This window comes from Salvia hispanica, chromosome 3 (assembly GCF_029641045.1).
Source record: "Salvia hispanica isolate PSC_SH4W2 chromosome 3, Shi_PSC_v1, whole genome shotgun sequence".
Lineage (NCBI taxonomy): Eukaryota > Viridiplantae > Streptophyta > Magnoliopsida > Lamiales > Lamiaceae > Salvia > Salvia hispanica.
Window position 1 is genome coordinate 55,278,598 of NC_142694.1, and position 141,312 is coordinate 55,419,909.

A 141,312-nucleotide genomic window follows, 5' to 3' on the forward strand; every position below is an offset into this window, starting at 1 on the left:
GAAAATTATAAAAAGAAACTCCATGGAGTATTAAAACTATTTCATATTTGTTTATTGAAAATTATGTTATAAATTTGGTATTGACAAAATAAAATTTAAATTTAATATTAAATTTTTTGACTGTATACTTTTTATTGAAAGAAAACGTTTTGCTTCAAAAATTGATAACGCATTTATTTTATACACAAGTTGAAATTATTAATATTAGATAACTAAATATTTTTTTAATATTCCAATCTTGTCGTATGTATATATCCAAAGAAGTGTATTAATGTGTATTAAGAATTTTATATTATGTGAAACAATCATAATCTAATGGTTTAAATTTACTTAATATAGCATTAGAGTAAATTAGTCATGATATAAAATATAGCTATGTCAAAGTGACATAAGGGTATTATGTCATGGAGACATTATGTCTCTAAATCACTATTCTTAAGTTTATATGCTAATTTTAAGTTTAGGAAAGTTGCTTCAATTCGAAATACTGTAGAAAACATTGACATTGCTCTTAATTAATTCAATGAGTTGACTATTAAAGATTTCAATTTGACTACACAATGAGACAAATTTATCAAGAGTGGATATCTTAATTCAGTGAGTAAAATAATTTCTCCGATAAACTCCCATATTCGGTACTTACAATAATGAAATAAAAAAAAGGTATCCTAAAAGTGTAACATAATGCAGAAATTAATTTGTTAAAGGTGATAAGCATTGACTAATGATTATGAGAAGAAGGTCTAGAAAACATAGAGAAAATAGAGTGCAAAAGGAGTGAAGCAATTCTTGATTTGATGTGGCCCCTCCGATTCCCAGATCTTCTTCCCAATTCAGCTGCTGCTGCTTCTTCTTCAAAGCTTCCCATCTTAATAACCTGCTAATTCTGCTTAGCTTCTTGCTTATACCATCCCTCAACGTGTGCTTGCACATTTATATATACACCTTATTTAAGGTGTTTTGTGAGAAGTTTGAATTGAATAATAAGAGGGGGCTACATCCATTACCACGGCTGGTTTTTGCCTGTTGTTTCAAGGATTCTCCACTACCCAGATTTGACAGCTAGCTGCCATAGATTAATCTTCAATTTTGTATTTCTATATGCAACCCATGCACTTTTAATTAATGCTGTGACTGTATAGTTTTGATGATGATTGGCTTTTGGAATATCAAATAGGAGTATATACAAGTTGAGGATTATTTCAACGACGTTACTAATAAAATACTAGTTCTAATATTGTTCCCGGAGATGCCCATCACTAATTTGCCGCCTAATAATTTGGTACATAGGAGTAAGTGTTCTGATCCTCTGTTTCAATACTTTTATGCCTCACTGTTTAAATTTATAAAATACAAATATTGCTTACTAGTAGTAATTTAGTGAAGTATAATTAACTACTGTTGAAAATTGAAGTTAATAAAATTATATGGCTTGATTATAAAATATCCACTCCTGATTAAAAATTAATCATCAACTAAAATTGAAAATTAATAGTACTAAAAAAAGATACTAGGATAATAATATTATTATTATTATGAGGTTTAAAATTGAACTTTAACATAAAGGTTGAGTAACTTGAGATATGAAGTTAAATTTTAAATATCTCTGCTTTTACAAGAGAAGATCTCCGCCTCGAAGGGCCTTATTAGTTTGTTAGGTAGCATTGACATTAAACATTGGCCATGTTCAAACATCGACTCCCGTTAAATGGAGTATTTATTTTTCAAGAAACATATAGTCTAATAATTTGGAAATATGACTTTCAGACTTGGTTGGTTTCTATACATTGTACATTTGAGCATGAAATAACAATCTTTATTTTATAAGTAAACAATTAGACCGTGGAAACCGGTTGCACGCAGCTATGCCCATTGTTTCAAAAATACAAATTGGAATCTATAAAAATAAAAGGTGCTTTGAATGGGAAATCTAGACTTTTAGAGTGCATAAATGAATCACTTATCATCTTAAAAGGTAGGGGATGATATATAATCATTTATAAAGAAGTTAGTAACTACTTTTGTCAATGTAGACAAGAAGGGGTTGTAATACGCCCTCACAATGTTAGGCTATAATGACCATCATATTTCCACGCTTACCGATTTAAGTCTGCTATGATATTACGTTAGAAATGCGCCACTCGCCCTTTTAAAAGAGTCTCATATAGGTGAATGGTTATCCACTTATTTATAGAATAGTCAAGATCATCATTTTTTTGATGTGGACAAGAAGAGTTTTCAATGTTAACAACATTATTTTTCCATCACTTACAAAAGAAGTACTCCAATATCTAAGTAACATCTATTCTATGCAGAAATTTGGTGAATATAAGTAATCAATAATGAGGGGAAGAAGGCCTAGAAAGCATAGAGAAAATAGAGTGGAAAGCAAGTGATACAATTTTAGATTTGATCTGGCCCCTCCTACTCCAAGGCAACGGCTGAGATCTTTCCACAGCAGCTGCTGCTTCTGAAAAGCTTCCCATCTTCATTCTCAATTGGATTGGGCTAAATCTTAAGCTGCTTCTGTTTCTCCTTGTTTATACCCTTCTCAACGTGCACATTTATATATATACTTGTTTAGAAAGAGAGAGAGAGAGGACTGCTATTGCCAGAGGGGTTACCTTGCTGTATACAGATTCGGTGTCACCACAACATGGGACAAGCTGTTTTCTTGAGAAGATTTTAATATGAAATACTTTGTGAACAACGTGTGTCTGTAAATGTAACTCAACATAATGAAATTTTATCTTCATATGAATGGTGACTTGGGAACACAATGTTGGCAACTCTGAATATAATAAAAGAAACACAAGTTACTAAGTGATGGAGTATTACATATGACACTGTCATAATTTTACATGTTTAATTAGTGTAACTTTGGAGCAACTCATATTAGATAAAAATGGATTTGTGGAGTTTGAGTTGGATAGGATTGAGAACTGATCTTTTGAACATAAGGTTTTATTTAATTAATTGATCTGTCTATATATTAGAAACACCATCAATCTTTTAGCTTGGATAATTGTGAGATGTCTAAAATCTAATTTGAAGTTCGAGTGGATAAGATACTCGCTTTCAATTGGATGTCAAGGCTCTTTTGGTAAGTACATATATATTGGCTCTTGTGAAAATTTTCTTTTCTTGAAAATAAAGGTTTGTTGCATTACATAAAAAGGTAATGTGAGAGAGTAATAGTAGTAATATAAATTGGATGATCGATAATCAAGTACGTGTGGTTTTGCCTGCTGATGGATTCTCAATTATTGATCGATTTGGTGGTACGCCAGCTAACATTTGAGACTTATTCTTATGTGTATTTTGTTAATCAATGGCATATATACAAATACAAGTCGACGGCGGAGACATTCCAACGCCATTCTGACTATACTAATAATAATCTCTCTCCCAACTAATATGATCTCTTTTTAATTTGGACGCTACATGATTTCATCCCGTTTTTTATTATACCATGGGTGAGAAAATAAAATTTAGTAGAAATAGTAATATTGTTATGATTTTTAGGAATAAGTAATTAACCTCCATTGGAACAAACTACAAGAAAAATGAGATATTTGTTGGAACATAATAATAATAATAATAATAATAATAATAATAATATTTATTTCACACTATCTAATGTTAGCTAATACTCACAATATCACATCGGGGACAACAAAACAATGGTGTTATAGTACTAAATTAAATGATTTAATATGTTAAATCAGAGTTTATATTAAAAAAGAATGAGAGGAGAGGAGAAATGAGGAATGAGAATAAAGAGTATAACAAATGAAATTATTTAATTTTTGCTGTCTCTGATGTGACTTTGATTTGGTTTACGTGATAGTGTCATGACTATCATGTAAGTAAGTTATCAAACTATATCAGAATTGAAATCTTAATTGATTACATATTATATAATAAATATACAAAATCATAATTTGATGAAAAGTTAGGAATTTATAGATAATTAATCTCCCTTCTATCATTACAACTTATTTACAAAAAAATCTAAAAATAACATGCACAAATGAAACGAAAAAGTGCAAAGAAATTGTATTGAATTTCTACCTTCATTATATTCCATTCTATAGTGTACCAAAAAGGGCTCTATAAGAGTGATTGCTCTAGAATGGGCATCCAGTTGGCATCCCTATTCTAAACCTCTGGAGTTATTTCAATGGTATACGTATGTGTATACGTACACACACCCACACAATACATATACTCCTATAATTTATTACTATAAGTCCAGCTGGAGCAAGAAAAGCTCAACATTAATGGATTATTTGAGATGGAAAATAGGGCATTAAGATTTCCATTACCCCAACTTACGACAGATTGAAATTTCTGAGAAAATTGAATTGGTTGGAACATGGCAACAAGCAAAACAAAATCTCTTTACATGGATGATATCTGCTAAAAGTAGATTTTGTTGTGATTTGCTTCTTTTGGATTTTTCTACGTTTATTCAATTAACACACTGCTGCACATGACCGAGCCCAATAAATCACCCATGTTCCATTACTGACACTAATTTCATTAAGGGCAAATTTCCAAAGGTTAAACACTTTCAAAATTTGAAAAATAAATCACGAAACTTGAAATTCTCGCAACTATCCTATCGACCTATCCTTCCCATTTCCAACAAAATGTCATCTCAAACTTAATCCAACATTGTTACTTTGCTCAACACCGTTTTGTCCACTTGTTTTAAACCGACCGTCGCATTAGCACGTAATTCACTGAAAAATGAAAACTCACGAAAAGGACCAAAAAAGGATAGAAAAATTATCATTGGTTGTGTATAGAAATTAGAAACCGGTGTCTTGAGAGATAAATTGGTTAATACATCGAAATCAAGGTGAGTGAGAATAGAGAAAAACATGACAGCACTAATGATTGGGAAGAGAATGTTGAGAGGTCAAATGAACATAGCTGGCAATGTTCCCAACACCATTACACTACCGCCGGTAGATTGCTTCCTTGTCCTCGACCACAATGCACAACCTTAACCTTCCTCTTCCTCTTCCCCTTCCCCCACCTGCCCACCTCTCTCTCTATATATATCTATACCTCAACAATCTCAAATCATCATATCTCACAAATTAACGCAAGAATCAGCTAACAAACTTAGATACACAATGAGGAGCAACAGCAACGATGCGACGTCTGCTTCTGCTGCATTGAACAGAAGCCTGAAGCGGAGAAGAGCAATCCCACAAAGAGGGCAGATCAAGCTCAAGATAGCAGCAAAAGCAATTCAATCATTGGTGTCTATAGTTTCACCACAGAATTTGAATTCTCCTAGGAAGAAATCTCAGTACTAACCACTCTAGTTTAGCAGTTTTGGGGATCAACTATTTTCTCTCGTCTTTTACTTTCATCATCTCGGATTTATGTATGTTACCAATCCGTTGCATAATGTAAGAGAGAAAGATTCTATATATCTATACACAAGAAAGATGATTTTGTTGTCGATCAGCCGTTGACGAAAGGTTTTCTATTCATGCAAGAATATAAAATGAAAAACTAAACATAGATTTTTTTTTTGACTTGGTGGGTTATAAAGAGAGAAAAATAGAGGATCTTGAAGAAATGTGTGGAAAGAGAGTTAGTACATTTTGGAGTGATGCGTATTTAAATATTCAGTTGGAGTTTCTGCTTAAACCAAAATGTAAATTAGACAGACACCAATTGCTACCGCTATTTTTATTTTCATTCAGTTAACATCAGTTTATGTACCAATGTTTCCCATTTCCTCAAATGACAATACAAATTATCACTGCTCCAGCGGGGGCTTGGCCGATGCTAGACTGCCTCGGATGGCCTGAAACTAAACTCTGAAATGTGCGACAATCCCCTCCCCGAAACTTGAAGAAGAAAACTAATTACCAACTCATCATGTTAGTTGTTGCCTGTTGTTGGGCCATTATGTATTTGGTTTATATGGGATTGAACGGAGCACTTGTAGTCCCAATTTTTTAACCTTCTAAACTCAGAAGAGAACAACCCATTCTATTTCTCCTCCTAAAATCAGAACAGAACAACGACACCTGCCCCTGGACTTGCGAGTTGCAAATTGCTGGAAAAATCTTGTCATTCTTGATTACAATTATGTATCGATATTTTTTCCAAAAACTAAGGAATGATTTAACTTCAAGTGTTCCAAGATCATTGTTGCAAGTGAAAAATCTAATCCGAAAAACATGGTTAGTGACTTGAGCCTTAAGAGACCTAATGCTAGTTATGATGTTCAAGTTATGGATCACATTCAAAGTGAATACACTTTCCAACCAAAAGGTCATGTCTATTTGAAAAATTTGTATGGTGCAATTTAAATTGGTTGAAAGACATGAAAGATTGGAGTATAATGTTAAGAAAGATGGTAATGCGACTTCTTGATTTTTGTCTTTGTAACCAGTTTCTCCTTTGCATACTACAGGGGATGATGTATTTCCTTAAACAACATACTATCAATTTAACGTGGAGGTTTATATGTCAAGGTAACGATTATACAGTTGCTGCTAATTGGTACTTGGAGATCTGTCGTTTCAATATTGTTTAGTGATAAGCCACAAACATTTTTTGGGGAACATCTACTCGAGAGGAATACTTGTCTCTTTTGATTGATTTCACACATGCAAATTACATTCACTGAAAATAAGCTATATTCAACACTGTCACTTCAAATATTTGATACATTCCCAGCAGCTACATAATGTATGACAGCAACTCCTACTTTCAAATCTTTATTCTTACACACCATACTAACACAACATCACCTGTTTATATAGGAGTATTAAAGAGTCAAGATACTATGCTTCGAGTTTCGACTACTACCAATCACATACAACATCGTGATAGCCCCGTTCCTATCCTGGTACATCAAGCTACTAAACCTTACAGATTGCATTCAAAACTCTTCATTACCTAGCAAAGATTTATCACAAGTAAGCAGACTATTGAGCTTATTCCTAGGTTTTGGTATTCCATATGGTCACACAAAGTCTAGCAGGGGAAAAGATGATGATTCATGTCACCTGTCAGTCGTCTTTGTTATTCAAGGATTCGAGCACCGAGATAGCCACCAGTGATCCAAGAACAGGGGGCAGCGGCGGTGGCCTGCTGAAAGTAACAATCGGTTCAGCATTTCCCTTCTCGATACCTGCTTGATCACCACCATCTTCATTTGCTTGTTTCCTTGGAATCATTGTGCCAACTGATACAACATTTAGGATTATTAGGACTCAATTTATCCTAAATCAATAAACTGTGATAATTAGAAACAATTGAATTACCCCATCTTCCCTTCGAAGAATAGATGGGCCGGAATTTGGTCGCTAACGGCCGCGTAGACGCAATCATGCGCGAAAACACTTCAAATCTGGTGAGAATTTGATACGAAATCAATCATAAATCATGAAAATGAAGCAATTGTCTATTAGTTCGATTTATCGTTTTATAATCCACAAAAGAAAGAAGGTTCTTGAATTTTCAGGAGTAGTCATGGGCCATAGAATATTCTAGCCCATAAATTCATGGGCAAACAGATTTCAGAATTTTCAGGAGTAATCATAACATACTACGTTTGTCCCACGATAATGTTTTAAAAATTTAAGAATAGTAAAAATTCACTTTTTTATATTGATTTTATAATAAAATATGAGTAAATAAGTTTGTGGAGTATGAGACTTATTTATCATTTATGCTAAAAGTGAAATATAAGGGACCGAAATGGTAAAATGTGACTTTTATTGTGGTACAGAGCTAGTAATAATTAAAATACCCCCGTTGGTTTTGAGTTATAAGAGCATCTCCAACGGCGCTCTTAGCTAAGAGCACGGCTGTGGGCTCGGTCCAACTTTTATTCTTTTTTATTCCGTGCTCTAAACAAAGGCACAACACCCTTAACCGCGCTCTTCCCCAAGAGCATGTTTTTCACTATTCATGGATCCCTTATTATTTAATTTTATAATTATAATTACTAAAAACATTTCTTAACAATAAAGCTTCATTAAGAAAACCCTAAATACCGTTACAAATTCCTAAAATATTAAGAACTAAGTACATAATTAAATCCTAAAAATTTTAATTACATCCTAAAAAATTTAAAATTGCAGAATTTAAATTCTAAAAATAAATCATGGACTTGCCGAGGACACGAGTCCAACAACGAGCGCGGAGCTGCTCACCCCCACAGATTTCTGTTGTGGATGCCCTAATGTCTATTTACGAATCTTCAGAAAATGTTGTGATAATTCTTTTATACTACAGTATATTATCAAATGAGCCCTGGTTTTGAATAAAAAATTCATTCTAGATTTTTCATTTGTAGAATTCGACCTTCACGCAAAAGGGAAATTGGTAAAAAAAACCATAAATTTTCACAAAGATCTAGTATTTCCCACAACCTATAAAAATGGTTGTAAAAACTAAAAATTACCAACTTTTCGAATTGTGCGAACTTTTCACACTAAAGTTTTCGACATAAATTGTGCCTACATGGAATGTCGATACTAATTATAGAGCATGCATATCGTCATCAGTTCCACACTAAAGTTTTCGACATAAATTTTGCCTACATGGAATGCCGATACTAATTCTAGACAGTGGCGGACGCAGGATTTCGCGACTGGGGCGGAGTCCAAATTACTATTAATAATTGTAGAGTATTTTTCGATATTTAACTCATCACAAGTAGTTATGGCATGAGTGATGAGGATGTTGTGACATATATAGATTCCACTCAATGACAAATAATAAAAATGTGACAATAACTAGACATACATATAATCATTAAAATTAGTTGAAAAAATGGGAAGTATTAACAAAATAAAAAAAAAAATAAAAAATTATTGCAAAGCGAATAGTATATTTTAAATTGTCTATTTGAAAAAATGAGAATGTGTTAACGAAATGAAAAAAAAAATTATTGCAAATTATTGCAAAGTTTGTATAATTTGAAATTAATAGCTTATCCTAGACTATTTATAAAAAATAATAAATGTTGACGAGAGAGAAGAGATGGAAACAAATTGAGGATGAAGTATGCCCCTCACAGGGATTCAAACTTGAATCTCCAAAGTGAAAGCCTGAAAATTCAGCCACCTGCGCCAGCCAATATATAATTCTATGTTGTGACCTAATATATATATAGGGTTTTGATCTATGAAGACCAGATTTAAATACAGAAACGCAGAACACGATCATACGTAGGGCATGTTTAGGTCATAGTTAGTTTATTTTTAGGTCATGCTAACAAAGCATGACCTAAAATGATCTTAACATGACATAAACCCAAATCTTATAATATGACCTAAAACTATTTAATTATGACCTTTCGTGTTTTGGATTAATTATTGACCATTAGATCATCTAATCCTAGGGCCAAGATTTGGGCTGCATTTCTGGATTTAAATGCATTCTTATTTTGATCATCTCCCTATATATATATATATATATATATATATATATATAGTTATAAATACAAAAGTTGGGGGTTCCATGGGATCCCCAAGACACCATGTAGGTCCGCCGCCTCTGATTCTAGAGCATCCATATCATCATCAGTTTCATCTTTTCCACAAGATGGAATGTAGCTCTGACTATTACACATAGATTTTTAGACATTCCACATAGGCAAAATTTATACTAGAAACTTTAGTATGAGAAATCCACACAGTTCGAAAAGTTGGTGATTTTTTAGACCAGTTTTAAAGGAGGTGGGATATACCATATTTTTAGGAAAATTGGTTAGAAAAATCACAAACTTTCACAAAAATCTGGTATTTCCCACAACCTTTAAAAGTGGTAATAAAAATCAATAATTTTTCAAATTGTGCGAAATTTCCACACCAAAAATTTTGACACAAATTTTGTCTACATGGAATGTTGACATTGTATCTAGAGAATCCATATCAGAAAGGGAATGTAGCTCTGACTATTATTACACATAGGTATTTTGGCATTCCACCAATGCTGGTCTTTTGAAGTTTCAAATAGATTCACTAGGCAAAATTTAGGCATTATAATCTCTAATACACAACATATGATACAAAATTATATTAGTGGTAATGTACAATTATATCACCAAAACCATGACTAGCCTAGGGTGAAATGCGCACTTATCATACCAAAGAGATCGATTCCTCTCTTAACTACCATATACTGCTTGTTTTCTTTTCTTTATTATTTTGCCTTTTGTTTTCAATGTGTGATTTGGAAATTATCTTTATAATCAATGCTTTCTAATAAATTTGCAGTTGCAACCACGTATTGGCGATTCTTTCCGAAGATTAAGGAGAGATTCGTTCAGCATTCATGCTGAGTTTCACTCTAATAGTGGTGTCCTGGAATCAAGATGACATTGATAGAATACAGATTAAGGAAATTGAACAAGCTGCTAAGCATGATTAAGGAATTGGGCAACGTGGCAACATTTGGTTGTGGTCCTCATTGTACTATTTTCCAGCTAGCATAAATCTAGATCTTTCCTCTCATTGTATTTAATCCGATTACATCAATGAATGAAGCAAGCAATCATAAAGCAATTATAATCCTTTCTTCTTTTATCTTTTCCTCTTATGGCCTCTAGTGACTTAGCTTTCATGGTATCAAAGCAGGTTTCGTAACCTGGGCTATTTTTTGTTTTCTTCTGCTTAGCTCTCTCCTATAGGAGGCAATGGCAGAAATCGTAAATGAGCCAATCAATACCTCTAACCTCTATTCTTCACTACCACCACAGTATCCCACTCTCAACTATAATCACCCTCTCGGTGTCAAGCTCACTGATTCCAATTTTTTGATATGGCAGCAACAAATCCTAGCTATCGTCATAGGACATGATCTAGAAGGTTTCCTCACGGGTGAAGAGGAGGCACCTCCGCGATTGATTACAGATCCTGGATCTGGATCTAACATTGCGAATCCAAAATTTTTGGCATGGCATCGGCAAGATCAGTTGCTCTCCGCTTAGATCCAGTCTTCGCTATCTGAGAGCGCCATGACCTTAGTTGTAGGTCTTAGATCTGCCAAAGATGTCTGGAAAGCCCTACAAACAAGCTTTGCGAGCCAATCTAGAGCAAAGATCATGCAATACAGAATGTATCTGCAGTCGCTAAAGAAGGAGTCGATGCCTATGCGTGACTACCTCAGCAAAATCAAGAATTGTGTTGATTTTCTCAATGCTGCAGGATGCAAAGTTACTGAAGAGGATCATATCCTTTATATTCTAACTGGCCTTGGTCCAGATTACAATCCTCTTGTGATGACCATCTCCTCAAAAACTGAGGCATGGACGGTCCAAGATACCTGTGCACTTTTGCATAGTTTTGAAACCAGACTGGAGTCCACCATGTCTGGTGCAGTGTTAGGTTTGGTATACTGAAAAGCATGTTTCGAGCAAGTTTCGCTCGAATAGAATCTTGCTTGTATACGTAAAACTCTATAATCCACTTTTAACCCGATTCAGTATTATTCGAGCAGTTTCGCACGAATAGAATCAGTATATTATACATTGTGTTTGCTTGTGCATTTAGAAGATGTTTTATAAACATTTGAATGTATAAGAAGCAAACAAAGTCTAAGTCTTTTGCTTAGTAGACTGGTTGTGGGCGTCGTCCACTTTAAGGTAACACAGTCGGTTCTATGCAATGCTTTGCAAAAGAAAAAGAAGAATTTCACAACCCAGATAGGCTTAGACTACCTATCGTGAAAGGTTGCAATGTGAGTCCGATTATTTCTAAGCCTTTCTGAAATAAGATGACGTTGGTGTGGTATACCACTGAATGGATCTAACAGCAAGACGTGTCTTTATGCTATCTACTGAAAGACTAGGTCTGGATAAATAACTATTTCTTAATCTACATACGTTAGCATTGAGCATACGGTATTGATTATGCACTACTTTGACTTATCAAATGGTGCGGGTTTTTCCCAACCCAATAATCCTGATATATTGGGTAGTGGTGATTGATATCTAGCGGTGCTAGGATTGCTATTATGTTGAATCGCGCACGAGGTGAGTCTCGTTTGATAATGTCCTCAAGAGGAGCTCGAACAAGGTTTTATTATTCGGAAAACTGGCCAGTTGGGGTTTTATTACTCTATGAATAATAAATAAGTGTTTCTTGCTAAGTCCACTCTTGGAATTAATAAGATGTTAATTAATTAAGTCCATAGCAGACATTAATTAATTAATGAACATTTATATCTTAAGCGTGGGAAATAAATAATATAAATAATGGAAACCCGGATTACTTGTAATTTCGGATTTGGATGGGGAGTGCAATATTACTTCTGTAGTGGCTGCTCGTAATATTCCAATATAAGCTTATATTAAATTGGGGTTCAATTTAATTAGTAAAAAGCTAATTGGGCGAGCCCATATCCAAAACCTTCCATAGATCCCTGTTTGGGCCCATAAAGAACTTAATATAAATAGGAGAATAAAGGAGACAGAAGAATCACAATTTCATTATTTCGTATTTTTCGAAAATTTCAGCTTCCCAGCTGTAGGAATTTTCGAATTCCACTCCTTTTCCAAAAAGGATTTCTTCTATCTTCTTTATTTAAGTCTTAGTATTCTAGTAAGATCAGCCCACCCTGATATTGGAATACAGTTCGGGAACCAGAGAGAAGATCCGTGGTCTAGTATTGAAGATCATCACGTGGAGAAGGCGCGAGCAATCGTCGATTCTTTGGAGAATCAAATCGGTAACTCTAAACCGTAGAAATCATGTTTAGGATTTATATTTTCTAAGCATGAATTATTTGCGTTCTAGTATGCAATTATCTGTTTAACATGTGAATTGATTAATCGCATAATCGGTCAAATAGATCCTATCTGATTTATTTGTTTTGTACAAAGTCTTTCGCTGTACACTTTTGCATAGTTTTGAAACCAGACTGGAGTCCACCATGTCTGGTGCAGGAAGTCTCGAAGGATCCCAGCCCTCCCTCAATTTAGCTCAAACTTCCAATCAGTGGGACATGCCCAATTTTCAGCAGAGTCAGCAACATCATCCAGGGAGAAGTGATGGTGGGAGAGGGGGTTTCAGAGGGGGCAGGAGAGGTCGCGGTGGAAGAGGCTACTCAAATCGACCCTCTTGCCAGCTTTGTCACAAGCCTGGTCACATGGCTGAGAAATGTTGGTACAGATTTGATCAAAACTTCACCTCACCTCAGCCATACCAGCCACAGCCACAGAGACAGCCCCATCCCTATTTCCAACAAGCTGCATCTCCTCACTCCAGTTTTCACCCTCATCCAACAGCTCACTTAGCCCAAGCTCGTTGTACACCCTCTTACTCCCCACCATCATTTACCCCCCACCTGACTTCAGCTTTGATAATCAGTCTTCTTCCTCGTGGTATCCCGACTCAGGAGCCACAAATCATGTTTCTCATGATATGTCAAATCTGCAATCAGGATCAGAATACCTTGGTGGTAAGAAACTTCATCTTGGTAATGGATCTAAAGTTGATATTTCCCATGTTGGTCATTCTGTTCTTTATTCCTCTCCCTCAAATACCATGTCTAAATCTCTAATCCTTAAAGATCTGCTGCATGTTCCCTCAATTACAAAAAATCTCATTAGTGTGTCTCAATTTGCTAAAGACAATAATGTATTCTTTGAATTTCACCCTCTGTCTTGTTTCGTGAAGGATCAGTCAACCAAGCAAGTCATCCTCAAGGGTATCCTTGATCAAGGTCTCTATCGTTTCACTCTTCACAAGCCTCCACATCCTCTCCACTCACAGTCCAAGTCGGCTATCTCCCCTGTTTCTAACAAAAGCTCCAGTGGCTTACCCACTGTATGCTCAGCTGTAGTTCCCTCTACTTCAAACAAAGTTTTTCCTGTTACTAGCTTAGAGTTGTGGCACAAGAGACTAGGCCATTGTGCCTTTAATGTAGTAGAAAAAGCACTCAAAAGCTGTAACATCCACTTTAATTCAATGAAATCAAGTTTGTTGTGTCATTCTTGTTGCATTGCAAAATCTCATAGACTTCCTTACTCTCCCTCTTCTTCTACTTGTACTGCTCCTCTTTCCATAGTTCATAGTGATCTCTGGGGTCCCTCACCCATACTCTCCAGGAATGGTTTTTCCTATTATTAGACTTTTATTGATGAGTACAGCAGGTTTACTTGGCTATATTTGCTCAAGTAAAAAAGTGAACTCAGATACATTTTTCCTCAATTCAAGGCTCTTGCTGAAAAACAATTATCACATCAGATCAAGGTTTTGCAATCTGATTGGGGTGGGGAGTTCCAATCATTATCTGGTTTTCTTAAAGAGAATGACATTCACCACAGAATATCTTGCCCCTACACACCTCAGCAAAATGGTCTTGCTGAGAGGAAGCACAGGCATATCATTGAGATGGGTCTTGCTATGATGGGGCAGGCTGCTCTCCCTTCATCATTCTGGGACGATGCATTTGTTACCGCGGTTTTTCTCATCAACAGAATCCCATCCAAGGTACTCAAATCCTTGACTCCTTATCAGATGTTGTTCAATGTTAAGCCAGATTACAGCATTCTACGAGTGTTTGGCTGCCTTTGTTACTCCCATCTTCGGCCTTACAATAAACATAAGTTACAGTACAGGTCTGATGCTGCTACATTCTTGGGGTACAGTAGCTCTCACAAGGGTTATAAGGTTTTACTTCCAAATGGTAAGGTGGTTGTTACAAGAGATGTCATCTTTGATGAGTCTCAATTTCCCCATAAAAACTCAGCCCCTATCCCTCCATGCAATGCCACACATCATCATACATCCACACATCATCATACATCACCCTTAGTCACTCTTCCTATTTCCATATACACTCAACCTTCTTCCCAACATAATGCTCTACATCATCCCACTGAATATAACCCTTCCGCTCCAATTTATCCTTCACATAATGCTACTATTCCTCTTCAGGATCATAATCAACCATTCTCTCATCACACTGACCCACATGATCACATCAGTTCATCTACTCAAGAACCACTCACTGATCCATCTCGTGTTTCTCCATCATCATCTTCCACTGGAGCACTCAATACTTCTCCACCTACATCCCCTGCCTCCACAACATCTCCTTCTCCCACAGAAAAGACCACCTCCACACATCCCATGGTCACCAGGGCAAAATCTGGTGTTTTCAAACCCAAATTACTTGTTGCAGTGGTTCCCTCATCCCTTATTCCGAAGTCTGCCTACTTAGCGTTACTCATTCCTGTTTGGAAGCAGGCCATGTTAGATGAATTCCTTGCTTTGCTCAAGAACCACACATGGACTTTATGTGAGTTACCTCCGGGAAAGAACCTTATAGGCTGCACATGGATTTTTAGAATCAAGAGGCTGTCAGATGGTGCTATAGCTCGATACAAGGCTAGATTGGTTGCCCAAGGGTTTTCTCAACAAGCTAGTTTTGACTATTTTGAGACCTTCAGCCCTGTAATCAAGCCTAACACCATCAGAATCATACTCAGTTTAGCCACCTCAGCCAGTTGGACTATCACTCATCTTGATGTCAACAATGCTTTCCTCCATGGTGATCTTAAGGAGGAGATTTACATGAAGCAGCCTCCGGGTTTTGAACAAGGTTCCCCCAACCTCGTTTGCAAGCTCAACAAGTCACTCTATGGCCTCAAACAAGCCTCGAGAGCATGGTTTTTCACTGTGCATACTGTGTTGGTATCTCTTGGCTTCTCTCAGTCTAAGGCAGATGCCTCGTTATTTTACAGATCTCAAAATGGCAAGGTTGTTTATCTACTGATCTATGTAGATGACATTTTAATTACTGGGAATTCTTCATCATGTGTTAAAGATGTTATTGATCAGCTGAGTTCTCATTTTTCTTTGAAAAATCTGGGTGAAGTGAAGAACTTCTTGGGAATTGAAGTTACCAAGACTGAACAAGGCATTCACTTGAATCAGACCACTTATATTAAGGAGCTCTTGGCCAAATTGAAAATGCAGGATGCTAAGGGAATTCCCACTCCCATGCTCTCTTCTCCTCAGCTAAGCAAATCGGTTGGTAACCCGACTCCTGATGGTAAACTCTACAGGAGTATAGTGGGCGCCTTGCAATATGCCACAATCTCTCGGCCTGATATAAGCTACAGTGTTAACAAAGTCAGCCAGTACATGGCCTCTCCTCTCGACACACACTGGAAAGCTGTGAAACGCATATTGCGCTACCTCGCTGGTACCATTGACTATGGACTTCATGTTCGCAGTTCTGATAATTTTATCAGTGCTTTTTGTGATTCGGATTGGGCATCTGATCTTGACGATAGAAAATCCGTCACTGGATATTGCACCTTCATTGGTTCAAATCTTGTTTCTTGGAGCTCTAAGAAGCAATCAGTGATATCTCGCTCCAGCACAGAGGCCGAGTATCGCAGCCTTGCGCACGTCGCTTCTGAAGTCACATGGATCATGTCGCTCCTCTCTGAAATCAACATGCTGCCGCCCAAGCCACCCACCATTTGGGTTGACAATTTGAGCGCTATATCTCTAGCCTCCAATCCCGTCCTCCATGCGCGCACCAAACACATCGAACTCGATGTGCACTTTGTTAGAGATAAAGTCCTTGCTAAGCAGCTAGATCTCCGTCACGTTCCCTCTGTTGATCAAGTAGCGGACATTCTCACCAAACCTCTCAGCCTCCAATTCTTCGCAAGATTGCGCAACAAACTCGGCATTTGCTCGCTATCTTCGCTCGAATTGCGGGGGCGTGATAGAATACAGATTAAGGAAATTGAACAAGCTGCTAAGCATGATTAAGGAATTGGGCAACGTGGCAACATTTGGTTGTGGTCCTCATTGTACTATTTTCCAGCTAGCATAAATCTAGATCTTTCCTCTCATTGTATTTAATCCGATTACATCAATTAATGAAGCAAGCAATCATAAAGCAATTATAATCCTTTCTTCTTTTATCTTTTCCTCTTATGGCCTCTAGTGACTTAGCTTTCAGACATCACATTAATGTGGAGTGTGCCCGTCTGATCGCCATCTTGGCCGCCGGCTGCGCTGCCATTTTGATCTGCATCTTCGTCCTCCCCTTTTGAGCATGCAAAGATCTCCATGTAGACACAGCCGACAACATTGACAGACTTGCCCGTTATTTTGAAGGTAATTGATTTTTTTAACGAAATTTAATGTTTTCTTGATCTAATAGTAGTGATTCATGTTATTATTTGTTTGTATTTGTATTTACTTTCGGTTGTGTGTATTTCTAAGAATCACACGACAATAATATAGCAGCACTCGAAGAGTTCAAAAGTGTACTATATCCAAATGCACGGAGGACTCGTTGGTGAGTAGTCTATTTAGAGACAGTGCTAGAACTTTGATGTGTCCCCATGTGCCCACGCAAAAATATCGTTTGTGTTATTGTTGACTCAATTTGGACTAAATTTTTTAACGAGATACGCATTGCGGACACTAAGGCCGCAACCGAGACACCCAAGGCCCTGCTAAAGACCAGACTTTGGCACGACACCGAGTTCCCTGACTTAGTCACGGTGGTGACTTAAAATTCACACGATACTTGAAATACGCATAGTTTTTGAAATTAGACATCTGAGATCGTTTAAGGGGATAAATTAGCCATGTTATATTTTTAAATTAAATTATGCTAAATGACAATGTTTTAGTGGATCACATCTTTTTGCTTTTCTATTTTTTAGATATCCGTTCCATAAAAATAAGGACACTTTCCTTTTTTATCAATCCCATAAAATTATCTCATTTCAACTTCTTTATCTTATTTTATTATTTCTTGACTTTAACTATTTATTACTATCATTTTTACAAAATAAGTGCAAAAAAGTAAATGTGACAGTTGATGCGGGACGGAGGTAGTAATAATAATGTGGGTCCCACTATCTATTAATATTATTTTAACTATCTTTCTCCTCATCTCTCTTATTTTACCAATTATGCATTAATTCTCGTGCAGTTCCAAATGTCCTTATTTTTTGGAAAGGGGGGAGTAAGGTTTTCATTTTTTATCGATATAGGAGTATATCTTTCTCGCTCCTTATCCTTTCTCCTCACTTCACTTTAAATAGTACTAGTAATTTACATGGCTCCCTCCGCCCCCAAAGTTTGTCCCAATTTGACCCGACGCGAGTTTTAAGAAATTATTTGACTTTGTATTAAATGAAAGTGTGTAGTATAATAAGGGTCCCACATTGAGAAGGAGATTGAGGGTGTATTTAATATCTATTTTTGGTAAGATTCCAAGTGGGACAAACTTTATGGGACATATGAAAATGGTAAAATGGGATAAATTTTGGGAGAGGTACTATATTTTTTCACTAATTAAAAATAATATAAAAATATGAAAAGGAAAAATATTCTATTAGATTGGATTAGGATTAAGAATGGAAGAAATTATATAGATGGGAGGGAAATAAATATTACTGAGAAACTGAATTTGCATAGATGAATGAGTGTCACGGACGCGTGGATCTTCCCCTATGAAAGTTCATCCGCATGGGCATAGCGCAGTTGGCAACGGAGGAGCAGATCCTCCCCTTTAACAAACTACTGCGTAGCTTGATTTCACCCCTCACATAATGTCGGATCGGAGTGTGGGGACCGCCAAGGCAAAGCGACGGAATCGCCTTTTTTGCTGCAATGTAAGTTCACTCACAGTTCCGTATTAAATGACAGCATACTACTTCACCGTAGAAATATAAAACAATGGCGATGTGTGTGTTTGTCGTAAACAATTGAAAAAACAACTGGATCGACTTTTTTTTGAAAAATTAAGTTTAAAATCTTTGAATGAAAATTTAAATATATATTGAAAAACATCGTATTAAACAGCTGGTGTCCCACTTTGATAGATGAAACGAATTATAATTGCCTATATGCTTTTGTTGGTTCTAATTTGAGGATACAACTAATCAAAATTGTTAGGGTGTCATGTCCACAAGTCAACTAAAATAGCACCTCTTACAATAATCTTTCAAATAAAGAAACGCAAAATTGGAAAAGAAAAAATATGTACTTCTAATTAGGAGTAATAGAATTATCTATAGCAAGAATGCCATTTAACCAATTAACTGTTTTATTTCTGAAGGGATCATGGGATTTAACCGGATATAGACATTCGTTGTGTGGTAGATATATGCTTTTAAATTTTTTCTTTTATTATTTTTTTTCACAATATATAATATACTACATACAGAGTCATTCATAAAGTTTTATAAAATTCAAAACGATCGTTTCTGCACTAAATAAAACTCTTTATTAAAATAAATCTTTTTTCACAATTTATTAATACATTTTCATAATATTCCAAATAAAATCAAATAAGGCTTTATTTAATAACAAATAGTAATTTTTTTCTTAAAAACATAACTTTTTATAAAAAGGAATATGATTTTCACAATTTATAAATACATTAATATTCGTATTGCTTATTAAAGGTAAATGAATATGTAATACTCTTTAATCTTTGTATCTATACATATATAAAAGGCGAGTTTTGGGTTGTTTTGAATAATTATTTTATGCCAGGGATATAAATACAATTTTAAAATGACGAAGAGAACGGTTCCCAACTATCTTCGTGCCGAATACTTTCATATTATCATTGGTCATTTATCATTAACTTTGGAACGGCTCCCACTAAATAAAATGATAAATGATGTAATTTAAGCAGCTATTAGCCTATTAAGATTTAAGATGTAACCGATTCCATGGAAAAAAAATTAATGAAGACAATGTGAATGTATAATGATGTAATTTAGGCAGCCAGTTAGCATACAACGTGTGAGTATTCTAATGATGTAAATTAGCTAGCCAATTAGCATTTAATATTTTATCAATAAAGTTTATGAATATTGTGTATCAAAATTAATTTTCAGTTTCAGGAATAAAACAGACAATTAATTAGGAGCATTGACCCTCCACCATGATTGATTATTTACGGCCTATTCTTCTACTCATAGCTTTTGCATCTATATATATATGGATCTTTTCACTTATCTAACAACCAACTATTATTAACTTTGTCTAATTGTTCATTCTTCATTTTGATAGGGAAAAGAGCTATAATCGTATATCACTTTAGAATGGTTTCAATTTCAATGAAGTTAGAATACCCTGCCGTACGTGTATTTTCCCTTTTGTCTTTTAGCAACTAAAAGAGTTCAAGAATTCAATCTTAGGGTGGTGTAATGCTGCTTTCTAAATGTACTTTTTTAGTATCTATAATTTTATATTTATTTTTATGGAATTGGCTTGTGGAAGCTCTTTACTGGTTCAGGCTTTATGTCAATTATAAACGTGTTAATAGTTATGAAGTTTGAATCATTCAAATTATATTGCTGATGTTGTGCATGGTTTGATGATCTTTTAGCTGAATCAGATTGTGAAAATTTTCATGCTATTGTAATAGTTTTTGTTAGGCTATTTTCTTTTAATTTTTTTTATTCTTTTTCTCCTTATTTTACTACTCCATGTTTATGTTTTTTAATTAGATTTGTGGGTATTTTTGTGTATTCTTTCAGGAATTTTGTTTCAAGCACACTTGATAATTGATATTACCCTGGAAAAAAAAGAGCAACAAAGGTCAATTTACACCGAGAGTGAAGAATAGGGACGACAAATTAGTTAATTTAATTTAATTAGTTCGGTTTGTTTGGTTCAGTTTAGATTTTTTTCAAATTTTATTTGGCTCAATTGTTTAATACTATTTCAATTCAGATATGTTTAAGTGTATTTGGCTCAATTATTATCAGGAAATTGTTGTGGACAGGCTTAGCCATCTTAGGATTTTAGGTTTCCATAATTTTTTTATATTGTTATGGAGGGTTTTAGTGTGTAATTATATTACTCCCTCCGTTCCATAGTAATAGAGGCGTTTTTCCATTTTCGTCCGTTCCATAGTAATAGGGTCATTTCCTTTTTTAGTAAAAGTCAACACATTTTTCTATATCTACTTTACTCTCTCTAACTTTTTTCTATCTTCATCTCTCTACCTTTTTCATTTTCCACTTTATTCTCTCTTTACTTAACTCACCTAACACAATTTTTCTTAATCTCCGTGCTGAAAAGTTTTGCCTCCATTACTATGGAACGGAGGGAGTACTATTTATGAATTTACTAAATTTGTTATTATTTTCTAATAGTTTAAATTATTGTTGCATATATATTTATTTATATTATTTTTTTATGTCATGTACATATTTGCTTCATTTTTTTATAATTAAAAAATATAAAAAAGTAACTTAATAATCCGTGCTACGCACGGGTGTTACACTAGTTGGTTCTAAATTGCGAGCTACTCGCCTACTCCATAAGTTGGATAACTATAATGCAGAAAACAAGAATACTAAAATACTAGTAGTACTATAAACTTAGATAAGTGAGTATATGTACCGTCATTGGTCATATTCTAATGCTTATAGCACTCTAATCCAAAATCAAGACTAAATCTCCATCTTTAGATTTAAAAATAAGTGGATGAGATTAAATCTTACGAATCTCAATAAATAGTAGACAAAATATCAACAAAAGGATAATATCGTCATTATGTTATCATATGAAAATTTTCGTGAATGTTTTTTTTATATTAACATAGTGTATTACAAATATCAACAATATAACATAATAGCATCTCCAACGGCGGATGTCGCGTAAGTCCGACCGGACGTCCGCCGTAGTGAGGAAAAAGGTAGGACACGCCCGTCCCGTGCGCCCGTCGGATGGGCTCGGATATCCGCCCGACGTCCGACCGGACGTCCGCCGCTGTGGCGTGGGTCGGACGTCCGAGTTTTAATTATTATTATTATTATTTAAAAAAAAACTCTATAAATACGGCTCGTTGAACTTCATTTCATTCACACCACTTGTGTTGACAAATTTCATGTCCCAGTACCCCGACAAAGAATTGAAGTTCAAAGAGTTTGACCAATGGGAGGCCTTTCTCGTGGTCAGGGATTCACAAAAGTTTTGTGCGAGTGTCGACTCGGGCTGGAAGTGGACGAAGATCAACTCTTCCGGTGAGTACAGCAGCAGTGCTGGTTCGCACGAGCTCCCCGAAGCCGAGGAAGTGCCCACGCTACCACGGTCAGACTCTCGTCGTCGTCGTCGCCCGATGGGGCAAAAGGCTGCGCAGCGGATGGCTTGGGGAAGCGGCAGCCGCAGCGGGTCCTTCGAGGTCGAATCGGATGCCCCTGAAGCCCCAGATGTACACGACCGTCTCGCCCGCTCGCAGCTAACGAAGACCCTGAGTCAGAACATGCATAGGTGGTTTAGCACACACGATCCTATGTACAAAAGGATGTGCAAGGATGTGATCGACGCATGTCGGCGCGATTTAGGAATGTCACCCATTGATGATTATGGCGTCAAGATTGGGGGTGGGGACGTCGGAGGCGACAGCTGCACAGGGACGAGGACGAGGACGAGGAGGAGTGAGAGCCGAGGGTTGTATTTCTCTACTTTTTATGATTATATAATTTAACTTAATTATATTTTTTTAATGAATTATTCGAATTTTCCCGTATTCCGTGTCGACATTTTAATTCCGTAAATTTTTAATACCGTAAATTGAATAATTTTGAATTTAATTTTATTGCGGGAAGTTCTAGTGGAAGTCCTAGTGCAAGGGAAGTCCCAGTGATGTGGCAGTGGAATGGGAAGTCCTAGTGATGACGTGACAGAAAGTTTTTGTGGGAAGTACTAGTTGAAGTCCTAGTGGGAAGGGCGCCACCGGAGATGCTCTAAGAATATCAACAATATGACTAAGAATATCAACACTAGTACAAGAAACTATCAACGCATATTTATTGAGATTTTTACATGGTTTTATTGAGATTTTTTGATGTATTTGTTGATAAAAATTTGGTTATCAACATTTACGAAAACTAAAATAAAAAATATCAAGTTTCATCATCCGAACATCGTCGGAACATATGCAATTGAGATCTCGTTGGAATCCTTATAAAATTATCTATAATTTGATATATTTTTTGCAAAAAAATAATTTAAATCGAGAGAGTTACGTAAATTTAAAGTTTTAAGATGATTTTAATGAGAGAGAATTGACATTAATACCCTCTAATTTTATGTATTACTTTTCTTAATTTAAAATATAATCCATGATATTTTATTTCAACTACTAGATCTTCTAATCTAAGCTAAGATTTAGTCTTAGTTTTGAATTACTAATTAGTTAGTCATTGATCACTTCTCGTACTCCTATAATATATAGTCAAGTCCCAATATAATATTGAGACGGAACAATTTAACAACAATATGTAGTGCCTGTCACTTGCATATCTTTAAGTGTGTCACTAGGGACCTCAAAAATTAGAATCTTATTAATCGAACTTATTTCATGTCGTCATGATCATACCCAAATTAATTTTTAATAAGATAGAAAAGCATTTATTTTATCTCTACCCCACTTCATTTTACCTTCGTTTTAGCTTGGGGCTATGTGTAGTTGTAAATATTTCACTTAAAAATCTATATTCAGTGGCGGTATTTAAAAGTGTCATTGATTTTATTAATCAAGTTACAAACTTAAGAGACCAAGGCCAGTACATGTCATTGCTAATTAAATTCATGGCCGAGCGAGTTCACGCAAATTAAGTCTACTAATCTACAACATTTATAGAAAATGTTTCTTATCCCTTTCTGAATAAGGTTGTGCCGTCGGCAAGAGCACAGCGGCGAGCAACTGCTTACCACGCCGTCGGCACGGCAGCCCGCCTTAGCATCGAGCACCGATGCAGATGCTCTAATTTATTCAGTTTGGAATGATATATCACTCTCTTCTATATAGTCATAATATCGTTATTCACTGACATATTAATAAAAACTTTATTCCAAACGTAACCTTAATGTGATTGGAAGCCGTTGCATCTAATATGAAAGCCGAAAAATCATACGTACACATTGCGACTGATGAATTAGACAACGTTGTCTATTCATAAAAAAACGACATCGCTGGTGGAAAAATATGATTAATATACTATGCATAGGTGACTTGAATTTTTCATCATGGAATAATTGAGAACAAATCCAAACTTTATGATTTTTTAACTAATTAAAAGCTAAGAGACAAATCAGAATTTGACCAAATTTTACGATTTTCTAGTTAAGTTTAGCTGTGAGACAAATTAGAATTTGGCCAAACTTCATTATTTCTTTGATTATTTAATTTGGCCTATAAAATATGCATCTATATAGATTGTTAAAAAACCATGTACTTACGTGCAGTGACGTCAGCCCTAATAATGTGAATCCAATTTCACTTTTCATTGATCCAAGATTATAGTTACTAACCACCACCCAACAAAAACTTGTGCTTATGAAAAGTTAAGTGCATAGGATTCTGCCTAATTATAAACACATACCAACTTATCACTGTTGCTTAATCGCTTCAATGGTTCAAATTAGTAATTAAAAACTAAGAATATACATTTACCCAGGATGGTGATGAGGATATCTGGTTGCTTAGGCTCAATCAATGATGATCAATCCACTATTTTAGATTTGATTACAACAGTTTGGCTGGTCAATTTCATAACTAGCTAGGCACCACACTATAAAGCCTAATTAAGTTATGATCAAATTAATATAGATAATGTAGTTAGCATATGTGTTTATTACAGTCACACTTACATGATAAGACTTGTATATTCTGTTCAAAGTAGATGGATATTTATAGGTTACTTGATTAGTAGAATTGACTATTTAGTATGCTTTCTTTAGTTTCAATTCTTTATTAATATGTAAATGTTAATTAGGAAATAGCCACGAATTGAATCTTGAAAAAGTAGCTATAGAATTGAGTGGTTGAAATGCAATTAAGAAACAAAGAAAAATTATCACACATCACTACTTTATGTATAAATATAACTAATCAGGCTCTCCCCCTTTACACACACACACACACACACACACAGTGAGTAAAGAAGGAAAATTTTTTGCAACCTTAATGAATATGAAAAGAGGCGAAAGCGCTGGAGGTGGGCAGAGCTCATTAGGGTATCTCTTTGGTCCTGAAAATAAGGACAAAATCGAGGCGGCACCACCATCTCCGACGACCCTTATGCCACCTTATGGTATCGATACGGGAGACGACGACGGTAAGCCATCGGAAACCTCCCCCCTCAAATCCAAAACCACTATGATGGTTCAGAGCCAAAACTCTGGCATATTCATCACTGTAAGTAGCTAGATTGATGACATTTTTATCACTCACTTACATAACTTTTTATAAATTTATTGTTTGTAAAATGATGTGACAGGGTCGACCTTCAACTAAGGTTAAGTCTCCACCGGGTGGAGATTCATCTCTAGGCTACTTGTTCGGTGATAAGTCTTGAAATCGATCTAATTATCAAGTATCGTTATGTGTATCCTACTTTAATTAGGAAGAATAAAGCAAAATTTGGCCAGAATTTTGTGTGTTTAGTGGTAAACTTGGACGAGGGTTTGTTTGTGTGTGGGTTTGTAATGTATGTGTGATTGTTTTTCGATATTAGAGTGAGCTTCCCAATTGATGTATTTATCCAGAATATGGATACATATATAAATGTTTGCGTATGTCAAATTTGGATATGTCATATTTAGTTTTTCCTCATTTGGCAAACTTAGGTAAAAAGACACAATTTTATATTATTCTCTTTTATGATACGGTTTGAGTGCCTTTTGATTTGTTCCTCTTGTTAGCTAGTAGTAGTATAATATTTTTAGTTTAATCTTTGCCATAATAAATGATGGGTTAGTGGGTTGTGTTATTGGTGTACACTATCAAATGGTGGTTTAATTTTTTAATAAGAAACTTGGTATATAGTTTGGGGAAACATCCCATCTATTAAAGAATCACATGATGTATTTTGTACTAGAAGGAGAGTTTTTGGAAAATATAACAAGATTAATGTTATTTCCTCGCATATCAAGGCCAAATTTCTAGGGTGTGTGTTCATGTGTACTATGTAAGTTTGAGTGTCACACATATCCTACACTAAGGCCTGTACTCAGCCACATATGTGTTTGTGTGAGCCATTAGTGGAGGCCAACGTGTGAGGGTCGTCTGGCACAAGCGTGACAATATGGGTTGGTGCGAGAGGGATCACTTTTGTTATACACTTCTCCCGATCACTTTTGCACGCTTCAGTATTTTTGCAGTCACACAATTTTGCCGATCATTTTTGCAGTGTGTGTACCTTTTGCACATTTAAAAAATTAGATGTGCACACTTAGATGTATAATAAAAATGCTAGTAGTACTAGTAAAATTCGAATTTGAGATATGGGCTTCAAAAATACTCACATTTCTACTAGGGTTTCCTGAAGAGGCATGGTTATGAAACCAAGCGCCTCTAACTTACTACTACTATATTTATTGCTCAAAGAAAATTGGGCGAATAAATAATTTAATGTCACCAGATGGATACTTTTATAATAGAGTTTTGGGATCAGTACTTAATTAAATTTGAGAAAAGTATTGCTAAATTGATAGGTATATATATTGCAATATCTTTGATGTGATTTTGCAATCTTATTGCTCGTAACATATTATTAATATAGCTGTCAACACGTCATTTTAGTTGGTTTAAATGTTAATATCTGATTATATATATGAAATGACTGATCATGTGTGTGTGTTCATAAATTAGAAAAGAAGAAATCAAATAAAAAGTTTAAATTATTGTTGATAATGGAAAAAAAGAAAAGAAGAAAACAAATGTCTAAATCAACAGAGTGGACGACAATGACCCACTAATGGGCCAAATGCCAATGACTCAATTGCGACATGTATGGCCCATTAATTCTATCTACACAAAAATGTTTGGTAAATCAAATTTTTGAAGAATGATAAAGCTTATATTCTCCCCATACATTAGTTTGGACCATCAACTAAAATTAGACTAATTCTAAGGAAACTTTGGATTTATAAATTTTATTTTTCATTAATAATACTGCACTAATAATATTGTAATATTATTAAATGTGAAGAGATCTCACTGTTCATTTTTATCTCTCTCTTACTTTAGCAATTACGCATTAAAGCCTGTGTTATTTTACTTTAACCATTAAAACTAAATTCAAAGAATATTCTCTATTCATTACCTATTTTACTCATAAAATTTGAAAAAAATATTATTTGAGTTGTTTAAGTATAAACCTAAAAACAGATATATTTTACTCAAAATCTGAAAATGAGATTGGTTTTTGTCTTTTTGAGTACTACTACTAGAGCTAATTGCATACTCAATTTTAGTTTTAGTATACCATTGGAGATGGTCTTAGCTTACTATAGCTTACATAGTAAAGGTGACCAGGCATTTTAATTAGTAGTAAGAAAAATAAAATAATGTAGAAATTAATTTTAAACCCTAAATAAGTATTGTTCACATTTTGAAACTAATTAAAGTTTAGTATCATTAATCCTATTACACCAGATCAGAGTTTTAGTATACAAACATATTTATTAAATTTATCCTATTACACCAAATACAACTAATACAGAAATCTAGCAAGTATAATTGATACTCCTACAAAACAAACAAAGTAGAGCAGATTAAAAAAATTAATGAAGTGGATATGGATTGAACTCAAGAGACTCCCTCCAAATCAGCTCCTTCACATTTTCTTCAGTGATTGATGGCTGCTCAAAATCACAACTAAAAGGCACTGAGCAAACTGGCTCTGCATTTATCTCATGAAAAACTGACAAATATGGATGGCACAAAGCCTCATCAACTGCATCATTCAACACTTTCAAGTTACCAACCAAACAACCCACAACAGAATCATCAATCAAACAAGGCCTAAACACACAACAAAAGTCCCAAAACTTATGCAGAGGACTGACCTGTTATACGTTGGTCAGGGTCGAACACGAGCATCTTCTCGAGCAGATCCAGAGCCAGAGGAGACATGTTGGGAAACACAGCTGGGAAATGCTGTTTAGGAAACAGAGGAAGCTGACTCAAATACCTTCTCGCACTCTCGCTCCGTAGAAACTTGAGGCTCGAATCATCAGGCGTTCCCAACAGCTGCTCAAGCACAACAAAAAACAAACCATAAGTCAAATTGTTTGGATTTTTGGCAAGCTAGCTCGCTCTCAGCCAACAAACCTTGGTGATGAGAAGAAGCTGGTGGAGATAGTTTCCACCGGGGAAGAGGGGCACTCTGGTCAATATCTCAGCAAGAATGCAGCCAACTGACCACACATCAACTGCAGCAGTGTACTTGGAGCAGTTGAGCAGCAGCTCGGGCGCCCTGTACCAACGAGTCACAACGTATTCTGTCATGAAATTGGCATCCGAGGTGGTCCTAGCCAGGCCGAAATCCCCTATCTTGAGGTCGCAGTCTGCGTTCAGAAACAGATTGCTCGGCTTCAGATCACGATGCAGCACGTTTGCTGAGTGCACGTATTTCAGCCCTCTCAACAACTGATACATAAAATACTAGTACAAAACAAGAAACAAACAAGCATTCAGAATTTCAGATTCTACCAAGTAAACTTCACAAACCATGAACTAGATGCAAATATGAAGATATTTCATGATTTTTGAAGTGTATCCCACATACTAACATCAAAAGCATTAAAAACTTTGATACAAGTAAAGGCTGCAAATATTAATACTACAAAGGAAAACTAACTACTATTTCAAATGCAAATTTAAATTTTAGAATTGAGGCAAAACCTGGCAATGTTCATCAGTCAAAGGATTATCGGATGCAATGATCTTGTGCAAGTCAGTGTCCATCAATTCATACACTATGTACACATCATTGAACGCCTCCTTCCTCGGTGGCCTTATAATGTCCTTGATACAAATAATCTGCGAAAAAATCTATCATAATAAAATCCAAAGCTACCACAAAATGGTAAGTACTAAAAGAAAGGAGGATTACATTAGGATGATCCATATGGCGTAGGATCTTGATCTCTCGCAGAGTCCTTTTAGCATCGATTCTGTTGTCGAACGCGTTCCCTATCTTCTTAATCGCCACCTCCTCGTTAGTCTCCGTGTCCAAAGCAGCACTACACATATAAAAAATTAGTGTACATATCCAAAGGTTTAAAAAGAGAAAGAGAGGGAGAAGAGAGCAACCAGACAAGGCCAGAGGCGCCGCGACCGATGGGGCGAAGCGGGTGAGCGTATTTAGGGGAAACCTGAAACAAGCTTCCTATGAGGTTGTAAGTCACTTGATCGGCTGCACCCTCCATTAGTGGTACTGAAGAAGAAAAACAAAACCAGAATATGGGACAAATTAAAGGCTGCTGCTAGCTTCTTCAATCAAATTTAAGTAGGAATGTGGAATGGAAATATGGAATGGATTTCTAGGAAGACTTTTACTTTGATTGGAGAGTAGAGTACACGGTTTCAACTGTCAAGCGTGGAAATTGGAATTGGGTTTGATGTAACTACAAAATGTTCGTGGCGAAGACTTCACCTGGTTCTTTGCAGTTGACTTGGATTTTTTAGTGTAACTTCTTTTTTCTCTTCCCTAATAAGGATGCATGAAAGTTGAAAGAGACATGCAGTCACTTTCATATGTTTGGGCTTTGGCTTTTATTTACATGCTTGGGCTGGGCTTCAAGAATAGATAAACTCAAATTGATTTTTTTACATTTGTTACCAAAAATGAAATTTGCAAAATTTATTTAAAATTTGTGTAGTTATTACAAAAACAAGCGAAAATGGGAAATTCAGAAGCATAATTAACCTTTGTTAAAAGTAATAAATTTGCAGAAATTATTTGAAAATATAATTGCGTAGTTATTAGTAGTAAATGTAAAATTTAGAAGCTTGCTTTTAAACTAACAGATGATATATGAAACGATGCTAATATAATCCGAATTAAAAATATCTAGTAAGAATCATTGGTGTACAAAAAAAATATAAAAAATGTGACATTGGAAGCTAACACTGAGACATATCAGAGCCAGGTTTCGATCCTGGGACCTGTGGGTTATGGGCCCACCACGCTTCCGCTGCGCCACTCTGATTTGATGTTCTTTTATCTTGTCTAATTATATTTTTTTTTATCTTTTGTATGCAGATTCGAAAAACATATGCATGTTAATCTCCAACGGAAATTTGCATCACCACTACAATATTGTAGAGTTGATATTTAAGTGGTCCTATATATATTATAGTACATTAATAGCAGACTACACTGCTATTCCCAAAATTAGATTAATGTTGATTATATTTTCTTGATTAATGAGAGAGCATATGTGAAATTAACCGAATATTCTTTCTTTTTTCGTATGATTAGTTATTTGAAAAAATTTACAAGTTATTTTTGGGTAAAAAGTGAGAAAAAAAAAAGTCAGTAATATTTTTGATTGGTTTTACACTCACTTAATATTATGTGCTTAACCTTTTGTGGTAAAGGAAAACTGACCCTATTAATTTTCCAATATGGCAAATTGGCAATTGTGTGGTAATTCAATTTGGTTTCTTTTTTTAACTCTCATGCACGCTTATTTATACATGGCAGGGTTTTAGTTTTTCTTCTTCTTAATTATGTACCCCATTGAATTTTCTAAACAAAATTATTTGGTAAATACACATTATCAATTGAATTTGCTTTCTTTAATAAACTTATATTATGAATAAGTTTATAAACGCATATCCTTACACTATTTAAAGTTTAAGATGTATTTAAAGTTTAAGATAATGTAGCTTGTGTACTAAATAAAATAAAAATAATATCTAGCGTTGGTGTATAATTTTTAAAATATTGAAAGCATTATGCTAAACAATAAATATTTTCAATCATGCATCCTCATTCTTCTCCAATTTAAAGTCTCCTTTACACAAAGAAAATCAGAAAACTATTCAGTTAAGTACATTGTGCAATACATATATGCCACCCCTCCTCCCTCTCTCTCCACCATCACATAAAAAGGTTAAAAATCCGTCCAAAAAATCAGAAATAAAACAAATAAATTTAACCAGAAGAGGACATTAAAATCAAATCACTCCCATGCACGGCCGGATTAACTCAAGTCAGAGAGGCGAAGGAAAAGAGGAAGAAATGATCGTGTTCATGTTCCCGGTGGCCGGAATAATTATCTCCTCCCCGCCTATCTGCCCTCCCACCTGATCCCAAAAGAAATAGTTAGGGCATTGCTGTGCATCAACCACCCATTCATTCATCTCATGATTTCTCTGCATGCAGTCGTTAATCGGGCCACATGAGTTTTGCGCCTCGATGGGGTCTATTAATGGTGGCATGGCGGTGAACTGAGCTATTTCTGGCGTGGGTTGCAGTTGCCATGGTGTCTCTGAGCTCAATGCGGCTGTTTCTTGGAAGATGGGAGGTTCTAGTGAATGGTTTATCTCGAACATGAATGAGGAAGTGAGGAGTGGTGATAGGGTTTCGTGTGGTTTTGTGGAGTAGTGATCTTGGTTGAATAAGTCTAGGTGTTGTTGGGTTTGTGTGAATGTGAATAATTGAGGGTTTTGGGCCTCGGATTTATGTGTAATTGTTGTTGGTGGTGATGTTGAAGAGGAAGAAGATGAGGAGGATTTTCGGATTTTCTTCTTGATCCATGAGTTCCAGTAGTTTTTTATCTCGTTGTCTGTTCTTCCAGGTAAATGGCTAGCTATGTGTGCCCATCTGCAAGAGGCCATATAGTACTTTTATTAAGTGTATGGTAAAAGAGAGTTTTTGGTATTGGATAAAATGGGGAGTGGTTTTGAAGCTTCAATATGACATGAAAAGAGAGAGAAAATATTCAACTTGACAAATGTGGCTTTTGTTTGCAATAATTAACGTCAGATTTAACTGTTGAAACGTATCATTCTTCTTATATTATTGAGAAGGTTCCCATAAACAAACGCTTGATATTGGCTTCTTAACTTCCTCCAAAATGCAAGTGATAGCTACTTATGTAGGAGTATAATTATAAAATCCGTCAAAAATAGCATAAATAGTAGTATACGTACTAGTATATGAGAATATATTAAAATAAAAATATTCTCAAATGAGAATGTGATAATCGTTTGCACTAAATATTTACCTGTTGCCTACAGCGCCATGGAGGCTAATAATGAGCTTCTCCTCCTCAGGTGTAAACCTCCCTCTTCGAATATCCGGTCTCAAGTAGTTTATCCATCTCAGACGACAACTCTTCCCGCATCTCTGAAGCCCTAATCACAACAACAACAACAATATGAAACCCTAATTAACAAGGATATGCACTGAATAGCACGACACAATAACAGGACACGAGATAACCTGCTTTCTCGGGGACCTCGCTCCAGCAGCCGTAGCCGTGGGTGGTGATGTACCTAATGAGCTTCTCGTCCTCCTCCGGCGACCACAGCCCCCTCTTCACCTTCTGCTGGTTGCAGCAAGAGTGATGCCCCATTAATATATTTGTAATTTTGATGAGTAAAGAAGAATGTGGTGGAGTTGTGGTGGCTATAAACATATATATGTTGGGACAGATATAGGATCCGACAGCAGCATAGGAGTGGGGCCGAATTGGTCCCATAATTGTTCCCATCTAACCGTGAAATGACGTTTGATCAACTCTCTTTCTCAGTATTATTACAAGGGTTTGTACGTACACATATATATGTAGACTGTAGTAGTATAATTCACCTAACAAACATAATTAATCAACTGTTGTTGCCGGTTACACTCTATTGCCTTTTCAAATTATTGTTTGATTTTTCCTTCTTTTTCTCAGTGGAGGTCGGTATCTCAAGAATTCAAAAAGGATGGCTTTTCCTGATTCTTATGATAAATGCTTTTAATATTTTCGTTTCTAACGTAGTAGTACTATTTCTTGAAAGACATCTGAACGATCTGCATAAAACAATGAGTTTTAGGGTTAAAACTTAAAACCCCATAGTTTCTTTCACAAAGAAGCTCCAAGGTTACAATCTATTTTACAGGAGTCTATTTGTATTTGCTTAATAGCTGAACTTTTGCATTTTATCTCCACCATCTGATCTATTGACAGCAGGAAACAAATCTTCTACATTATTTTTTCTTTGTTGAAGAAATGCTGGGAAACCTAAGAGTGTCAAATATGGCGAAACCTGAGTAAAATGTACGATACAAATTTGTGTTATCGAATTTTACTCATATGGCCAGCTAATTATTCATTTAATAGTATTTGAGCTGGATTTATTATTTATTGTGTAATTAATGAGATTACAATCAGTTTTGGCAAATATGGCCTGGACGATTACCTTGAGGGTGTCTTGCTCAAATGAAGGAAGAAATATAACATGCTTACACAATGAGAAAGAGATGGGTGCTTTTTGGATCAAATCATGAAAAAATATGTACAAGTATTTTTAATGATTTATTACATAAATACAAGTGGATCTCATCTGGTTGGTACTAAATGGCTAGAATCATGACAAAAAGATTTCGAATTTTAGTCCGCTAACGATCATTACATAATACATAAATAAGTTGGTATGTAGAAAATATATAGGAGGTGGATCATTTTAAAACTATGAGAACTTTGAGAATTATCGATCAGTTGGTAGTACAAAATATATTAATTGGCAGTACAAGCTAGTTTTGTATTGCCAACTGATATAGTTTGTGCCACCATATGTTTTGTGCTTCTAACTGATAATAGTTCTCAGAATTCTCATTTTATAATAGTTCTCAACTGAACCACTATAAATATTAAATAATCTTATATCTCCGGTTGTTAAGATTGAGTTTTTAAACTTTTATACAATTAATTCTTGTTAATCCCTTCAATTATTTTGACATTACTCTTATGTCATATCCTTACTAATTAGTTCAATTACTCCCTCCGTCTCGGTCCCAAGATAAGCGAGTCATATTACTTTTGGAATGTCCCATTATAAGTGAGTCATTTTCCTTTAATTAAAAAATCTTTTCTCTTATTTTATTCTCCACCTACTTTTTTCTCTCTTTACTTCTCTACTTTTCATTCTCTCGTACTTTACTCTCTCTACTTTAACTATTTAAATATCAATTCCTTAAATCTACTACCCAAAAGAAGTGCTTCGCTTATCTTGGAACGGAGGGAGTACTATATAAATAATTGATCCAAAAAGTATAAATTAACTTGTATATATACATGGTGTATATAAGGATTGAAAAATGGTTCTTTGTTCTTTAAATATAGATCATCATTTGAACATCTCCCTAATAGTATATTAATTATTTGAATCAAGATCTTGGACCTCAATGTAAAGAATGAGTGGGAACTTTAATTTGCTGCCGCTTAACTTATACTACTTTCATATGTACAATAATAGTAGTAGTAATAAAAAATGAAAAAATGTAAGAAAAAACGTGTTTCATGCAATTCATACGTAGACGAACATACATATCATTCATACATGCGTACATAGAGGAAGAGAGAGGTGAGAGTGATGCAGACGAAAGAGACGTGGAATTGATGGCAATCATCCACCATACTGATTTTGAAAACTGTGGGAGTTTTGCAGAAGCTGAATTTGGAAGTAAAAGCCGAAATGATTCTGTAAAAGGACGCTGTGGGGATGAAGGAATGAAAGAAAAGGAGAAATGATGAAGCTTAGCTTTAAGGGGCGGCAAATGCTATTACAGCAAACTATTATAGGGGGCCCCACTCCATATATGTATTAAGAAATTCATTTAGCGTTTAATGGAATAGGGACTTGGCCTCTTAAAGTAATGTTTGGTTAACCTAATAACTCATTGATAGAAGGTTCCACCTTAAGCTCTTTTAATTATTATAATTGTGGTCCTCCCCTCTTTCAACTCATGATTTTTACATATTTGGTCAATAATTATGGCCCCCATCATCCATCATTACCCCCATTTTTATTTCCCTTCATTCTATATGATTTTGATGTTTCTAGCTAAATAGTTTGTTTTCTATATCATCTCCTTGTATTTTCAATGATGATATTTTCAATTTTCAGAAAAAAAAATCAAAGTATTGTGTCAGTTGTTGTAGTGAGTGTGTGGACTTGGATACCAACACCATTTAATAAATCTTGACAAGTTAGACAAAATGGTACAAGTTTCTTATGAAAAAAAAAAGTGTGTCAAGTTCAACTTCTTTTAATGTGATGTAAGTTAAAAGTAAGCAATTTTAGTGAGTCTAAATTGGGGACGGACCTAGAAAATAGGTTGAATTGGGAAGGTACCACTCTTAACTAATTGAACACAACACTTACCCTTGATTTCGCATATGCGACATTTATTGTACCGGCAACTATTTCATTTGAGATAATACTAATTAAAAAATGATTTACATATTGTACTAGAAAATATAGATGAAAACGCGGACAAACTTGATTCTTTACTAGATTATTATAAATCATCTTGGTCCAAAACAAATAGAGCATAATTATTAGTTTTGGTCGTCCATAAAAAATAGAGCATAATTATTTATGGGAAGATTCTCTCATATTTTTTCTCTTTTCTCTCTTACTTTTTTTCTCCTTTCTTACCCCGCTTCTCTCTTACTTTTTTCCCTTCTCTTTTACTTTACCAATTTTACATTAAAATCTGTGACATACACACTTTGCTCTATTTTTTGTGCTCTAATTTTTGTGGACGGAGGGAGTATATTATTTTGTCAATATCTTGTATATATAATTATAAAAGATACTAGTAATATTTTGAATACCCATTTTTATTATAAATGACCAAATTGACGAAAATACTCTTCTTCTTCCACTTCTATTTTTTCTAAATTAAACTTCATGAAAACTGCAGACACCATCATGCACAAGCTCACGAGTCACGGCAGAGGTGCAAATAGTCGTGCAATTTGTATGCACAAAGGATCGAATGACAACTGGTAAGGAGAGGATGAGAGCGTGAAGAGGGAGAGAGGGAGTGAACGGACAAAAATGTCTTAAACGAAAATGTAGTTTGGAAATAGGGTCTGCTTTCTATTGACAATTTGATATATAGTACTAAACGGGTGTGTTAGGGGTCCTTACAGCATCTTAGTGTAAAACACAGCACAAATCACAGCCCTTGAATCCTTAGATTGGATGGTTGTGATAAGCTACATTATTATACTAAAAATTTACATTATTAGACAAGTTACATTATTAGACTGGAAAGGTACATTATTAGACTAAAATGCTACGTACTACATTATTAGAATATAAATCTACATTATTAGATAACACGTGGCGTTCATCTGACCGTTAGATCACAAGATCCAATGGACTGCAAGTGGTTTGACTTTTACTTATACTTAGAGTTTTGATATGAATTTTCTTTATTTTCATTAAAGATACTGTATGTGAAATTCATGGTATTTCTCTAGTAAAAACCACTCCACCATTATTGGACAATATTGTATTTCTCTATTTCTCTAATCTCTCACCACTCTGTTTATCTATCTAGTACTCCATTTCTTTATCTCTCTTCAACATTATCTTCTTATCGTTGGAAGTTGGAACTGTAGCTGCCGATGTCTAGTTACAAAGATTTGAATATATGACATAAATTGGCCAACTCATACCTTGTAAATCAAACCAAACCTTTAAATTCATGTCATGTATATCAAACTTACATTGTTTGAGCATGCATGAATTTGCGAATAAATACAGGCCTTACTAGACATGCGTGTGCACGAGGCTGGTTGCACGCAAGGTCTAGTAAGCCTGTGCACCCAATGTTGAGGCCAGCCACACACATACCAGGTAAGTATTTTATAAATTTATATTTGAGTGAACTACAAAATAAGTAATTAGACAATGATGGTGTTTGCACTTTTCCACTGCCTCATATAAATAAATATCACAAAAAATCTTTGGATAAAGCTCTTAAGTTCATTTGAAGTACTTTGCACTATTTTTGGACTTTTTACCATTTTTTTTTCATTATCTTTGCGTTAAAGATTATTTAAATCATTTTTTTGCCGTCATTTTTTTAATAATTCCTGTTCAATCAGTGATCGTACTGATCGAACCGATTAAATTTTGAACTGATAATTTCTTCGACATGCTTATAAGTCTGATTTAAAAAATACATATATATATTGTTTCACATAAAATTAAACTCGTGTATATGTTATATTGAGTCATTTCTCACCATAAGGCACAAACCTTTGGAATTTTTGTAAAGCTGATTATCCATTTCCCCATCAATTACATAGTCTATTTGTCCCAAATTACGTAAGTTATATTCCATTCTGGATTACCACACTTTACTTAAGTAATTTTCTTTCATATAAAAAAATATATTGAAATATTTAATATCTTTAAGTTATTATTTTTTTATTTTATCGTATTTCTCTTTTCATTTAAGCATTAAAGATACTACTTTTAATAGACTCATATAAGTAATGAAAAAGACAATTCTATTCAAACATTTTCTATTTTCTAAATATGTGACGCAATCATGAGGTATTAGAGAATTAATTGGAATTATCATGGATGGAAAGGCCCCACCAAATTTCTTTATTTCTAATCAATTGGATTATGCGTAGATTGTGTAGTTTCATTGCAACTATTTTATCAATCGTGACATTGACTTATCTCTTTGAAAAAATCACTGTTTCACGACCAAAAATGTCGAGCATAGTTAAATGTGCTCAGAAAAATAGCGGGCACCTTACCTCATGCTCGAAAAAAATACCGTGCACATCTAATTGTGCCCGACAATATAAAAAACATGTATGTTCACTTGCGAGAAATTACAAGTACAATCAGCGCGTTTGGTTTTATAATTTAGTCATGGAATTATGGCGCACCAAAAGTGCTTGGCCTAGTGAAGTATCAATATTTTTCTCCAATTGTACGAGCTAGTATATGTGCTCGGAAACAAGCAAGCACCAAAATGTGCTCGGGATACACAAAAAAAATACTTGTGCAATTATTTAACAATTTCCCGAGCTCGGCCTTGTGAAATATTAGAGTAATATACTACTTGTGTTCACCAATATACTTAGTGAAATTATTCAACAATAATAAACGTCAAAGCCTTTTTTCTCTAGCTCGGTCTTTATATTTTTCACAAATACATGCGAGCACCATATCTTCGAGCACCTTAAAATGTGCTTGCGATATAAGGAAGAAATATACTTATGGTAATTAACAATAATAATCTCTCTGGCCATTTTACGTGTACAGATTTAAAGTTAAGAGTAAACTACAAAAATGGTCCTTGAACTATGGATTTATCTCGCTCATAGTCCCTGGACATTAAAAATGTCGCCAGTAGTCCCTGGACTAATGATTTATTTCAAAATTGGTCCTTTTGGCTATTTTTGATCTGAAAATGCCCTTTTGAGTATTCGGGCAATTTCGTCTTTTCATATTTTAACTATTTCAGTATGATATTATTTAATGATTTATTAAATCTGATATTATTTCAAAATTATCTTCTTCTTCCCTTTGCCATCCTTCACTTTTTTTTTCAATATTATATTTAATTTTATAAAATTAAGTTTAAAATTTTAAATTTTAAATTACAATAAATTATTTTTAATTAAAAATATTAATTTATATATTTATTATAAAAGAGTTTTGTGTTAGTTGACTACATAGTTTTATTTCTATATATATAGCTATGAGACGAAAAAGAATACATAAATTAATAATTTTAATTAAAATAATTTATAGATGTTTAATAATCTAAATTTTAAATTTAATTTTATAAAATTAAATCTAATATTGAAATATAAAAATAAAGTGAAGGATGACAAAGGGAGAAGATAATTTTGAAATAATATCAGATTTAGTACATCATTGAAATAATATCATATCGAAACAGTTAAAATGTGAAAAGACGAAACTGCTCAAATGCTCAAAAAGGCATTTCAGATATAAAAAAAATAGCCAAAAAGACCAATTTTGAAATAAACATTTAGTCCAGGACTACTGACAATATTTTTAAAATCCAAGGACTATGAACGAGATAAATCCATAATTCATGGACCATTTTTAGAGTTCACTCTCAAGTCAAATGCAGTACTTAAAATTTACTCTACGTTCAAACTCTCCACCGCCGGTCTCTATCTCCTTGCTCCGCCGCCAATCTCCGCTTTTCTCCTCCGCCGCACAAAATCGAACACCAAGCCTCCTCGTTCCCCCGCCGCATACAATCGAACAGCAAACCTCCTTGTTCCGCCGCCGCTCTCCACTTTTTATACCGCTGCACACAATCAAACACCAAGCCTTCTCGTACCTCCGCCGCTCTCCGCTATTCTCCACTGCCTGTTTTTCTCAAGCTCCAAGGTAACCGTTAATTTCCTAATACTAATTTTCCTTTGAGTATCTGTTTTTGGTCTCAGTATGCATAGAACATATAAATATTGCAATATTACGCTTGAATTAGTAAAACTAGTGTTATTGTGCCATTCATAAAAGATTTTTAAATAATAAAGATATATTAATAATTAAATATATTAAAATAAAAAATTTGAGTAGAGAATGAATGTAATAAGATAAAGGATAAAGTGGAAATAACTTTCCATTTCAAAATATGTACTAATAATTAGTATAAGGCATAAAAAAATATGCACTATTTTTGAATAATTATATACTCTCTCTGTCCCATAAAAAAATGTGCACTTTCCACTTTCGTCCATCCTATAAAAAAAAGAGTATATACTCCTCCCATCCCACAAAAATTTGTGCACTTTTCATTTTCGTCCGTCCAATAAAAATATGTGCATTCCATTTTTAAAAAGTTATCCTAAATTATTACCTCCATACATCAACTTATTTATAACTTATACCACCATTAAACACTACTAATAATATGGATCACATTCTCATCCTCTCTATTTATTTACCAATTTTGTACTCCCTCCGTCCCAAGATAAGTGATCACAAACTTTTTGGCACGTGATTTAAGAAAATGGGGTTTTGTTAGTAAAGTGGAAAGTGAATAAAGTAAGAGTGTTGATAAAGTAGAGAGAAAAAGTAAGAGAGAGAGAGTACCAAAAAAGGAAATGAGTCATTTATCTTGGGACGTCCCAAAAAGAAATAGGAGTCACTTATCTTGGGATGAAGGAAGTATTAATTCTCGTATTATATCAACTGCTCATATTTTATTGGGACAGGGGGAGTAACACTTTATTAGATATTGATAATATGGAAATAAATGACAGTTTTGGTTAACAAAAACCTAAAATTAAGGAAATCAGTGCGTGAAATTATTAGTCGCTCATATGTGCACTTCCCAATTTAGTCCATCCCGTAAAAATATGGGTACTTTCCTTTATGAAAAGTTGTTCTAACTCAATACTCATATATATCAATTTATTTACAACTTATATTACTATAGCACATCATTAAATACTGTATTCCCATGCTTATTAATTGTGCATTAATTTATGTGTTATTTTAAATGCACATATTTTATGGGAACTAGGGGGAAGGTATTTTCTTATTTGAGCATGATACTTATTAACAAAATATTATTGTTACCATAATTAAAGACCATTCGTTAGTAGTGTTTGATGAAAATGTGTTATGCTTAGAACCTCTCAACCCCTCATCCCCTCTCAAAACATCAAATAATTGAACAAACTATCTAATTGTAACAGATTTCCAACAACTCATTTAATTGTGACGCCTGATAAATTTCGACTTCTTCTCACTCTTAAATTTGTCACATTTCACCTTTTATCATTATAACACCTGATAAATTTTTATTCGTTCGGACCCTTAAATTTTGTCACACTATTTCACAAAGTTTGTCATATTTCACTTTTTACCAATTTTATAATCCGATTGATCGGGAAACAATTTTTTTTACCTAATTAAATAGTGAATGTACACTTTGATTAAATAATTAAAATTAGTATTGTATTATATTTGCCAACAGTGATTAATAATTAAATATAGTATTATATTATATGTGCCGGCCGTTGTTACTTTAGCCGCATACTATTTTCTAAAATAAAATACGTTGTATTACTCCTATATTTGACATGTCATACAATTTCTTATATAAGTGTGATTGATTTTTTTTCAGATTTACAAACTCACGTATATAGATTTGGTTGCCTACTAATTCAACAAAAATCCTCCAATTTTGTTTTTTTTTTTGGGCTAGAAAACCTATTCATCTTCCTCCGTCCTACAATAATTGTCACTCTTTTTCATTTCGATTCGTCCTATAATAATTATCACACTTTATTTTTACCATAAATGATAAGTAGGTCCAATGTTCCACTAACTCACTCCACTCACATTTTATTATAAAGCCATATAAAAAAGTGAGTGTCACATTCCACTAATTTTTTCAACCAATTTTTCTTTACATTTCTTAAAATCCGTGCCCACTATAAGAATGACAATTATTGTGGGATGGATGGAAATAAGTAAATAAATTGATGTATATGGATAATGAGTTGAAGAGAATTTTCTATAAATAAAAATGAGATATTTTATTTGTGACATATAAAAAAGGTGTTTTTATTTTATGGGATTGATGAAATATTAAATATTTTAGTTGAGTAAATATAAGATGAAAATTGAAAAGATTACATATTCTCATTCAGCTTACAAAGAGAAGTATTGTAATGATGAATAAAACTTAAGTTAGAACAAATTAAACTCTTTAGCGTAATTATAATTTTGACTCAAATAAAAAGGCAAAGAAACAATATATAAATTTAATTACAAAGAAGAATTTATATTAAAATATAGTATACATTGTCAAATAAATAATAGTCCAAATTGAAACCTAATTTTTAAAACATAAATATAATGATATAATAACACCCAATTTAGAATCTATATTCTTATAAATGTTTCCAAATCATAATATTCAACACAAATAAAATCCAAATAATACACTAAATAAACTAAAATTCTAACACAAATAAAGCCCAATTTACATTCCATGAACTAAATTCCAACACAAATAAACCCAAATAATAGTAGAAACGGCGCCTCTCCCTCCCTCCCTCCGCCAAATCGGCACTGCACGCACTCCCTTTCTATCTCTCTCTTTCTCTCTCAATTGGCGGAATTGACTCGTTTTTCCCCACACCAAGAGTCGTAGTCCTCGCAGATTTCGCGCCATCGGTCTGCTCGCCCGGAGAAGAAAGCCGAGGACGCGGCTGTCTCGGAGTTTGGTCCCCGACGCGGCTGCTACTCGCCATCATCAGACGCCGTCGTCTCATGCAGCAGGTCGCTGGTCCGGATTCGTGGCCGCTGACTCGCGACCTTGCCGCCGCCGCCGCTCTCTAATTGAATTGAAGTATTGTGATTTGTTTCCCCGCCGCTCTCCGCTATTCTCCACCGCCTGTTTCTCTCAGGCTCCAAGGTAACCATAATTTCCTAATATTAATTTCCCTTTGAATATCTGTTTTTGGTCTCAGTATGCATAGAACTGATGAATCTTGCAATATTATGCTTGAATTAGTAATATTGATTTGGTTAAACTGAGATTAGGGATTCAAGTTGATCTATTTCCCACTCCATCTCCTAATACACTAATATAAACTTGACATGTGTGATAATTTATATATATATATATAAAAAGCCTACTAAAACTCTAACTATCCAAAAACATATACTAGTACTAAAAAAAATAGACACATGGATCTTCTTTACAAATAAAAAGATTAGACTAAATATCTCCAGAAAATCAGATTTACATTCCAAAAACCTTTCATATTCCATTTTCAAATCAGCGTCTCTCTAATTTACTAACTTGAAGTAGTTCTCCTTTCTCCGCCGAAGGGTTGAAGCTCACAATATAGTAAAAAGCATCCATAATTGTTTAGAAGCATCCAGAAAAGGAAAAACTTTGCATTTTTTTTTTCCTGATTTCACGTGAAATGGGTTATGTTTAGCACAATTGTTTATTATAAACAGGTGGTTTGTGTTTGATAAATTGTTATAGACGTTTGTCTATAGTCTTTTGAACATAAAATCAAGATCCTAACTAAGTAGTAGTTTTCTTAGTTATGTACTTAAGGTTACATAATAGAAAAACAGAGAGTGAGAATGTTGAGAGTACTGTAAGTGAAACATGGTGGATATTAAAATACCTTAGTTTAACAAATATTGGAGAAGTGAAACAGAGAGTGTGAGTGTTTTTTGCATGGTTACTATTTGTATGGTTGAATCTACTTGATTTGTGTATAAATTTCAGCTGAAACATTTTTTTGCTTGTTTTTTGTAAAGAAGTTGATGTTGTTTGTGTTTGCTTTTCATTTTTTTATTTGCAGGTATGGATGGTACTATATCACAAGACTTTATTCCTAAGATAGGAATGGAGTTTGAAACAGAAGTTGAGGCATATGATTTTTATATGAAATATGCTATGGCAACAGGTTTTGGAACTCGAAAAATAGCTGCTCATAAGGATCCAATTACAGGCAACCTTTTGGACATTAGTTTTTGTTGTTGTAGACAAGGTTTTAGAGCAAGAGACAATCGAGTTGTTACAGTCAAGAGACCTCGTCCTGAAATTAGGTGCGGATGTAAGGCTATGTTGAAAATCAACGGTAGATACAGTGGAAAGTTTCGTATTGTGAAATTTGTTGAAGAACACAATCATGAATTGTGTGATCCAGACAAATCTTACATGTTTAGATGTTATCGGCAAATGTCTAATGTTCAACGAACTCAAGTTGATGTTGCTCAAAGTTGTGGGTTGCCTCCAAAGAGAACTCTGGATGTAATGGCAAAAGAATCTGGTGGAATTCAACATCTTGGTTTCACTCATATTGATGTGAAGAATTCTTTGAGAACTAATAGGACTTTGGAGATTAAACAAGGCGATAGTGGAGGTGTTTTACAATATTTACAGAGGATGATAAGTGAGGATCCACACTTTTACTATGCGATACAGTTGGACGTGGAAGATCTAATTACCAATATATTTTGGACCGATGGTAGAATGATACAAGATTTTGGTCATTTTGGGGATGTTGTTTGCTTTGATACTACCTGTAGAAAATATCGTGATGGTAGACCAATTGCTTTGTTCGTCGGCGTAAATCATCATAAACAAACAATTGTGTTTGGTGCAACATTATTATACGATGAAACAATTGAAACCTTTGAGTGGTTGTTTAGTGCATTTGAAGATGCCATGATGGGAAAACGCCCAAAAACTATCTTAACAGATCAAGATCAAGCAATGAGCGTTGCTTTAGCTTCCAAGTGGCCATCTACTCACCATCGCTTGTGTGTTTGGCACATTTTTCAGAATGCAGCAATCCATCTTTCAAGTGTTTTTTCGAGTTTTAAGAACACATTTGCAGTTGATTTTAGTCGTTGTGTGTACGACCTTGAAGAAGAATCGGAATTCCTTGAGGCATGGAATGAAATGTTAGAGAAATACAGCTTACAAGATAATCAATGGTTAACAAGTATGTTTTCTCTAAGGGAAAAATGGGCATTGGTATATGAAAGAAATACATTTTGCGCTGATATCATTACAACTCAACGAGGTGAGTGCATGAATGCCGTTGTGAAACATTATGTAAATTACAAATACAACATTGTTGAGGTGTTCCATCATTTTCAAAGGTTGATAGATGATCGACGCGAGAAAGAGGCTGCAGAAGATTTAAAAAATGCTCAAAGTTCTCCTGTCATGACTTTTCCATTAGAAACACTAAAGCATGCAGCTGCCGTATATACACATAAGATATTTGCACTATTTAGCGATGAGTTGAGGAAGGCATTTGAAAGCAAGATCGAGAGTGAGAGTGAACTTGGAAGTTCTAGGATATATAAGGTTAGACCACTTGATCGGGCTAATGCACATATTGTCACATATGATTCCATTGAAGGTTCCATTTCTTGCAGCTGTAGAAAGTTTGAATTCTCGGGTATTTTATGCTCACATAGTTTAAAAGTCTTTTCATTAATGAATGTCATTCATATACCTGATGAATATATCTTAAAGCGATGGACCAAACATGCTAAGAGTGGGATGACAAGAGTTTGCAAGGAAGGAGTTGTCGTTGTTGATGAAAAAACCCGAAAGAAACAACGATATAAAGAGTTATGCAATTCATTCATACAATTGGCAGCCAAGGCAGCCGAGAGTGAAGATAGTTATGCTTATGCCATGGAATGTCTCTTGAAGATGGGAAACGACATTGATGGAATGGTAGAGAAGGGAAAAAATGTTACTGTTAAGGCAAAGAAGGTCGGAGATGTAAAAGACTGAAGAATCTTTGGAACAAGCTATCAGTAAAAAATGGAAACCAAAAGCAATAAAGAGTGGTTTGGAACATGCTTCTTCTACGCATGAATTTGAAGGGATTGCACTCATCAATGATGAGTACTGGAACTTACCTTACACTGCTTTTGATCCTCAAAGTACATCATAAATTTGGTGTGGACAGAGATGCAAGCTTGCTTCAAATGAAGAGCAAACTATCTGGATTATTGTTTTGCTATTTTTGAATTTTTCATGCACAAAACTAGAATTTTATTGAGCTTGAACTGGAAAAAATTTGATGAACTCAATTAGTTTGTTGTGAACTATTTTTAAATTTTATGGTCAATTTCATGATTTCAATATATTTGCTGCTTGGTTGGAGTATATTTGAAATTTTGCAGTTGCTGCTTTATGAGAAAATAATCCAGAAATAGTGATTCTTTAATGGGAGTAATTGATTGTGCAGTGCTGTTCTTTTCATAAACCGGAGTATATATGTACTGGAGTAATATTGTGACTGAAGGAATTTGTAAGTAGCAGTGAATTAGTGCCTTTAGCAACTTTGATTGTGTAATGAATATGTACGGGAGTATATATGTAAGGAATTTGTAAGTGGCAGTGAATTGATTGTGTAGTGTAGCTCTTTTCAGAAATTAGTTTTCAGAAACTTCAGCAGAGGGAGAACTAGCTTCTCGTTAGTGAAGACATTGGAGAGAAATTGTTTTGAATGTAAATCTGTTTTAGGATAGTAAGAATTTTAGTAGGCTTTTTTATATATATAAAATTATCCACATGTCAATATTATATATTAGTGTATAAGGAGATGGAGGAGGAAATGGCATATGCGATCCTTGCTGCTATTCGATTTATTATGCTTGTTTTGTTTTGATTGGAAAATGTGGAAGGCTTTCTCTCTCCTATCCAGGAGGTATATACAGTTAGGGATTCAAATTGTTCAGTCTAATCTTCTGAATTAGGTATATCATTATAAGATGCAATATCAGTCCATTTCTATTGAAATACAGCTGACATTTGAAGTTTGTTGGGAAAGGATTGGCTTATTTCATGGATTGGGATGAATTTAACTACCTTTATTATTAACATTTGGTATTGGCTTATTTCATGGATAGGGATGAATTTACTACCACACAGCCCCAGACGCAACAAATAGCTCATAATCTGGACTGCATTATTAGCTCTTTTCATCATCATTTCGTTACTCTATTTCAATTTCGAAGATCTTGGGCTTATGTTGATTTGGAATACTTGTAGGTCTATCTGGCAGCCAGCGAGCATTGTACATTGTAAGCTTCCTTTCCATGGCACTTATTTGTTCTCTTTATATATAGATTTTGACTTTTACAGTTATTTTTTATTTTTGTCTGGATTTGTTCCCTAAGTTGATTTGTGTGGTTTTAGATATTTCAGAATGATGAATTTATTTCTAAATTTTGCTGGTTGTTTTGTGTTGCCGTCTAGAAGTAAGTAATAGTATCCTTTATCATCATTTTATTATTATTCAACACAATTTTTTTTCTTTTGCTTGAATCTTGATCTTTTATTGCAGATATGCACAGAGAAGAAAACCACATTATCTGTTGAAGACATCATTTCTTTGATTGATAATAAGTGTGATGGAGTTATTGGACAAGTAAACTTCACACACACACACACAGCTGTTTTTGGAGATGATTTGGACTGTTTTTTTTTTCCAGTTGACTGAGGATTGGGGGGAGAGATTGATTAGTGCATTGAGCAGAGCGGGTTGGGCTGTAGGATACAACAACGTTGATGTTGATGCTGCTAATAAATATGCTGTTGCTGTCGGAAATGGTAACTAATTTATTAGATCAACGAAATGTGAAAAATATGCAAGAATATGTTTGTTGTTGTTGATGATTAGGGAGTGCTGACAGAGACTACAGCAGAGTTAGCTGCTTCACTCTCTTTAGCTACCGCCAGAAGAATTGTGGAGGCTGGTGAATTCATGAGGAGTGGCTTGTATGATGGATGGCTTCCTCATTTGTACGTCCTTTACTTGAACTCATAAGCGAATAATTACACAATCATCGACCCGATCTTTGTTTCCTTTTTGGCAGCTTTGTTGGGAACTTACTAAAAGGACAAACTTTGGAGCAGGTCACATTGGATCTGCCTATGCAAGAATGATGGTTGTGCAACAAAACTTTGTTTATGGATTGGATTTGGTTCATTGATTTAACTAACTTTAATTGTGAAATTGGTTGAAGGGTTCAAGATGAACTTGATCGACTTTGATCTCTACCAGTCCACTCGTCCGGAGAAGTTCGCTACTGCCTATGGGGACTTCCTCAAGGCGAATGGAGAGGCGACGATGTATCATCTGGTGAATAAGGAGAGGCCGGTGATGATGAAGAAGGCAAGTTGCAATAGTGCGAGAGAAAGCGGATACGAGGGCAGTAGTTAGGGAACAACCGATGGAAGAACAAATGATGCATCTTTTATTAGTTATTATCATCATTTTATGGGAATACGATTTTTATTATTTTACTTAAATAAGTGCTGTGAATCTGTGATATAGTTTTATAAATGAGTAAAGATATTCAGAAAACTTGGAATTATATTGGTTTATCGAATCTTAATCCAATCTTAGATTTCAATTGCAAATTCTCTTGGTATTGAAAGGTTCAAGGTATTTCATATTGCCGTTTGTTATTTATTACCAGCCTTTTCTGCTTTAATTACCAAAAAATAAAGGTTCAACTGCGTATTAAATTCCATTTTGAGGTCAAATTTAATTTTCAACATCGCGTTCAATGTGTAGTAAATTTGTGCACTATTGTCGTTATAGGAAGATTAAACACAAAACAAGCCACTCTAACAAATTCTCCAAAATGGGATCCATAATCTCTCCATTAAAAAAAATATGCCATCGAATAAAAATTGTGTTTGATATATCGTTATTTGTTGGATAATTTGTTATACTCCATCTCCATCGATATGTCCAATAGAAATAAGCCATATTTCATTTTTCGTCTATCCTATAAAAATAGTCCATATCTATTTATGACAATGTTTTTCTCCTTCTCTTTTAATTACTATTCCTTCTGTTCCATAATAGTATAGTCATTTTACCATTTTGGTACGTTTAATTGTAGTGGAATCAATTTCCTTTTTAGTAAAAGTCAACATATTTCTTCTCACTTATTTTACTCTCTCTTACTTTATTATCTGTTTATTTCTCCACATTTTTCATTTTATACTTTATTCTTCCTTTACCTAACTCACTTAACACATTTTTTCTTAAAATCTCGTGCCGAAGAGAAACGCCTCCATGACTATGGAACAGAGGGAGTATCATTTATGGACCCCCGCAGTGCAATACACAATTTCAACTATTTTTTCTCTTTATTTCTTACTTTACCAATTACACATTAAAACTCATGTCAATCCCAAATGGTATATTTCTATAGGACGGATGAAATATAAAAATAGGTTAATACTAGATCTCATCATGTTAAAAATCTAAATTTAATATTTCTAAAAAAAACAAAACAAAAAATATTTCGAAATTTTTTAAAGTATATTTAGAATGATACATTTCATATAATACTACTCAATTTGAAATTTTCAATTCATTTATTTATTATTATTATATTAATAAAAATCTAATGCATTTACATATTTATATATAAAAATTGAGGTGTTTATTTTAAAAAAAATTATATATGAATCATATTTCAAGTTAGTCTGCAAACAAGCGTGAGAATCGACAATAATGTTATCAAGTGTTAAGGCAACTCATTTTTGGTTTTGGGTCAACCAAACTCAGATTGCTATCATTGATTCACAACTAATTACTCTAAGCATGTTTGACTGGAGATGATATCAGTAATTAACACTTTAATTGTAAATAAATAAAAATAGAATCAATTGTACAAAAACATGTACGTGAGTCGTGACTGATAAGCGGAGTAATTTTTTAAGTGATACTCCCTCGTCTATATTATGTTCCAATTTTCTGATTTGGTCTGCTTTATATTAATTTTCCCACATTATTTTTTATCACTTTTGGTAATGAACGTCACATTCTGCTAATTTATTTTTCTAACATTTTATTATAAAACTAATAAGTATTGTTAGTGAATTGTATTGTCCATATCATTAGTAGTGTATAACTAGTTAAAAACTTTCCATCTTTGTAGACTTAATCAAAATGGTAAAACTAGCCATTTTTTTTAGGACAAAGTGTATAAAAATAGTACTCAAATTTCACTAATTTTTTCAATTACATTTTTTAAATTCCCTGTAGTACTAAAGTGGGCATGAAAGAGCATTAGTATTGAATAAAAGCCATACAATAATTTTAATTAAAATAGTTACAATGAATCAAATTAAGAATCCATAAAAATGAACAAGAATAGGAAAAGAGAGATGAGAAAGAATCGTAGCTCCCGACAAAGCACAACCACCAAATCCCCCATCCCCCATATATATAGGAGTAGTATATTCCCCTTACGGCCAACAGAAGAATATAGAAGAAGAGGAAGAAGAGGAGACAATCATTCATTCTGTGATCAAACATGCCGACCACCGACAACCAAGGCTCCTTCCTGAACCTGATCAGCATCCGGCGCAACCAGGTGACCACCGACCCCGTCCACGACCAAGAGCAAGAAGACCTCGACCTCTTCCAAAAGCACGTCTCCACCCGCTTCTCCGACCTCCTCTCCGCCCCCTCCCCCTCCCCTTCCGAGTCCTCCAACCCTCCTCCTCCCCCTCCCCCTCTCCTCTCCATCTCCTGGCTCCGCAACCTCCTCGACGCCTTCATCTGCTGCGAGGCCGAATTCAAATTACTCCTCATCTCCGGCCGCGACCCCTCCTCCCTCTCCAAGCCCCCTCTCGACAAACTCATCCCCGACCTCCTCGACCGCCACCTCAAGGCCTTAGACATCTGCAACGCCGTCTCCCACGCCCTCGACCTCCTCCGCCACTGGCACACCTTAGCCCTCATCGCCGTCTCCTCCCTCCGCCGCCACCCTTTGGGAGAGGGCCAGGTCCGCCGCGCCAGGAAGGCCCTCTCCACCATCCTCACCTCCATGGCCGTCGACGACCAAACCCACACCTCCGGCGGCGGCGCCTCCTTCCACCGCCGCGCCCCCGTCGCCAAGAACTTCCGCTCGCTGTCGTGGGCGGTGGCGAAGTCGTGGTCGGCCGCGAAGCAGGCGCACGCGATGGGGGCGAACCTGGTGGCGCCGCGGGGCGCGGAGGTGACGTCGCTCCCCATGCCGATCTACATCATGAGCAACGTGGTGGTGTTCGTGATGTGGGCGCTGGTGGCGGCGGTGCCGTGCCAGGACAGGGCCGGGCTGGCGACGCACCTGCCAGTGCCGAAGCAGCTGACGTGGGCGCAGCCGATGAGCAGCCTGGTGGAGAAGATCGGGGAGGATTGGAAGAAGAAGGAGAAGAAGGGAGGGGCGGGTTTGCTGGAGGAGATACAGAGGATGGAGAGGGTGGCGCAGTGGCTCGTTGATTTGGCGGATTCGTTTATGTTCCCGTTGGATGAGGATAAGGCGGTGGAGCTGGCGGCGCAGGTGGCCGAGCTGGAGGAGATATGCGCCAAGATGGAGGAGGGGCTGCTGCCGCTGCAGCAGCAAGTTAGGGAGGTGTTTCATAAGATGGTAAGGAGTAGAGCTGATGTGCTTGAAGTTCTTGATCAAGCTGGTAAATCAACCATACCTGTTCCATATTAATCATTTCTTTTTCTCATGATGATTGGAATCACATAAGATGTTAGTTAGTTAGTTTTGTGGAGTATACATTTTTGTTTTGTTATACTTGTCTCATTGAGTTTTCAAGAAGAAGAAAAATATACTAACATTGTAGTTTAGAGTTTAATTAAGATGTTCTATGATATTATTGTATTGGCCTGCATCTTGCATCTTGCATCTTGCATCTGTTTGTTAATTTCTTATGGAAGAAGGTTTACTCTAAAAGATAGATAGTTTACATATGTTTCATTTTTTAATGATTATTGGCAGTGTGAATTGATTGTGATCCATTTTCAGCAAGATTAGGTTTTATCGTTTCAGCTCATGCATGGCTGTTTTATGTTATACTACCACATTAATTAATTATACAGATGAATTCTCAAAACTAACACTAACTATGCAGACAATATGATATGTCTATATGTAAGTATGATTCAAAGAGATAATAATTAACTTGGGATCATAATTCTAGAAGCAGGCTGAATCAAGGAGAATTGGTCTTGACTGATATACTAATGAAGATTGTCGTTTCCAAAAACAATTAATGATAAATCTGAGGATTCGAGAGTGATGAGAGACCTCTCATTTCTCTGTGTATAGTTAATCTGGGGGCATAATATTAAATTAAGCATATGTGGGTACGTGTTTTTATGTGAAATAAACATTTTCATCCAAAAGAATACAAACATACCTGAAAATTGAAATGATGTTATGGTTTAAAATAGAGATTGCAAATGTTAATAATTTTGTATAGATTATCTCAACGGTGAAACTCACATATTTCAGTTTACTCTTTATTTAGAATTACATGTGTAATGTAGGATTATAGGAGTATAGTATCTCCCTCCCTCCGTGCACCAAAAATTATTCCATATATGGACTTCACAGATTTTATTGATAAATTGGTAAAATAAAAGAGAGAAAGTGGGTAAAGTTATTAATTGCCGGATCAAGTAGTAGTTTCTCGTCTCCGCCTCTTTCTCGGCTGTTCTGCATCCATCTGGTGTTCCATGTGATACCAGTGGCATTGTTATGTCTCTAAGACAACCAAACCAAGGGCGGAGCTAGGAATTGATATTAGAAGTATTATAAACAAATTTTGAGTATTATTGAGAATGGCCATTTAAAGAAGTTCGAGGAGGCCTTTGATCCATGTGGCTTTGATATGGGCAAACAGTGATTTATCAAACCTGGATGTTTGCGGCCGCATGCTCTTTGATACAGATATTTATTCCACAAACATCCAAGATTTGGCAGCGTGCAAAGTCAGCGAGCTGCTGAGGGTCTTTGGTCTGTGGGTATAAATTATACTAATATTCAATTAAGCATATGTGGGAATTTTTATGTATCGTCCAGTACAAACATAACTGAAATGATGTTAATGTTATAATGGCTTAATATAGAGATTGCAAATGTGAATAATTTTGTATACATATACCGGCAAAGGTGAAACTCGCATATTCCAATTTACTCTTTAATTATTTAGAATTACATGCATAATGCAGCCATTCCATGAATCTAACCCCGAACACATGTAGTAATATAATATAAGGTCTCGGATCAATACGACTTTAAGTTTTTATTTTTAATTTATATTTATAACAAGTAATTCGTTAAAAATACAATTACATCCGACAGAGTTTAACTTTGATGTAATTAGGCAAAATAATTTTTGGTAGAAAATTAGTATTGCAAGGGAAATTGCACACAGTCGATTTACCACAACACTTGTAGTATGTAGACGATACTTCCAGTTTTTCCCCTCAATTTTGTTTGTTTTCAATCTTTTACATGCAAATGGGAACTTTTATCAGATAAAATTAATAATTAATAGGAGTATATCTTATTTTCAAAATGAAATACTATAAAAAAGCACCAAACTATTAGTAACTCAAAGAAAGTGATTAATCTGTAATAAATCTGGGTCAAATGATATAACGACAAGTGGATTATTAAGAAGAAAAATCCAAAGTATTAGGGCGGCCCATCCCATCTCACCGGAAAATTTTCAGACGTCCCTTTCACCCCGCCAATCGCCGCCGCACACGCGCGCAGTAAACCCACGGCTCTAGAATCTTTGGAAGAGCCACTCTACTATTTCATTAATGATCATTCCATTTATCCCTAATTATTTTATTCTCAAGGGTATATAAAACCTCATCATCTCTGCATCCCAATGTCTTCTGCTTCAGGTCTGCCTTCCCTCCCTTTCTCCCCTATCCTATCGACTTCTCGAAATCGCACTTGTTCATTTCTGTTCTCGCAGTTTGTAGAGCGAGAATGTCGAGCATTTCGCAAGCGCTGTCGCTGAAGCACGGCCTTTCGCTCTGGTGTCCTCAATTAGCTTCCGTGAATCAGATTTCTGAGAGTTCCTGCATTGCCTCCGCGAGATTTAGTCGGAGATTCACTGTTTCAGCTTCCTCTTTCGCCAACGAAAATCGGGAGTAATTACTGTCGCCTTTTTTGGTTATTGCACCTAATTAATTGCTCTATTTGTTTCTGGAGGTGAATTTGTGTCTGCTTGGATTTGTGGCTGCAGATATGTTATAGTAGGTGGTGGGAATTCAGCTGGTTATGCTGCTCGGACTTTTGTTGAACATGGCTTGGCTGATGGGAAGCTCTGCATCATCTCTAAAGAGGTTTTTCATTCTATTAAGTATATGGCATAAAACTTTGTATAGCTGTGTGGAGTATCAGACAGTAGAATTTTTTGTATTTCGTGAGCCATAGGTAGTTATCTACTAACAGAATCTTGATTGAAGAACTGTGAATCACGAGGATTGGAGGAAAATGTGATTAGGTCTTTACATGACAGTTATGTGCGTGATCACCCCGTATTTGTGTAAATTCAAGATTGATAAATAACTACTTATAAAGCTCATGAATGTGCACCTATGCCCTAGGAGAAAATTTGAAAATTGCTGAGTTTTGCTCAATGAATATTTGAGATCATATTAAATTTTTCTGGACTTGCAAGAATATTAACAAGCTCATATTAGATACGCGAATGGTTTGGACATGCCAAAGAGACATTACTTAGTATCATATCATCTTCTTCATGAGTTTTCATATGTTTTGCTTTAATGGTATTAAGGTTGAACTTTCTTCTTAAATGCAGGCACATGCGCCTTATGAGCGTCCGGCTTTGACAAAAGGCTATTTATTCCCCTTGGATAAAAAACCAGCACGTTTGCCGGTAATCACTAATTTCTACTTATTAATTTTAGCTCGATAATATGGATATATCATCTGCATATTTGAATGCATCATCGTACTTTAAGATCATTGTCCTTGAGTTTCTTAAAAAATGTAACTTTGTCTTCATCAAAGAGATGCAATATTAATGGTATATCTGGGCATTTTTTTCCATAACTTATACACTAATTATCCCTTCATTATTTCTTTTCCCATCTTATAGTTTTTTTTTTCTCTCTCTCTCTCTCTAGATATTCATGTTTGCATTTGTTACTCTAGGGTTTCCATACTTGTGTTGGATCAGGTGGTGAAAGACAGACTCCTGAGTGGTACAACGAGAAAGGGATAGAGGTAAACATATTCCTGTTCTTTATTCATCTGACATTGTTCTATCATGACTACAGCTTTGTATTAGATTATCTCTCTATTTTAAGGGTGTCAGAGCTATTTGATTTGAAATATGAGTATTATTGAAATTCTTTGCTCCCAAAGATTTTAGTGGGTTGACAATTGTAGCTTGAGTTGACCACAAGGAAAAAGAACTGAACATTTTCTGCACTGTAAATGTCATCTTTATATTAAAATGCTAAAAAGAATGGCAAGTTTCATAGTACTGTATCATTAGATTCTCACTCAAGTCATCTTCACAAAGAAATATACTGAGTATCGAGAAATTATTACTAATTGTATTTTCTTCCTTAGGCCTGTGACAATTCTATAATATAGTTTCCAAAGAACAGGAGAATCACTTAAAAAAGGCTTTTGAAGAGTTTTTGGAGACCGTAATAAGTTTCTTTCAACAGATATTTTGTTTTGGGAAGTTTCTGTAACCACTTATGTGTATATGAATCGGTAATATACGTTTGTGCTCACACCAACCTCCTTGTCAATAGATGATCTATGAAGATCCAGTAACCAACATTGATGTTGAGAAGCAAACTTTGAAAACAAATTCAGGAAAGTTGGTGAAGTATGGTGCCCTTATAATTGCTACTGGATGCACTGCCTCCAGGTATTTCCACTTTTGAATACCTTTTTTACCATCATCTACCACAAGAGTATCTACTTCAATTTGATTCACAATCTCTCTATCCAAGTACTGTGATAGTTGAACTTTAAATTGAAATAAAGGAAAACTGAATGATGGACTATCTTGTGTCCTTGAAACAATGTCACCATGAAGTATTATATGCCAAATAGAAAATCAAGTCCTTACAAATAAATCTAAGTTTAAGTTTGCAAGTCACTGTGCCTAAGGTTCCCAAAAAATAATTTAGTTTCTGACTGTCCTAAAATTTTGAGAGCTGCATGTGAGCTTTCCTGTCTGTATTCTTTTATCAAAGATCTTATAATTTTTAACTCTTAAGCATCCTCTTGTTATATAGGTTTGCATGCTTTTTTTAAGCAACATGTTCTTTCATCATATGTAACAATTAACATTGTTCTCACCTTCTGCTTTCTAGATATTGAAATAGTCTTCATGTTTGTCAACATTATGTAGTTAATGATTTCCAGATAGTTCCCATCTGCAAGAAGTTGAAGTGATGATTTTTTTCCTTCTTAAAGATACTCCATCATAAATACAGTTATTGGTTTTCTAGAGATAGTAGTCTTCTGCAATGATAGTAATCATATTTCTCCTTTGTTTCAGATTCCCAGATAAGATTGGAGGAAACTTGGGAGGGGTTCATTATATTCGGGACGTTGCAGATGCCAATTCGCTTATATCATCCCTGGTAAATTATAATTGTTGTGCCGACTTGGAATTAATATTACAAGACACTCACACAGTAAATATAAATTTTGACTATATGTATTTGCTAAACTGGTGATGCTGGGCAATGCTTTTCATAGGAGAAAGCAAAGAAAGTTGTCGTCGTCGGTGGTGGCTACATTGGCATGGAAGTTGCAGCAGCAGCAGTTGGTTGGAAACTTGATACCACTGTAACCGTCATACCTCCTTACTGTTGTTGACAAGGCTTTATATTAGTATACCTCGTTCATTGAATTATTATTGTATCAAAACTTGGTTTCAAACTCAATTTTACCTCATTCTGTTCTCTCATTTGACAAATATTAAACTGATCCTTATATTTTTATTTTTTAATATTAGATAATTTTTCCTGAAGATCATCTTATGACAAGATTGTTTACTCCTTCTCTGGGACGAAAATATGAAGAGTTATACCAAGATTATGGTGTCAAATTTGTAAAAGTAAGTGCTTTGTTTTAACATTGCTTCTTCCAACTCTTGCGATTTCCTTGCTCGCCAAAAGAGATACTATAAGACAAGAAGAGAGTATAGAAACGTGAGTTGTCCAGCTGATTGAATGTAAGATACATAAGGATCTAACCTGTTTACGTCTCATACTTCAGGGTGCTTCAATAGAGCATTTAGAAGCTGGTTCTGATGGTCGTGTAGTTGGTGTAAAACTTGGGAATGGTTCTACAATTGAAGCTGACACGGTAATTTAGAAATGCTCGTTATGGTATAAGAAGTTTTGGTTGAAGTGGATATGCATTTATAATTTTATATCAAACTTGTATTGTTGGTCGGTCATTTTTTTATGCTTCCATATATTAGATAGTTTGACAGGTGTTTTGTTATTCAAAATAAAAATGAGAAGATATTGAATCATGGCTTTCATGATGCAGGTTGTTATTGGCATTGGAGCAAAGCCAGCAGTTGGTCCATTTGAAAGCATCGGTTTGAATAGCAGTGTTGGAGGAATACAGGTATTCACGATGACTGTACATAGTCTCTTTTGAGTAGGGCGCTCCAGAATTATGGACTTCTGTTACCATTGCCACTTTCATATTGTTTTGGGCATACTTCTGTTACCAAAGGCAATTGATTATGAGAGTAACTGGAACTAGGCATGTCATCTTCTGTTGGACCTCTACCTATTTCTACTGTCTTTTGTTTCTGGGAAAACAAAAATCGAAAGACACTCCCAACTTGGATGGAGACTGATAGTTTTGTTTCAGTCATGATTAATGAACTTGTAAAATATAAGAAATCTCCTGCTCAAGCAAGATAGCATAACTGACCCATTTTCTTTGATGTTTGAATTTCAGGTCGATGGCCAGTTCAGAACAAACGTACCTGGCATTTTTGCTATTGGAGATGTGGCAGCATTTCCCTTAAAGGTATTTTATCATAGTAATAACTAAGCAAGAAAAAAGTTTTTGAATTTTGTGAATTTAACAAATTGCCAAAATGTTGACAGATGTACAACCGAATTGCAAGGGTTGAACATGTTGACCATGCTCGTCGTTCTGCCAAGCATTGCGTTCAGTCCCTTCTAACTGCACACACTGCCACGTAAGTCGGATACTTCTCTGATTCACCCTTCTGCTCCTGAGCTTCAAACTGCTGGATCCTTTGTAATTGTCTGTTATGGTGATAAATTTTCAGGTATGACTATCTCCCTTCTTTCTACTCAAGAGTATTTGAATATGAAGGAAGTCAGAGGAAAGTTTGGTGGCAATTTTATGGCGACAATGGTAAGGACAATTAAAATCTTATTTTAGGTGGATTTTTATATCACTGGACTAATCGCTTAAATGTAATGAACAGTTGGTGAAACAGTTGAAATCGGGAATTTCGATCCCAAAGTAGCAACGTTCTGGATTGACTCTGGTAAAATTCCTGCCCCTGTGTGGTCATATCTATGGGAACTATCTGTGTGATATTTTTTCCTTGCTTTTGCATCCCTTTTTACTTCTGAAAGGGGATTGAGACCGAGTGATTCTCATTGTTGTAAAGCATCTGATAATGACAAGAAAATGGTTGGAGGTCCTACTGCTTATCGATCTCAGAAGGGGGATCCAGTTATTTATATACTAAGTACTGTATATATATATATATGCACACATTCATGTAGAAATGTTAACAGGCAAAGATGACCGACATCAATATTTTGTGCTCGCAGGGAAACTGAAAGGCGTCTTTCTTGAAAGTGGAAGCCCTGAGGTATGTATTATTACCAGTTAATTTATATACAAAATCCATAATTTCACCCTCACAACGTTAAAATATTGATTTTACCAGCTTTCTGGAGAGAAAACGTGTACTTTTAGCTTCTATTTAACTTATATCTGTTGCCACATGAATGTTCCCTATAGAAAGTTTCTATTGAGTTTTGGGACCATGTAGAAATTGAATTGTCAGAAGTAGCTACCAAATTTATTTTGGAAGTCTTTTGTTTATATGTTTAATGAATTACCAGTCCAAACCTTAACAGGGTCTTGGGAATGTAGCAGTTATACGAACCCAATCAACTGTACCCAGATCTTGGCTAACTAAACCATTTTGTTTGGTTACCAAAATCAAGTAGCACATATAAATATCTTGGACGAAGACTAGGTGATTACTTTACTTTAGGTTGCCGGTTTCGATCAGTATGCCTCAGATATTGCATTAATAGGCTTGATATGTTTATGCGCCGACATAGTTCAAATACAGTAAAGAGCCTCTGATTTTAATCCATGATACGAAGGTTTATTCAATAGAATCGACATAGATGCTATGCTAAACCTTTCATCTAATAAATGCCTGAGATGAATGAGATCTCAATTCATCCCATGTAACAACATTAGCTACAATGACTCGCCTTTCACGACTTTTGACTCTTGACTTGGCATCATGTGACACTTTGATGTGATTTTGTAGGAATTCCAACTGCTTCCTAAACTTGCGAGGAGCCAGCCATCCGTGGACATAGCTAAGCTTCAGAATGCTTCTTCAGTAGAGGAGGCGTTGGAAATCGCACAATCTTCATTACAGGTTGAAGCTAAGGTTTAGTTTGTTTCTTGCATAGACATGTAGATGGCTCTGTATGCAACCTCAAATCGTCTCTACCTCTTCTTCTAACGGTCTACAGACTGTTTCATATGGCTGATAAAGTGATAGTAATTGAGAAGATTGGTAGAATTTTCCCAATAAAAGTTTTACACTCATCTGACTGGTTAAATTATTTGCATTTAATGTATCCGAACGAAAAAATAAAATAAAAGAAATAAATGATTTATTTATTTTGGTGGTTCGTCCTATTTTTGTTTTGTTTTGTGTTTTTGTATATATGTTCATCCTGATTTTTTTTGTTTTGGTCGTTCGGTATGAACGCTTTAATTGCTATAGTGATTTTTGTGAATTGAAAAGATTGAATATGCGAAGTTTCGAGTCACTGAAAGTCAATTGTATTTTAATTTGTCTTAATTCTTTTTTTTTTTGTTTTATAAAAACTCTCATTTCTTTTACTATAAGATTGATAACTTTCTTGACTTGTCTTTATTAGTAGTAATTGTGGAGTAGTATATCTATAACCAAGATCGCACTGATTCAAAATGGATGATATTCATATTAATATCATTTGTTCACGTGAATAATTCTTTTAGTTTTTTGAAAAATATTTGATTAATTGAAATAGTTGTAATATTATTGAATACATATGAATTTTATGCATAAATTAAAAAATATGGAAATTTTGTCGTTCCATGTGTTCCATATACACAAGGTACGGGACCTACTCCAGAATTTTGAGTCTTTTGTGGTCCGCCATGTGCACAGAGAAGGTAATTTTGCAGCTGATTTTTTTATCACATGCATATAGCTTTTCTAGAGGAGTTCATGTTTTAGAAAATCTACCTGTGGGTATTAGCGGGTTGCTTCATGATAGATTAAGAGCTTCTTACATTCATTAGTTTCTCTTTTCGGGCGTTGCCCGTAGTTTCGTACAAAAAATAAATAAATATGGAGTTCAAAATTTTGGTAAGGTAAAAGAAGTGACAATATTAATACTACAGTAGTGAAGATAGGAACACAGACCAATCTTGTCATAAGCATTTTCATTTTAAATCAATCTAATTATAAACTTTATAATTTTTACGAGAAAATTAAAGAGCGCGCAGCATCGATCTAATGTTCGTGTGGTTTAGAACTTTAGAACACATCAGTTGTTCAAAGTATTGACTGCATTATGAATCATTTTTTATGACGTGAATGTTTTATTTGTATTATGGAGTATTAGTCACAATCCAAAATTTGTCTTAATACAATTCAAAGTGAATTATTCATACACGCTTCTTAGCTAACAACGTTGATTTTTTAATACGGCTGTAGACTAGCAGTTGACTAGTTGCATTGACTCCATCGTTGCCATTTATTAGAACATGGTTTAGATTAAGCATGACCTTTAGGGACTGTTTTAACACACATACGTAATTGCATATTGCATTTCAAACTTAATTCACATATTGCTGCAATTTCAATTCAAGTTTTAAATGGTTGTAATTAAGTAATATATTAGTACTATAATTTAATAATTACTAATAGTAGTGAATTTGACTCTTTATATTCTTCATAACATGTGATTGGAGTTGAGATTTTAAGACCCATAATGTTGACACTACGAAACTCCAATTGGCTGTGTATGTTGTTTTCTCGTATTGTTATTGTCGAACATTTAACGCAATGCTTGAGTAATTAAGTAGGATGCCAGCGCTTGTATTGGTGCCAGACTTTCAAATAAATTGAATGTCAATTTCACTTCCACCTACAAAATTGATACTCATATTAATTAAAGTTGTTATTGTATGTTGTTATGAAGTAAATGTTTTTAAAGGGAACTGGTGAGAATAAATTCCAAATTAAAACAAAATTGTCTCCACCGTGATATAATCTTATATAAATAGTTACATAAAAATGAACTAGATTGATTTGCCCACCGTGCAATGCACGGCAAAAATTACTTAAGAAATAAAATGCTACTAATATAGCTAAAATTAGAAGATACATATAAATCATGAAACGTAAAATATTGCAATTTTTCAATACAATTAACAAAATAAAAGTTTCGTGAGCATGTTTGAGTGTACATGTGGATTCAAAAATAGATAAAAAAATGATATAATGCACATTTATAGTATTTATTAATTATATGTTAAATTACATAATTAAATATATGAGGGAACCTTGTTTCTTTTTTTAAAAAAAAATTAATGTAGAATTTTATTCTATTTACAAAATTGTCATTCAAATCAATTATAATTAATAATTAATTGCACATTGAAAACTCTCTTTATAATGCTTCATCCGTTTTCTAAAAATAGAATCACTCAATTTTACAAAAGTTCTTGCTCTTTATGAAGTTGAATCTATTTTCCATTAACACACTTTTTCTTTCCATTCTTTTTTTTACTTTATTAATTTTATAATAAAATACGTACTATTTTAGAAGTTCATACTTTTAGAAAAACAGAGGGAGTCATGGTCTTATAATTAATCATGAGCAGCCATAGTAAAATACAAATGATTGTACATTTAAGTTTTAATATTATTTCATTATCAACGAAAATGAAACTAGTGAGAAACCAAATTCCTTGTTTCAGACGAGTGGAATTTATTGGCTGTTTGATTAATTGGCTTAGCCTAAGTTTGACTTTAACTTATTTTATTTTATGTGTAACGACTTCTTCCACTCTCCTTCTTATGCAAGGAACTTCCCTCTCGCCTTCTCTCTCCTCACTAAACTAGCATATAAATCCATATCATTTCTGTTCTTTCATATTATTATACATACACTTCACCTTCTTCATTTCTACGAAATTTTCATTCTATAATTCCTAATATTATTTCACGTCCATATCAAGAATTCCCGATGACGAAGGTGAAAATCTCATTCATTTCCCTCCTCGATTCGGCCTTGTTTTCAAAGTTTATTGATGCACATTTATTTTATATATGTATCAGTATACTATTATAGCACGATTTTAACATACTTTTTTTTTCATTTTCCTTGCAAAACCAGCATACTATATAATATTATTATGTCACGATTGGAATCTCGATTACACTTGCTAACATATGAAATAGTGCCACATATATAGCTCATGCCGGCAAAAATTGATACAAATATATAGTCTTTTTTCATCCACTTTTTGTTGTTACTGTTTATAACAATCATAATTTTGTTGCTTTCTTGCTCTGTGAAATTACATTTGATTGGCAATTTATGGATCCTTTTTACCCCTGCAGAAAATGGTGTTAAAACTAGGAGTTCATGATGAAAAGGAGAAGAGGAAGGCCCTCAAATCAGTTTCTTCTCTTACAGGTAACCAATCAATCAGGACTCTTCACACTTGTACCAAATTCTTTTAAACATTTTTGCAAATTAAATTCAAATTTTAAAAGTAGGATGCTTTCAAATGTCAAAAAATTTGTATGTTTTAGATAATTTTTTAAAGCAATTTTGTGTTTGCAACATATGCAGGGATAGAGTCTCTGTCAATGGACATGAAGGAGAAGAAATTGACAGTAGTAGGAGTAGTGGATCCAATTGATATAGTTGGAAAATTGAAGAAACATTGCCTTGCAGAGCTTGTGACAGTGGGGCCCGCCAAGGAGGAGGAGAAGAAGAAGGATGAGCCTAAGAAAGATGAACCCAAAAAGGAGAAAACAGAGGCTGAGAAAATTGAAGAGCTTTTGGAGCTCTACAAGAAACATAATCCTTACTACACGCAGACTTACCGTGTTTACAGTGCTGAAGAAAATCCTAATGCTTGTGTTATTTCTTGAATTCATATGTCATAGTATATATATTCATCACATGATCACACAACAAAAATATTGTGATTTTGGTGTCGAGTATGATAATCCAGAGGGAATATAGAGAGTGCATAGAATAGAGAATTAATAAAGGATTTGGATGTATTAAGTAGAACTTTGTAGATGTACTATATTACAGTGTTATGAATTACAAAATGAGTTATACAAACACTTTTGCATAAGAAAATATGTGTTATACAAGGTAAGGATCATTCGTAATTAATCAAGATCAAACACACGAATCAATTTTCGCATTTCGATTTTTTTTAATCTTCTAACTTTTCAAAGTTTTCAAGTTCAAAAATTCTAGAGTTAACTCTATAGCGATATGTATCTAGGCCTGACCTGTCGACAAATAATGGAGAGTCTTGGAGATTTAAAAAAACAAAGCTCATAAGAATATCACCCCCAAGTATGATTACCTCTTACGCAGTTCTTAAAGTAGGAGTATTTCATAAGTGATATTCCCTCCGTCCCAATTTAATTTGTCTAACGAGATCATACTCCAGCTAAATAAAAAAACATGAATGGTTTCTTATATGATAACTGGCCGTGTTTGATTTTTCACATCAAATAAAAAATATGTATGGTTTTGTATAAATCTCGAGTGAACGAATATGTAAGTATATCGAATTAGGGGTGAGCATCTAAATTCCTATTTGTATTTTGCCTAATTCCGTCACATTCGAAAACTGAATATATGACGATAAATCCAAATTGAACTGGATTATCTGCAAATCCAAAATCCGATTTGAACCAGAAAACTAGAAATTTCATAAAATATCCAAAAGAAAACTAAAGTCATAAACTCATTTTTTCCTTGATCTTAAATAATACTCCCTCCGTCCCACGAGAATATGCATTTTCTAATTTTGGAAAGTCTTTTCTGGTGGGATTCATTCACCACTAATAATATTTTAATTACTTTTTGTATCTACCTCTCTCTTACTTTACTAATTTTACATTAAAACTCGTGCCAAACCCAAAATGCATATTGTTTTGAGACGGAGGGAATAGTGCGGGACAATGTATATCAACGAATATATCCAACTAGATAGTTACAATCAACAAATACAAATACATCAAATAATCATATTTTAGATATTTTTTGTTTTTAATATATCTAATCCAAAATTTTGAAATTAGACAAAAAATTCAATCCGATTTGAACCGAAGTCCATTAGAAATTTTAAATTTTGATTTAGTTTGGATTGAATATTCAAATTTAATGTATTTACCTCACGCCTATATAGAATATAAGGTGTAATTGAATTTGTGAAATTGAAATAGTCATTTTTGACTAGCTCTCAAAAGCTGTCGGTCCTCTAGTTGGAAATATAATCCTTAAAAACTTGTTTTAGTTGTTACATGTAAAATGCCACCAAGACTCCAACTTAACATCTTATATTTAACGATTCTTCTAGAAAAAATCTAGCGAAAAGTTTCCTAATCTGGTACAGTCGTGTTAAACTTTGTTTGCCACAGTTTTTGGGCAATTACTCAGAAAATCTACCCCACTTGTATCTATACCGCAGATTAATTTCGTTTCAATCAATGTAGCCAGTTGTCCATAGAGGTGGTTCGGTATGGTATACCGTATACCGTACTGAAAGTTACGGTATAACAAAACGGCATATCGATACTATATCGATTTTTTCGGTATACCAGAAATTCGGTATGGTAGTTTTTTATACCGTTATCATACCGTGTTTTCGGTATACCGTACTTTTTGCGATATACCAAAATGCAGTACAACATATCGTTATACCGAAAAAAAAATCTATTATACCTAAGATATTCGAAAAAACAATTCTAGTGTTCAACTACTTCAAAAAGTCCAAAACAATTAAACTTCACCACAATCAAATCTTGTTCACACAGTCATTCTCTTTAAATTTTAGTATAAATATAACATAAATATATATATATATATGGGGAACGTTAAGGTCTTACTACTTCCTTAGTGTTAAACATCAAACAGATCACAGCCGTTGGATCATTGGGTTGGATGGTTGTGATAAACTACATATTAGACTAAAATGTTAGTACATTATTAGTCAAGCTACATTATTATACTAAAATGCTACATTATTTGACTAAAACAGTACATTATTAGTTAAGTTACATTATTAGACTAATAATCTACATTATTAGATAACACGTGGCATTAATCTAACCGTTAGATCACAAGATCCAATGGATAACAAGTGTTTTGATTTTGAACAATATTTGCATGTTGAAAATGAATATATCACCCCTATATATGTGTGTTTATATATGTAATAACCAATCGGTATACCGGTATACCACGGTATACTGAAGCGTCGGTATATATATCGACGATTCGGTATGCCGGTATATACTGGCATACATACCGGTATATCGAAGATTCGGTATACCACAGTATAGGAAATCTAATACCGTTACTGTACCGAAAACTACAGTATACCAAAAAAATCGATATTTTCGATATTTTTTCGGTACGGTAAGTCCGGTATTTCGGTATAATTCCCCACCCCTAATCACAATAGCCAAGTAGTCTTGGTGGATGACAATGACGACCAGTACGAAACGAGTTACATGTTGGATACTAGTTCTCTAAGTGGAGCAGGATGGAGAGCCTTCTCGACTTCACATGCATTGTTGGAACAAGATTACTTAGTTTTTTAACTTGTTGATCTCTGCAAGTTTAAGTTTGTTTTCATTTATTGTTTCTTGAATCGCACGAACTCAAATCTAACTCTTTGTTTTTTCTTTCTCAAAGGTGTACATTGTGAGACACAATCCAGTCCAAGAAGGTACTCTTACTAATTCAATGTGTTTCATCCAAAAGCTATAATTTAATTGTTATTTTGTTTATTTCGAAGATTACAACATCCTCGTTGCTGACGAATCAATCAACGGAGAAGTACCTCTAGATTGTCGGTTGAAGTACTACGAGCTGTGTAACAGCCAAGGCACATTTTTGCATTCAATTGTTTTAGAGGATATTGGGATCAAGGTTGTTGTCAGGATGATTATCGACACACGCACATAGCCGATTGCATTAGAGGTATCACGGGTACGAGTGACGTCGTTGAAAAGTTGAAGGTGTGGGACGTGATTTTGACCAATTTTAAGTATTGGCATGATGGTGGCCTTCATACGAGCTCGTATAGCTCAGTTGGTCACCCTCCAACAAGCAGACGCAGTCGGCGAGGCGAAGAGGCTCGAAAGAGCCGAACTTTGGGTATACCACGGTATACCGAAGCGTCGGTATATATCGACGATTCGGTATGCCGGTATATACTGGCATATGTTGGAATCTATGCCAGTCAATGGACTTTGACCAATTGTAATTTCAACGAGACATTTAATTTTGTGAAATTAAATGATATAGCGTCGATCTATGTTCGGAGTAGATGACCGTGGTATATTCATTTTCTCAAATCCGATTCTCGGTGAGTGAGAAATAATGGATTAAAGTTGTGCAAAATTGCAAACTTAAATGAGCTATGAGAGAAGCTTAGGGAATAATTAAGAGAGTTAATTATCCCACATTGTAAGTTACAACCTTATTAAACTAGTATTTAATAAGAAGGATTATTACATGTAATAATTATAGTGGACTAAGATGGAGCCCACACGCGCGCGCCGCCCGCCCCGCCGCGAGCCCGTGTCCTTGTCCTTGTCCTTGTCCTTGGGCTCGACCCAAGGCTAGTGGGTCTAATTCTTTTTAGACCACCACCGTTTCCACATCAGCGAGCCAAGCGAGATGACACCTCGTCAGTATGACGCGGGAAGCCAACATGGCTGACACGTGATAGTCCACGTCATGATCGAATCTAGAAGCGTCTAGATTCAACCTTTCTAGCTCTGAGCTTGTAACGGCTCGTAACGCCCGACCGTTACAGCTCGTAACGGCTTGTAACGCCTCGTAACCGACGACCGTTACGGTCTGGCATTGATGACAGCCATCAAGTCTGCGTTGACCCCTACAGTGGACTGAGCCTATAAATAGGCTAGTCATTCTAGCATTCTACACACTGAAAACTAGAATCTGCATCATACACTCTTCTCTCTCTGCATTGTTTTTTCTGTCGAAAGCTCTGCCCTCTCCTCCATCCCGTTCGCCGGAGCTCTGCTGATAGCGGTGCTGCTTCACCAGAGACATAGCCGTTTTATCTTTGGGGACGAAACGCCAATCCGAAGAGCGCTACCGGGACGTATCTCGTCTTGCGGAAAAAGGCCTCCTCGGCTCGGCTAATTCTTTCACGGTCTATTTGTTTCGATCTTTTTTCAAGTTGTAATTTCAGTTTCCTTTGTATTTCTTCTTGGGTTGTATTACGTCCGGCTAGTTTATCTCTTGTAAATCCAGAAACCAGCAGCATATATATCGGTATATCGAAGATTCGGTATACCACGTACCATACCGAAAACTACGGTATACCGAAAAATTATTATTTTTCGGCGGTAAATCAATTATTCCTGTATTTCGGTATAATTCTCCATCTCTAGTCATCCATCGCCTGGCTGGATTAAGATTTTCAAGCTTAAGAAAATCGACTAATATTAGATTCGAATTAATTTTTAATACATTGGATATTTTGTTATTGGAAGTGTTTGAATGATTTTAATTTTAAATATGTGGTCATGATTTGGGATACAACTATATATTATCCGTATTCTTAATATCTATGTCATGTTCAGGCTTTTAATACCTGAATTGTTAGCACATCGTCTTATTATAAATGAGGCGCTTCAAATCTAACGTTGTTTTGCAAAAATAATACTCCATGAGGTGTTGTTTTGTGTGTTAAGTGGAAAAATAAATTAATATATTTATATTATTTTCAATAAAGAAAATATGACATCTTTTGTAGGACAAAACTAAAAAGGAAAGTGTGATATCTACTATGAGACGGAGAGAGTAATAAGAGTAGAGATAAAGTAAAATAAGTAAGATAATAATATATACACGATTCTCTTCTATATTATTCTCCCACTTATTTTACTTTCTCTTCACTTTAATTACTTATTATTATCTTTGCAAAATAATAGCAAAAAAAAAAAAGGTCACTTGTAATGGGATAGAAGGAGTATTCAGTAAAATACGCACTCACGCTATTTTTCGGTAATTCGATTTCTTTTGAAATTTATCCCACTAATCGGACTACACTTTATTAGCTCTTAGCCCATAACCCAATTAACCCAAATCATTCGCTTTCGCAATTACACAAGTACGACCAATGTCACATGGACTTTATTTATTTTGAGTCCTTTTAAGTTGGTGATTGATTTTTAATATTAAAATATTTATATACTAGAACGACGTCGCTTTGAATTTTAAATAAGTCTCACTTCTCTAACTTTTCTTTCTCTTTCACTATAACCTCTAATGACAAAAATTAAAATTCTGTCGGCATCCGGATCCACCCCAGTTTAACCGAGTCCAAGTTTGTTTTCATTGAAGCCAAGTTCGTCTTTGCATTCCCGACCAATTTCAAAGCGAAGTTGTTTTAATAGTATTTTTTATATTAATTGTTCGCAAATTCAGATGGAGCCAGTATATGGAAAGCCTTTCAGTATTGAATCTTTTAATGTAGGAATTCAATCTGTTTTCAGATAAATTTTCTGCTTTATAGTAGACCTAACACGGTGTTACACTACTACCTTTAATGGCCTTTGTTTGTTCGAAACGCTACTCTTAGCATTTTAGCAATGTGATATGTCGAGAGGCATCCCTCTAATTTCTATACACTCATTTATTACTGCTTTTGTATAAGGAAGTTTGGCGGATCAACTTCATCTACTTTGCCCGCTTTTCCTATCTAAGTTGTGATTTGGTTTTGCAATTTCTCAGAATTTTTGGGTCGATAATATATTTTATTGAGTTCGGTCGTTATCAGTGTTACAATTTATTGATGAATTTTGGATATTGACCTATGAAATTTTCGATCGATATCATATTCTTCTAACTAAGCTCGTCAAAGTAATGCACTATCTTAAAGTCCAGTCAACATTAGGCCACATGAAATCTTACAAAAAGTCAGCCAAGAAGGATAAAATGGCCTCTTGTAAAAGTCAAATTATGACTTAAGTATGATAAAATTCAAAACCAATGGAATACGACATGAAATATATTTTAAGAACATTTCCACTCTCTACACTAATTAAATTCCTTGACTTTTTTTTTTAATATATTGTCACACCAAGAAATTCAAAGAGCTGTTCTCTTGTGCGCATTGCTGTCTCATACTCGAATAGTCGAATTCATATTTATTCACTTCCCTTCAAGTTTATTTTAATAGTATATTGTAGTTTCTGTCAATAATGGACACACTTTCATCCGTGAGTGTTGTTAAAGATATTAAACCACAATAGAGCCGTAAACTAATGCAAAATTACTAAATTAGTTCAAAGAATTAAAATTAATAGAGGTCATTGCGTCAAAATAGACAAATTTACACTCAACTATACTTTCAAATTCAATTGTTTTGCTTTATTACATGGTTTCCATTGTTGGACAAACCAACTCTTACACACTATCATGACTATTCAAATTATGTAAACATTACATTCATCCCTCTCTGCATTAATTTCAACACAATTGAAGAGAGTATGAAATATCAATACATCTTAAAATTCATGTATTTAGAGACACAGTCAGGTCATTTAATTACTCACAACTCCAGTTTTTGAATTAAGTCCTGGCTCGAACAAGCGGCGACGCCATCGGCGAATGCGGCGACATCATGACAAGCTCATCCCGGCGGCGCCGGAACGACAAGCTGACCTCCAACTCCATCCTCCTCCTCCTCTGCTTCCTCGCCACCTCCTCCTCCCTCTTCCTCACCACAAATTTCCTTATCCTCTCCATCGCCACCTCCATCGTCTCGTCGTCCATATTCGCAAAGCACACGCGAAACCACCCCGGCTCCGAGCAATGGAACGCCGCCCCGGGCGACACATTCAGCTTCACCTCATTCACAATCAGCCGCCACAGCTCCAGCTCCGCCTCATACGTCGCCGCCTTCAGCAGCCGCCGCAGATCCATCCAGCAAAACAGCCCCGCATTCCCCTCCAAGTTCCAAATCCCCACCTGCCCCAGCCCCTCACACATGTCCGCGCGCCGCTTCCCGAGGCGGCGCGCGCTCTCGGCGAGGAACTCATCGACGAATTCCTCGTCCGACAGCATCGCCGCGATCAGGCGCTGCGTCTGCGTCGAGACGAGCCCGAAGCTCGACATCTTGCGCGCGCAGCTGACGACGGCGTCGTTGTAGGAGTAGACGACGCCGACGCGGAAGCCGGGGAAGCCGAGGTCCTTGGAGAGGCTGTAGACGATGTGGATGAGGTCGAGGTTGCAGTGGGGATTCTCCTGGACGATCTCGGCGATGCTGGTGAAGCCGGGCTGGCCGGAGACGGTGGCGGAGTAGATCTCGTCGCAGATCAGGTGGATGTTTTTGTCGGCGGTGAAGTCGAGGGATAGTTGCAAGGTTTGTCTGTCGATGACGGTGCCGAGTGGGTTGGAAGGGTTGTTGAGGAGTAGGCCTTTTACTCTTATGTTGGAGTCTTGAGCTTGCTTGTATGCGGCTTCGAGGGCGGCGCGTGTGATCTGGAAGGCGTCGCGGCTCTCGCACACGACCGGAACTAGTTTTACACCCGTGCGCCACGTCAGATCTCTGTCGTTTCTGCAAGATTTTTGAGTTTGACTTTGGTTAGTATATGCTGGACTTTGTCAATTTTTAATACGAGTGTGTATGGTTCTAGGAAATGTGAACCATAATAATAAGTTAAAATTTTTTTGGTAGTAAGTAGTAGTACTACTATATCATGTATGATTAGGTAGATTTGATTTATAATAAAATGACTAGGAAGAGACTTCCGTGGGCCCCGTTTCATGTGGAATTATTAGGAGAAAGTTGGTGCATTATTCATTATGATATGATGAAAATAAGGGAATGAATACTGACCCTGGATAATATGGAGTTGGGACTAATAATGCCTCGCCGCGATCGGCCAAGCAGAAGGCTAGTGTTTCTTGAGCTCCGGTGGCGCCGCCGCTCATCACGATGCGATCCGGGTCGAACCGGACTCTGTTGCCTCTCACTTTCTCCATGAATCTTGCTACAGCCTGTCAATAATAAGTAAAAGAAGGTGTAAGAATTCGATCTTTATCAAAGGATATGATAAAAATGGAATAGTAAAAGTGTAGTTTATATACATTTCTGAACTCCGGTAAGCCGTGATAATCTTGATAGATAGCAATATCTTTGAAATCAGCAGCTCCTTCTGCTGTGCAAATGGAGGCCTTGGGGTTGTTTTTTATCCATTCTTGGATTAGATCAAAGCAAAGCTGCAGAAATTGAAAATAAAAGATCAGTCTAAGATTTTGTGAATAATTTTCGTTAATTATTTTATTGTAAATGATTTTTACCTGATTTTCTGCTAGTCCCATTTGGATAACACCATGAGGGTTTTCGGTGGGGTGGTAAGGATTGCTGTCGTACGCCTTCCATCCATCGAAGTAAGGCGAGTTTTCGCCATGTCCGTCGTTGGTTGCGATCTTGGACAGAAGCTGGCCTTGGTTTCTTGACTTGAACTCCATTTTTGAGGTTGAAATTGTTTGATTTTTTTGTGGAAGAAAAGATGAAAGAATCACAAAAAATTAAGGAATAAAAGAATTGAAAGAATGAAGGTGTAGTTAGCTAGAGAAGATGTTGAATTATGAGATTAGTGTGTTGATGATGAAGTGAAGAATATGAGCTCATATTTATAGAGTTTAGAATACTGTAGCATGAGAAGGTACTAAGAGGGGACCATTTTGACATGACTGAACCTTCCTACCCACCTCCAAATTAAGAAAAGAAATTTAAATAATGGAGAATTCTTTATTCGACTTGAATTTCTTTTACTTTTCGATTAAAAAAAAGCATTTTAAAAGTGTAACAGCCAATAGGCGGCTTCTTTGAAGTTAAAATTAGCTTTGACACATATTTTTATCACACAATTCTTACGGGAATAATGGACGTGAATTAATTTGACTCTATTCATTCAACCTTCAAGAGAGACCTTAAAAATGTCAAAAGCCATCATCCCGAAAATTAGGTAATTGTTAGACTATTTTGGCAAAGTTTTGAAAGTTTAAAATTCCTAGATGAGTCATATCTATTATCACTACCAATTATGTATACTAAAAAAACGTTAAAATAAAATAACTTTATTTATGATGATATAATATATGTAGTAGTAATATTTTTCATGGAATTACCATGAAACTTATTTTACGGGAGTGAAAGTGATGTGGAAGTTGAAATCTTAAACCTTGTTATTTGAATAATGAAATACTACTATTAAGAAAGTGATGGAAGTTGAAAATCTTAGTGAATTTAGGTAATCTATGTTGTCATGTTGAGCCAATTAAATTGCATAATTTGTAATGTAAATCCTACACAGTTCAGCTAGATCATAACTTTTTATTTATTTTATAATTAAGTTTTACTAATATGATTGAGACATACACGGGTTTCACTAGGAGTGTATACGCGGCACGAAAGGTAAGTACCATGTCATATGTCTCTGGTCCCAACCATTAAATCTAGTGGGGTTTATTACATTAATTTCCACCAAAATCATTGCAATTTATGGAAGATGTATAACTATTCAGTTTTAGGCTTTAATGAATGTAATAGTCCAGATTCAGCTGTTGCAAGCCAATAATATCAAACATGTTGATTGTGTTTAGCTAAAATAGGTGCAACGTGTGTGATTGTAGTTGAAGTGTCTGTTACATGCGCGTAACATAGTGTGTGATTTGTAGTTATAGTGTTTGTTACAATTTCAAAATTATTGTTCTATTGTAGTCCCTAAAATGGTAGAATTGTAAGAGCTCAATTAGTATGAGCTGAATTGATGAAGGGATGATTAAAGTTAGTATTGATTGATTGATTGATTTCTATGTTTTTTGATAGGTAAATTAAAAATAAAATAGAATAACAGTTTATATTTTAATTTAATTTAAATTTTTTTATTAAATACTCATAAATTATTATTGATCTATTGTCTGCAATTACTTGTCTCACTTTGATTCGAATCTCACCAATTTCTTCATGATGCTGTTATAGATCAAACTTGAGAGCTCATCATAAAAGTCTGTTAGAAAATAGAGCATATTTAATCTATTAATCCCATATTAATTGCTTTTACAGCCCATGTGGGTGGGTACTGATTTCGTAATACATGTGTTATACAACACTCAAATTAAAATATAACAAATTGAAAATATCATAGATTATAATAAATAAAAATAATAAAATAAAAATTTTATTTAAAATCATTATAGAAATAAAAAAAAGTATAGCAAATTTAAGTATAAGTTATATATACTCCATGATTTGCCATCTTTCTTGATTTAATTATAAGTTATCGTGTATCCGTGTGTGAACGGGAGTTTTATCTAATAAGCAATTTTTTCCACTATATAATTAAGTTCTATGGTTGTTACAAAAATTACAGTATGTAACTATATATAATTTGTCATCTTCCTTGAATTTATAAGTTAATTTCATATATTCGTGTGTGAACGAGTGTTTTATCTAATAAGCAATTTTTTGTGCTTTATAAGCTCCATAGTTGTTTAAAAAAATACAGTATATATTAATTATATCAACTATATATTTATATTATATTCCACCATAGATATCAAATGACACGTAACTGATTCACATCATATAATCTAAATATTCATTTTAAATCAATACATAACAATCAATTACGTACTGTAAAATAAAAAATTTGAGATGTACACACCTTATTTAAAATAAATAATTTAACAAACTTAAATTAAGAGGAATTATAACATGACAGGTGAGGTATGAAATGGGGCATGTGGTAATGGGATGAATCCTCTTCAACGTGTAAAAATACAATAAGTTTCATATGAATCCTCCCCACTTCTTTGTGTAATTTCCAGTGGGCCATAACAATTTTTTTACCGAGCTATTAAAAACTACTCATTTTTTGCAACATTTCTTGAATTTAAACACTAATTACAAGTTGTCGTTTCTGTTATTTCTGTTACCAGCACAGAAATTGTTAAAAATAAAATAGAAGAAACTCATCTTAAAAGACTAATTTACTAGAAAAAAGAATTTATTTAGTCTATAAACTCCAAAATACAGTATGTAACATCGAATCCTCTCAGGGTCAACGTCCTTGTTAGTCAAGACTGATTCTTTGTCAGACCACCACTCCAAATTCTAATTGGTCACAATGGGTTCTTTCGGACCATCACTTCAATTCGACTCTGAAATGTACACATTGGTCACGGTTGTCTTCCACAGGCCAGAGCTATGAGTTATTTCGGCTCTAATAAAAGTATCAATACTACGAATCGAACTTGGAAATTCATTCCAAAAGACTAGTCTATTAGAATAGAGATTATTGACATTGAGCTGTAACATAAACACATATATGTTGAATTAATTCAATTGGTATTAATTAATTGATCTAATGACAACTTAGGGGCTTCTTGGTACGATGGAATGAAATGTGATTCCTATTTCCATTCTAGTCATTTGCTTAGTGTGATGGAATGAATGAGTGAATTGATGAAAATGTAAAGGAAATCCAAAGAAATTAACATTTCATTTCTATCTTCGTTCCATTCCAACCTCCATTCCATTCCACCCTCATTTCATTCTATCATACCAAGCATGGCTTAATCTTTTTAGTTGATGTATAGCTATTTGCGAAATATTACTAATTTACTTATATTTATGAATAGGCATTTATATGTGAGTGTAAATATGGTAAGGGATCAATATAACTCTCTTTTAAGAAAAACAAACATTACACTACTTTGATTGATTTACATAATACATTTATAGCAGTTGTTGAACATTTTTGGTTGGGTAGATATATTGATATCATTACACAACAACTATAATTAGTAAATTAAAAAATCACTATTTAATTACCATAGTTAGGCTACTTTACATCTACTTTTGTAGGGGTAAAGATAAATTAACAAAAATTGTATATATAAAATGCCCTCAAATTTTAAAGCAGTTTTTATTTAAATCGGTTATCTCATTAGCTATTATTTCAGTACTAAATTGCCCTTTTATTAGATTTGTAAAGTCAAATCACTATTAAATTACAAAACTTATATATAGTACGAAATTATAAACAATCATGGGAATTAAAACGTCCCATTATTTAGGCATTCATAAATAGAATTTCTTCACTTAGTAAAATTTTTATCTTACTAATATTATCATTTAAAATTTGGAAGTAATACCGTTAAATTTCTTAAATTTATATCTAACTATTATCATTTTAATTTGCTATATCATATCTAATTTCTTATACTATATCGTATCTAATTTTATTTCATAATTTTCGCGAGAAAATTTAGAGGATAAAAGAATGATTATTCATCAATAAGTTATTCCATATTAAAGATAAATTAATAATGACAATGATGATAATAATAAATAACTGAACAAGAATAACTATTATTATTTTTAAATTATGTTTTTGCTATTATATACTGTAATACTAATTTCGTAAAGGTTATGGGTGAAGATATAGATATACAAGAAAATCGACTTAATTATCATCGGTTAGTTAGGCGATAATGCTAAAAAAATAAGTATTATATATAAATGTAGTCATTTTTTAATTTACAATTCGAGAAATATTTGAAAATTAAATAAATGTACGCATACTATAGTCATTTTTTGCATGAAGATGTAGAATATAAAAAGATTAACTTAATGATCATTGATTAATTGGGTGGTATCACTAAGAAAATTTAAGTTTAAATTATAGTAACAATTATCAATTTAATTGTTATAATTATTTATAATTAAACAATTAGACTCAAATAACTATTGTCAGTATAACTGTTATATGTCATAGCTAATTTTATTTTATGAATTTTGTGTGAAGCTGTGAAGTATACAAGGAAATTGACGTAATGATCAACAATTAGTTGGGTGATAACATTGAGAAAGTAACTTTATATACATGTAGTTTATTATTTATAATTCTAAAAATTATTTAATAATAAAGATTTGAACGAGAATGATTATTATCAATTTAAATTAATTTTTAGTATTACTCTATGTCATATCTAATTTCGTTTCAAGAATTTTACATGAAAATGTATAGTATACTAGGAAATTGACTTAATGATAGTCATTTAGTTAAATGACAATATTAAGTGAGTAACTATACGTTCATGTAGTCACTTTTATAGTTTATAATCAATACTTTATTAAAAAATAATTGGATGCGAATGAAAATTTATATTTAAAATTATTTTTTATTTTGTACAATACACCGTATTTAATTTATTTTTAGATTTTGTGTGAAGATGTAGAGTATAAAAAGAAATCGGCTTAATAAGCATCAAGTATTTGAGTGATAGTACTAACAAACAAAGTACTCGTATATGTACATGCAATTAATTTTATAATTTACAATCTTAAGAATTAATTAAGAATAAAATAATTAGATATAGATGACTATTATCAATTTATTTTATTTTTCACTATTATCAATTAATTTCATGTATTTTAGAGTATAAAGTGAACGCTTAATGATCATTAGTTTTGGATTATCATCGATCAACTTAATCGAATTGGCACTGAGAAATTAGGTACCAGTACTAAATAATAAATGTAGTCTTTCTTATAATTTACAATCATAAGATTTTTCAAAAATAAAAAATAATTAGACAAAATGATTATTATCAACTTATTTTATTTTTTCCTATTACATATCATATCTAATTTCATTTCACGATTTTTGCGTGAATAAAAGCGACTTAATAATCATCAATTAGTTGGATGATATTAGCAATGGAAAATTAAGTATACATACATGTAGTCATTTTTATAATTTACACTCTTAAGATTTATTTAAAAATAAAATAATTGGAAGCGAATGACTATTATCAATTTAATTTGTTTTTTCACCATCATGGAGTATGTCATGTTTAAGTTCGTTTCATGATTTTTGCGTGAAGAAGGTGCAGAGTATACAATTAAATCGAATTAATGATCATCAATTAGTTGTGTGATCACTCATAAATTAAATATATACGCATGTAGTCATTTTTATATTTTACAATCTTAAGATTTACTGAAAAATAAAATAATTGGACGAAAATGACTATTATCACTTAAAAAAAAAATTCACTATTATATTTAATATTTAATTTTGTTTCATGATTTTTATGTGAAGATGTAGTATATGCAATGAAATCGACTTAGTGATCATCAACTAATTAGATTATACTAATAATGAGAAATTAATTAGTAGTAGCATATGTACATATATTATTTTATAATTTACAATCTTAAGGTTTGTTTAAAAATAAAATATGAATAACTATTACTCATTTTAAGTTATTTTCTACTATTGTATACTCTCTATTTAGTTGTGTATCATAAATTTTTATTGGAGATATAGAGCATACAAGTAAATCGATTAATAATCATAATTAGTTAGTTGGGGATAGCAATGAGAAAAATATATATGCATTAGTCAATTTTATAATAATTTAATTATAACAATTATTTAATAATAAAATAAATAATTTTTTACTAGTATTGTGTAACATATTTAATTTTGTATCATAAAATATAGAGATAATGAGGAAACTGTTGTATAATGAATAATAAATAATTAAAAAGACCATGTATACTGAAAAAAGGAAGCAGAAAATTAATTTTGTTGCCTACACCCTTCATGTAAATTAAGCAATTATATTAATCTCTAGATACAATGAGGAAGACATATTAATCTTTTCCTAAATCACTATATATTCAGATTGGAAACTTATACTTTCTTAAATGGTCATGTTAGGATAAATAAGTAATATATCAAATTCATAAGTCATTATAAATTTATTACAATGTAAAATACCTAAAATATCCTATTTTGTATATACAATTTTTGTTAATTTATCATCACTCCTTTTGTAGACCAGAACTAAGACTATTATCCAATAATAAATATTTTCCTTTGCCCTACTCAAGATACCAGAAATAAGGTTATCATCCAACAATAAATATTTTCCTTTCAAGATGTTCACATTAATAGACGTAAATAGACAAAAAAGAGACAATTGAATATTTTATTGAAGAGAGAGAAAAAATAGAGATTTATTTTCAATAGATATCTTGAATGAGACAAACTATAAAGGAAATGTGCACATTTTGAATGAGACGAAGGGAATACTAATATTCCCTCCTTCCCTAAAGAGTGTGCACTATTTTCATTTTTGTCCGTCCCTAAAGAATATGAACATTCCAATTTTTTAAAAAAATTTCTCTCTAATGAGGTGAGACTCATTCTCCGTTAACAATACTTTCTTCACTTATAAGTTCATGTGTCAGAGACAAGTTTTTTTTATTAATTTTTTATTTCAGATTTGTTTCGTCACTTATATGCAAAAAATAATATGCTTATTTATTTCTTTTATAATATGATGAGATAGGCTGTTTTTAAATGACATTATATGTTTGTTAGAATCACTATACAGTCTTATATGCCATACATCTTAATTTAAATACAAATATTTGTGGTCCTAACTACCTAGCTAGTTCCTTTTATACACTACTATCTGTTTTATATTGTCAATCAATAAGATATGTATCCACCATTATATTAAATATCTATTATTATTATTATTATTATTATTATTATTATTATTATTATTATTATTATTATTATTATTAAAGAACGCGTTATGGTGGATCCGGATCAGAATTATTTGGCTTCATATATTATCGCACTACCACTAGACCCACTCCTCACACACTAAATGCTCCTATGACCTATCTAGTACTAGTATTTATTTTGGGATATCCACTACTAAATATTTTATTTATTTTTTATTATTTTATACATAAAATATACATTTGACTAATTTTATTTTAATCATATTTTATTATAACATAAAAATTGTAAGATGGAGTACTATACTTCATTAATTTTTTCACCTAATTTCCTTTATAATTATAAAAATATGTACCAGATAAATATGAGACATTACGGTTGTATATATCTGGACACTACAGACCAAACTCAAATAAAATTTATCAACTTCAATTAATGTTACTTTGTTCTCAACCTGTTGTCGCATGTGTACGTTCTCACAGGCAGGCATCTACTATAATTTAATTCGGCGCATGATTTTACAAATTAAATTCAAAAACTTTGATCATCGTTCCTTCGGTAATCATCATATTATGTATATAATATGCACATTATATAATGAATTATAAAAAAGAAATCGATCTATAACTAAATTAGTGCGAACTTATTCACATAAAATAAAATTATAATCCACACAGAAACTGAATCATTGATCTTTAAATCAAAGAGTGTAAAGCAAAAGCTTTGGTTAGATTGAAGCCACAGATTAGGAGAAGGGCACTGTAAAATACTCCCTCAGCAGTCAGCACCATTAAATGTCACAAAATATTTCTTTACCTACAAGGGCATTGTAAAATATTTCTTCACTATTTTCAGGATATGGACTCCATATTCATTAACTCATTCTACTCATAATTATTAGATTTTTAGCAATAGTGCCCTTAACTCAGCCCTAAATATCTACATTTTCTCATTTTCCCCCTACCACTGTCAGCATTTCAAATTCCAGCCCTAACACCTGCAATAGCATCCGCTCCGAAGTCGCCCTAAAATCCATCCCAACATATTTTACCATTTTAATCTTTTTTTTGCTAAACGGTGATGAAAGGAGAAATATGGTATTTATAGAGTAGAAAATCTGAATAATTTTTAAAAAATATCAAATCTGAGGTGGAATCCACGGCGGACCACCCCTGCAATAGCCACCGATCAATCGCTGTCCCAGAAAACCGAGACCAGGCAACAGTCGATCCCTAGGTCGGCCGCCACGTCTAATTTTTTTGCGGTCGCGTGCAATAGCGTCAGATAAACTTGCCGAGTGCAGCGGTCAGGTTTATCGGAGCTATTGTGAGTGCTCTTATAAAATTAACGTAATACTATAAAAGTAAAACTCACATTTACTAACTTTTTATTCCAAATTTTCTTTAACAAGTCAAACAATTCCTTAAAATCCGCCGAAGTCATTGTATATCATCTATTGGGGAGCAAGGGGAATACTTAGTATCGATTTATTTTATTATCTTATGAATGTCCCCTCGTAGCAAAGCTCATCTTTGGTTCCCTTCAAGGGTTAATTACTATTAAGTGACGTTTGATTTTATGGACGAGGCAAATAAAAGTGATAAAAGTCAAAGAAGGATTAGCTTATTTGCGTCATTTAGTGTTTTTTAAGATTAAATAATGATTGTGTATAGTAAATTTGAAAATTATGACTAGAATGCTTTTGTTTCCAGTTGTGCAAAAAATTAAGATTTTCATTCTACATAACCGTCAGGATTGAATTCGATTTTACAATCAGATGCATGTAAACACAAAAGCTATATTATTATATAGGTTTGCTTTTTTAATCCAAAATCAGTCAAGCATTCCCATTGTCCAAATTAAACAAATTTTCATACACAACCAATCTTTTACTTGATCGAAATGTAGAATAAAGTAATACTAATATATAAATTTATAAAATACTCAAAATATACACCCTTTGCAGGCTTATGCAAGTATACAACAAGCAAACATGGTTATGAGCTTTTCAGCGCACACCTACTCTATATTAGCGCCTGCAGGGACTGATATATTCACAATTTTTGTGAAGCTCACATTAGACATTATCAGAAGCCGAAGCCCTAGGAAGCTTCGATGCGCGCTCCGGCATCGGATTATCGGACAATGCTCTCTTTGCACTCATCTGCAGCTACAAATCATGAGATAGATTAATATGACTTGAGGATTTTCAGTTGGTATGAGGGAAAACGTTATGATAGGTGCTAACCTTCTCTTCGGTCTGTTGATAGAAGTGCCTCAGAAGAATATTTTTCGCCTCTGGGACTATAACTGAGATATCAGAAAAGTAAACGCGTGAAACTTGGTCAAGACCATCAAGCAAGATCTCTTGTGACAATCCAACTCACACAATGATTTTCACATCAGAGAATACGATGATTATAGATGTGATATAGGCAAAATGATTTCGGTTTCAGGGTTTAGTTATGTTGTAGATGCTATTTATCATTATCAATTCTCGTTTGTCATTGATCAGATTTTCACATATATTCCAATAATCCAACGTCTTTCTCTTCATTGAGATGCATATGAAGTTAATGCTGAAAACCATATTTCTAACTGTAGCAGATGAGCATGTTTCATCAAACTGATAATGAGCAGAGAAACGTTGATGGAGAATAAATTAAACGAAGAAATAGAGCTTATGTTACCCTGATCAGGTGGAGAGAGGGTGCGGTCATGAGTAGGATTATAGGTAACAGGTGTCATTTTCTGAAAGATACCAAGCGATACAGCGTCAGGATGTGAAACAGCAGTCAGCAACCATTATGTTCTTATCAAAACTTGCAACAAACAAAAGATGAATCCATATAGATCTCCAAATATAACAACTACAAAACAAATGTTCTCTCATTCCTGATAGATCAGTATAGTTTTTGAAATAAATCTAGAATCAAATTAGCTAATGAGGTAGGCAGGTCCACTAGAACTCACGTGTTTAAGATTCAGTGTTTTAGTGGTAACAATAGGTATTACTCCGTACATTATTGTTCATTAACGCAGATAACGACAAAAATGCTAAGGCCTAAGGGAGTGCAACTGTACAAAGGCTTTTCATTTTGTGAAGGTAACCACTCCATAATTTCCTATCTTTTATTGCTGTCCACTACTTAAAGTTTAATTGCTTCAAGCATCGTGACATGTATCTGTTTTTCTACTCATAATAGGCGATAAAGTCCTTTAATTGTTTCAAGCATCTTGAGTCTTGACATGCATATATCTGTTGGTCCGATATGTATGGCATCACATAAGCAAACACAAGAATCTCAGAAAAGTAGGAACAGCATAAGAGTGGTGGCAAAGCACAAGGCACAATGTGCTTGCATTTACTCTCTTAATATGACAAAGAGGCAACTCCGGCATTTTATAAATGACAGAAACATCATTTATGGAGCCTAACAAGCCAGCTATTGTTTTTCTCCTTCGTGCCAACGGAATTATTTTTAGAATTCCATCATTGAATTCTTTAGTTAGAGGGATGTAGATACCAATAAAGGTGAAGGCGTTTAACATATCAATTAAGTCTGGAGCAACCATTTGCTCACAAATGAAGTGCAATGCAGCAACAGGGCTTTGTAAACTCCGTTACATCCAAAACTAGACGTGTTAATTGTACACGTGTCATTCCCCTTATATAGATACGGCTACTGATACTCGTTACACAACAAAATATAGTACTATCCCTTACAGAGCCACAGAGATTCAATACATAACACCCTAAAACACAACCAACTGCTTCAAATAAACAGAGAAAATCACTGAGTGGAGTTCAAATTTCGCCTGAAATTTTCATAACAATCTAATGGCTATAAGTAAAAGGAAATGTAAGGAACAACCTTAGCTGATTACCATTCACTAATTATAGTTATAATTTTAAAAATTTGAAAATCAATTCTCTTCTACCACATAAAACACAATCCCTATTTCGAGAAAGCACAACTTCCCATCCCATCTTAATCCATGAATTTCTCCCACAACTGATTATTCCTAAAGCATTGTCATTGAGCCCTAATATAAAATCACACAAAATCCCCAACCAAACTTTCTACTTCTAACGAATGGGGTGACTTGAAAAGGCCAGATCTCGGAAGAGTTGTTCAAAGAGGGAAATGGGCGTGCAGAAACGCAATAAAAATGCAAGCTTGATGGAGAAATAGAGTGCATACCGATGGGTTGGAGGGATCATTGGACTTGAACTGGCTGAAGTTGTGAGGGTCGAGAGAGGGCCAGCTTCCGAGCATTGAATCATCAGCAGAATTATCAATGAGAATTGGAAATTTGGAAGAAAGGGAATTAGGCAACACTAGAGGGCGATCGAGCTGACATCAACATAACAAAAGCACACCAATTCATCCTATTTATTTTCCAAGCGTTTGGATTGTGAAAATGCAGATACCTCTTCTTGTAATAAGGATTTTAATGATTTTGCTTTTATTAAGTTAATAATTAACGTAATAGCAGTCGTAATAATTTGGTTGCTTTTTTTATGTAAAGATCGTGATGTTTGAATTAAATCATCATCAATATAAGAATTAAATTAAACACTGAACTTAAAAAATAGTCAATACACTATGCGTTTATCTCGCCAATGAACCCTGGACTTTTAAAATATTCCCAGACAACCCTGGACTAAGCGTTTATCTTAAAAATATTCATTTTTTACTGTTTCGTGACGAAAATACCATTTTGGGAGTTTGAAAAATTTGGTCTTTTTACATTTCAAATCTGATATTATTTTAGTAATGTACTAAATCTGGTATTATTTCATAATTATCATTCTTCTTCCCTTTTGTCATCCTTCACTTGTTTCTTTGTTTCAATTTATTTTAATTATTTTATCCGTATAAATCACGATGTATGCTCAAAATGAAGTATACTAGTGTAATAAAAAATAAAGTTATTTTAGTAAGTCAAAGTTATTTTAAATATCACCAAAATATATCTCTTTATTATTTTTTCAAATTTTATTGAAATGGTCATAATTTAACTTACGGAATGTTGTTAGAATCCAATTTTGATAATTTTATTATTACCAATGCCACTAGTGGCTTGTGAGTTGTGACCCTTACAATAATTCATTTTTGAAAATTTTAAAAAATTAAATATTAGTATAAAATATTCAATTTTATATATAGAGATAGTCAATACTTTTTTCTGTCTGCAATAATTGTTTATGAAACCTTTTAAAAAGAGTTTCAATATCATATTTTGAAAATTTCTCGCTTGCAAGATTGATTCTTTCCTTTTAACCATCAGATTCTGAATTGAAATGGAATACTACTATTATATAGACTCTAGAGTATTTGATGTTGACTATTTAACAATATTCCTTAAATTTGGAATATTTTTTTCAATGATATATTATCAGAATTTTAAATATTAACAATATCTTGATTATATAGGACATGATGATTGCCGATTCTATCTATAAAATGATCAATTTTCATGTATATATATATATATAGAGGAGTGAACTACATAAATAATACCTAATCTTTCACTTTCGCATGCAAATGGTACCTGATCTTTATTTTATACAGTATCATTTTTGGTACCCGGTACGCCCCAAACCTAACCGCCAATTCATTATCTTCCTGGCTATTCCAACATCTCGTTCCTTCGCACACTAGAAAACACAGGGCGGCAGAGGGCGGCCATTTGGAGGGGGTGGCTCACAGGGATAAAAATAGTTTGTTTTAAAAGAATCAATAATATTCCCTATTTTTTTGCCATGACTACGGTGACTCAAAGTCTCAAACTCATGCCCTATTAACTAAAAGAGTTATCTAATCAAATAAATTGCACTCCATCATAAAATAAATAGATAAATCAATAAGTTTAAGATTAAGATCTAAAGTCTAAACAAACTTTTTTTAAACAGTACTCACATATAAGACACGGATGAAAATATTTTACTGTGCAGAAATTAGGAAAACAAGCATCAGTCTAGCAATTTTCCGTTAAATTTGAGCATGTTAGTTAGTGCACAAGAAAACCTCCACAGCCACATCCAGCAAACTTCATCGCATACTAAATGTTGCTCCATATATGTAAATAATATTTAGAGAATTAGAGGGGAGGTTTCAAACACACAACCTACCCTTATGTCAAAGTCAGTGCATCTTTGTTGAGCCACTGGGCAAAATGTCTGTCCCTGCCGGTCTTCCAGAAGGAGCTGCAGAGGTCGAGTTTGGAGCACGTGAACCCTGAGCATTTCCACCACCCATAAAGGCTGGTAAAGTTGACCGGATGTTTGGAAGAGCCATGGGATTTGAGATTGGTCGGGCTTGAGCTTGCTGAGTGGGCTGTATGATGTACTGGTTCATGGCATCCTCATAAGCCTGCCCTAATAATGCTCCACGCATCCGGCCAGGAGGTCGCCAATTTGGATCTACAGAATCTTGAATAGTTGTGACTGGCTGTGGTGGAGGTATAGCCCTGTCGCTGACCCTTTGATCAGCTATCGGAGTAGGGATATTATGCGAACTGGAGTTCGAAGGGACAGCTCGTGATGCACCAACAGACATCTGTGCAGTTCTATTTGCGGTTGAACGCCATTGAGCTTGTTGGGTGCTATTACTAGCTACACCTGTTCTAGGCACATTAAGATGTTGGGTGCTAGCTACTCCTGCATGGCTCTGGTGACGCATTACATTGGTTGAAGGTTGCACGGATGGCTGGAGCGTAGATGAAAAGTTACTCATTGATCGAGGAATCCTGAAATTTGTCGGCTGACTAAAACTTTGGTGTTCATTTGAAACTGTATACATATTGGGCACCTGATTCGGGTCCAGGAAACCAGTATTCTGCGGAGATGATTGAGCAAAGGGGAACGGACGATTTTGCTGCCAAAAGTTCAAGAAAGGATATTGAGAATCTGATCAGAGTATAGGGGCAGAGACATTACATATGACAATAAAACATGAAACATAGACAGGCAAGGAAGCACAGAGATATAGTGAATGGCAGAAAACAAAAATGAAAGGGGAAAAGTTCATATATTTAAGAATCAAAACTTTGTTGAACTAGAACAAATACTACCTGTGTGCTGGGATACTGGGGCAATGTAGATGAATATGAGCCTGGTGGCACCTGATGTGAACTGGCATGATTTGATGTCAAGTTAGATGTAGCAAGTGAGGCTTGTGAAGCTGCAGAAAGACCATTTGGTGTTAAGGGGCTGCTCGCTGCATTTGCCGAAGAACTCCGTTGCAGGATGGGAGTAGAAGATATGGCAGGAAGACCCTGAACTGCACTAGCCGTTCTAGTTATATGCCGGTTTACTGCTGAGGGCCTACCATAGTCGCTAATAACAGGGGAGTTCCCAAGTTGATACTGCTGATATTGGGGCATAGGAGTTCCAATCTGTGGTGCAGAAGTTGTAGCAACAGCATTATGATGGAAAGCCCCAACATTGGCTAGATTTGAAGTGGATGCAGAGGGACTGACAGTCTGTGCATTTGATCGAACATCTAATGTACCCTGACCAAAACTTGACCTATGCACCCCAGACCAGAAGTCGTCACTCTCAGTGTGGGTCCTGCTTTGATTGGCATCATTTGCGCTGGCCAGATGAGGGTTGATTGATGTAGAATGAGCATTAGCCATTGAAAAATGTTTTCTGTCTTCACTTCCAGAAGCATCAAAAACATCCATCGGGTCATCAGTCAGAGTAAGATCTAGTATTTCTTCAGGTTGTGGAGACTCGTCCCGTCCTGTATTTAAGGTTTTATCCTCTGATTTCTCTGTTGTTTCTTCACTCCCCACCGCAGCATTCCATGACCCATCTGAGGAGACAATTATGTCGGAGACATTGGGTCTGACCTCTTTCAAAATCTGAGAAGTCAAAATCAAATTCACACATCAGAACCTTTGATGTATAGGTGAGCATGTGCCTATCTATCTCTTTAGAAGCTGGAGTGTATAAATAATCGTGTTATATTCTACTAGCTATAAAGATGATAAGAGTAATTTGCATATTTCCAAGTTGTAGCAAACCCCAACATAAACGACGAGAGGTACTCGCCTTAACCATTTTTTGATCAATGCGTATATCAGAGAAGCACACATGCTGATTACAATGGGGGCAGCGCCATGACGGCCTTCTTGAGTTCATGTCCACATAGTTGTCAAAATCAAAACACTGCAGACAAAACAAAAAGTATGTCAGTGGTAAAGTTCAAGAACAAAAATTTAGCCTTAAGAAAGTTTGCCAAAAACATCATGCTCGAAAATCACACTAGTATTATTTCTAGAGTCCTCAGGGCTTCAACTTTGTGCTATTACCTGAATATGCTTGCATGAAATCCCTTTTACTGGAATTTTAATACGTGCAAAGCTGTTCGGATCAAGAATGGGGATAAACAAATTAGCAGGACATCAAGGTCAATAAAAAGTTTTCATGTGAATGAATGATGACAAAACAAAATTCAGATTTAGTTCAGTTCATATAAGGAGGGTGTAAAGTAACCTCAAGTCTGGCGATAGACATGAAAGAACTGAGTCATAATAAGTACTCCCTCCATCCCAAGATAAGCGAGTCATATCCTCTTCGGGATGTCCCACTATAAGTGAGTCATTTCCCTTTTTAGGAAAAAATTATCTCATTTACTTTATTCTCCACCTACTTTATTCTCTCTTTACTTCTCTACTTCTCTCTCTCATACCTTACTATCTTTATTTTAACTCTTTAAATATCAATTCCTATATTCCGTACCCAAAGAAGAGCTTCGCTTATATTGGGACAGAGGGAGTACTCTACTATATAGCAATTTATATGGTTGTCGATTAACTCGGTTTCGTCTTGTAACAGATGAGTCATCTTTTGCATCCAAATCATTATCATGCAGCATAAATAGAGAATGTAAATAATGAAAGTTTCTTATGGTACAAAATTAAATCAGAGTTTAACAGTAAATTACATAATCCTCGCTGAGGAAAGATATGATGAACAGTTACCTAATAGGACAATTCAGTGATATCCGTGATGACCCTTCAATTACCTCAGAATCTACATAGAGCAAAAAGGAAACCAAAATAAAAGGAAAAGAAGATTTAGAAAACATTTGACTCTAGAATAACCTTTTATATACAATGTTTTTATCAAGCTATAGTTTGGTAAGAGGCAAAAAAATGAATATTCTCCAATTCAGGAGATTTATTGAATGGGCACCTGCATCCACAGTTGCAGGAGCATACTGCTCGCAGTCCTGGAGAGTGTTACTATCAAGGTTTGGCACTTCACTCATGAATGCAACTATTATTATATAATTTCCTTCAGAATCACAAATTTCCAAGTAAGCAGCTTTCAAAACAGTCGACATCAAACCCAAAATATCAGAAAAGGGGACATGAGTCAAGGATACCATTAAATTCACCCACAGCTTGAAGCAGATTAGATCCATACTTTAGCAAAGGTGTCACAACTGTTGGAACTTGAGGGCCTGTATCCTAAGTGCCAATAAAATGTTAAAAGTCAAATTTAAACCATTAGCAAAGGCAAAGTGACATCTATTGTAAGTAATTATTTTTGCAACAAACCACAAAAAGATTAGTCCTCCTTTCCACTCCCTTTCCGTTCAAGAGAAAGCTGCAGAATGAGAAAACAACAAAAGAGGAAGTGGTGTGAACTGACCTAAAAGAAAGAAAAGATATCCCAATTTTTAGTCAGTTTTTGAAAATGAATAACTTACTTTACTTTGGCGGGAGTAACAAGGCAGGAAGGTGTGTCAATATTATCCGTTTGGACGACTAACAACCTCTGCAGGTAAAAACAAATATTAGATTTACAAGACCACAACATGAAGAGGTCCTATCCACACCTATCATTTCATGAGTTAGTAAAGTAAATTGAAATCATAGACATTAAAAACTAATATCAATTTCCTCACATAAGTTATCAGCTCATATGAGACATGGATAAATTGTGGAAAGGATTAAAGGAAAACCTAGTGTTCCCAAGAGCTGCTAGTTACCAGACATATTCATTTCATGATACAGGATGACAATCATGAAGGGCATCATCATAGGCAGTAAACTAGTTTCAAATGTGCCAAGTCAAATTGCATCATTACCCATTTCACAAACTGTAGCAAGAATCAATCTATGCATTCATGCTAATAAATTTATGATTGAACATGGTCATATTTACTGTAGCAAGAGTGACACCATTTTTTTCTGTTTCTTCAGCCAAATGAAATTATTGGATGCTTTATCATACAAATGACTTGTAAGAATGGGGGAAAATGAGCAAGCACATGATCCACCAAACACCATTTTCCAGTAAGAATGGGGGAAAATGAGCAACAAGATGGTAGCAGGTTAGGGTCCAGCAACCCAGTAACCAGGAATCAACCTATTTACTTGTTACCTAGGTACTCCATGTATGTCTGTCTGTTCTTCACCATTTAAATGATCCATATAAAACTTTAAGAAATAAGTTCTTTGAATTCTTGCCGTTCTACTGACGTTTAAACCTATACTTCATTCTACTTGGGGAAAGAAGTAATAACATATGACGAACTAAATATAACAACATCAAATGATTAGCTGGTACCAACGGCCAACACAACACTCAAAGTTAATTGCAGGTGTTGCTACACTAGGTACCCCATTGTCATCGACTGGAGTAAAAGATCCTAACTAATTCAACAAATTATGGAATACGACGAGATACAGTAAAGAATAGCTGCAGTTGCAAAGTCAAGTATGTCCAGAGCTATTACATAAGACACTTGCTATAAGAAATTGATAACACGAGTTTATGGTTTGCAAGCTTACAATCCTATCTCCTGGGGCACACTTTCTCTTTGATATCTGGAAGTCACTGACATAAGCCTCAAATCCAGGCTACATTGAACAAAACACAACAGTTCTATCAGCATAGAAACATTACATGAGAACTTTAACAGCAGAAAGGAAGGGAAATAACAACCTTTATTTCAAGAAAAACAAATATATGACCCATTCTCAATCTTGGATAGAATCTGCAGACATGTTTACAACCCAACTCTGTTAGTTGCAAGGAAGGAACATGACTCAAAATAATGTAGAGAGGATTGCTGCTATAAAGGGAGAATGGAAAACCAAGATGCAAGGACTGTGTATCGGAACATTGTATAGGATAATAGGAATACTTAAATTTTCTCATCCGAACAAAGTGAAAATTCAGAAACGTTAGATATCATGCTCTTATCTAATCTAAAAAAAAACTATAGAAGAAAAAAGTTCAACATGCAAAAGAAACTTGAACAATTTATTCGAATAAATCTTTTGAGCAGAACTAAATTATTCATGCTATTAAGGAAGGGTGATACATGAGAAAAATCCATAAACATTGAAAAATCTACAAAGCATAACTTAAGCCCGCATTTTTGTTTCGACAATGTATCCCTTCTGATTTTTTTTAATTGACACCACCATTGGGTTTACAGAAAAAAAAAATGAATTAGAAACTATCTCAAAGGAACAAAGCAAGGAAGTGATCATCTCACGTGAATCACTTAATCAAAATCTAATCAATTCGTGGTTCTTTTAAGGCTGCAGAACCAGTTACAGTTGATAGGCTACCAAATAAAAGAGAATTTTACAGCCTTAGCACATAACTGTTAGCAAATAAAAGAGAATTTTAAACCAAGTTGGAATGAAAGGAAATTCATGTTATACCTTGACATAACTGTTGAGATAACTGGGTGAGAAGGGTTGGGGTCAGCGCTGAAATCTAATGCACTGCAAAAATTTCTTGCAACCTATAGATATCATAACAATCCAAATTACATTAGAATATATTGAAATATAAGTCACATCAAATAATAACAAATATCAACAAACCTCTTTTTCCAGATTGCGGAGCTCTGCAGAGTCTTGATCAGGAAACCACCCATTCTGACAAGCACTCTATCATAAAATCGGGATCGAGACGAATAATTTCTTAATAAGTGAAGAATAGGAGATGTACATGAAACAGAAATGCTCATTTGTTTCATTTCAAAGAAGGGAAATGAACAAGTTACACTGGTGCAAAGGCTTATCACTTTTTATAAACTATTTTGGTTCATAAAAAATGAAGCATTACTGTAACAATACAACATGTCTCACCACCAGAAGTCAATACAACAAATGATGCATATGATACAAGTAATAGAACATGTAATAAATGATCCAACAATTCATAACTGAAGCAAAAAAAATAGTATGCCGTACCAAAAATTGGCTGATAGAAGAAATTACCTTAACAGAAATCATCAGAACCATAATAGCTGCTTGCGTTGTGGCATCATTTTTAATTTGGCCCATCTAACAACATAATTTTTCAGACTTAATGAGAAAAACGATTTATATCATCACTTAATGGAATATATGAAGAAAAAAAAATCCAAAATATCCTTGGACCAGCTCTACTTCATATGTACATGGACAGAACACATAATGACATATCATATATGTGTCCATTTCACAGATGGAGCTAATAGTGTAAATAGCCTATGAGATCCCTTTAGGTCCCCTTTTGAATGATCTCATCTAGTTACACTTCCAACTGAGGATACATTTCACTGAAAATATAAACAAACAATGTATAAAATCATCACCTGCTTTATAAGAGAAGGTAACGCGGATGATTTGATTGGAACATAATTGTTTGCTATGCAAAAATCAATCCCTCTGCATTGGCAAAAATATGTTACTATAAATCAACAGTATTAAACCAAAACTATCCAGCTACAAACACCCAATGGACATCCTAGAAACAAAAGGCACTGTTCTTCACATATTATTATCCAAAAGAATAAGCATTAAAGGGCAATATATCATGCCAAAACCTCTTCAGAGACACCTTCTTAATGCTCTAGCAAAATAAAATAGGTAAAATACATACAACACAGAACAGATATAAGCACATAAAAAGCAAATTCCACAGAATTAATAGAAACAATAACCTATCTCTAGGGATAGAAACACATGAAAAAAAAATCAGCTGAACAAACTCATGTTCAGAAAAAATAATCAAAAAATCAAAAGCAAAAGCAAACTAGAAAACGAAGAGGAGGAATGCCTGGACAGAGAGAGGCAGAGATTATCGAACTCTTTGTCGTTTTTGTTGTTGCTGGAAAAGTGCATGCTCAAACGATCGATTACGGCTGAAATTCGGAAGTTATTCAAATCCCGCTGTGTTAAGGCGGTGATCTGGAGGGCAGTTCCAGCGCCGATTTGGGCTTCATTCGTGTATAACCCAGTCGCCGGCGCGGCTGTTATGCCGGCCATTCTTCCAGTTAACTACTATGCGCCTCTTTCCTCAATCGGAATATTTCACTTTTACTATGTCGGCTATTTATGAGGATTTTATTTTTGAATTATAAACACAAGTCCAGGTGTAAATATCTCAAATCGCCGTGCCCAAAATTTTGGATATATTCTCTTGCGAGAAAATGGGAGTATAAAAATTAAAGTAAGCCATTCACAAATTACGAACACATAATATAAGAGAAAATCTATCCGTATAAAATGTGAGTTTTGGCCATATTTTAAATTTTTATAAGTTATGACAGAGATTGTAGGCAAGTTTGTAAATTATTTATAAAATATGTAGAAACATGACTTTGAAGCATAAGATGAACCGAAAGTGGGGTGAAAAATGAAAATCTACAATTATTTTTGGAATGAATCAACGTATATTGGATTTATTATTTCATTTAATTAGTATTTGAATTTGAATTGCCATTATTGTGTGCAAATAATTAAGTTTATAAATACAATTCTCAATACGTTTAAATACTAGTATATGACATTAAATTTTTGACTAACTTTTAATACCTCATGCGTAGTATCTATACATTATTTCAGCCTTTAACATTGAAATTGACATCTTGTTACGATCACGTATCTTCCATATCCCAATTAATTAGTTAATTATGATTCACCATATCTTTATCATATTTGTTTAGTTATTATTAGATTTGATTTACTCTATTTTCGTAGGATATCATTGTATCCCCACATATTATAAATATGTGGAGTATTTGCACACGAGAAGGCAATGAATGAAATCATTTTTACTGTCCAATTATTTGGCTTGAAGAAACCCTACGTTTCTTCGTATCCTTTGCTGCCGACGAGATCTTTCTCGCGCTCAGCTCTATCACCGGAGATCACTGCCGACCCAAGCTTTTGGGCGCCGGATTTATCTACGGGTCGAGTAACTCACTCGCGCTCAGCTCCTCTCGCCGGAAAACACCGCCGACCCAAACCTTTTGGGCGCCGGATTGTCTACGGTTTTCGTTTCTCGTCGTGGGATTGATCGTTAAGGAAGTTGATCCTTAACAAATTGGTGCTTTCATCCCGTACTCTTCCTCTATCTTTGTCATCCATATCCCCCAAATTATTCACCATTATCATAGGCCACCTACTCCTCCATACTTCCACTTACAAATATTCCACCGAAGAGAAGCTACAATTCCCTCTCTTACACCTATCACCTTATTTCATCCATATCAATTTCTCACCAATCAACAAAAGAGGAGACGTTCTTCACCAAAACAAGAACACCGAACCCCTTCTTCGCAAAGAAGCCACTCCAACTTCAATCTTTTCCTTATCATATGCGATATCAGCCCCCTCACTAGATGAACCCTATTATTGCAAAATTTGATTGCCTATTGGACATGATGGAATACCGTATTGACGCAGCAGATCGGCGCCTGGATAACCTTTGTCGGAAACAATACCCCAGCCCGCACCAATCTAGGCGGTCACGCAACATCCCCGACGGGTATTTCAGCCGCCATCCGGAGGCTGCGGCCAATCGCTTCTTTGGCGATCCTCGTGCGCCTCCGCTGCCGGAGCCACCGCCACATCAGACTCCAGCCCCGTCGTACGCGCAAACCCGCCGCAGCTATCTGCCCCACAGTCAGCTGCCGCGTCGAACACAGCCTTACACCTCCGGGCCGTCACTCTATATCAGCGAAGATATGTACAGCCCACAATCGTATTGGGACCCGCCTAGCGTGATTAGAGACACCTACCAGCCGCTGCACGAGCGCTCTAATTCCAGGCGGTATTCTGCCCGACAGAATGCCCACCAGCCGCCGCGCAACGCCTCCACCTCTGGGGATCAGTTTCTAGAGCAGGAACAGCCACTCCGACAGCCACATTGCGTACGCAAAGCCAAGCAGCAGCTTCTGCCTGCAAAAAATCTGACTTGCTGGGATCTGCCAGCCCCAAGACGCCGATCCACGTGTTGGAATCTGCCTTGTATTCAGCAGCGTGCGTCGGCTTATGAGCCGCCAGCCCCGACCGGCTGGCCTCCGCGACGACAATCGTCGCCCGTGTGTCAGCCTACCTGCTGGGACCCGTTGGAACAACAGGGATACCCAACGCTTGTGGAGCCCCTTGACCGTGCGTGTGCCAGATTCCAACCTTTGCCGCAGCCACCACAGCCGCATCGCTACCGGAGGGAGGTTGATGAGGACAGATGTTATGGAGAGGTCGTTCCTCACATGCATTCGCCAGCACTTAACGGCGATGGGGAGTTTTATGATTCAGATGACTCCATATTAGAGGAGGAGCTTTGTGATTCAGAGAACTCCATATTAGAGACATCAGTACAGAAACTCATGGATCATGGCTTGCTTAGTGAGAATCGCGGATCTAGGGAAGGTAGAGATGGCAGACTCGAAGACCAACAAGTTTCGTCTTTTGTGGAAGTCTGTCCACCGCGCAATCCCGATATGAGTACAGAGAAGGAGGAAAAGGCATTGTTGAACGATGTAGACGAGGACGATTCCACTAATGAAGTGATGAAGGTCGTCGCTTCACTCAATGTTGTTCAAGTGTCATCCAAAAATGTTGTTGGAAACTGTTGGAGCAAGAAAGGAGATGGTGCTTACACTGGTTTGCCCGTCATTGCTTGTGTCGGTAATGTACCAAGTATGAATCATCGATCAACATTGCTCGACTCCGATGTAAGGTTGATCCCTCCGCGGAATGACATGCCATATTTGAGCATTCTTGGAGGTGATAAAGGAAGACATTCAGTTGGTCGATATGTGTATGATCCAGGAGGAAACGCCTCGCTAAAGCTTTTGCTTTCAACTCTCGTCGTTGGTTTGTGGTTTTCACCTTGAGGACAAGGTGGATTTCAATCGTGGGGGAGTTGTTACGATCACGTATCTTCCATATCCCAATTAATTAGTTAATTATGATTCACCATATCTTTATCATATTTGTTTAGTTATTATTAGATTTGATTTACTCTATTTTCGTAGGATATCATTGTATCCCACATATTATAAATATGTGGAGTATTTGCACATGAGAAGGCAATGAATGAAATCATTTTTACTGTCCAATTATTTGGCTTGAAGAAACCCTACGTTTCTTCGTATCCTTTGCTGCCGACGAGATCTTTCTCGCGCTCAGCTCTATCACCGGAGATCACCGCCGACCCAAGCTTTTGGGCGCCGGATTTATCTACGGGTCGAGTAACTCACTCGCGCTCAGCTCCTCTCGCCGGAAAACACCGCCGACCCAAACCTCTTGGGCGCCGGATTGTCTACGGTTTTCGTTTCTCGTCGTGGGATTGATCGTTAAGGAAGTTGATCCTTAACACATCTATACAATCTATACAGTATATAAAAGGGGAGTTTTGAAGATATTTACAAAACTGGTCATTTTATATTAAATTTTATAATTTAATTAAAACTTTGTTTGAATATATTTATTCAACTTAATTAATAGGCGTCGGTTATACATGTGAAAAGAATGCCATTTAATTTAAAATTAAAAGGAAAGTGAGTGGGAGGTTTTATAATGTACAATTAACGAGTCATGGAAGTTTGAGAGGCTGTTGTACCGGAAGAAAAATGTGTGGAAAGTGAGGGATAAGAAGGGGAAGAGTGAGAATGTAGGGGGTAAAAAGAAGAGGAAGATGCGTGAGAATGTGTGGAAAGTTGTTGTACATGGAGTTAAGAAGTGGAAGGTTGATAAGTAGGATGGGGTTGGTGAGCAGTGCGCTTTGTCAGGCCACCATTGAGTGAAGTATGTTCCTGAAATTTTTTGTTGATTTACCGTTTGTGACTTATTATGTTTCTAATTGATTGCTTTTGCCATGATAATTTGTTGTTGATCCAAACTTGCTAGGAGTTTGTGAGTAAACATTAACAGATTGAAGAGTGGCTAAGTAGCTGTTGTTGGCTATAGATTGTTTATTGATTGAAATGGCATTAACTATTCATTGCTTGGTGTTATAATTAATCAGTAATTTTTTGTTTTCAATCAACACTCATTAACGTAGGGGTTAATATAGAAATGAGAAATTTATATAGGAATATAAAAGTGAGGAGTCATTGTTGGAATTGTACTGTTGTTGTTCTCATTGTGAGTATGTTATATAAGATTCATCACTTAGAATTTCGAAAAAAATAAGAATGCTTTAGAATATTTTGTTGTGGTTTTAATGAGACAACTAAATATTTTTGGCAAATTAGTTAAGCCAATACATGCGTTATGGTATTTTGTCATGTTTGCTACTGCATTTTAATTAGTAAAAGTTCACCACTTGCAGGAAATATGTCAAAAAATGGTGCTGTTGTTGGAGAAGGAGTCAGTTTTGCGTGATGATATTTCATTGTGAAGGCAATTGTATTTCATATTTTCTACTATGCAGTAATTCGCGTTTTATTAATTAGAGAATTTCGATTTCCAGGTTCAAATTTAAGATGATTTAGCTACCTCTATTTTATTAATTTAATAAATTATATGGACTTGGTCCAATTATTTTAATGAATTTTAATTAGTAATTATTTGTAATCCATGAATGTTTGCTTCATGTAATTATTAGTGTTATTAACTAGCCAATCCCTTATGGACTAATGAATTTAATTGATTTTATTTGCATAAAATCATACCTGATATATATGATAAAATTCAATAAAATGATAATTGGATTGACATTTCAAATATAACAAAATTAAAATAAACCCTCAATATGAGTAGATATATAATAGATAGTATATTTAATTTGTAAATATAATAACAATAATCAAATTTATAATAATTAATTTATATAAATTATTGATACATTGTTATGTTATTATAGTTTATAATAGAAAATAGCATAGAAAAATAAGTGAACAGAGAAATTTTTTTGAGTTTGAGATTGGTCTAATGGTTGAAGTAAAATTGTTTTATAAGTATGATATGTATTATAAATTAGTTTTAGATGTGGTGTAAATGGTGAGTTGGTATGACTCTACGAGGGATAAACAAGGATTGAGAGTTTGTAAATGATATAGCTCATGGAAGCTTTTGAAGTTGTTATTACCTAACTAAAATGTATTCTGTTTACCTCAATTTTTTAAATATGTAAATTTGAATTATAAATTATTACACCTTAGCCATGCTTCGTTTATTTATATTTACGATTTTAGATTTACATAATCCATTATTTCGTAAAATTATTTCACAGCATAAAATTAGTACGAAGAAAATAAAATTAGCGGGTGTGATGCTAGTTTAAATAAAAATGCATAATTATAAATCTCAATATATACGTTTGTTAAGAAAAGTTTATAGAGTTGGAATATAAGTATAGAGTGGAGTATGAGTGTATTAAAAAAGAAAAATTATTGTATTATACTACTCCTTAAACATTGAATGTTAAGTAATATTTTCATGACTAGGAAATCGAACTCGGAGCTTACTTTTCCAGTGACCTCGATAAAAATTGAACGTTGTGATGTTTACCGTTAATTTGCACTTTCCATTCTCTTTTCTATTTCTCTTTATCTTTTCTATTTCCATATGATTAAACTTGACGCTTTCTATTAAAATTTTCAATTAGTGAGAAATGTATAAAAATATGGTTATCTAATTAGGGCATTAGAGCAATTCCGATTGAAATAGATAAATTAAAAATATATAGTATATTTCATTTATCTTTTAAAAAGAATAACTATATTCTTGAAATAATGATCCCTAAAATTATTGAAATTTAGTATTTCCATGAACTTCAAATCTGGTCCTCAATTCGTGGAAATTCATCACATGTGATAAGTTCATAACTTTTGCAACTAAATTTTAAGATCTTGGGAAATACTAGTTCCTTTTGACGGAGGATGTAGGTTTAGGATTTTCCTGCGATGAATACGTAAAAGTAAAATAGATCTTGTTACAGCCCTTGGTTAGTTGGTTCGACTCTTTTTTAAGATCCGGGAAATAACCAACAAAGAAAACCCGGAAAAGAGCTTATATTACGCTCTACTCTCTACCTAGTAATAATAAGATAACTACTCTGATGACGAACATAATTTTGATAGCAGTCCGGAGGCCTCGTTTGACGCTGGGGTAGTGGTTTAGTTCAACCCATGCATTGTGGCTGCAGTCTTTGGGCCTTCTTCGTTAAGTTCTGTCTTGATGGTAGTCGTATCACTGCACCGACCATTGGGTTTATAGGAAAAAAATGAATTAGAAACCAATCTCAAAGGAACAAAGCAAGGAAGTGATCATCTCTCGTGAATCGCCTAATCGAAATCTAATCAATTCATGGTTCCTTTATGGCTGCAGAACCAGTTTCAATTGATAGGCTACCAAATAAATGAGATTTTACAGCATTAGCAACATGACATACTAAGTTGAAAATTTTGGTTCGAAACCATCAAGTTGGAATGAAAGGAAATTCATGTTATACCTTGACATAACTGATTGAGAAGGGTTTGGTTCATTGCTGAGATGCATCCTTGACATAGCTGTTGAGATAACTGAGTGAGAAGGGTTTGGTTCATTTCTGAGATCTGATGCACTAGAAAAATTGCTTGCAACCTGTAGATATTATCACATTCCAAAATTACATACAGAATATATTGAAAGATACATAGATCACATCAAATAATAACAAATATCAACAGACCTCTTCTGCAAGATTGATGAGCTCTGCAGAGTCTTGATCGGGAAACCACCCATGCTGACAAGCTCTCTATCATAAAATCGGGATCGAGATGAATAATTTCTTAACTAGTGAAGAATAGGAGATGTACATTCAACAGCAATGTTCATTTGTTTTATAGAAGGGAACTGGACAAGTTACTCTGGTGCAAAGGCTTATGACTATTTATAAACTAGTTTGGTTTGTAAAATATCAAGCATTAATGTGATTACTTAGAGGTCTTTAGACATGTATCAGAAAAAAGGGGATTTTTGTTTTACAAATTCAAAAGCTTGCAAGAACTATAGCCACATTTTCAACAAGTGAGACAATAAAACAAATGATGCATATGATAAGAGCAATAGAACATGTAATAAATGATCTAACAATGCATAACTGAAACGAAAAAACTAAAAAATTGGGTGATTGAAGAAATTACCTTAAAAGAAACCATCAGGACCATAATAGCTGATTGTGTTTGGGCATCAGTTTGAATTTGAACCACCTAACAACATAATTTTTCAGACATGATCAGATATCATCACTTAATGGAATATATGAAGAAAATAAATCCAAAATATCCTTGGACCAGCTCTACTTCATATGTACATGGACAGAACACATAATGACATATCATATATGTGTCCCCATTTCACAGATGGAGATAATAGTGTAAATAGCCTATGAGATCCCTTTAGGTCCCCATTTGAATGATCCCATCTAGTTACACTTCCAAATGAGGATCATACATTTCACTGAAAATTTAAGCAAACAATGTATAAAATGATCACCTGCTTTATAAGAGAAGGTAAGGCGGATGATGTGTTTGGAACATAATTGTTTGCTATGCAAAAATCAATCCCTCTGCATTGGCAAAAGTATGTATAAATCAACAGTGATAAACCAAAACTATCCATCTACAAACACCCCATGGACATCCTAGAAGCAAAAGGCACTATTCTTCACAAATAATTCTCCAAAAGAATATGCATTTAAGGGGAATATATCATGCCAAACCTCTTTCTTAATGCTCTTGCAAAATAAAATAGGCAAAACACATACAACACAGAGCAGATACAAGCACATGAAAAATGGAGTAATAAGGTGAACTAACTCATCTTCATAAAAAATAATGGAAAAATCAAAGGCATAAGCAAAGGAGAAATGGAATGCCTGGAGAGAGAGAGGAAGAGATTTTTGAAGCCTGTGTGGTTTGCAATGTTGTTGGAGAATTGAAGGTTCAAACGATCGATAACGGCCGAAATTCGGAAGTTATTTAAACCCCACTGAGTCAAGGCGGCGCCGATGTTGCCATTCGCTGCCATTCCTCCAATTACTACTGTGTCTGTGCGCCTCTGTTTCTCTTTTCTATGTCGGATATTTATATGTAAATTTAAAAGAAGTCCAGATCATGAAAATAATTTTAATTCATGTTAAAACATAGATTCGAAATAAATAAAGTTGTTATCATTTGAAATTTGGTAGTGACTGGTGGATTTTAATCAATCATTCAAGGACGTAGTACTCCACTATCCACTTTGGGTATCGAGCGATCTCCTTTGCCATTTTGTAGCTGATTTGCACAGCACAAGATCTTCTAATCTAGGCTAGGCTTGATATCCCTTACATATATTGCAGGGTGTCTTGCTAAAGTAGTACAAATTCTGATATATTGATATTCGTGACTACTACATAGCTGTGATCATATTACTTTAATTTGGGATGTAAAAAGCATGAGTCTTATCCATTCCATTCATTTTCGCATAGGCATGATTCATGAAAGACAAAATACTCCCTCCGTTCCCTCATAGTTGAGCCGGAAGGGTTAGGGTTTAGGGTAGGGTTTAGGGTTTCGGCACGGAGTTTAAGAAATGAATGTTGAGTGGGTTAAATAAATAGATAAAAAAGTAAGAAAGAGAAAAAATGTACAAAGAATAAAGTAAAAAGTGAATAAAGTAGAGAGAATAAAGTAAGAGAGAGTAAAGTAAGAGAGATGAAAAAGTTACTATATATGGAAATGACTCAACTATGAGGGAACTTCCCGAAATGGAAAAATGACTCAACTATGAAGGAACGGAGGGATTTGAGATTTGATTGAGTAAGGGCATCCGCATCACTGCGCGATGCGGTCTCGATCTCGTCTCGTCATCCAGACAGCGATGCGGGATCCGTCTCGTCCTGACGAGACGGGCTGTCTCGACGCGTGACGCGTCCCAGCGAGGTCGGCCTCGAGCTGGCGAGACACGCGCCTCGCGCCACATGGCGCGCGCGGACGGCTGGCGTGACGCCCACTCGTCGACCCGCGAGTGGGCGTCGGAATTATGACGTTATAATTCATTTTTAAAAAAAAAATCAATTTTTTGAAAAAAAAAGATTTAAAAAAAACCGTAATATGGCCGTTCAACAGTCATATTTAATTTTTTTTTTATTCTATAAATACTCTTCTCCATTCTCCATTTTACATACAAACACACATCTATTCTCCCATCTCTCTTTCTTTTCTCTCCAATCACTTCTATAAAATTATTCCTTTATTTTTTTTCTTCTCCCAAATTTAATCCATTATGGATCCATTTGAACAAATGCATCGAATAATGGAAGAATCGCTAGAAGAAGATCGACGTAGGGAGGAGGAAGCCGCCGGGCCTCCTCAAAGGCGACGCCGGACTTACATCCATCGTAACCGGGAGGAAGCCGCCGCAAGGTTGGAACGTGATTACTTCAGTCCGAACCCGGTATGGGGAGATATCTACTTCCGTCGCCGTTTCCGTATGTCACGCGCGCTATTTTTGCATATCGCGAATACATTGACGGGACGGGAAGAGTACTTCAGAGAAGGGTTCGACGCTGTTGGCCGTCCTAGCCACACGACGCTCCAGAAATGTACTGCGGCGATCCGTCAGCTTGCTACTGGACAAACGACGGATTCGTTCAACGAATACCTGCACGTCGGAGAATCCACTGGGAGACTTTGTTTGTTGAACTTCTGCAAAGGCGTCCGGGCAGCCTTCACCGACGAATTTCTGAAGAAGCCAACCACCGTAGATTGTCAGTTTCTGCTTTGACTTCACGAACAAGTGCACGGATTCCCCGGGATGCTCGGGAGTGTCGATTGCATGCATTGGCAATGGAAGAATTGCCCTGTGGCGTTGAGGGGGTCATACACGAGCAGCCACAAAGTCACCCACCCCACCGTTATACTCGAGGCCGTCGCCGACTACCGGCTATGGATTTGGCATGCGTATTTCGGGATCCCCGGCTCGAACAACGACGTCAACGTGCTCAACAACTCCGACCTCTTCGCTGAAGTTCTGAATGGTAAAGCGCTGGCCATCAACTTCATCGCTAACAATCGCCAGTATAAAATGGGGTACTATCTTGCCGACGGCATCTACCCGAAGTGGCCAACCTTCGTGAAGACGTTCAACAGGCCTGCGAACGAAAAGCAGTCTCTTTTTGCGCAGAAGCAAGAGGCTGCTCGCAAGGATGTGGAGAGAGCGTTCGGGGTTTTCCAAGCTCGATTCAACATTATCAAAGCCCCGACTCGACAGTGGTTTATGGAGAATATGGTCGACATCATGTATACGTGTATAATCTTGCACAACATGATTGTCGCCGACGAAGGACCTGGGGCGGGAAATTGGTTCGACCCTGAAACCTCGGGAAGCTCAACCGCAAGTAGTCCGCCTCGTACGGGAGTGCATCCGTCTTTGCAAGAGCGGTTGTCTATTCGGGCAAGGACACGTGATTCTACCGCCCACGCCCAACTCCAAGAGGATCTAATGGAGCACATTTGGGCAAAATTTGCAACCGTTAGATGATCGTCACTAGAGAACTCCTTCTTTTGCTTCTTTGCCTCCATTTTTTTTTGTTTGAGTTTAAGTGTGCAATTTGTAATTTCTAGTTTTTTAAATTATGTCTTTTTTTATTTTTTTTAGGTATTTAAATTGTAATTTTATTTTATTTAATGAAGTGTGTTTTTATTAATTGAATTTGTTGGAATTAAAAATAAAAAATGAAATTGAATGAATAGTTAAGAGATGGTTAAGAGATGGAGGGATGCATGTGTTGTCTCTTAGTTAAGAGATGAGCTGAAAAGTACAGTGAGACCCATAAATAGTTAAGAGATGAGACGGTTAAGAGACGGTTAAGAGACGAATAAGAGACATGGATGCGGATGGCCTAATATGGCCTAATAGCAAAATAAAGAATATAGATTCATGAATAAAACCATCCCCTTGATTAACGCAAGAATGACTTGCGACAATGACAAATTGTTGCCTATTTTTTTTGGTTATGATTCGTAATATTAACAAAATATGCATATTTTATTGCCATATTCACTAATCAATATGTTCGTGCATATTTTTTTTATTTTGAAAGTTAATTGATTTTATGCTTACAATAAATTTTTGTTAGAGCATCAGCAGGTGGCTGATCGCAAGGGCCGAGCGATCTGCCACCGGATCGCCTCCAATCGGCTCCCATTGTGGGGAGAGAGCCAATCGCCGGGCCCTTCCCCAACGCCTCTGCCCTATGCCCGATCAATCGCCCTAGCCGATGGCATATCGGCTCCGCATCGGCCCTGCGATGGGTCTCTATTGCAGAGGCTCGAGCCGATGGCCAAGCTCATTTTCATATTTTTTTTAATATTAATTTTTTAATTTTCTTCTCCTATTATAAATACTCTAATCTCCTCTCCTTCATTTCACACACCCACATCCTTCTCTACTTCACATTTTTTTCTCACTAGAAATGTTTTTTAATTTCACTCCCATTTCACATATGGTTTATTGTAATTTTATTTAAATTCGCTTCTCGTTGTATTCTGTTTTCCAATATTGTAATGCATCAAAGAATGAATTTATTATGTAATTTTATTTATACTACTATTATTTAGACATTTATGCTTTATTTAGTTTTTAAAATGAAATATTTTTTTTGCCGTATATTACGTTGTTTTTAATTTACATCAACAATTAAAAGTGAAATAAAATAGTGATGATGTAGAAATGAGATGAGCTCTGAGCTGACGTGACAGGAAAAAATAGAGATAGACTCTGAATGAACTTCGAAGATAGGTCACCATTGCTAATGTTCTTACGAAATATTACAATATAATTTTAATGTAAGAAAATAAAATGAGTCGTGCATCATCGTAACGTTACACTAGTTTAAATATAAAAGATTAGTCCCGATGTAAAAATCAAATTAAATTTTCATTTTGTTCTCTTGAGAGAAAATGGAGCAAAAAAGTAAAATAAGCCATCCACGAATAAAACGATCACATTTAAAAAATGCATTATTATAAATCTCAATCTATACATCGTGTGTGTTTTTGTTAAATAGAAGAGTTTATAAAGTTGGAATATAAAGTAAAGTATGAATGTACTCGAAAAATATATACTTATACTCTGTATTACTAGTACTCCCTCCGTCCCACTTTAGGAGTCCATGTTTACCATTTTGGACCGTCTCATTTTAGAGTCCCGGTTGGAATATTTCATAAATGGTATTAGGCCCCATATTCTTTCACCAACCTTCCTTTACATTTCTTAAAACTCGTGCCAAACTCAACCGGGACTCCTAAAATGAGACGGAAGGAGTATAATTTTTTAAACATTGAGTATAAGAAATATTGCATATTTCCATGAATAGGAAATCGGACTAGGAGGAGTAACTTACTTTTCCAGTGACTTCGATCACAATTGATCGTTTTGACGTTTACTACTCCCTCCGTCCCATAAAAGATGTCACACTTGTGGGACGACATGATATTTTAGGAGGTTTTATTTTGTGTGTTAAATGGAGAGAAAAATTATAATTTTTATATTCATGTAAGAGAGAACTTTTTCCAAAAAGGGATATGTGACATCTTTTGTAGGAAAAACTAAAAAGGAATGTGTGACATCTTTTGTGGGACTAAGGGAGTACTATTCACTTTCCATTCTCTTTTGTTTTTAATTTTCCTTTTTTTCTTTTTATATAATTAAAATTTATGTTTCATAGTATTTAAATTTTCAATTAGTGAGATATGTTAATGACCATTATATTATAAGAGCATTAGAGCAATGCCTAAAGACTGAGATATATTTTTTTATTTTTTTGAAAAAAAGATGAATATAGTAGTATCTTTTTAAGAAAAAGTAGTAGTAGTAAACTTTAAGGGAATAAGGTAAATTAAAAAAAGCACTCGTAATTTACACTTTTGCTGAACATGAAAAAAGTGGTCTAACAATTGACAGAACATTAATCTAACTAAAGTTTTGAAATGTTTTAATTTGTCATCTTAGTTGTGCAAGTTTCTTGTCATGAAATTTGAGAACAACGCACTTCAGTTCAAATGTATTTACTAATCTATTAGAGCATCCACATTGGGAGGGCCGCGGCTCTTTCCCGCAGTTGGCCCAGGCGCAGCCCCCCACTACTGAGGCAAGAGAGGGAGTCGGGCAGGGGGGGTGGACGAGAGAGAGGCGAGCTCTCGGCCTGGCCGAGGTCCTTGGGCGGGAGGCGCGGCTCACGACTGCACGGGCCGAGAGCCGCGGCCCTCCCCCATTTTCGAAATTTTTTTTATTTTGAAAATTGTTTTATAAATATTCCTTCCTCCCATTTTTTTATCATTCTCAATTCTAAACCCTAAATTGCAATCTCTACCATTTTCGTACTCTACAAAATGTAAGGGGGAGATGATTCTCCCGGCTATGGAGACTTGGGATTTGACAACTTTTCGTCTTCTTAACCGTGGAGATCGAGTCCTACCCCCCCTCCAAACCAGATATGGAGTCCGCAATCGCCGCCGCCGTGGCAACAGGCAGCCCAACACCGCCAGCAGAGGAACGTGGGTCGTCCCCAATCGGGATTCGGCGACTACCGGCCCAATATGGACGCGATCAACAATTCTTCTCAGCAATTTCAATCCTCCCAATTCCATTACACCCAATCTCCTTTATCTGAATCTGATAGATTCACGTTGGAACAACTGATGGGGACACCACCAGATACCCCGACATCCGGTACTGTGGATATGGGGAGAGAAGGCGGTGGCGGTGGGAGAGGAGCCGGCGGTGGCGGGCGAAGTCAAGGCGGTGGGAAAAATGGCGGCGGGGGTGGGGGGCGAAGCCAAGTCGGTGGGTAAGGCGCCGGCCGTGACGGACAGCAGGGGCCCGGCGGAGGTGGCGGTCGAGGTGGCGGTGGCGGTGGAGGCGGACGCGGTGGAGGTGGCGATGGAGGTGGAGGTCGGCGGGCGACCTTCTATAGCAATGAAGAATCTCTTGCTATAGCCAGGGCCTGGGTGGCGGTCACGACGGATTCTATAATCGGTACGGATCAGACCGACGTTTGCTTCTGGAAGCGCGTTCTAGACGTGTACAATGGATTCAAACCAGATGGAAGCGTCGAGCGTACACATAGCCAGATCCGAAAGAAGTTTGGAAGGATTACTAAAGCGTTGAAGAGGTTCAGTGGCATATACGAGACCCAACTCCGCCTTGCTGAGAGCGGTCGCGCCGAAGCCGACGTACAAGCATTGTCGTATCAGTTGTTCAATACTGAAAAGTGTCCCCGGCGTTGGCTCATACTCTAGAGGTGCAGATGATGAAGCAAATTCAGGATAGCTTGGCCTTGTACGAGAAGTCGACTGACCCGGAGACCAAGAGATTCTACTACGACCTCATTATTCGACTGAAGTCGAAGTTGGGGTGGGGCGAAAGGTCGCAGACGGGAAACGCAAGCGGCAGTGGGGGCGACGGCGGCGGTGGCGACGGCAACGACGGTGGTGAAGAAGATGTGATGGATTCCGATGACGACACCAAGTAGACGGGCGGTGTCATCATTTTTTTTAATGTTTTTAAAAAAAATTCGTCGTATACATTTTCCCTTATCTATAATACAACGAAAATTTGGTTTCAATTCACTCATTTTTAAACTATGCATTTTTTAAAAATTAATCTGAGCTTATAGTTTTTATTTTAGTAATATTCAAATATAATAAAAAATGTATGAAAATAATTTTAATTTTTAAAATATAATAAAAAATGGTGGCCAGAGGGCCACTATTGTAATGGCCAAGTTTTGAGGACAAGGATCAAGTTTGTTGGACATGCCCAAGAAATGGTGGCTCGAGCATGTCCAAATGAGCCACCACTGTGGATGCCGTCAGTGATTCACTTTTTTATTAATGAATATGTTGTCCTCTAATATTTGTTGCTCTCTACACGTGTATTGGAGCATAAGCTGTGAGTCAATAAATTGTTGAACTTAAATTTTGTGCCACTATGCTACTACTACCATTTATCTTGAACATATGATAAGAGCACAAGACAAGATTGTATATATTTCCATAAATATCAACATCCACTTGACAAGCAACGAGATCAGATTCAAGAAACAAGTCCCTTTAAAAAAATCAAGGAAACATCTGATCTAACAATAACACAATCGCCATAGCAAATCTTGAATCAAACCCTGGTTGAACAAGTAGATTAAACACCTCCACACCAAAAGATGCACCTTTTTTCATGGCCACTTTCTTCTTGATCTCAGACAAAGCCCTCCTCGACTCATCCATAATCTTACACGATCGACGCGCATACGACCCTTCCACCGTGTATTTGAACCCCTCTCCCGACATGCCGCCGCCATAAACATACGCTAGAACACTCGGTTTGGCTTTGATGATGCTCATGTTTTTCCTAACACAAAATATAGGCTTGTTGGAACTCTTCTTGCCCACTTCTCCTTCATATATAAGCCAGTAGTTGCCCACTAACCTCAACTTCTGCACATCATTAAATAATTTATATTGTAAGAAACCAAAGCCTTCATCATGAACATAGGAGATTCATATATGAGAATAAGAATGAGTTAGGATTATTTGATTATCTTTTATATATATATATATATATATATATATTGATGTGATCAGTTGCTAACTAGTACTATTTGCTAATTGTTAACTATGTCGAACAGTCTATGTTATAGATGTCAACACGAAGACATATATATTACCTTAGGACGAGATATGGTGAAGATGGGGTAGCCATGGGCATCCATGAGCATGATTTGGTTGGGGCGAGAGGAGTAGTTATCAACTCTATAGACTAAGCTGCCATCGGAGCCAATCACTGTGAAGCCATTGCAGCTGAAAATAAGTGATTTTCTCCAAACTGTGAGAGAATTATATGCTGATTTTTCATCAATATTGGTGTCGCAGTCTTGGTCTTGCTCATGATAATGGTGGGCTGCTATTCTTGATCTAGATTTCAAGAAAGGAGGCATTTTTTTTTTTGCAGTTTGACTGTTTGTTGAATGATACCACTTAGACAGACAGAGGAGTTAATTGGTATATTTTTAGCACTTCCCTGTCTCTCTCTACATGTATATTTATAGTAATCAAACCGACTTTAGCAAGCTATGATATGTATATCTTATAGTAAAAAATAAAAGTGCTATTGTGTGGGGTTCCTGGCCATAAACCTACCACCAAAGTGACTAGTGCATGATTTTGTGCACACGTGGCACCTGGCCACCTATTCTCTGTTTACTATCGATGCATATATCTATAGTTTAAAACTTTAACAAGATGTCATTTTATACCTCGATCAATGTTAATTTTTCATTATCGAAGTATGATGTATTGCGAAATTGTAAATTAATTCTTTCTTTGTTATGACTTTTGAATATTTATTTTTTGACACGAGATTTTATATAATGTTATTTGATTTTATATAATGTTATTTTATAAATCAAGTACAGAAAATAAAATAACAGAAAGAGAGTGGAGAAAGTGATGTTTCTATTTTTAAAAATATGTCATTTAAAGTAGAACATTAAAAAAAATATACTACCAATTAGAGTGAGATAAAAAGAATACAATATACCATGCAGTAGCTAGAATTGAGACCACAATCCGAAATGTCCTAAACATCTTTGGATAGGAGTTGAGATATAAATGACAGTTAGATTGGAGTTTTTGATTTCGATGTCATTGATGTGATCAGAAAATTAATTTGAGGAAGACCTTTCAAGGGATTTTTGCCATCGTTTCAAATTCAATGACCGGTTATTAGATATAGCACAAAATTGGCGATTCAAGAAATTGAACTTGATTATTTTTTGCATTGTCATCGAAGGTTTAAGAAACTACCAAATCCTACCCTATATAAATATTGACATGCAAAAATAATATAATATGCACGTGAATGCGATATTAATTAAACTATGAAATTGGCTTATGAGCTGGACATTGATTTTAATACAAGATTAAGTGTACCATTATTAGCAGTGTATGGGAATTGCCACTTGTTTGGATATGGGAAACAGATTCAAGAAAATTACAAAAACAATTAACTACATAAACAGGAAAAGGCGGTGAAATTCAAGAAAGTTAAACTTTCTTTTTTATGTCAATCAAACTTCGTGAGGATAACACAGCAGCAAATAAAATACTCTACTATATACAAACAATCATAATTAAAGAAAATCATTTGATTATTTTGTCCGAGAACTTTTCTAGTATGTTGAGGTGAGAATACTAGCTAGTAGTGTCAATTCTGACGTTTCTTTGGTGGTAACAAAATCATAATGACACATTATAAATGAAATGGAGCGTAGAAAATCACAAATTTGATCAAACTCATACTACTACATACTACATTATTCTCTGAAATAATTTTATTTACACAAGAAAATTCTATAAATCAAATCCACTAAAAAGAAAATTAATGGTCAAAAAACGGAATTTGGACTTACCAGAAAAGGATAGTCCCCAATCCAATTGTTACACGCTCCTCTCTTTATTGGTAGTTGGACTTAATTGGAATAATATACACGTGGCTAAATCATTCTAACACGACGTAGTTATCAAGACTTTTTGGTTATAAATTGAGAACTTTATAAATATAAAAAAGGGGAGAAAAAATCACATTTACTGTAGACAACGTAAAAAAGCTTACTATACAGTATACACGCACGTCAATTTGATTTAATAAACAAACAAAGTAATTAAACTAGATTAAATGAATCTTTCTATAAACGAAAAGAAAATAGTACTCCACTGTAGTCACATGCATCTTCTGATATTGGAGATAAGAGTAGGCCATAAAACACAGTCAATTGGTAAAATATTTATCTTCTATTCAATAAATTAAAGATTCAAATCAACACAAGAATAGATAAAACCATTATTAATCATTTTAAATAAAATAAAATAGTAGATAAATTATAAATACATCTATCTGTAAATGAAAAAAATAGTAAACACATCTTCGGAAATTGGTGACAAGATATTGTCGCATATCTAGTGAATCAAGACTCTTAGTATAATAAGACAAAGAGGTCGGAAATTTATTGCAAATTTTATGCTTGTCTGCAAATCTTGGATTGACACATGTGACTTTTGAAAAAACAAAGGTTACTTTATTATTTGTTGGGTACTTATTAGCTACAAAACTAATGAATTAATAGAAATATTTGCATTTAAAATATGAGGATCCGTATCAACCACGCACATATTTTTAGATTAATGGATATGTAGATATTGATTATTGCCAACCTTGCTAAAATATATTCTCTTGACAATTATTTACAGTAGTTTTCATGATAACTTTGAACTCGTAGGTCGTATATCCATCTTTTTAATCTTTTGGAAACCTTAAACTATAATAACCTAATGAGGATAATATAGAGAACGTAAAAAAATCCTTATTTAATTTCATTTTGTATTTATTTTATCAACATAGTATTAGAAATTCTATATTTTTCTGCGTCGAGCAAATTTGCTGTCACCAGTGGGTCTCTCGTGGGCCGATTATGCAGTGGGAAAAATAGATGTTTTTGCTGAAAATGGGCTGTTGAATACTGATAGGCCCCATCACGTCTATTGTAAATGGGCCGAAATTCTAACTTGGATATCGTGTATTGTAAACTTGGGCCAAAAATATTTACTATACTGTTTTTTTATATATTAGAGGAAATTTGGGGGAAGAAAAAATAAAGTTGAGTGCAGTCCGAATCACAACTGAATTCATTCGAGTCGAACCGCACACTTTGATCGATTCAATTAAAATTTTAAATTTTATCCTATGATATGATCGATTTAATTTTAACTATATAACCCGATCATAACAGAGAACACTTTTCTGGAACGAAGTTTATCGTTAAATTAACAATCATACAATAAATTAGTTTTATATATTTCTATATATCCACTTGAATATCGGGATGGAATTTAATTATTTTCAAATGTTAAACCAAAAATAAAATATAATCATAAGATTCATAACAACCAGCTAAAAAACAAGCATGACAGCAACTCATGGCTAAAAAGGATTAATAATTGAGAGAACGAATAATTTTGATATAAATCAGTATCTCCTTCAAATTCTAAATTCAATGTATTCCTAAAATTATTATCCTAGTTGTTTACTGAAATTTAGAACAGCTGATAAACTTCGATCGTGGAAATTAGTAGGCGTCCTTACTTGCACTATAATTGTGGAAATTGAGCATATAACTTCGACAAGATCTTTTTTTAAAAAATAAACACGTTTCATTTGTAATTCACAATCATTGTATTTTATTGAAAAGATACGAATGCAGATATTTTCACGAGCTTATGGTATAATTAATTCCCGAAATGGAACAGTATATTTTAAGCATACAATAGTGAAGGAACCTTCCTGGCACCTCGTTTCATTTGTTACGCAAAGTCGTCTAAATTAGTTAACCACGTTTCTGGGTGTTTGAAATTGTACTCCTATTATCTAAAATACATAGTTTCAAGCATAATCAGATAAAAATGAATAATTTCAAGCAAATTCTTACAAAATTCGAATTTGGTCAAATTCAATAATATACCAGCTATTATCCCTAAAAATATTCGTTTTTTATGAACAACCAAATTATTATTACAAAATTTAATAAAACCAAAAAATCCTCCCTCGTCGCAAGTACACATGCATGCAAAAATCTGTGTACTTGTGCAGCGTATTAGTCCAGTTTGTATTACGTGAAAACACGAACATTCCTGCGTTTGTGTTTTCGTTGTGACATGTAAATTTCTAAAGCTTATGCATTGGCGCAATTGATCATTTCAGTGAATAGAAAATTGGACCTTAAAGTCAAAATTGTGACATGGTATCCAAATTTAATACTAGAATAGGAAGATTACAATATATTCTAGGAATCTTCATGGCAGTCAAAGTCGTCTTCACTCTACGTTAGTTAACCACGTTTTTGGGTGTCTCAAATTGTATTTCTTTATAATGCATGATGTATCCACTACTCAATACTCAGCTACCCAACTCTCTATATATACATACACAAACCATCCATTAGTTTCATCATCTCATTCACACACATCAAATTCTATTCATCACAGCTCACAAATTCATTCCAAAACCAATCACCAAAAAAAGAAAGAAATATCAATGGGAGAAGGCAGAAGAAGCCGAAAGAAATGCTTAGCATACGTTGCAGCATTCATAGTGTTCCAAACAGCCGTCATTTTGGTCTTCGCTCTAACAGTTATGAAGATCAAAAGCCCGAAGGTGAGGTTCAACGCTATGGTTGTCGAAAGCTTCAGCTCCAGCAACAGCACCGCCACTTCCATCAACATGAAGCTGCGCGCGCAGCTCACAATTAAAAACACCAACTTCGGCCATTTCAAGTATGACGAGAGCACCCTCGTCATACTGCACAAGGGTGTGCCACTCGGGGAGCATGTCATCCCCGAGGGGCGCACCAAGGCCAAGAAAACGCAGAAGTTTGAGATATCCGTGGATGTGAGCACGGCCAAGGCATCGGGTAGTGAATTGAGGAGTGAGATCAATTCAGGGATTTTGAAGCTCAGCAGCCAAGCAAAATTGAGTGGGAAGGTGCATTTGTTTAAGGTTATCAAGAAGAAGAAATCTGGTGAAATGAAATGTGATTGGGATGTCAATTTGGGCACTAGGCAGGTGGAAAATTTGAACTGCAACTGATATTTAATTTATTTTACTTTCTTTTCAAGTTTAATTTGATCTCTCTTTGCTTTCATTTGAGTTTGTATTTTTTTATAGTTTAGGTTTTTTACATTTGTATTTTTACTTGTGTAACTAGTGATCTCTTATTCATTATTTACGTTGATTTACATTTGGTAGCCTCCCAATTCCCTTTTTCATTTCGTTTCTCATGAAAATGATTGCAAAGATCAATAGAAAAATATTGTCGATTATATTTAAGATAATTGAGAATGTCAGATTTATGTGCACCATGTGAATGACTTCACATGAGCCCACCCTCGTATGGAATGAAAATTAAATAATAAGGCAGCCACTTCCAAATGATAATTATAATTAGTCTGGCAAGTTTGGACTATATATATGGGTCGGTATATATATTGTAAATTAATGAGATGAGCTCTAAATTCATTCGCAAAGAATGATTAAGATTAGCTTGATAATAGTTTTCAAACTCACACTTGTCTTATTTAAATTGACAACTTTCATGCCAACTAGATATAAAAAGAAGTTGTTATGCAAAATTTAAATATAGTGGCGTACAATTTTATCAATTTTTTCAATAAATTATTTTATTTCCTTAAAACACAAATAATTCAAGGCGTGACTATATGCATGGCGGGCTACCACCCTCCAATAGCATCTCAGCATTTAACAATTCAAACCCAACGCACATTTAATGAATGATGCTTTTACGTTTAACTTTCGAGAAGTAGTAACATTAACCACTGCACCCACGTTTTCATTGCTAGATATGATGAATGCATACATCTTCATCACATTATATAATTCCTCAAGTATTATTCAAGGCACTTTTTCCGGGCCTCATCTGCTAGTCAAAGTCGTCTATATTTGGTGTTTGTAAACGTAAACATTTATTTTATTTTTATATGCATATTTGTATTTATTCTTGTTTTCATTCAACAATATAAGTCTCTATATATTCCTCGTCTTCCTGCTGGACCTCCGGCTGGTATTTGTCTGTCATTTTCAATATATGTATAAATAGGGTTTGAGTTATGGAAAAAAGGCACGAAGATATTTGATGAATGTGAAAGAAATTGAAATATTTGAGTGAAGGGGAGAATGTGGATATATATAGGTTTTTTAAGGGTTGTTTCTTGGAAAATGTGGCTTTGAATATGGTGGTGAAAACGAGTAATTGGGTTTGGGTATTTTGGATTCAAAAATGGAAAGAGGTTTTCTTGGTGTGTGACAAGGTGAGTACGGACATAACGGTCTCTAGAATTATGAAACTTTTTATTGAGACATTCTATAAATTTGTTATATCTCTAGAATGATGAAACTTTAATTGCAATATTTATGAAGTTAATTATTGTATTTAAACATAATTTAATTTGATTATTTTTAAGTGAGATGCACGAGACTAACTCTAAACTTTTTCCTCAATTAAATATCTATGTCATTGTGATTTCCGCTGAGATTCTTTTTCTCAACCATTGTGCTTTTCTTTGCGAGGTTCTTTTTCTCAATTTAATATGCCAGCACGCTTTTCACTGTTTACATTAAACTGCTTTCCGTTGAAATATGCTTTTCACATTTACAATGCCAGCGTACTTCTTGCTAGAATTTATTTGTATTCAATTCGATGACACCAACATATTTTTATTGAAATTTGAATATATACAAACTAAAGATATGGGTATTAATAAGCCACCGCACTTCTTACTAGAATTTATTTTTATTCAATCTGATAATGCCAACATATTTTTTCATTGAAATTTGAATACACCCAAACTAAAGATATGGGCTGTAGTAATAATTTTTTTTTTACTATTTCTCTCTTATCTTCTTAACAATAAAAATACTAGTGGTTAATCATTAATTGATTCAAACTACTATGTTTTACGAATTAGTTAAAATTTTCTTTAACGAGTCAAATGTTAATTATGTTTCATTTATTATTTTAAAATTTTGGCAATTAAAATCTTATTAATTTTTTAATTCTAAATAAGTGATTTCACACTAATTTACCAAGGAAAATAGTAGGGAGTTAAAAAATTTCCACGCCCTTTTTATGACCAGAGGACGCGTAAAAATGGAAAAAAAGTGAAACTAAGATAATAAAAGTGAAACTAAGATAATTATACTTTCTTGTCTATATAACGGAATTTCATCGCCACTTCATCTTTTAATATCTCACTCTCTATTTCTCACTATTACACTCTGACTCTCGATCGCACTCTCTGTTTCTCGATCTAAGAAAAAAATCATCGTCAAAGCAGAGTCATGGTCTCCATATCTAAATTCAAGGTTCGACTTCGTCTTTTTTCATGTTTTTTATTTATTTTGTACTCTTTTACTGAGAGTGGGGAAGAATGTACGAGGTGAATTATCTTTTGATTATTTCCTCTATTTTGAGTGTTGAGTGCAGGAGAGCGATACGTCTTTTGTAACATATGTGTACCCTGTAGGAATTAATTTCGTTTATGTTGATTAGTCTTGTTAGTAACTTAATTACGATCGAAATGTGTGGTTGAATACTTGATTTGATTAGTGAATTTGTAGTGTGTCTTATTTTTTGTGTATTAATTATACTCATTCTTTGACAGAAACAGATCGGGGAACATGGGATTGATTCTAAAGCAAACTTGGCTTCGTCACTCTCATATATGAAAATGCAAATTCAAAATGAAAGATTTGTCTCAATTAAAGTAAGTTTGACCTATTTTCTCTTGTTTACAAGTCCATATTAATCTAAGAGCATCCACAACAGAGGACACTCTTCACTATTCATGGGCCCGTGCCCGCCCCTACTCATTCATATTTTATTCTCAGCTCTTAGCTAAGGCGCAATACCCACCACCATGATCTTCTCCAATAGCATGCTCTTCACTATTCATGGGTCCTACTATTCTATTATTCAATTTTAAATACATTTACTAAAAGCATTTCATTAATAATAAAATTTCATTAAAAAATTCCAAATTATATTACTCCCTCCATCCCACTTTAGGAGTCTCGGTTTACCATTTTTCGGTGTCCCACTTTAGGAGTCCCGGTTAGAATATTCCATGAATGGCATTAGGCTCCACATTCCACTAACATTTTTTCACTCACATTTTATTAAAAAACTAATTTAAAAAAGTAAGACCCGCATTCCACTATCTTTTTTCATCAACTTTCCTTTATATTTCTTAAAACTCGTGCCGAACTCAATCGGGACTCCTAAATTGGGACGGAGGGAGTACAAATTTCTAAAAAAATAAATACTCCCTCCGTCCTGGTTAAGATGACACATTGCTTAGCCGGCACGAGATTTTAGGAGTTATTGGTTAAAGTGTTTAATTGGAGAGAGAGAGTGGGTGTAAGTATTAAAGTAGAGAGATAAAGAAAGATGAATATTTTAATAGGAGTGAGAAAAAGTGGTTGAGTGTATTAATTGGAGAGAGAAAGTTATCAAAAAAGGAAATGTGTCATCTTAGTTGGGACAAACTAAAAAGGAAAACGTGTCATCTTAAGCGGAACGGAGGGAGTAATTACATATTTCAACTCCTAAAAATTTAAAATACAAGCCGATATATGTTCGATTAGATGAACCGACTACTCGTTGCTGAATTTCGCCCCCAAATATTTGAATTGATGCAAAATAGTTGTGTGAGCGAAGTATGAGTGAGGCATAGTTTGATTTGATGTAAAAAAAAATGAGTGATGAATGGGTGTGTTTATAGATAATCTGGATGGATTGGAGATACATTTTTTTTAAAAAATTAATTTTTTTTTGAAAAAACAGTCATAAAAAAGAGCTATTTTGGAAAGTGGAAAAAAACATTTTGAGATTTTTTATGATTTAAAATAAAACTATTAAAATGATGCCCACTCGCTGGGGCGAGTGGGTGTCACCGCTCACCCACGTCGCGACACGTGGGCGGGCGCGTTGAGCCGATGCAGAGAGTGCACGCTCTTCGCACGAGTCGGCACAAGCCCAACGGTGAGCTGGTCGCTTGCCGTGCCGACGGCATGAGCTGGGCTCTTCCGAGTGGCAGCGTGTGGATGCTCTAATTGTTGTTTCTATTTTATTATCATAATAAAATATGTTTAAATCTTGAGTTATCATCCTTAAATCTAGATGTACTGAGTGAATTATTTTGATGATTTTTCCATTGTCTGTTGTGCGAGCACTAATGATTGATAGCCACTATTCTTTGTAGGAAAAACTTGAAAACAATAGCAAAAACATTGAATCTTATGTTTCTCACCTCAAAGAATTGGCTGCATCAAGGGTTGATTCTACAACGAGTAGTTCAGGCAACCACCTTTCTTTGAGGATGAACCACCCTCTCAGTAAACTCAGTGGACTTGTTCAAGGATCTGAAGACGATACCGATAACAAGAAAGAAGTTGTGTTTTCTGAAACAACCAAACTTCCTCTTATCGAGAGGATACCTTCCTATACTACGTGGATTTTCTTGGATAGGTACCAAAATTCTCGTCATTACTCTTCCTTTCCTTAATGCCGATAATAGTGTTTCTTTTCTTCTCAAGTACTCCATAATACTACTATAAGGCCATCTCCAACCATTTACAGCAAACTCAAACCCATTTTTAAGTATGTGTCACACAAAAAGTAGTTTTACTCCAACCATTTACACCATAGTTAAAATTTACACTATTTTTTGGGTATTTGTCTCACAAAAATTTTGCAGTAACGCCAAATATGGTGTTCTTCTATTGAAAAAAAAAATAAAATCCAAAAATGAGTTTTGGTTTGGTGTATGATTGTAGAAATTGTCTACCCCAAAAATGAGTTTAGGGTTTACTTGCACACGTACACACAATACCACACACATGCACACACGTACAACACACTGAACCAAATACACACACACCATATATACACACACAATGCGCGCACACACACACACCAGCACACATATACACACATCCGCACATACATACACACACATGCACTTATTTACATGTATAGTACAAAATAATAGTATGATCCAAAATATTTGGCAAAAATATTTTTGAATAAATAATTTTTTATGGAATCAATCAATGAATAAAAATTCCATTCCTTTTGTATTTCTTACGCTTACCAAGCACAAGAAGCCCCTTAGTTTTTGGGTTTAACAAGAGCCATACCTTGGAGCAATTGTTCGTCTTTTAACATAAACTTGTTCATGCTATTTTTTACTTGAGTTTTGTTCACACAACACAGAAATAAGATAATGGCTGATGATCGGCGTAGACACATTAATTATGATCATCATGGCAATGAGGCACTGATCTGTAGCGACAACGAAGATGATCTAGTGCAGTTGGAGGATGAGAAACATAAATTTTCTGATGGGGAGGATCGTCTTATTCGGTCAGTTTTTAATACTGATATGTTTTTAGAAATTTAAATTATTTTTGTTGATGTGAGCATGTTATTTTCTTTAAGAACTCCTAAATTATGGCATGTTTATTTGGAATCACAGCATGGCTTTTTCAGAGTGTGGGATAGGGAATGGAGTTGTTGATGTGTTGACCCAGTTTGTTGGAGGATCCTCTCAGGAAATTCAAGTAATTTCTCTGTGCAAAACCTTTCACGTAATTTCTATTGTTGTGATGTATTCATTCCTGTGATATGCAGGAGCGTTGCACTGTGCTCATGGAAACAGATCAACAAATGGAGATACAGAAGAAACCTTTGAAGGAGAAGATATCTGGAGATAATATGTACTTGGGCCAAAGCCTCAGTACTGCTTTAGATTCTTTTGACAATCTATTTTGTCGTCGTTGTTTGGTATGTGGTCTTGCCTTGTGTGTACAGTGTGCGCAAATGTGTGAGTTTGTGTGTGTTTATGAATATGTGCAGTGTGTGTAAATGTGTGCAACGTGTGTGCAGTGTATGAATATGTGCAGTGTGTGCCTGTGTAATTTTATAAATATTTGGAGTTCCACTACTTTTGATATGAAATTCACATCGTGGAATTAAAGTATTTGGAATATTCAATTCCAAATTCAAGTATTACTAAACACTAGATTTAGATTTGGAATTAAAGACTTCAATTTCACACCTACAATTCTGTGTACCAAACAGAGCTTATTTATATTTTCTATACATTGAGAATGCAAAACAGTGAAACACAGACTTCTTATGCCCATGTCAGTACGCCCAGTCCACATAATATCAACTTCACTTATACTCTTCCATCAAAATTTTTTATACATAAATCATGGGGTTCATTTCACATAGATGGTATGTGAAAATTGTTTAACTCAGTATGTGTTGCAAAAAATATTGAATACACATACAAATATCATTAAATATCGTTTGACTAATCCTCCATCATTGACCGCTCAATGGTACTGTAAAAACCAAGTAGTGTATCATCCAATTTTAACCGTTGAAAAATAAATATTCAAGTTGGTTCAGTTCGGGCTACGCACTGTGCTAAAGCTAAACTTCAGAATATGTAATTTGCAGTATGTATGGGTCTTAATAAGCTTTTGGGTTTCACATTATATTTTTTTTATTACATGTATGTACATTTTCTTCGTCGCAGGTGTTTAACTGTCGTTTACATTGTTGTTCCCAAGCTCCAACTTGTCATGTAAGCAAAAGTTTTGCTTGGGTTATTTTCAGTTGCTTGATATATTCTCATATGTTGATTTGAATAAGTTATGGTTGGCAGAATGAAAAACAAATTGGTCAATTTGTTACAGAAGTGGACCATAAGCCGTGTGGAGATCAATGTTATCTTCAGGTACTGTCAAAGAATCTCCAGTATAATAGATTATCTTCCATATAAGACTTAACTATGTTCCATCTTTTATCTCAATATTATTTCATGCGAATATGACTGAGATCTATGTGAAGCAGACATGCAAATCTACAGGAAATTCAATCAAAGCTTCACTTAAATGGAGCAATTGGAGCCCTTTGGAAAAAGACTTATACCTCAAGGGATTACAAATATTTGGAAGAAATAGGTATGTGGAAATTGTTTTTATGGTCAAGAATATCACCTTGATTGTATCTGATATTTTGAATTTATTGGATCAGAGGTCTTTGAAGTTAAATTTGAACTTGCTTAGAAAGGTTTATTTCAACATATCAACTGTATACTCGTTTAAGTCAGAATATCTTGATTAATCTGATACCAATAAAAATTTAGAGTATATCAGGTGAGTCATGGTCCAGTTTGAGTCTAATGCAGAGGAACAAGATTGCAGTCACGTATCTAGAATATATTATATGGGAGTATTCAGGCTTCCTAATAATATTTTTGCTCTAAGAGTTCTAAGACTTCTTAATCTATCTATTTACAAATATTTTGATGTATATGCGTTTCTTGTACTTTTAGGAACTCTTAAACCTCGTTTCTGAATCTGTTTTTGCAATATTGTTAAAAGTTAATACAAATGTCTTGTTCATATAGTTGTTTTATAGCTCGGAATTTGCTCGTTGGTCTGAAAACTTGCGAAGAAGTATCTATTTACATGTCTGGTGATGGAGCCGTAATGCCTTGTGGATCTTCAGCTAAGGTAAACTCAAATTTTGTTGAAGCTGGGAGGGATGGCATGGATCTTATGGTTTGTAGTCTTTTCTTAGCTTTTCCTAATAATTAATGGCCCTTATACATCTAAGAGGTCTTTTTTAAGTTTGAAGATAAAATGAAAAAGGAACTATACCTACTATTACTGTGTTCTGAAAGTGGTTGAACAACTTAATAATTTTTTTGATGATCCATTCTTGGAAACATGGGTTGAGCTGTTGAATGTATAATGATTTTACTGAGGATACATCAGGAGCCAGATATGCCGGGCAAATCAAGAATAAGTCGTAAAAGGGGAAGAGTGCGCAAGGGCAAGGTTAAGTCTTCAAGGAAGTACCGTCAGTCCTTGTGGAGAATGATTGTGGAGGGAAAGGACATCCCATATAAGCAATATTCTCCATGTATTTGCCAGCCAACGTGTGGGAAGCAGTGTCCTTGCCTCCAGAATGGAGCTTGTTGTGAGAAATACTGCGGGTACTCTAAATTCCATATCAATTTTATTCAACAGCATTGCGAATGTGTATAGTTCCATACTCAGGAATTAATGCGACACATTTGTGCTGACTAGATGTATTCATACATAGGTGTTCCTCTACATGTTGAATATCCAAAAATCTTATTGCGTTGTGGTTCCTTCATTTATTCTTTTATTATCTACTTTCAGGTGCTCAAAAAGGTGCAAAAATCGCTTCAGAGGGTGCTATTGTGCTAAAGGTCAATGTAAAAGCCAACAATGCCCCTGTTTTGCAGCTAAACGTGAATGTGATCCAGATGTTTGCCGGAGTTGTTGGATTAGGTATTGAGTTTTAGTGTCATAATCTCCTCTCGTTTTTACATCTTTTTATACCATCCATTTTTTCACTTATGTTGAATACCCTGGCTTCACCTCTATTTCCCACTCCACCATGGCTTGCATTTCCCCTAGTATCTCTTTTTGGTTTAAATTAATATCCCACATCTCAAAGTTATTTTACTCACATAGATAGAAACACAAGTGTTGATGGTCTTATTGAAAAAGGACAATGCATTTGTGATACTAAAATATGTTATTTTCCTCATGGAGAAACTTTTGAATAAATAATGTCAGTATTATGTTCTTCGTGACCTACTACTGATGCTCGTGCATTTTCAAAGTTATAAAGCAGGTTTTAGTAACTTTTTTTTGTGAAACTAACTATTTTGCGAAATTTGTTGTGATACTGATTCTTGCCCCAATATTATCCATTCAACCTCCATGGGCACGTACATATTGATGTGTGCTCTTTGAACTTCCGTTTCACCCATACATTATACTTTTGAGGTTCCCTTTTGTTTGTGTGTATGTTAAATACATCCAAAGAGAAAAATAAGAATATTTAGCTGCCCTGAGCAAAGAATTCAATCTTTGTGCAGTTGTGGTGACGGTTCGTTGAGGGGGCCGCCAAGACGAGGAAACAGTCAGTGTGCCAACATGGTGCTCCTTTTGAGGCAACATCAAAGGGTAACTGATTTCAGATCACATCTAATTTCTCTCATGTAATTGACTCTGCCTAGAAAACTACTTACTTTTTCCATTGATAGATCCTCTTAGCAAAGTCAGATGTTGTTGGTTGGGGAGCATTTGTTAAGGTACAAAATAAATGCAGCCTTCTATCATCATGATTGTAGTCGTGTTATGGTTAGTTACAATGGGATGTGTAATTTCAGAATCCTGTCAACAAAGATGATTACCTTGGAGAATATACCGGTGAATTGATCTCCCATCAAGAAGCAGATAGGAGAGGAAAGATATATGATCGTGCCGATATGTCATACCTCTTTAACTTGAATGACAAGGTAAGCAGCATCTTCTTGGCCGAACCACATTTGCTCTAATTTATCTCTATATCACTTATTTTTTCAATCATTTTGCGGCTTCTTGGTATGATGGAATGAAATAAGGAAGGAATGGAAGGAAGATTGTTTAGTGTGGGTAAATTAAGTGTAGTGTGTGTGGTGTATGTAATTTATGTAGTGTGTGTATAGTGTGCATATAGTGTGCATAGTGCGTGTGTGTGCAATGTGTGTAGTGTGTGCAATGTGTGTGCAATGTGGATTTTTTTTAATAATTAAAAAATCTTAAATTTTAGTTTTATTATAAAATTTAAAAATTATTAACCTGAGTGATATTGAATTTAAAAATATAATATATTTTATAATTTTATTAAAATCTATAATAAAAGGAAAAGAGAATGAAATGAAAAGGAATGTTCATTATTAGCAAAATGGATGAAATGACTATTCCCATGTGGAATGGAATAGTGATTCCTAAAAAAAAATAATACCAAGAAAATGAATGGAATGGAGGTAAGAATATCATTCCATTGACTCATTTCATTCTACCATACCAAGTAGCCTCTTTATTCCACTGATATACTATAGTAATAGAGGAAGATTGCATATCACTATTCTCGTATTTGTACTCTTCTTAATATCCATGATAGGATAACATAAAACCTTGCTTACCACGAGTAAATGAGCAAATTGAACGAACTGGTTATTTATGATTAATAAATCTTGCTTAAACAAACAATAACTGGATGTATATTTAGAAATAGATTCTGTCAGCTTGGTGCAACTATTTCCCGTTGAACCTTGATTTGAATGTATGAAGCACTACTCTTTGAGAAATAAACTAACCAATCTTTTAGGTAAACTCAATATTTGTAAGCTAAGGGCAGCTAATGTCCATTGAACCTTAGTTCGAATGTGTCAAGCCTAGCGTGTAGCATTTGGCCGAAATACAATTTTTAGTATGTCTGTTGTGTGTTTCTCGATTGAGAAACTGCTGTTAAGCAATATGAAAAATCTTGGTGGCCGTGTACAACATTTTTATAGAGTTGTCTTGTTTCAGTATGTCATTGATGCATACCGCAAGGGAGACAAGTTGAAATTTGCAAACCACTCATCAAATCCAAACTGCTACGCGAGGGTATTCATCTTCCGTTGATTGTTTTCTATAAAAATGTATACTTCTGTTTTTTATTAAAATAGGATTTAATATATAGGTAATGCTGGTGGCTGGTGATCACCGTGTTGGTATCTATGCTAATGAGCAAATCCAAGCTGGAGAAGAAATTTTCTTTGATTATCGATATGGTCCTGATGAATCACCTGCCTGGGCCCTAAAGCCCACGCTTTCAAAGAAAGATGGTTTGCCACTTCCTCGTGGCCGAGCAAAGAAGCACAAATCTAGTTAAGGTGGCGGTCTTGTCGTCATTATTATTTCTTTATGCACAATGTATAACTACATTCTTTTGATGCATAATCTATAAGTACAATTTTTTTATGCATAATCTATAACTACATCGTTTCTGTAGTTTAAATTGGAAAATATTTTTAAGTAGTTTAAAATTTAAATTAGACAGTATTTTTAATTTCGTTTATGTCTTGAATATGTCAACACAATTTCGAAATAATATTTTTTACATATTATGTTGACATATTATGGTAGTTACATTGACATTAAACCGCTCCATAAAAATACGAAAATGGAATAATATTTTTTCAAAATTTGACATCGGAATATATACAAGTGAGATCCAGTTAGAATCCTTATAAAATTATCTTTCATTTGATATATGTTGTGTGCAAAAATAATTTAAATTGTGATAGTTATATGCATTTAAAGTTTTGTGATAATTTTCAAAAGTTAGTTATAACTAATTTGTTGTTAATTGTAATTAATACCCTTATTGACATTTTTTGTATAATGTATTGATACTCGGAGTTGAATAATCTTGGCCTATGATTTGAAGATCTAATGCATATTATTTAGTTGTAGTTAACAATTTAAAGAAGCGTTAGCAATGTAAGAGCATCCACAGTGGGGCGGACGATAGTCCACCGATGCATCGGGCGTGCTATCTTCTGCCACTCTGCCACTGTAGCAAGGTGGACGATGCATCGTCCGCGGATGATATGCCTCAGAACACGCATCATCCGCGATATCGTCCTCCCCATTGCGGGTCACACGGACGATGCAACGCGTTTTCCTTTTTTTTTTAATTATTTTTTCTAAAATGTATATATATATACCACACTTACCACTTCTATATCACTCTTCTATCTTCTCTTTCTCTATTTTAAATTAATGAATCCGGGTGATTTCCCAAATCCGAATAGTCCCTACAGATTGACGATACTCGCCGGTGGTGCACGTTAGCCGGGTACAAACCCGGACGAATACTGACCCTTCGATACATTGGGTCCCATCAAGTCTAACTAGGAGGCCAACACCTAGTATGAGGATTTCAACACGGATTCATATGGAATGTATGGAGCCGTCCCCTAGCTGCGCTCGCGCCCCCGCCTCGGCCTCCGCCCCCAAGGAGAGGAAGAAGAGAACCATGTACAGAGCCCAGAAGTTGCCGCACCTCCGGAAAAGAACGAAGAATTCGCCTCTGGGAGGACGAACTACAACCCGAAGAAAACGTTCTTTTGACAAAGTGTTGGGTTGATATTTCAGAGGACATAGTGTTTGCCAACAACCAACGGCAAATCGCGTACTAAGAGCGCATCACTGAGCGCTACAACAAAACCAAGTCGGCGGCCACGTAAAAGCGCAGGAGAGAGCAACTCCGTAAACACTGGGATTAGGTGAAAAAGCAGCTCAACTGGTTCTCGGCTTAGTATATGAAGTGCTTGAGAGAGCAGGGCAGCGGCGAGAGTGTGTCTGATGTCCACGAAGGCGTTGGCGTCATACTTATCAATGTACGGCGAGTTCAAGCACTACTCCGCTTGGCTCACTGTGAAGGATAAGCAGAAGTTCCAAGGAGGGATTATGCCCATATTGTCCGCGTCGAAGAGGACGAAGAAAACCGCTGCCCGTGATTATACGAGCAGCGACAGCGGCGCACCTCCGATGGACCTTAACCAGCCGATGTTCGAGGATGAGAGCTCTGGCACACCTATATCCACTCGGCGTCCCATTGGCAACAAAGCTGCCAAGAACAAGGGAAATGGGAAGACGACGACCTCACAGAACCCGGCACGACCGTGTCCCTGATCCCGTCCCCAGCTTCACCTGCGGCACATGCCTACGGGGACTTGGTGAGGGTCGCCATGCAAAGGACGTTGTTGGACACGCACAACACCCTCAGGCAGTGCGAGGACCCGGGTGAAGCCCAATACCTCAAGAAGATGATCAATGATCTCCAACACCAATTGGGAATGCTTTAGACCAGCCTTATCTGTAGTGCACTTGTTTTTATTTCCACTCTTCCCCTCTTTCTATCGTTGTAACTTTTTTTTTTAATTAAGTAAATGTAGGATTTGTCTTTAATTTGTGGTGCTTTTTATATTTATTTTGCTTGACATATTTGCAAACATAAAAATTAAATACAGAATAGTACTCCCTCCGTCCCACTAAAGATGACTCACTTTCCTTTTTGGTTTGTCTCAAACAAGATGACTCATTACTAAAATTAGAAACGCCTTTATCTCTACTTTATTCCCTCTCTTTTACTTTCCTCTCTCCACCCAACACACAAAATAAAGATGCATAAAATCCTGTCCACAATGTTACCATGACTAAACATATTCATAATTGGAATTACCTCCCTTACACGTTTTTATTTTACAACCTTTGCCGGAGCTCTTTCTGCTCGCATCTCTTCCACCTCCTTTCGGAGAGCGACAATAAGATCATGGTTGGTAGACTCCCCTATCTTATTTTCACCACAAAACGTGCAAGTTTGCAAAGCCTGCAGAAACTACTAAAAAGATAAAAATAAAAATAAAAACGAAAATAAAATAAAAATACAATAAATAAAAATTGAAAGCAGTAAAATCCAAAGTAATAAAATTATCCGTTTGAAGATATCACTCCAAAGTGAGTTGTCTTCCCCGGCAACGGCGCCAAAAACTTGATGCACTATTTTCTAGCACTATAAATACGTATACAGAGTAGGAATAGTATAGCTAAAGGTCAGTACCGGATATCGAACACGGGGAAGACGAACACAAAGTGTCTATCCTCTACTAAAACTCAATTACTATTTGGAAAACCGAAAGATTTTGAAAACTTTTGAAAACAGAAAACAATAGCAAGCAAATAAAAACTGATTGCAAATAAATCACGGAGATAAAATATAAAGATAAGGGGAATTCCAGGGATGTGCGTTCACTGTTATGGTTATACAAATTCCAAACTACAATATCCTAGCACAATTATTACATTGATAGGACGAGTCACTTAGCTTATGCTCATGCGATACAAACGTTGATTACAATCTTAGGGTTGTCAATCCTAATACGTAACTCCAAAAAGCTCCTAAGACCCTTGAAAAGTCATCACTCTCAATTAACAGTGTCGTTTTAAGGGAAACTAACTGTAACGTCTACTAAGTGGACCTAACTCACTAGAGCTCTCTCACAGTTATGAAGCAAGTTGTATTAAATCATACATAATTGTGTCACTCAATCATGTAGCATCAAGATTACTTAGGGAAGAAACAAAGTAAAAACAAAAAGGATATTAAATAGAAAACTGGAATTGCCGTTTTAAGAGAAGCTAACTGTAGCGTCTACTAAGTGGACCTAACTCGCTAGAACTCTGTCACAGTTATGAAACAAGTTGTATTAAATCATATATAATTGTGTCACTCAATCATGTAGCATCAAGATTACTTAGGGAAGAAACAAAGTAAAAACAAAAAGGATATTAAATAGAAAACTGAAATTGCCGTTTTAAGAGAAGCTAACTGTAGCGTCTACTAAGTGGACCTAACTCGCTAGAACTCTGTCACAGTTATGAAACAAGTTGTATTAAATCATATATAATTGTGTCACTCAATCATGTAGCATCAAGATTACTTAGGGAAGAAACAAAGTAAAAACAAAACGGATATTAAATAGAAAACTGGAATTGTATAACCAAAGTCGTTACTAACACATCCCCGTAATCCTATGATTTTAGTTACACATAGTGAAATAAGCTAAACCATAGATTGAAGGGAAGACAATTTGAACATAAAACTAAAACAAATAAAACCCGTATGTTGAATCCTTGTCGTTCTTGAAATCCTTCTTCAACTCCTTGCACAATGACGTTGTCTAGCTTTTAATCTTTGGGAATTTATGTTGCAAAAAGAAGCTCTCTTTTGATGAAGCTTGAGGTCCTATTTATAGGAAAAAGTCATTCCTCATTGTAGAAGAAAAATATCTTCAAAATATGGTAAATCTTGGTGCAGAATCTAGGGCTCTCGGATTCGCTGCCTTTCTTCTGCGGGCCGCCGCACCTTGGCCGGTGATCGCCGCGTTGCAGTCCAAAGTCTCGGTACCTTCGGCGGCGGACCGCCGCATGACCTTCGGCGGTTGCCGGGCAAGACTCGTTTCCAAGCGTGGATTTCCGAGGCGGGCCGCTACAGATCACTGACCACCTGGCGCCGACGGTCGCCGTCTGAACTACAGATTTCTAGACTTTGCGTTTCGACTCCCTTTTTCGGCTCAAATATGCACATTTCTCACAAAACACGTCAAAATACCAAAATGTATAAAATATGCAATTATTGGACGTGTAGAGTGATTTTGACATTAAAAACGGACCAAATAATGGCCTTAAAATAGTGCAAAATCTGAGCGTATCACTAATATATAAATTTTGGATCCTCATTCCACTAACTTTTTCAACTCACTTTTCTTCATATTTCTTAAACTGTGTCGAGTCAAGTTTGGACAATATTTTATAGACCAAGTGAGTATATGAAGTTGTGTTCAATTTATGTAGTAATTTTCTATTTAACAATATGCCTTCTGTTACGAATTTAACCAGAAATTTAATTACGGAAATGCCCCTAGCCCTTGCCACCACAAAATAAGCTTTAAACATATGAAAATTTTGGATAGTAGAATATGTAAAATGAATGGATGCGATCGGATACTTACACTAACTAAATAAGGCTTGGATACTACATGATCCACCTTATATATAATATAAATATATATATAGACGTGTGTGTGTTTGTGAAATTATATACCCCATTCGTCCCTGAAAGTTTGTCCAATTTTTTCATTTTCGTTTGTCCCATAAAATTTATCACATTTCATTTTTTACTATTTTTAGCAATTGACCTTATATTCCACTAACTCATTCATACTCACATTTTATTATAAAACTAATATATAAAAATATGACCCACGTTCAACTAATTTTTTCAAAGCATCATCTTCTCTTCTCTGTTATAGCGAATAAAATTAAAATCAAAACAATCTTTTTCACAAGTTGAAAATAACATCATAAATGTCATAAGAAAATAACAATATGTCTGTACCAATTCAAAAATCTCAAAAACCATGAAAACGATATTTACATCAAACATGAACAAAAATATACTACTCCTATTTACACAAATCAAAGTAATCATCATCAAAACCAAACTCATTAAATAAGCAAAAATAGATGAAATTATTATTATAAACAACATGATCAAAAGTTCAAAACCAATATAACCACAACACAGCACAATAAAACAAAATCAATATACAATCAAATAAATAAAAGAAGTCCATCACTTGCATGTCAAATTCTGCACACCATTGTTCGCCAAAACAACAGTGAAGTTACAAGCCATCTCCGCCGTCTTCTTCCTCTTGATCACCCTCATCAGCTCCACCTTCCCTCTCATCCTCGCCTCCACCACAAAATCCATCGTCCCCGACGCATTCCCAGTGCCGCTGCTTCCCAAATCCGCCACAAAATTGACCTTCTTAGTCGAACGCGCCCTCGCACGCGCCTCCTCGATCGCAAACTCCGCCACCGGGCCTCCTCCGTTGCCAGACCTAATACTAGCCAGCGTACTCTCATACTTGTAACGCCCGAAATTGGTGTTCTTCACCGTGATCCGCGCACTCAGCCTTAGGTCGCTGGAGGTAGGGCTGGAGGTTATGACGATATTCTCCAGCCTCACCTTTGGCGTCCTCACGCGCATCACGGTGAGGGAGAAAATTAGGATCACCGCCACTTGGAAAACCGCGAAAATCGCGATGTATGCAATGCATTTCATCCTCTTCTTCTTCTTCATCTCCGCCTCAGATTGGCTGGAGTAGCGGCCGTATTCCTCGTCGCTCCTCGGGACTACTGTCGCCGGGGCCAAAGGGTATCCTTGCTGGACCTCCGGCTGGTATTTGTCTGTCATTTTCAATATATGTATAGATAGGGTTTGAATATGGAAAAAAGGCACGAAGATATTTGTTGAATGTGAAAGAAATTGAGATATTTGAGTGAGGGGGAGAATGTGGTATATATAGGTTATTTATGGGTTGTTTCTTGGAAAATGTGGCTTTGAAAATTGGGGTGAAAACGAGTAATTGGGTTTGGATATTTTGACCTCAAAAATGGATTGAGGTTTTCTTGGTGTGTGACAAGGTGAGTACGGACATAACGGTCTTTGTTATAATAGTTAATTTATAGAAGCTTCTCATTGAATTTGTAGTGTATACATCTCTTATTTTCTTGTGTTGTGACTATGTGGAATGATTTTAGGGATTATATCATATTCAAATCGTGAATAGGGACCCATTGATGGTCTAGTGGAACTACTCGTGTACGACTTAGCAATAACGTCTTCTCTCAAATACGTTAATTTGAATTTACGCGCTTAACATAATGTATAGTACTTTGATTGTATTTTTTATTTATTTCTTAACCTTCTTGGGTATAGTAGCTAGAGTTCTAGAAGATATTTTTTGAAACGATAGAAAAAATAAAAGCTAGATATATGGATATTAATTAGGGGAGTTCGATAGTTTCATTTTTGTACGATTAGTTTGTTATTATTGAAGGGGGAATATATTGTTCCGAATTAATTCTAAAGTGATTTATTAAAACAAAAACACATCATGATAAACGATGGACAGATAATGGAAAAGGTCAATGAATTTTGTGGATTATTTGTACTTGTCGGACGATTTCAAATGGAAGAAAAAGGTGTTTGCTATTATTAGTGGCGGCTTGAAATTTTGGCTGAAAAACTAAGCCGTCTGCTCAGAAACACACATTCACATTTGTGCGTCATTTTCCCAATTAATTTTCAGGCATCTTCAGTGAGGATATTCAGTGATATGAAAAGATTTAGGTATTGACATCACAGTCGATAAAATAATCTGAAATGAAAAATCAGTGGAAAGAGTGATGCAAACATGTCACAAGAATGACCAAACATATAGAAGAAACAGTTTGTCTGTTGGCCTCAAGCATGTTTCACAAGCCAACATATATGTATTACTCCCCGTCCCGGATAATTCGGGTCACTTTACCGGGCACGGATTTTAAGAATTGTAATGAAAAGTGGGTTGAAAAAGTTAGTGGAATATGAGTCCTACTTTTATATATTAGTTTTATAATAAAATAATAAAATATGAGTAGTTATGAGGTCCACTACCAAAAATGGTAAAAGTGAAATGCGATAAATTATGTGGGACGGACCGAAATGGAAAACTGGGACGAATTATCCGAGACGGAGGGAGTACAAGTCATCCCGAGATAATTGATGTTATTGGCGTCGCCGACGTCGTATGTTGGAACTGAATCAAAAGCGGTGTCCGATTTGTATAGAAGAGACATGACAAGGATCTTAACATACCCTATACTACTAATATTTTTGAAAATTTCTCTACTACACAATGATATGAGTTCCACTTTCACTAAAATAGAGTACTATAAATAAAAAAGACATGATTATATATATTTTTTATGTGTGAGTTGACCTAGGATAAAGCTATAATAATATTTAAAGCCCAATATCTTAGGTTCGAGTTGATTGTACCATACAACATTTAAATTTATGTTCATTTGCAAAAGAAAAATAGAGACATGATCACATGATCATTACTACTCTCTTATAGTAACTTGGATGCGCATTGAAAATAATTAAAACAAATGTTCCAGATTTCTGTTTTCCATGCGATATTAGTACAAAATTATAGTTATTCGAAATTTTATAAGTCTACGTTTTGCACATAGCAGTCAAGCAAGCTCACACAAATAAAACAGCTTTAATCCAAAAAAATATGACTAAATTATAGTAGTATGAAACAGAGCTAAAATCTATACTCATAACAATTAACATGTAAACAGAGATAAATAAATCAGAATCCACAACAATGGAATCAACAAGAATGGAATCAACAAATAAGTAAATAAAAGCCCAAACCAACATATAAAGTCCTAAAACATTATAACTAGTTACATCTCAAATTCTCCACCTGCCTGTTACCCAAATTGACACTCCAATCACAATTCATATCCCCAGATTTCTTCCTCTTGATGATCTTCATCAAATGCACCTTTCCATTCAACTTCGCTTGGCTGCTGAGCTTCAAAATTCCAGAGTTTATCTCATTTCCCAAGTTACTATCGGATACTACTCTATCCGTACTAACATCCACGTTGACGTTGAACCTCTGCGTTTTCCTAGCCTTGGTGCGCCCCCGCGAAATCACAGCTTCCCCGAGTGGCACCCCATTGTACAATACGACAAGCGTGGCGTTGTCATACTTGAAATGGCCGAAGTTGGTGTTTTTAATTGTGAATTGAGCCAGCAGCCTCATGTTGATGGAAGTTGCGGTGTTGTTGTTGGAGCTGAAGCTTTCGACTACCATACCGTTGAACCTCACCTTCGGGCTTTTCACCTTCATGACCGTGAGGGCGAAGAGTAAAATGATGGCTGCTTGAAACACCACGAATATTGCAACGTATGCTAAGCATTTCTTGCCACTTCTTCCTTCTCCTTTTGACATGTTAATTTGTGGAATGAAAGATAGTGTTTCTTTTTGTTTGATTGTGAAAAGTGAAAGTGAAGTAGGAAATTGGGTGTGTTTGTGTTAGGAATGAAGAAATGAGAGTGTATATATAGGAAAAGAAAATAAGTTGTTGAAGTAGATTGGTTGCCTGAAATGTCAAAGTAATACTGCGAATGCGCGTTGTTGTACTTATATAATCGTGTTGTGCATTAGACAACTATTTTAATTATAATTAACGAAAACGTGTTTGCTGACTTTCTTCAACTCAAATGTCAGAACTAAATCGTCATTAATGGATAGTTTAGAACTAACGTGTTGTGGCATGATGAATCAAACTCTTGTTACATAATCAAATAGCACAATAACCGAACTAGTAAAAATTAAACGAAATCTAATTAAGTACAAAATCTACACTTTTGTGAGAATCGAATCAAAATCCCTCATTAGCAAGAGACGTTTGGTACCTTAATCTTTGGTGGAAATTCTGATTAAATACTGAAATCTTATAAACCATGACATATGTCCATATGATCGACGAATACGAATATTTTTGAAAGGAAGATATTTTTCTCTGAAATAAAGAGGAAGATATTTACGAACATGTCTTAATCAGGAATAGCGAGTCATAAACTAGAAATGATTAAATTTTTTAGTTGTTAATTAATCGTAACCACCCCTTATAAATATTAGTATAAGAACCGAACTAAATGGGTCAGTATCTAGAAGGACAACGGTAATTATGTCAAGTTTTAATTCACACCTTGTCTACATCAGTTTATACTAGTTTCTAAAAAAATATTTGTGACCATTGTAGGTGAGTAAACCTGATATGACGGGTAATACTTGATCGGTTTCATTAAAAATAAAATATTTTTCTTTTTAAATTATACAATTAAAAATAAAAAATTTTATAAAATAAAAATAAAATTATTTCTAATTTTCTTTGCTCTTATTATACTATTATCTTTTCATTAACTCACATAGCAACATTATATAAAATCTCATGACGAAAAATAAATGATTCTTAAGTTAAATAGATGGAAAGAGTATTAGAAAGCTCCTAAGAATTTTTGAACAATACTGGACTTAATTACAATAAATAAAGAGCAAAAATTCGTATATTTTTAATTAAAAATAACACTATTAATTAATTAAAATCAATATTATCATAATAATTTATGTAATTTAAAAATATTAAACTTAGTTTCATTACATCACAACAAAAATTTTCAAATTCTTTAATATAGTACTACTACATTGTAAAATACTTAGAATTAAATTATAACATTACAAAACATAATTTTAAAATTATCAAAATTGAAAGAACCACAAACCTCTCTCTCAGCATGGTTCCTTGCCTACAAGTTAACTATGTGTCTGAAAAGAAAACTAGAAATGGATAATTTGAAATCGATGAGTATTCGTTTTAGAAAGAGTCCAAATTTGATAATAAAATTTTAATTTAATACAGTAAATCCATATATGAAGTTGTTACAATTTCGAGATCAAAGTCAACTTATTCATACTACAGACGAATAAAATAGTCTTTTTAATATAGTGCCGATAAAAACTAATCAATAACTTCAAGAATAATGATATTGGTATCACTTGATTCATTAACAAGAGTAGGTTTGATTTCAATTTTCCTTAAACTACATTTATTCTGATAATTTAATCAAACTAAATGAATGATTCGCTTAAATTCCTATTATTCGGATTTCTAATATTTTAAGAACGAGCATATTGATTGATCGAAATATTGAGACAGACTTTTAATTAGAGAAGTTGGCATTTGACTTGATCTAAGGACAATTTCCTGAAATTTTGGCGAAAGCAGTGAGTTAGTTTAGTTCTAGACGCTTTGTAGGAGTGTCGAGAAAGTTGAGCATCAATGATCTCATAAGTATTGAACCAAATTTATTATGCAATTAATTACGAGACCTAAAGCATTAATTTGTGCTGTGGCCATATACTTATAAGTTAGATAACATATTTTCATGGTTCAAACTTGGTGTTCTAATATTAATGTCGACACATACTGCTAGAAAACACGATCACGAATTAAAAAATGAATTGAGACACAAATAAATAAAATGTGAGCAAATGCATTGTAACATGATTTTTGGTTGACATATTATGAATAAGATTAATTAAATGCAAGAATCTACAGAGTGCAGATATGTGAATCAAAGCAAATAAACATCCAAATCTTGTAAATGAAGCAATAAATACAGATATCTTGGAAAGGGGGATATTTACAACTGTTTCTACAATTGTTGAGTCATACACATACATATATACTACAATAAAGTGAAGACTAAATTATGATATAGTAAAGCAATTGAAACAAATCCCTTTTAAGTAAACTTATAGAAGGATGCGCATATAACGGTGAGTTTACGCTGAATTATTACATGGGCTATCTACTAAGTTCTCCACCTATCCGTGAATAGGAGTCTCGTTTTTCAATTTTATCATAGATAGTAATAAAGTGTCACATTCCACTAACTTATTACACTCACATTTCATTTAAAACCAATATATACGGTGGAATTTATATTTCACTAACTTTTTTCTATCTATTTTTTTTTAATATTTCTTAAAACTTAAAACTAGTGCCGCCTATAAATGGAACTCCTGACTAATGAGCAATTTGAAAAAAGATGTGGTGGAGAGCAGGGACGGAGATAGCACTGGCCAAGCCGCCACTCCAGCGGGGGCTTGGCCGGTGCGGACCCAGTATCCCCGCCCTGGACGCCATCGCCGCGCTCTGCACAATCCCTAGCCGCCATCGCCGCACTCTGCAATTGTGCGTGTGAGATTGGGGAAGAAGATAGCCTTACTGGGCTATTAGTTATATGTTATGTTGGGCTTGGGTCATTAGGGTTTAGTGTTTGGAATGAAAGCCCAAATTTATAAGTATCTAATTAATTACTAGTATATTAAAAGGGGAGTGTTATATTGCTAACTCAATACCTAATTGTTAACTACAATTAAATAATAGCCATTAGATATTCAAATTAAGGGCCTAGATCATCAACCAAGAAATATCAATACGATCAACAAAAAACGTCAATAAAGCCATAGGATTAATTCCATAAAATATCAATAGGGGTATTAATGTCAATTAACTACATGTTTAGTTATAACTAACTTTTAAAAGAAATCCCAAAACTTTAAATTCATATAGCATATATCAAATTAAAGATAATTTTTTAAGGATTCCAACGATATCATATATGCATATGTTCCGACGTCAAAATTTGAAAAAAATAAAAAAATATTCAATTTTTTCGTAAAGCAGAAATGTCAACATACTATATAAAATATGTCAATATAATACATGTAGAATGTCAATATAAGCAATGGGTTAACATTCTTAAAGCATCGTGTTGACATTCTCAAAGCATTGTGTTGATATTTCCGAAACACTATATTGACATTTTCATCTAAAACCCTAATTTGGCGTTTTTTTTTAATCTTTTTTTATTTTATTAATAAACACGAAAATTACACGTGGCAAATTATAGACCACACGTTTTCTAAAATCCTATGGCCTTAAATTAGTTGTAGTTAGCAATTAAATGATGAGTTAGCCCATTAAATAGTAATACTATAATTTATACATCTTCACGTTATTAAGAAGATGCAACAATAGATATTCTCTCACATTCCAATTTCCAAGTTTACACGCACCATTTTTAATTTAATATTTTTGTGATCTTCTTCTTAATATTATAGTGTACACTTTATTAGGATATTTCTTTAGTCTCTTTTTTAGATCCATCTACTTTTTCAATATTATAAATATTTATATACCAATTTTTAGGGTCATATTCTAATGATTATAACACCCTAATCCAAAATCAAGTCCAAATCTCCACCCTTAGATTTTAAAATGAGTGGATGAGATTAAATCTTACGAATCTCAATAAATAATAGACAAAATATCAACAAAATGGTAATATCGTCATTATGTTATCATATGATAATTTTTGTGAATGTTTTTTATATCAACATAGTGTATAACAAATATCAACAATATGACATAAGAATATCAACACTAGTAGATTTTTTTCTGACGAAACCAATGAAATTACTAGTTGAAGCCATTTTGAGTTGATTGCATGATTATGTTGGAACAGCAATACATCATATGTTAGAGTGATTGCACTACTTGTTTTACTAAGCCGTCTGGTTTCTATATTATGAATATATTACATGGAAATCATCTAAGCCTGTTAACTGATTATGATTATGGAATACATCATATAGCGATGACTTGGCCTCAAGCCCCAGTCATGCTAGAAAAAGGAGATCCATCATTAATTGCAAGCATCAAAACAAGACAGTGTTGAACGTCGCCTTAACCGGACGGAACCAGTATGGGACAACTCTGCTTAATGCATTGCAGGAGCAGCAACAAACTGGAAGGCTCCCTCTCGATCTTAAGATAAATGTGCCCGTCATCCCTCAAGCTCAGGAAGGTCAGGACCTGCATGTTCATCGTTGATAGTCTTACAGCTAATAGTTTAATCACCATAAAAGCAAGTACTTGTCATTTTGGACTCAAACTCTCAATAATTATTATGGGAAGACATAAATATCACATCCATCTTAAACGACGGAGAAGAAAAAAAGAAGTTTTACGAAGAACCTTTATTAAAGTTCATTTCACAATATAAATTATTAATTTTTTTTCTATGTTTTTTGCCTACAATATATTTGGTTTTTGCTATTTTATACTACCTTCGTCCAAAAAAATTTGTAAATGACGTGGATTTTAATATCGAATTGATAAAGTGAGGGAGGGAGAGAGAATGTGATGAAAGTAGTGACAGTAGATTGTAGGGTTGAATGAAGCCAAAATAAATAGATGAATCAATCAGCACAAGGAGTTGTGTGGCAAAACTGCATTCGATTGGATTGAAGAAGATGTGAATGGTATGAAAGTGATTCCATCTTTCCGGAGAGAGTTGGGGTCGATTCCTGCTTTATGAGCTGCAATCACTCCTATTGCTTCCCAGTAATTCGATACCTTCACCGCTGAAATCCCAAGTTTCTCAGGTGTATCATTCAGCACAGTCTCATTCTCTTCAACCACAACTATAAGCGGCTGAAACAAACAACACCATTATCACCAACGGGGGCTATTTGAGGATCTTCGAAACAAGGATACTTACCCTCTTTGTCTTCCTAGTAGCAAACGCGAGAGCTGCATCTCCTCCACAAGCATCAATCGGCAGAATCACACTGTCCACGTCACCACCTACTATACCATTCCTCGAATCCCCTGATAATGAGTACTGCGGGGCGCTGCTCAGACCAGCAAGCACACACGGTAGGAACGTGTACCCTATCTGCATTCACACCACAACAATTTTCATCAAAACCTCATTCTCTTTGTAGAGTACTTAATTACACGAACGAATTAATGAATGTACGTACCTCTTCCGCGGCTGATTTGGGGCATAAACGAGGGCTCACTGGGAAAGGCAACATTGCAGGAGCGTGCGCACAAGGAATCCCAAATTTCTGCACCACGAGATGACTTATCACCGCTTCTACGCCTGCCAAAACATCAACTCCCTGCTCAAATCCAAACCCCTTTGTTAGTATGCAAAGCAGTAATTCGTGCATAAAGGTAATAAAATGTACCTTTCCTTGCCGATACTTGTCTAGATCATCGTCATCGTCATCATCTGGAAAGCGAGCTACAACTGCTATGGCATTAACGCCACTTCTCTCCACCAACGTTTCCACAGCCCTCAATAGGGAATCAGGACGGTTTATCCTACCAGTCGACTTTCCAGTTTTCAGGTCAACCCACTTTTCCACCTACAGCATACATCGAAACTCAGATCTTCACTCTAAACTTTAATAAGGATTTTAAGTTACACCACACCAAGTGATATAAAGAATCTAGTTATTAGCTGCAGACCTGTAGTGCAGCATCTGTGACAGTATATTCTACAACAGGCAGACCAAGAGAAGCCCTTGTTGCATCCACCACCTGCAAATGACGAAGGCGAAGATCTTCCTCTATCCCATAATCAAGAACTAGCCCCACCTAATTGGTATTGCCCAAGTTCTATGTAAGAAGTGAGTCCACATTCAGCTCTTAAACATGAAGAATTAAAGGCTAAAGAGGAAACGAAGAAGCAAGTAGGAACTAGCCGTTAGAGTTAGTTAGTTTGTTAACAAAGAGCTGTTGGAAGCTCTTGATTCTTGTTTCTTGATTCTTTTCTGCCAGATTGTATGAGCTACATATATAGCTCCATTGTTTGTATCTAGTTAGTAAGTGATCAATCAATAAAGAATATTCCTTTTCTCCAAGAAACTACTCTCTCTTCATCAAGATTAGTGTGTGCTTGGTGTGTGTGTTCTGTGTGAGTTACAAAGAGAATACCAAAGAGTGCGTGAGCCTTGTGTGCTAAGATAACATTCCATTTCAAATTCTAACAAATAAACTTATGAATAGCCAGCACAACCTCAGGACATGCTCACCTTATTCTGATGAACTGGTTCCAGTGCCCAAAGGCCTTGAGCAAATCGATCCAGTGCATAGCCCTCAACATATAGCACATTTGGCATTGGCCAGTAAAGCATTGCTGCATTAAGAACCTGAAGAATTACACCTTTTTACCATGAATTGCCTTTAATGCAGAATCCACCACATTTACTTACAATGAAATGGGACTAATCTAATCAGTTTCTTGATGTTCGAGTTTGACCTTAAGCCATATTCATTTGCGATTGATTCTTCAAGTAAATCTTACACAACATTACTACACAAGAGGGCCAACATGAACCTAAGCATTGACCTATGCTTATCCAAAAAAGGTTGCTCCCTTTCGGAATTGCTTTATGCCCAACAAGTTTAACTTGTAGTACAAGCTAGATAACAATGAACTAACCAACCAAAGATGAAGATCACATTATAAGGCGAAAACTAACGAGTTTCCAAGCCTCATGGGGAGTTTACTTTACACAATTTAGCATTTTTATCCTCTAATCCTACTCTTTCAATGAGGTATGAGTCCAGCAAATTTAGCTCAAATGATGGAGATATCCCAATGCAATAGATTACCCTATATACTTTTCCGGGATAATAACTTTTCTATATTGTTATGTGCTGATCTTTTATTCCTGTAAAAGAACGTGCTGATTTTGGAACAAAGATAGATTAACCTCTACGTTTTTGACAGGAACATACATTGGGATGAGAGATGAGGCAGTCGACAACAGAGGCCAGAGCTCGAGCTACCGGCAAAGCATCTCCGGCGTAGCCGCCAATGGCCGCTCCTACTCCAGTTGGCACTATCATCACACTAGTGTACGCCCTTTTAAACTGTTTCAATAATCCACAACAAAAAGTTGGGATTTAAAAAAAAAAAATTGTTTTCCAGATATAATCTTTCCAGCTTACCTTATTTGGGAGGAGAGAGGTCGAACATGAGATTCTCATGGGGGTGGCTGAATTCTGCGGAAGCCGCCCTAATCTCCGGCCAACGCCGGCAGGAAATGAACGGCCAAGACTAAGGCTCGTCATTCAATTTCAATCTACACCAGAAATATTACTATGGTCTATGGTTGATGATAAGATTATAAAAAGACACTTTTGCCCCTTCAACAAAGCACAATAGATAGATATAGAGAAAAAAAATCCGTTGTTTCTCGTGCTGAACACATTGGGTTGGAATTTTATGATCGATTTAATGCTACAGACACATATCCACAAATCACAGGCTGCTCCAACTGTTGAGCTGAAAAATGTATTGGCAAAATGGGGGACCCGTTGCAGTCTTCTCAACAAAGTGGCTGAAGCACGGAAGAAATTCGATGAAATGCCTAAACGAGATGTGGACCTCTCTTCAGAATCTTTACCTCAATATCAAACGACCTAGAAATGTGATCATAAAGTTACTGCAGTGGGAGCTAACATGGCTGCCAGAAACAGCTACTTCTTCTGTCTGGGCGGACTGCTGTAGTAGTGTGGGAATGGTGAAGAAAGGGGATAAGATATAGGGAACCTTATCTGCCCGGGAGAGTGGAAGGCAATGTAAGCACCGTCGATGGGAGAGAGGAGAGCGGAAGGAGGCTGGATTTAATTGATTGAGGCTGCAGATAATGTAAATGAGCCCAATTTCGAAATTCATAAGTAATTGTAATTATTTATGTTGTGCTAATTTGCTAATTTATTAAATCCAGATAAATTAAGTTTTATTAAACTACATCTTCAGATTTCTTTAAAAAAATGTAATCTCCTTTTTTAACCAAGGAAGAACATCAAAGAGAATAATTAATTCGGTGTAGAAATGATCCTCCAAGTAATTAAAACGTCAATTTAATTGACAAAGACTAAACCTTCGAGCCAACGAAAATTCAAGAATGGGCAAAGAACAAAGTCCCTTGTTTGACTTTGAACCCCAAATAATTTATGGCCAGATTAATTAAATCTCCAATTTAATTATAGCAAAAAAAAAAGAAAGAAAAATTAAATCTCCAATTTAATTATAGCACAAAGTTAAATAAAGATAACATAGAAATAGAATGTGTATCATCAAGTTAGTATTACTGCTAAATTCTAGCTTTTATTCTGAAAAGGGAATTTATGAGGAAAATAACGTGAAGAAGTGAAGGACTAGTCATACTACTAGTGATTGATTTCCCTTTTCGATTGTCCTACTATAAATGATTGATTTTTCTTTGAACAATAAATAAAACATTCATTTTACTATCTCTTACTTTTTTTTTCTCTGTCTTACTTTATTATTTTCACTTAACTCAATGAATATCATTTTCTTATATCTCGACTCAGAAGAAATCAATTGCTTATATTTTAGGAAAATTTGAACTTGTGTTTTTTGTGTGTGTGTGTGTGTTGATTGTCTATTTAAATGGAGTTGTCTTGCCATAAATGTTTTATGTATGACCTCGATGTGTTCGGTTAGAACTTGTTAGTCGAATTTGGACTCGAGTAAAGGTGGTGACACATATTCGGATTAGTGTAAACATGGGACCGACAGCCAAATCAACGTTTTTTGTGATCGTGAAAGCTGGACACGTTCCCGACACGAAAATGTTATGGTGATCATGGGCTCTTGAAGATTCTAAAATATTTGTAGGTAGCTAATCCAATTACAAGAATGCTCCACTAATAGTCTAATAGCCATAAGAAATGAGAGATAATCCAATTATGATAATGTCTCAGTGTTAACCATAACATATGGTTTTTAACACCACATCAAGTGGTGAATAAGCTCGAGTAACAAAATAGTTATGGGCTGCAAAGATTCCAAAAAAATCCCGCATAGGGCCACGTCCAAAAAAATCAACGGAGAGAGAAATCGTCTTAAGTTTGATTTAAAACGGGTGCAAAATTAAGAACATAACGGATCGACTAGGCCTTAGACAATTCCTCGAGAGCCAAGCTTCAAGATGGCTGCCTGCAAGCACGAATGCAGTTGCAAATAAATCACATTTCATGATTATCCAAAACGACTAATCAGCAGGATTATGCTTGGATTTGAAATTGTGGTGGTGCTCTTAATTTTCTCTTCTGTAAGTTTTAAGTAGTTTTTGATTGAGGTTGGAATAAACAAACATGTATTTGAGAATAACTTCATTTCTTTAAATCTGGCAATGCATATTCAATAACACCAGCTGTTAAGTCTTGTATCATCACTTCATAATTGATTACGGATTATGAAAATATCAAAGCTTGAAACAAAGACTAGAGAGACATAA

General features: G+C 35.0%; 18 protein-coding genes and 1 non-coding gene across 26 annotated transcripts; 8 read left to right on the forward strand and 11 right to left on the reverse strand.

Moving 5' to 3' along the window:
- The first annotated feature begins 24,919 nt into the window (after positions 1-24,919).
- SP1L5 (SPIRAL1-like5) lies at positions 24,920-25,623 on the forward strand. The gene is made up of 2 exons (XM_048113401.2): positions 24,920-25,206; positions 25,289-25,623. The coding sequence occupies exons 1-2, from the start codon at positions 24,976-24,978 to the stop codon at positions 25,364-25,366; spliced, it is 309 nt and encodes a 102-aa protein (XP_047969358.1). The 5' UTR covers positions 24,920-24,975; the 3' UTR covers positions 25,367-25,623.
- Positions 25,624-27,401: 1,778 nt separating this feature from the next.
- Positions 27,402-29,468, reverse strand: LOC125210834 (mitogen-activated protein kinase 2-like). Its single transcript, XM_089067796.1, has 7 exons — positions 29,356-29,468; positions 29,110-29,233; positions 28,910-29,039; positions 28,699-28,836; positions 28,126-28,458; positions 27,861-28,044; positions 27,402-27,748 (listed from the first exon to the last, which is right to left on the reverse strand). The coding sequence occupies exons 2-7, from the start codon at positions 29,223-29,225 to the stop codon at positions 27,576-27,578; spliced, it is 1,074 nt and encodes a 357-aa protein (XP_088923922.1). The 5' UTR covers positions 29,226-29,233; positions 29,356-29,468; the 3' UTR covers positions 27,402-27,575.
- A 468-nt stretch (positions 29,469-29,936) lies between these two features.
- Positions 29,937-30,008, reverse strand: TRNAM-CAU (transfer RNA methionine (anticodon CAU)). Its single transcript has one exon. It is a non-coding gene; the product is annotated as a tRNA-Met (tRNA).
- A 755-nt stretch (positions 30,009-30,763) lies between these two features.
- ATMYB103 (myb domain protein 103) lies at positions 30,764-32,417 on the reverse strand. The gene is made up of 3 exons (XM_048117901.2): positions 32,252-32,417; positions 32,034-32,163; positions 30,764-31,630 (listed from the first exon to the last, which is right to left on the reverse strand). Exons 1-3 carry the CDS (start codon positions 32,382-32,384, stop codon positions 31,018-31,020), a joined length of 876 nt encoding a protein of 291 aa, XP_047973858.1. The 5' UTR covers positions 32,385-32,417; the 3' UTR covers positions 30,764-31,017.
- Positions 32,418-41,841: 9,424 nt separating this feature from the next.
- Positions 41,842-45,499, forward strand: LOC148931106 (protein FAR1-RELATED SEQUENCE 5-like). The gene is made up of 2 exons (XM_089068226.1): positions 41,842-42,253; positions 43,164-45,499. The coding sequence occupies exon 2, from the start codon at positions 43,166-43,168 to the stop codon at positions 45,119-45,121; it is 1,956 nt and encodes a 651-aa protein (XP_088924352.1). The 5' UTR covers positions 41,842-42,253; positions 43,164-43,165; the 3' UTR covers positions 45,122-45,499.
- Positions 45,500-45,938: 439 nt separating this feature from the next.
- On the forward strand, positions 45,939-47,561 carry LOC125213755 (glycerate dehydrogenase-like). The gene is made up of 4 exons (XM_089066723.1): positions 45,939-45,992; positions 46,683-46,766; positions 46,831-46,948; positions 47,365-47,561. The coding sequence occupies exons 1-4, from the start codon at positions 45,939-45,941 to the stop codon at positions 47,559-47,561; spliced, it is 453 nt and encodes a 150-aa protein (XP_088922849.1).
- A 2,106-nt stretch (positions 47,562-49,667) lies between these two features.
- Positions 49,668-51,061, forward strand: LOC125210395 (protein ROH1A-like). Its single transcript, XM_048109953.2, has one exon. The coding sequence runs from the start codon at positions 49,678-49,680 to the stop codon at positions 50,845-50,847; it is 1,170 nt and encodes a 389-aa protein (XP_047965910.1). The 5' UTR covers positions 49,668-49,677; the 3' UTR covers positions 50,848-51,061.
- A 1,770-nt stretch (positions 51,062-52,831) lies between these two features.
- MDAR6 (monodehydroascorbate reductase 6) lies at positions 52,832-59,097 on the forward strand. Its single transcript, XM_048116956.2, has 17 exons — positions 52,832-53,057; positions 53,132-53,309; positions 53,405-53,504; positions 53,984-54,061; positions 54,340-54,411; positions 54,954-55,072; positions 55,712-55,796; positions 55,915-56,004; positions 56,174-56,275; positions 56,437-56,526; positions 56,716-56,796; positions 57,139-57,210; positions 57,291-57,385; positions 57,479-57,567; positions 57,641-57,703; positions 57,996-58,036; positions 58,736-59,097. Exons 1-17 carry the CDS (start codon positions 53,042-53,044, stop codon positions 58,865-58,867), a joined length of 1,503 nt encoding a protein of 500 aa, XP_047972913.1. The 5' UTR covers positions 52,832-53,041; the 3' UTR covers positions 58,868-59,097.
- Positions 59,098-61,561: 2,464 nt separating this feature from the next.
- On the forward strand, positions 61,562-62,837 carry LOC125215558 (heavy metal-associated isoprenylated plant protein 39-like). The gene is made up of 3 exons (XM_048117004.2): positions 61,562-61,730; positions 62,099-62,174; positions 62,334-62,837. The coding sequence occupies exons 1-3, from the start codon at positions 61,722-61,724 to the stop codon at positions 62,636-62,638; spliced, it is 390 nt and encodes a 129-aa protein (XP_047972961.1). The 5' UTR covers positions 61,562-61,721; the 3' UTR covers positions 62,639-62,837.
- Positions 62,838-69,091: 6,254 nt separating this feature from the next.
- Positions 69,092-71,387, reverse strand: LOC125215090 (1-aminocyclopropane-1-carboxylate synthase-like). The gene is made up of 4 exons (XM_048116401.2): positions 71,085-71,387; positions 70,872-71,003; positions 70,621-70,781; positions 69,092-70,338 (listed from the first exon to the last, which is right to left on the reverse strand). Exons 1-4 carry the CDS (start codon positions 71,253-71,255, stop codon positions 69,351-69,353), a joined length of 1,452 nt encoding a protein of 483 aa, XP_047972358.1. The 5' UTR covers positions 71,256-71,387; the 3' UTR covers positions 69,092-69,350.
- Positions 71,388-80,243: 8,856 nt separating this feature from the next.
- On the reverse strand, positions 80,244-82,766 carry LOC125212764 (DET1 complexing ubiquitin ligase). Of its 2 annotated transcripts, none has more exons than XM_048113010.2 (4): positions 82,546-82,766; positions 81,031-81,091; positions 80,589-80,650; positions 80,244-80,510 (listed from the first exon to the last, which is right to left on the reverse strand). In XM_048113010.2, the coding sequence occupies exons 1-4, from the start codon at positions 82,618-82,620 to the stop codon at positions 80,418-80,420; spliced, it is 291 nt and encodes a 96-aa protein (XP_047968967.1). In that variant the 5' UTR covers positions 82,621-82,766; the 3' UTR covers positions 80,244-80,417. The 2 variants fall into 2 exon arrangements, with proteins under 2 accessions (XP_047968967.1, XP_047968969.1); XM_048113012.2 differs by having other exon boundaries at positions 80,244-80,504; positions 82,546-82,765.
- A 1,504-nt stretch (positions 82,767-84,270) lies between these two features.
- On the reverse strand, positions 84,271-91,712 carry LOC125214025 (uncharacterized). 4 transcript variants are annotated; one of them, XM_048114864.2, is made up of 17 exons: positions 91,431-91,712; positions 90,967-91,039; positions 90,608-90,673; positions 90,209-90,274; positions 90,044-90,126; positions 89,313-89,364; positions 89,159-89,227; positions 88,072-88,139; positions 87,920-87,968; positions 87,745-87,829; positions 87,552-87,653; positions 87,338-87,410; positions 86,666-86,717; positions 86,406-86,522; positions 85,421-86,215; positions 85,159-85,224; positions 84,271-85,056 (listed from the first exon to the last, which is right to left on the reverse strand). In XM_048114864.2, the coding sequence occupies exons 1-17, from the start codon at positions 91,637-91,639 to the stop codon at positions 84,493-84,495; spliced, it is 2,589 nt and encodes an 862-aa protein (XP_047970821.1). In that variant the 5' UTR covers positions 91,640-91,712; the 3' UTR covers positions 84,271-84,492. The 4 variants fall into 4 exon arrangements, with proteins under 4 accessions (XP_047970821.1, XP_047970818.1, XP_047970819.1 ...); XM_048114861.2 differs by having other exon boundaries at positions 84,271-85,224; positions 90,209-90,262; positions 91,431-91,711; XM_048114862.2 differs by having other exon boundaries at positions 84,271-85,224; positions 87,338-87,389; positions 91,431-91,711.
- Positions 91,713-97,502: 5,790 nt separating this feature from the next.
- Positions 97,503-99,733, reverse strand: LOC125216959 (E4 SUMO-protein ligase PIAL2-like). The gene is made up of 6 exons (XM_048118750.2): positions 99,468-99,733; positions 99,086-99,158; positions 98,734-98,799; positions 98,280-98,345; positions 98,061-98,191; positions 97,503-97,801 (listed from the first exon to the last, which is right to left on the reverse strand). Exons 1-6 carry the CDS (start codon positions 99,617-99,619, stop codon positions 97,726-97,728), a joined length of 564 nt encoding a protein of 187 aa, XP_047974707.1. The 5' UTR covers positions 99,620-99,733; the 3' UTR covers positions 97,503-97,725.
- A 6,867-nt stretch (positions 99,734-106,600) lies between these two features.
- Positions 106,601-107,647, reverse strand: LOC125216712 (protein LURP-one-related 8-like). Its single transcript, XM_048118473.2, has 2 exons — positions 107,301-107,647; positions 106,601-107,070 (listed from the first exon to the last, which is right to left on the reverse strand). The coding sequence occupies exons 1-2, from the start codon at positions 107,568-107,570 to the stop codon at positions 106,699-106,701; spliced, it is 642 nt and encodes a 213-aa protein (XP_047974430.1). The 5' UTR covers positions 107,571-107,647; the 3' UTR covers positions 106,601-106,698.
- Positions 107,648-111,624: 3,977 nt separating this feature from the next.
- On the forward strand, positions 111,625-112,440 carry LOC125210396 (late embryogenesis abundant protein At1g64065-like). Its single transcript, XM_048109955.2, has one exon. It carries the CDS (start codon positions 111,722-111,724, stop codon positions 112,271-112,273), a length of 552 nt encoding a protein of 183 aa, XP_047965912.2. The 5' UTR covers positions 111,625-111,721; the 3' UTR covers positions 112,274-112,440.
- A 2,101-nt stretch (positions 112,441-114,541) lies between these two features.
- On the forward strand, positions 114,542-123,020 carry LOC125210397 (histone-lysine N-methyltransferase EZA1-like). Its single transcript, XM_089066724.1, has 17 exons — positions 114,542-114,565; positions 114,865-114,966; positions 116,464-116,729; positions 117,477-117,626; positions 117,739-117,823; positions 117,894-118,046; positions 118,810-118,857; positions 118,939-119,010; positions 119,127-119,236; positions 119,686-119,839; positions 120,056-120,276; positions 120,467-120,598; positions 121,195-121,282; positions 121,363-121,410; positions 121,489-121,617; positions 122,675-122,752; positions 122,829-123,020. Exons 1-17 carry the CDS (start codon positions 114,542-114,544, stop codon positions 123,018-123,020), a joined length of 2,052 nt encoding a protein of 683 aa, XP_088922850.1.
- A 5,188-nt stretch (positions 123,021-128,208) lies between these two features.
- LOC125216060 (uncharacterized) lies at positions 128,209-129,037 on the reverse strand. Its single transcript, XM_048117671.2, has one exon. It carries the CDS (start codon positions 128,955-128,957, stop codon positions 128,331-128,333), a length of 627 nt encoding a protein of 208 aa, XP_047973628.1. The 5' UTR covers positions 128,958-129,037; the 3' UTR covers positions 128,209-128,330.
- Positions 129,038-130,814: 1,777 nt separating this feature from the next.
- Positions 130,815-131,649, reverse strand: LOC125212945 (late embryogenesis abundant protein At1g64065-like). The gene has a single exon (XM_048113258.2). The coding sequence runs from the start codon at positions 131,557-131,559 to the stop codon at positions 131,002-131,004; it is 558 nt and encodes a 185-aa protein (XP_047969215.1). The 5' UTR covers positions 131,560-131,649; the 3' UTR covers positions 130,815-131,001.
- Positions 131,650-136,385: 4,736 nt separating this feature from the next.
- On the reverse strand, positions 136,386-139,696 carry LOC125209025 (uncharacterized). Of its 4 annotated transcripts, XM_048108605.2 has the most exons (9): positions 139,450-139,694; positions 138,992-139,125; positions 138,779-138,913; positions 138,070-138,186; positions 137,504-137,632; positions 137,221-137,400; positions 137,011-137,151; positions 136,746-136,922; positions 136,386-136,678 (listed from the first exon to the last, which is right to left on the reverse strand). In XM_048108605.2, the coding sequence occupies exons 2-9, from the start codon at positions 139,112-139,114 to the stop codon at positions 136,448-136,450; spliced, it is 1,233 nt and encodes a 410-aa protein (XP_047964562.1). In that variant the 5' UTR covers positions 139,115-139,125; positions 139,450-139,694; the 3' UTR covers positions 136,386-136,447. The 4 variants fall into 4 exon arrangements, with proteins under 4 accessions (XP_047964562.1, XP_088925571.1, XP_088925570.1 ...); XM_089069445.1 differs by having other exon boundaries at positions 138,070-138,173; positions 138,779-138,893; positions 138,992-139,696; XM_089069444.1 differs by having other exon boundaries at positions 138,992-139,694.
- Positions 139,697-141,312: the final 1,616 nt, after the last annotated feature.

What these genes read in the sequence shown, in the direction of transcription:
- SP1L5 (XM_048113401.2), top strand. Translation starts at nt 24,976, where the DNA reads ATGAATATGAAAAGAGGCGAAAGCGCTGGAGGTGGGCAGAGCTCATTA. An exon ending in ACTCTGGCATATTCATCACT is followed by an intron (nt 25,207 to 25,288) that starts GTAAGTAGCTAG and finishes ATGATGTGACAG; the next exon opens with GGTCGACCTTCAACTAAGGT.
- LOC125210834 (XM_089067796.1), bottom strand. Translation starts at nt 29,225, where the DNA reads ATGGAGGGTGCAGCCGATCAAGTGACTTACAACCTCATAGGAAGCTTG. An exon ending in GCCATATGGATCATCCTAAT is followed by an intron (nt 28,837 to 28,909) that starts GTAATCCTCCTT and finishes ATTTTTTCGCAG; the next exon opens with ATTATTTGTATCAAGGACAT. An exon ending in TGACTGATGAACATTGCCAG is followed by an intron (nt 28,459 to 28,698) that starts GTTTTGCCTCAA and finishes GTTTTGTACTAG; the next exon opens with TATTTTATGTATCAGTTGTT.
- ATMYB103 (XM_048117901.2), bottom strand. Translation starts at nt 32,384, where the DNA reads ATGGGGCATCACTCTTGCTGCAACCAGCAGAAGGTGAAGAGGGGGCTG. An exon ending in CGAGGTCCCCGAGAAAGCAG is followed by an intron (nt 32,164 to 32,251) that starts GTTATCTCGTGT and finishes TGTTGTGATTAG; the next exon opens with GGCTTCAGAGATGCGGGAAG. An exon ending in CATGGCGCTGTAGGCAACAG is followed by an intron (nt 31,631 to 32,033) that starts GTAAATATTTAG and finishes GGCCTCTTGCAG; the next exon opens with ATGGGCACACATAGCTAGCC.
- LOC148931106 (XM_089068226.1), top strand. Translation starts at nt 43,166, where the DNA reads ATGGATGGTACTATATCACAAGACTTTATTCCTAAGATAGGAATGGAG.
- LOC125213755 (XM_089066723.1), top strand. Translation starts at nt 45,939, where the DNA reads ATGGAGGAGGAAATGGCATATGCGATCCTTGCTGCTATTCGATTTATT. An exon ending in CTATTCGATTTATTATGCTT is followed by an intron (nt 45,993 to 46,682) that starts GTTTTGTTTTGA and finishes CTTTTATTGCAG; the next exon opens with ATATGCACAGAGAAGAAAAC. An exon ending in GTGATGGAGTTATTGGACAA is followed by an intron (nt 46,767 to 46,830) that starts GTAAACTTCACA and finishes TTTTTTTTCCAG; the next exon opens with TTGACTGAGGATTGGGGGGA.
- LOC125210395 (XM_048109953.2), top strand. Translation starts at nt 49,678, where the DNA reads ATGCCGACCACCGACAACCAAGGCTCCTTCCTGAACCTGATCAGCATC.
- MDAR6 (XM_048116956.2), top strand. An exon ending in TTCGCCAACGAAAATCGGGA is followed by an intron (nt 53,310 to 53,404) that starts GTAATTACTGTC and finishes TTGTGGCTGCAG; the next exon opens with ATATGTTATAGTAGGTGGTG. An exon ending in AACGTTCTGGATTGACTCTG is followed by an intron (nt 57,704 to 57,995) that starts GTAAAATTCCTG and finishes TTGTGCTCGCAG; the next exon opens with GGAAACTGAAAGGCGTCTTT.
- LOC125215558 (XM_048117004.2), top strand. An exon ending in ATCAGTTTCTTCTCTTACAG is followed by an intron (nt 62,175 to 62,333) that starts GTAACCAATCAA and finishes CAACATATGCAG; the next exon opens with GGATAGAGTCTCTGTCAATG.
- LOC125215090 (XM_048116401.2), bottom strand. Translation starts at nt 71,255, where the DNA reads ATGGAGTTCAAGTCAAGAAACCAAGGCCAGCTTCTGTCCAAGATCGCA. An exon ending in GCTTACCGGAGTTCAGAAAT is followed by an intron (nt 70,782 to 70,871) that starts GTATATAAACTA and finishes TATTATTGACAG; the next exon opens with GCTGTAGCAAGATTCATGGA. An exon ending in CCAACTCCATATTATCCAGG is followed by an intron (nt 70,339 to 70,620) that starts GTCAGTATTCAT and finishes AAAATCTTGCAG; the next exon opens with AAACGACAGAGATCTGACGT.
- LOC125212764 (XM_048113010.2), bottom strand. Translation starts at nt 82,620, where the DNA reads ATGCTCGGAAGCTGGCCCTCTCTCGACCCTCACAACTTCAGCCAGTTC. An exon ending in ATGATCCCTCCAACCCATCG is followed by an intron (nt 81,092 to 82,545) that starts GTATGCACTCTA and finishes GGTATCTTTCAG; the next exon opens with AAAATGACACCTGTTACCTA. An exon ending in CCTCTCTCCACCTGATCAGG is followed by an intron (nt 80,651 to 81,030) that starts GTAACATAAGCT and finishes CTGATATCTCAG; the next exon opens with TTATAGTCCCAGAGGCGAAA.
- LOC125214025 (XM_048114860.2), bottom strand. Translation starts at nt 91,639, where the DNA reads ATGGCCGGCATAACAGCCGCGCCGGCGACTGGGTTATACACGAATGAA. An exon ending in GGAGGACTAATCTTTTTGTG is followed by an intron (nt 87,830 to 87,919) that starts GTTTGTTGCAAA and finishes ATTGGCACTTAG; the next exon opens with GATACAGGCCCTCAAGTTCC. An exon ending in TCACTGAATTGTCCTATTAG is followed by an intron (nt 86,718 to 87,337) that starts GTAACTGTTCAT and finishes TGATCCGAACAG; the next exon opens with CTTTGCACGTATTAAAATTC.
- LOC125216959 (XM_048118750.2), bottom strand. Translation starts at nt 99,619, where the DNA reads ATGGCAGCGAATGGCAACATCGGCGCCGCCTTGACTCAGTGGGGTTTA. An exon ending in CTCTTCCTCTCTCTCTCCAG is followed by an intron (nt 99,159 to 99,467) that starts GCATTCCATTTC and finishes TTGCCAATGCAG; the next exon opens with AGGGATTGATTTTTGCATAG. An exon ending in TCCTGATGGTTTCTTTTAAG is followed by an intron (nt 98,346 to 98,733) that starts GTAATTTCTTCA and finishes ATTTTATGATAG; the next exon opens with AGAGCTTGTCAGCATGGGTG.
- LOC125216712 (XM_048118473.2), bottom strand. Translation starts at nt 107,570, where the DNA reads ATGCCTCCTTTCTTGAAATCTAGATCAAGAATAGCAGCCCACCATTAT. An exon ending in TCACCATATCTCGTCCTAAG is followed by an intron (nt 107,071 to 107,300) that starts GTAATATATATG and finishes AATGATGTGCAG; the next exon opens with AAGTTGAGGTTAGTGGGCAA.
- LOC125210396 (XM_048109955.2), top strand. Translation starts at nt 111,722, where the DNA reads ATGGGAGAAGGCAGAAGAAGCCGAAAGAAATGCTTAGCATACGTTGCA.
- LOC125210397 (XM_089066724.1), top strand. Translation starts at nt 114,542, where the DNA reads ATGGTCTCCATATCTAAATTCAAG. An exon ending in GAGATCAATGTTATCTTCAG is followed by an intron (nt 119,011 to 119,126) that starts GTACTGTCAAAG and finishes TATGTGAAGCAG; the next exon opens with ACATGCAAATCTACAGGAAA. An exon ending in ATCCAAACTGCTACGCGAGG is followed by an intron (nt 122,753 to 122,828) that starts GTATTCATCTTC and finishes TTTAATATATAG; the next exon opens with GTAATGCTGGTGGCTGGTGA.
- LOC125216060 (XM_048117671.2), bottom strand. Translation starts at nt 128,957, where the DNA reads ATGACAGACAAATACCAGCCGGAGGTCCAGCAAGGATACCCTTTGGCC.
- LOC125212945 (XM_048113258.2), bottom strand. Translation starts at nt 131,559, where the DNA reads ATGTCAAAAGGAGAAGGAAGAAGTGGCAAGAAATGCTTAGCATACGTT.
- LOC125209025 (XM_048108605.2), bottom strand. Translation starts at nt 139,114, where the DNA reads ATGACGAGCCTTAGTCTTGGCCGTTCATTTCCTGCCGGCGTTGGCCGG. An exon ending in AACCAGTTCATCAGAATAAG is followed by an intron (nt 137,633 to 138,069) that starts GTGAGCATGTCC and finishes AATACCAATTAG; the next exon opens with GTGGGGCTAGTTCTTGATTA. An exon ending in TCACAGATGCTGCACTACAG is followed by an intron (nt 137,401 to 137,503) that starts GTCTGCAGCTAA and finishes TGTATGCTGTAG; the next exon opens with GTGGAAAAGTGGGTTGACCT.